We start from the raw sequence: 142,493 nt of genomic DNA, 5'->3' as shown, positions 1-142,493 counted from the left end.
TGTACATCCTAAATATCTGCCAGGAGTTCCTTTGGATATGGTATCTGGTAGTCAGCTTATTTGGAATTCAGTCTCTCTTCCCATGAGAGCTCTTCTGAGTTTGGATAACAAGTGGAGGTGTGGGTTGGCTATAAGGAGGGGAAGGATGGAGTATCCAGTGTCTGATTCTCGCCGTTTTAAGTTCTTCGTCAAACATATATCGTGTATGTTTGTGTTTGTAATGTGTAATAGTGTGAAGGGAACAGTGTGATGACCAAGCCTGCTCAGGACTTGCCTTATGGCCACCATGTGGTTTAAATGAGTTTTTCTAATGCAATAAAGTTGAATATATATTTCCATTATGTGTCATTTTGACTTCTGCTCTTGAAATTGTGGTAGGAAAGGGTCTTATTTCCTAGCTCTGAGGTTTAACTTCCAAAACTTGGGAGCAGGGAAGTGCTTAAAGCTTTGTTTAAACATAAACCTCTGAAACTGGGGACAGAGGCACTTAGCTCTACCCTGTGTCAACCAGTTATTTGAGCCTAGGCCACAACTATTACAGTCAACTCTCATAACCACAGATGTTGTAGCCTTGGAGTCAGCCAACTACAGATTGAAGTGGGTTTTTTTGTTTGTTTAGTGGTTCTGGGGTTTGAACTCAGGACCTCATGCTTGCTGGGCAGGCTCTCTACCACTTGAGCCACTCTACCATCCCTTTTTTGTGTTGGGTATTTTCAAGATAAGGTCTCATTATTTGCCCAGGCTGGCTTTAAACTGTGATTCTCCTGATCTCGGCCTCTTGAGTAGCTATGATTACAGTTGTGAGCCACCAGTGCCCAGCTAATGCTGGGGATTGAACTGAGGGCCTTCTACATGGTAGGCAAGTCCTCCACCACTGACACTGAGCTACATCCCCATGCTCTCAGGAGAGCATTTTTAAATACTCAGCACTGTGCTGAACTGTACAGACCTTTTGCCTTGTCATTACTCCCTAAACAATATCTGTAACAACTATTTACACAACATTTTCACTGTATTAGGTATTATAAGTAACCTAGAGATGATTTAAAGTATATGGGAGGATAGCCTTAAGTTATATGCAAAGACTGTGTCATTTTACATAAGGGACTTGAGCATCCAAGGTGGGGCCTGGAGTCAATCCCTTGAAGGTACCAATGGACGATTGTTCAGTTCTCTGATGACTTTCCCATCTCTAAAGAAGAAAATTTACCCTTCTGCCAGTCACTTTGAGTCTTTAAGTGGAAGAGAACTACCAATCCAGGAGGCACTGGCTTTTTTCTTCTGTACTCTTCGATGTTTTACTCACCAAAGTGGCTGCTTAATTCTGATTGTTCTCAAAGTCAGCTGGTATAATGTCTCATGTCACAGATAATGTCTTTGCTTATTTGAGACAGCTTTGATAAGTGGCCCAGGTTGGTCTTGAACTTTTGATCCTCCATCCTTAGCCTTTCTAGGTAACTCTCACCCCAATCCAAGAAGCTTGACCTTTTCTCAAGAATGGAAGAGTTTTAGGTCAGTGTGGTGATGCACACCTATAATCCCAGTACTCAGAAGGCAGAGGTAGGAGGGTTGAGAGTTTGAGGCAGCCTAAGCTACACAAAGACCCTGTTTCAAAAAAACTTTTTTTTTCTCATACCCACCACTCCTCTATTCCCTGTCCCATGTGCAAGTATATTCACTGTGTCTCAGATAATTACATATTCACACCTCCATCTGGGTATATGTCACTTTATGAATTTGGTTTCCTTTTGCCAAAAGAGAATGAGAGCGCAGTGTCCTCTGTTAAGCAACATTTGCTTCCTGAGTGTTCTTAGTCTTAAATCCTGTTCCCTGAGAAGCCAGTGACTCAGACATCACTTGTTTTGTTCTTTGTGTAGTGGTGGGGACAGGGACTGGAGTTTGAACTCAGGGCTTCACACTTGCAAGGCAGGTGTTCTGCCACTTAAGCCACACCTGTAGTCCATTTTCCTCTGGTTATTTTGGAGATGGAGTCATGTGAACTATTTTCCTGGGCTGCCTTGGATCCATAATCCTCCAAGTAGTTGGGATTATAGGCATGAGCTTCAGGCTTCACTCTTACCTATTGCATATAGTAGTGAGTAGTGCTGCATCTCAAGTGTTTCTGCTTCCCGCCTTCTGAGCACATGGTAAACTAGTTCCTTTGAGATTGACAGAATTTATGTGACTTGACTTTGCTAGTATAGTACTCTCCAAAATGTAGTGACTTTTATCTCTGTCATGTGCCAGTACCTGCCCTTTTCTAGGTATATTTCTTGTTTGTTTAAGACAGGGTTTCACTATGTAGCTCAGGCTGGCCTTAAAACTGGTGATCTTCCTGCCTCAGCCTCCCCAGTGCCTAGTTTACAAGTGTGTACCACCACACTGGGCTTAGAAATATTTCTTAAGCACATATGAATAAAATGAATTTTAAAAATTTTTAAAAAGTTAAAAACAAAAACAAAAAAATACTTCTTAAACTTGGTATATTTTCTCCTCATGATTCTCTAATTTGGGTATTTCACACTTTCAGTTGGAGAGCTGCTTTTCCCCCAGCCAAAGCTGGAGTGGTCTACTGTGTGCCACTGCCTTAATGGGGGGGGGTCTTTGATCTAAGACAATGTAGTCCACTCAAAGGTTTCAACAACAGATGTGATGACTATATAACTTTCATCTTTCCTACAAGCAGGGTGACCAACTGTCCCTGTTTGACCAGAAGAGCAATTTCTTGGGATGCAGACTTTCAGTGCCAAACCAGTACTGATTTGGGAAACCAGGATGTCTGGTCACCTTACCACTAAGTTTACTTTGATTTGGCTTTAGTCATTCCAACAGTTCTCAGTAAGGGTGAGAAGTATTTGCTTTGTCAACTCTGCGAGCTCACCAATTACAAGTCTCTCTAGATAGCTATGCCTGCTGACGAGCCCAACTCCTCTGCCTATGGTCTGTTGTCAATAGCAACCGGCTAACTGACCGAGGCGGCTCATTTTGTTCCCTGACTCTCCTAGATCCTCAAGCTTATTAAATAACGTCTCTTTTACGTCACTGTAGGCAACAGTTCTACCCAATATTTTGCTATTGCCTACTTCCAACCTCAAGATCTCTTTGCTGCCTTCCATGTAAGTTAATGTCATACACATCAGGGTTTGTTGACTTTTTTGCTTTTTAATATGCAATACTCTCCTCTAATTTCAATTTCTGTGTCAGTCAAGGTTACATTAGGTTAGGTTATACTGTAGCAACAGCATTAAAATCCCAGTGGCTTAAAACAATTGTCCAGGAGGCAGAATTGGGGCCTACACCAACTGGATTTCCCACCCCTCCCCAAGGTCAGGAGCATGAAGCACATCTGCTCAGTGCCTCCCTTGTTTCCTCAGCCCTCACTGCATTGAGCCTGTCCTATTCCATTACTGTATGTTAGATAGGGGAGGGGGGTGGGATGGCTTTTCTTTTCAGTTTATAGATCTCCACCTCAAGCCACATCTGAAACTGGCAGTGAAACTATTGTACATCACCTAGATTGTTAAATTTGATGTCGTAGCTAAATGGAATTCTTGAGTTGTTGCCTTTGGGGAAGGCACGGTGAGTGTAGTCTACCTGCAGGAGAGATGTGAGCTGAAGATTTATCCCACAGAAAGGCCATTAGTGGTAGTCATTGGTGTTCTCCAAGTATTTCTGCCCATGCCTTCTAGGCCCTGTGGTTAGACGGGGCCATGTAACTAATTCTGGAAGAGAGCAGAAGTGACTTGGGTCAGTTTTAGGTTGAAGCATTTAAGACTGGTTCCTAAACCTGCAAGGCCCTCTTTTCTCTCCTCTGCTGCAATGACTAGAATTGCTCCCTATAGAGCTGTCCCATTAGTGTAGATTCTAGAGTAAGGGTGCCAAAGAACAGAGCCCTCAATGGACCCCTGACGAATGGGAAATCAAAGCTGTGGAGGTTTGGGGGCTTTGATACTGCAGTGTAATAGCCCATCTGGAGTGACACATTGCACACAGCACCTATTGGATGCAAGGCATCAACTAAGCCCCATCACCACCTGCCTCATAACATACACAGGTTAGTAGAGAGGAAAGCAGGCAAAAAAAAAAAAATGCATCATGGTTCTGTGACAGAAATATTTGTGTAGGGTACGAAAGGTTATTTGCAGGGAAATATTAAGGAAGAACTTCTTAGAGCATCTGAATTTTTACAAATAAATAGATTTTTGGACCTGCTGACCAAGTTAGGAAAGGGTCAGTGTGAGCAAAAACATGCAGATGGGCAACGCACAGCACATTTTAAAAACTGCAAGTATACATTTTAAATCTCTATTAACTCAAGACCTGAACTCTAACGCCATCTAGTGGAGGAACAAGGGACCACTTTCAACAATCCCTGCTGTTTTTGTTTTTTGTTTTGTTTAGTTTTTCGGTACTGGGGTTTGAACTCAGGGCTTTCATCTTGAGCCACTCCACCAGCCCTCTTTTGTGATGAGTGTTTTTGAGATAAGATCTCACAAACTATTTGCCCGGGATGGCTTCAAATTGCAGTCCTACTGATCTCTGCCTCCTGTAGCTAGGATTACAGGCGTGAGCCACGAAAGGCTGTGGCTCTGTAGCTTAAGATAGTTACCAGAATACTGAGCTGGTCGCCTGTGCCTTATGCCTGTAATCCTAGATACTTGGGCGGATGAGATCAGGAGGATCATGGCTTGAGGCCAGGCCAGGCAAATAGTTCATGAGGCTACATCTCCAAAATAACCAGAGCAAAATGGTTTGGCAGTATGGCTGAAGTGCTAGAACACCTGCTTTGCAAGTGTGAAGCCCAGAGTTCAAACCCCAGTCCCACTGGAAAAAAAAAAACTCAAACAAACAAAAATAAACTGAATACTAAGAACTGGAAGATATGTCGTAGTCCAGCACTGTTCAATAAAAATATAATGCAATAAAAGGAGAAACATATAATGCAAAAAATAAAAATATAATGCAAAGTACATGTATAATTTAAAAATTTCTAACAATCGCATTAGAAAATAAAAAGGAACAGGAAAAGGTATTTTAACATTTAATCAAATATATTAATATTTCAATATACAGTCAATATAAGAGTTTTTGGATATGAATAATAAAAGAAAAAGAGTTTTTGGGTTTTTTTTCCTTTTTCATTTTTTTATTATGAGTTATCAATGAGGTACATTCAATTCTTTTTTGTTGGGATGATTGTGTATTTGCATTGGTGGGCCTTTTCTTCCTACTACACATCTCCACTTTGGACTAGCTGCATTTCAAGTGTTCAGCAGTCACATGTGGCTGGTGGCTTCTGTAATAGACACAGTGCAGGTCTAAGATAATCTTCCCATTGTACTGCTGAAGAAATGCAAGAGACCAGGGAAGTAGACAATATCACTGAGCCAATTGGTGGTTGATCACTATACATAGCTCTGTTCTCTACATCATGCTTTTCTTCTCCTCCTCCTCCTCCTCCTCCTTCCCCTCTCCCTCCTCTTCCTCCTCCTTCTTCTTTTCAAATTTCATACCATTAAAAATTATCCCCTTTGCCAGTACTGGTGGTTCACACCTATAATACTAGCTACTCAGGAGGCAGAGATCAGGAGGATCAAGATTTGAAACCAGGCAAGGCAAATAGTTCATGAGACCCTATCTCGAAAAAACCCTTCACAAAAAAGGATTGGTGGAGTGGCTCAAGTGGTAGAACACCGCCTAGCAAACATAGGGCCCTGAGTTCAACCCCCAGTACTGGAAAAAAATATATATATCTCCTTCAAACTAATCAGATAAGATTTGGGAAACTATAAACAACAATCTCCAATATTTAAGACAGTGTGGTGCTAGCCTGGCAATAGGTCAATGGGATGCAAAATAAAATCTGGGATTGGGTCATTATAGCAAGGAATATCAATTATGATGATGGGCATTGTTCTTATGGGTCTCAATGAGGCTTTAACTGACCATTCTATTTAATGCCATAAACTGCCTACCCCACTCCCCACCAACATTTTTGGTCCCCCTTACCATGCTATTCTTTTTTTTTTTCTACAACACTTCCCACTTTCTAACACAACATATGATTGATTGTGTGTTGTGTTTATTTTTGTTGTCTGAATCCCACTGCAAAAATATAAATTTTTTGCCCATCGTGGTGGTACACACCTGTAATCCTAACTATGCAGGAGGCTGAGGTGGGAAGATTGCAAGTTTGAGGACAGCCTGAGCAAGTTAATGAGACTCTGGTTCAAAATTAAACAAATAAAAATAAAAAGGGGTGGGAGTGTAGCTCAGTGCTAGAACACTTGCCTAGCAAGCATGAGGTCCTCTGTTCAATCCTCAGTACCACAAGGACTAATTATTTAAAAAATAATCTTTCTGTTTTGCTTTGCTCATTGCTGTATCCTAAGCAACTAGGATAGTGTCTAGCATACAGTAGGTGTTTAGAAAAATATTAAAGGCTATTTTTTTTAACCATCAAATTTTTTTACTAGAGTTAAATAGGCAAAAAAAAAAAAAGAGAGAGATTTTCTTACGTGAGTTCAAACATTTCCAGCGTTCACACACACACTCAGGCTGCATCAGCAGGAGCTGGTGGCTTCATCCACATAGTGTGGTGACCACTGCTGAGCCCTGGTCCTGGAGAGCCCCTGGGGTAGCTCGGCCTTCTTGTGCCATCTAAGCTGAGCCACACAGCTGGTAACCCTCTGGGCACAGCTACCTGAAAGGACTCAAGCAATGACCCTGGCATGGAGCAGTAACAGGGTCCCAGCCTGGGGAGGGAACTGCAGGCCTCCCAGAGACCTCTCACCAGCCACAGTGCCACCAGTTTGACAACCCAACAGCAAATCATGAGACAAGCCAGGGCCACCTACACAGAGACGTTGGGTAAGTTTTGGCAACCAGCAGAAAAGCTGTCACTGGGCACAGCACTGCAGCAAGAGAGCTCCCTTTTCCTCCGGGGCAGGGGGGTAGCTGATGGAGAAGTCTAATGGGGACCAGTCAGCCAGGCTGGGGCACAAGGCAGCAGCCAGTGTCTCCAGAAGCTCTGGAAAGCCACTCAGCCTTGCAAGAACCCCGAGCCTCTCTGGTTCTGATGACTAAGGCATGTGCTAGTGGGACTCTTGCAGAGACTGGAAATAATCAGCAGTCTTTGCTACAGAACACAGGAATTGTCTGTTTAGGTAGAAGATCATCAAATAGAAGACGGTGCCATTCATTGAAAGGCTAGTGAGTCTTTCCCCTCCTGCACCCACATGGTAAGTGTGAGGTCAGGAAGGCCCTCCACAGCTGACTGAATCCTCAGGACTAAACACTGGCTCCAGGGAGGGTGTGCGTGTGTCGGGAACCCGAACAAGCACACACACCAACATGGCTCACAGTGGGACACACATAAAACATGAAAAGCTGGAGAGTCACTCATCTGACACACATGATGATTTTTTTGGCTAAACCTGTCTCCAGCCGGGCACCAGTGGCTCACACCTATAATCCTAGCTACATAGGAGGCAGAGATCTGGAGGTTTGCAGTTTGAGGCCAGCCTGGGCAAATAGTTCACAAGAACCTATCTCAAAAATACCTAACACAAAAAAGGACTAGTGAAATGGCATAAGTGGCAGAGCACCTGCTTAGCAAGCGTGAAGCCCTGAGTTCAAACCCCAGTAACGTAAAAGAAAAAAAAAAAAAACCTGATGCCTTCTGCAGTCACTGATGACCACTGACAGTCCACAAACATAGCCTTCCTGTTCATTCACAGAAACACACATCTACCCAGAGTTGGGTAGGGACACCTGCTGTGGCCACCAGACTGATGTGTTAGGATGACTAGCCATACTGGCCCCACCATGTGAGGCAGGTCCTGCCACTGCGGGAGGACCCACCCAGAGCTGCTCTCCTGGGTCCCATTCAGCTCCTGCCCCTCAAGGACTCCCACAGACACATACCAAGAAAGTAACACTGCCAACTCTCAGGTCACACTAAAAAGCTGGGTTTAGACATGAAGCCCAGTGGAACAGAATAGAGGACCCAGATATGAAGCCACACAACTATAACCAACTTGTCTTTGACAAAGGAGCTAAAAATATACGATGGAGAAATAGCAGCCTCTTCAACAAAAACTGCTAGGAAAACTGGTTAGCAGTCTGCAAAAAACTGAAACTAGATCCATGTATATCACCCTATACCAAGATTAACTCAAAATGGATCAAGGATCTTCATATCAGACCCCAAACTCTTAAGTTGATACAAGAAAGAGTAGGAAATACTCTGGAGTTAGTAGGTATAGGTAAGAACTTTCTCAATGAAACCCCAGCAGCACAGCAACTAAGAGATAGCATAGATAAAGGGGACCTCATAAAACTAAAAAGCTTCTGTTCATCAAAAGAAATGGTCTCTAAACTGAAGAGAACACCCACAGAGTGGGAGAAAATATTTGCCAATTATACACCAGACAAAGGACTGATAACCAGAATATACAGGGAACTTAAAAAACTAAATTCTCCCAAAACTAATGAACCAATAAAGAAATGGGCACGTGAACTAAACAGAACTTTCTCAAAAGAAGAAATTCAAATGGCCAGAAAACACATGAAAAAATGCTCACCATCTCTAGCAATAAAGGAAATGCAAATTAAAACCATGCTAAGATCGCACCTCACCCCTGTTAGAATAGCCATCATCAGCAACACCACCAACAACAGGTGTTGGCGAGGATGCGGGGAAAAAGGAACCCTCTTACACTGTTGGTGGGAATGTAGACTAGTACAACCACTCTGGAAAAAAATTTGGAGGCTATTTAAAAAGCTGGACATCGATCTACCATTTGATCCAGCAATACCACTCTTGGGGATATACCCAAAAGACTGTTACTCCAGAGGCACCTGCACATCCATGTTTATTGCGGCACTATTCACAATAGCCAAGTTATGGAAACAGCCAAGATGCCCCAGCACTGACGAATGGATTAAGAAAATGTGGTATCTAAACACAATGGAATTTTATGCAGCCATGAAGAAGAACGAAATGTTATCATTCGCTGGTAAATGGATGGAATTGGAGAACATCATTCTGAGTGAGGTTAGCCTGGCCCAAAAGACCAAAAATCGTATGTTCTCCCTCATATGTGGACATTAGATCAAGGGCAAACACAACAAGGGGATTGGACTATGAGCACATGATAAAAACAAGAGCACACAAGGGAGGGGTGAGGATAGGTAAGACACCTAAAAAATTAGCTAGCATTTGTTGCCCTTAACGCAGAGAAACTAAAGCAGATACCTTAAAAGCAACTGAGGCCAATAGGAAAAGGGGACCAGGAACTAGAGAAAAGGTTAGATCAAAAAGAATTAACCTAGAAGGTAACACACACGCACAGGAAATCAATGTGAGTCAATGCCCTGTATAGCTATCCTTATCTCAACCATCAAAAACCCTTGTCCCTTCCTATTATTGCTTATACTCTCTCTACAACAAAATTAGAAATAAGGGCAAAATAGTTTCTGCTGGGTATTGGGGGGGGGGAGAGGGAGGGGGCGGAGTGGGTGGTAAGGGAGGGGGTGGGGGCAGGGGGGAGAAATGAACCAAGCCTAGTATGCACATATGAATAATATAAGAAAAATAAATAAATAAATAAATAAGTTGGGTTTTAAGAATGAATATAACATTTTTAAACCTGTCAAAATCACCATAAAAGAAGGGGACTAAGGTAGAAAGGAGAAAAATAGAGGTGATGAACCAATTTGGGCTATAAAACATATACACATGGAAATGTTACAAGGAAACTCCTGTATACCTATCTTAAACAAAGAAAAATGTCTTTTTTCTCAAAAACAGAACAGGAAGATAAAAGAGGTCCTGTCTGGGGGGTTGGTACCAGGAGGAGGAGAGGATATAAGGAAAGGGTGTAGGAGGGTGATTATGGTGGAAATATTAAGTACTCGTGTATGAAAATGGAAAAATGAGACGTGTTGAAATTATTCCAGGAATAGGGGAGGGGGTTGAAGGAGAATGATGGAGAGGGTGAATTCAACTATGACGTATTGTAAGAACTTTTGGAAATCTCACAATGTATCCCCTATACAACAATAATATGATAATTTAAAAAGTTTTTTTTTTCTTTTTCCACCATGCAACTCACTCCAGTGCCAGCAGCCACAGGCAGAGGTGAGGCAATGGTTCAGAGCTACAGTTTGCTGTGGCATGGGACACTATGAGAGACCCAGAGGGGTAAAAAGCTTTTTAAATACAGCTGATGGCTCACACTTGTGATCCTAGCTACTTGGGAGGCTGAGATTGGAAGGATCACAGTTTGAGACTAGCTGAGCAAATAGTTCCTGAGACCCCATCTCCAGAATAACCAGAACAAAACAGCTGGAGGTGTGGCTCAAGCAGTAGAGTGCCTGCTTTGCAAGTGTAAAGCCTTGAGTTTAAACTTCAGCCCCCCACAAATAAAAAAAATTAAATAAAAAAGTTAAGGTCACTGCAAGCTGGGGACATGATGTTTTTCCACTACTAGCACAAGGTGACAAAAAAAATGTGCCATGAGAGAAAAATCACTGTCCAGTAAAATGCATGTCCTGTACCTTCCCAATTTACATACGCACATTTAAATCAAGTTTAGTGTCTTTCTTTCCTGTAAGTAGTTATTTGCCATGGGTTTGTCTAATCCAGAACATTTTGAACAGTTATTCCCACTACTTGAATAATTCCACAAAAGTCAGCACCATCTAGCAAACTTCTGTAGGGAACCCCCTTCCCTGTGAGAGGACTCTGTTTCTTTTCTTCTCGCATGCTTTAATAAATTCCATACTTTCATGCTCAATAAATAAATTAATTAAATAAAAAAAACAAAAACAGAACCATTAGATTAGTGTTATATAATTAAATAAAAAAAACAAAAACAGAACCATTAGATTAGTGTTATAATGACAACACAGTGTCACTTTACAACAGAGTCACCTGGAAAAGCTCAACAAAACATACATTTTTTTTCCGGTGTTGGTTCTGGGTTTTGAACTCAGGGCCTTGTACTTACTAGGCAGGTACTTTACCACTTGAGCCATACTCCCAACTTGTGATGTCATTTTTTTTTTTAAAAAACCCTTCAGCCTGGCAAAAGTTCAAAAGTTTGATAACACACAGAAATGTTAGATCTATGAGAAGCATAAAGTTTCAAACATTGTTGATGGAAATGTAAATTGGTTTAGCAGTTCTAAAAAGATAAACAAGTCATATTTGTCTGTTTATAATTATAAATATTTGCATATTTGTAATTCCAGCACTCAAAGGCTGAGGTAGGAGGATCATAAGTTCAAGGCCAGCCTGGGCTACATAGCAAGACTGTCTCAAGAAACAAAAACACCAGTAGCTTTGTTTGGGGAAGTGTAGTGGTGTAACAGGGAACACACACACAAAACACTTTTTGTATAGCCAGCTTGCCTGCTGGCCAGTTTACTGTTAAGTAAACTTATTTTCTTTCCCTCTTCATCTAATTGCTAGAGAATTCAGTAAGGAAGATTAACTCATTTTGCTCTCCAATCAGACCAGGCAGCTACTTCTTATCTCTTACTGACCACCTAAGCAGTAAACCTGGCAGCCAAGACATACAGCTTCAGATAAGTGGCATTGGATACCTGGAAAGTCAAGGCCAGTGGGCATGGTGACATGCATCTGGTCACAGTCAAGCTAAGCCCCTAGGCGGACATTGTCCCTCAGAAGTGGACGACAGTGCTTTGAGAGGGTGACTATCCCTGTCCTCCCCTTCATCTGACAAGTATTAAACCTTATTTCCTTTTCCTCAAAACCCTGCTCTCATTATTTGTAAATTGTGAACTGGCCTCAAGGCTAAGGGACCAGTTTTCTGGTACCAGTGGGAACTGAACCAAAGGCAGGGGTAGGAAGGAGACTCTTCACTGTCTCTCTTTTGATACTTTCTGATGTTTGGACCTTGTGAATGTGTTGCCTCTTAAAATTTTTATTTTAAAAATAACTACAGCCTATCTTTTCCAATTTCCATTTTAAAAAGCCATCTGGAATTTTGATTGGGATTTTGTTAAATGTGTCAATCAATTTAGGAGAGAATTGACATCTTACTTCTGGATCTTCCATGAACATAATATATCTGTTTGTTATTGATGAGGAATTTTGTGTTTACTCATGAATCATGCTGATCTGTGAACACCATTACACCCAGCTATAATTGTGGGTGTCATTTTCCCCCCACTTGGGATAAGATTGAATGTTTGAAAAGTGAAATAGGATATTATAACAGCTGGTTTGGAGCCAGTAGAAAGAGGTACACAAGAGTCCCACACATCCTCTATCCTTTCTGTCTTCTTCTTTTTTCCCTTTCCTGTTGTTACTCTTCATATTCCTTGATGTCATCCTGCCATTGTGAGCTGACAGGCCCTCCCAGTCCTGGTGGACAGCTGTAAGTAAGGAGGGAAAGTGGAGCTGTGGAGGTGGGGGAAGCAGTGGTCCCACCAACACCTTGGACTTGGGCTGGATCCGTGTGAGGCCCCAGAAATGTTTCCCAGCCCATTCTTCCCAAGAACCAATGAGTAAAATTAGGGGCCTCCCTCCTGTGGTCAGGGAATCAGGCCCTGGAGTGGAACTTGGGGTGGAAGATGGCCTTCTTTGTCAACTGATTCGTTCTCCGGAATTCAACTTGTTCTCCAACTCAGTGGTGTTTGAAAGCAACTTTATCCAGGTATCTCTGTACGTCTTAGGGCCAGCTGTCCTGCCCTTTCCAGAATCTGGTCCCAGGGGTTAGAAGACTAACAAAGCTTTGGGAGGAGAAAGAAGTCACCAAAGCAAGAGCAAACCACAGGTCTGGGTCCCAAGTTCACTTCAGTTTGTGTCATCAGCATGAGGGTGCGCTCTTCTAGAGCACAAACCTTAAGGCACTAGATTCAAACTTCATAAAGCAGAGATCAGAGCTCAGTCTCCAGCAGGTTCACAGGCACTGTCTTTGGGCTGCTCTCCCCAGAGAGTGGCGCTATGACCAATGGAAGTCAACATCTGTAGCCTAGAGAAGTGTGGAGCCGCTAGAGTGGGGAGTGCTTGTCTGAATATGGACCAGATCTCATCCAGGTGCTGCCTGCCTCCCACAAGTGGTCTGCCTTGACCCCATGTGGTGGAACCAGTTAGTCAGCAAGCAAGCATATCAAAAATGCTTAGGTGTTCAAGACAGGAGAGGCAAAGACTCTTAGTATCCTGGGCCAAGAAGCTTCTGACTTGGGTTTATCAGGTATAAAGTAATTGTCCCAAGCAAGCTCTATGTCAGAGAGAAGGGACCAGCTTATCCCCAGGCTTATTCCTCAAGGAACAAGCTGACCCTTCCTCATCCTGAGGGAAACCCCAAGCTCCCTCAGCTTGAGGACCTGGGTCTTCTCCACTCAACACCTATTCCCACACTCTCCTCCCCTTTAGGGAGTATCTTTGTGTGGTCTCCTTTCCAAGCCATTAGAAGTCAGTGCCAGCTTCTCCTACCCAAGGAAGAAAGAGCAAAAAATTTCAGTGCTGCTCAGTTTTTGCTTACTAGTACATTAAAAAAAAAAAACATAATGTAAAGGTTACAGAGAAGTGTCACACAGGGTTTTTAAAAAATTTTTTTATACGGTACTAGGGTTTGAATTTAAGAACTCATCCTTACTAGATAAGCTCTCTATCACTTGAGCCACACCCCCAGTCCTTTTGCTTTTTTGTTTGTATTTCAGATAAGGTCTTGAGATATTCCCAGGCCAGCCTTGGACCACAGTCCTCCCACCTTCCACCTCTGGAGTATCTGGGATTGTACCACACATCATGCCTAGCCATACAGGGTTCTTATTGCTGTGAATTTAATTTATTTGAGGAAACCAACAAAAGTGACTAATAGTTGGTCATGGCCCTGATCAGGGTGCCACACCTGTCACCAAGTTGAAGTGCCCCTTTCCAGCATCTGTATCTATCCTTCCTTCCTGTGTCTTCTGCTCCTTTCTTTTTTCTTTTCCTTTCTTTCTTTCTTTTTTTTTTTTTTTGCAGCACTGGGGTTTGAACTCAGGGCCTCACGTTTGCTAGGCAGGTGCTGTACTACTTGAGCCATTTCACCAACCTTTTCTGCTCCTTTCTGACCCATGCACCTGGGGTTGATTTCCAGGTCACTAAACCTGGGGACTGGATGGATGTCTATGAAGGATCTACCAACGTGATTCTTGGAGTGACCTCTTCAGTGCCCTCCTTGCCACTCCCCAATGTCCTCCTGATGGCCAATGTCACTTGGCCCCAGAGTCCCACCTGGAGCACACCTGGTGTTGCCCCTGTCATCACCCTCAGCAGGTAAAGAAAGGCTGGAGGGAGGGGCCAGGGGGCAGGACAATTGAGTGGTATATGTGTTATTCTACTGCTGGATTTTAGATCAGAAGAAAGGACAATGTTCTTTAAAACATCATTCAACCCATTTGTTTAACAAATATCTATTTAGTGTCTGTACATACTAAGCACCATATTTCATGCTGGGGAGGGAACCATTCATAGTTCCTGTCTCAAGCCCAGTTTTTTAGGAAGTTGGCTTCCTTTCATTTTGTGAATATAAATGTAAGGAGTTTGCAAAGAAAAGACAGAAATATGAAAACCAAATAGAACTACGAGACGCTGAGATTGAAAAAAAAAGTACTGGATGTATAGGAAACAGATCTGTCTCCCCCCACCCCATACTAGTTTGAACTAGGGCCTCACACTAGGCAAGCGCTTACTACTTGAGCTACTCTGCCAGCTCTTGCTTGTGTTGGATCTTTCCAAGATAGGGTCTTGTGAACTATTTGGCTTTGAACCTCGATCCTCCTGATCTCTGCCTCCTGAGTAGCTAGGATCAATTTAGAAGAAAATTGACTGACATCTTACTCCTGAATCTTCTAGTCCGTGAACATAATATATCTATGTGCTATTGATGAGGAATTTTGTGTATATTCATGAATAATTCTGGTCTGTGAGTGCTACTACACCCATCTTAGGATGTCATTTTCCCTCCACTTGGGAAAAGATTGAATGTTTGAGAAGTGGAATAGGCTATTATAACTGCTAGTTTGGAGCCAGTAGAAAGAGGTACACATATCCTCTATCCTTCCTGTCCTCTTCTTTTTTTCCTTTCCTGTTGTTACCCTTCACATTCTTTGATGTCATCCTGCCATTGTGAGCTGTCAGGCCCTCCCAGCCCTGGAGACAGCTGTAAGGAGGGAAAGTGAAGGCACTGGTGCCAGGCTTATCCTTCTCTTTTCAACACAACTAATGAAGATACAGGGAGAAGACCTAGAAATGGAGACAGGAAAACTTCATTGCAATTCCCACTAAACTTAAACTTGGCCAAACCACTGAGCTCTTCTGAGCCTCCATTTCAAAATCTATAAAATAGATCTAGTAATACTTACTTACCTTTCCTCCACCAAAGGGTGGTTGTGAGAATTAAATGAGCTCTTAGACATCAATAGTGTGGTTGTTATTGATGTGGGCAGTCTAACAATGAAAGTCCTAGAAACCAGAGAGGAGTCAGTCTCAGCCATTCCCACTGTCAAAACAGGTGCTTTCTAACTTCTGCATCCTGCCAGCGGGAGGCACCAACGTAGAAACTTCTTGGTTATGTCTAGGATTCTCCCCCTGAAATATGTGGAGCTACAAATCTATGACCGGATCCAGCGCATCCTGCGGGTTCGCACAGTGACTGAAAAGATCTACTACCTGAGGCTCCACGAAAAACATCCAGAGGCCGTGTTTCAATTCTGGATCCGCCTGGTGAAAATTCTGCAGAAAGGTCTATCCATCACCACCAAAGACCCAAGAATTCAGTTTACTCACTGCCTGGTGCCCAAGATGCCCAGCTCCTCCACGGAAACAACAGTAAGTGGGGGCCTCCCTTTAGGGTCTGCAGAGAAACATAGACATTGTGTGTATATGTACATACAGATTCACACATATATAAAATACACATATATACAAATATACAGTTGGCCCTCCATATATGCGGGGTTCTCATCCATTGATTCCACCAACCCTGGATCAAAAATATTCAGAAAAAAGCCGGACACTGGTGGCTCACGCTTGTAATCCTAGCTACTCAGAAGGCAGAGATCAGGAGGATAGAGGTTCAAAGCCAGCCAAGGTAAACAGTTCACAAGACCTTATCTCAAAAAAAAAAAAAAAACCCATTACAAAAAAGGGCTGGTGCAGTGGCTCAGGTATAAGCCCTGAGTTCAAACCCCAGTACTGAAAAAAAATTCAGAGAAAAATTTGCATCTTTACTGAACCTGTTGGATTATTTTCTTGTTATCTATTCCCTACACGATACAGTATGCCAACTATTTACATAGCATTTACATTGTAATTTAGGGATGATTTTAAGCAGAAGCATATGTGCAGTTTCTATGCAAAGACTATGCTATTTTATGTAAGGAACTTGAACATCCATGGGTTTTGGTGTTGGAGGGGGTCTTGGAACCAATCCCCACGGATACTGAGGGCCAACTGTGTATATTACCAAACACTGGGGCTTTTTGTTTTACACTTTGAATTATATCACAGGCATTTTTCCTTATATAGTGTTCCTTTATCACAATTGAATAGTGTAATTTTTAAAATAATTTTCTAATATCATAGTTAAAAAGTGGCATCTGATTTTCAGAGTTTAAAAATTGTTACATACAAAAGTAAAGACAAAAAACATGTAAACAGCTGGAAACTAAATAACTCATTACTTAATGAAGAGTGGATCATCGATGCAATAAAAGAGGAAATTAAAAAGTTCCTGGAAGTCAATGAAAATGAAAACACAACCTACCGGAACCTATGGGAAACAGCTAAGGCAGTCTTGAGAGGAAAGTTTATAGCCATGAGTGCATATATTAAAAAGATTGAAAGATCCCAAATAAATGACCTAATGATACATCTCAAACTCCTAGAAAAACAAGAACAAGCAAATCCCAAAACAAATAGAAGGAGAGAAATAATAAAAATAAGAGCTGAAATCAACGAAATGGAAACCAAAAAAACCATACAAAGAATTAATGAAACAAAAAGTTGGTTCTTTGAAAAAATAAACAAGATCGATAGACCCCTGGCAAACCTGACTAAAATGAGGAGAGAAAAAACCCAAATTAGTAGAATTAGGAATGCAAAAGGGGAAATAACAACAAACACCATGGAAGTCCAGGAAATCATCAGAGACTACTTTGAGAACCTATATTCAAATAAATTCAAAAATCTTAAAGAAATGGACAGATTTCTAGATACATATGATCATCCAAAACTGAACCAAGAGGAAATTAATAAACTGAATAGATCTATAACACAAAATGAAATTGAAGCAGCAATCAAGAGTCTCCCCAAAAAGAAAAGTTCAGGACCTGATGGATTCTCTGCTGAATTCTATCAGACCTTTAAAGAAGAACTGACACCAACCCTCCTTAAACTGTTCCATGAAATAGAAAGGGAAGGAAAACTGCCAAACACATTTTATGAAGCCAGTATTACACTTATCCCAAAACCAGGCAAAGACACCTCCAAAAAGGAGAACTATAGGCCAATCTCCTTAATGAACATTGATGCAAAAATCCTCAACAAAATAATGGCAAATCGAATTCAGCAACACATCAAAAAGATTATTCACCACGACCAGGTAGGCTTCATCCCAGGGATGCAGGGGTGGTTCAACATACGAAAATCAATAAAATATACGAAAATCAATAAACGTAATAAACCACATTAACAGAAGCAAAGACAAAAACCACTTGATCATCCCAATAGATGCAGAAAAAGCCTTTGATAAGATCCAACATCATTTCATGATAAAAGCTCTAAGAAAACTAGGAATAGAAGGAAAGTTCCTCAACATTATAAAAGCTATATATGACAAACCTACAGCCAGCATTATACTTAATGGAGAAAAATTAAAACCATTCCCTCTAAAATCAGGAACCAGACAAGGATGCCCACTATCTCCACTCCTATTCAACATAGTACTGGAATTCCTAGCCAGAGCAATTAGGCAAGAAGAAGGAATAAAAGGAATACAAATAGGTAAAGAAACTGTCAAAATATCCCTATTTGCAGATGACATGATCCTATACCTTAAAGACCCAAAAAACTCTATCAGAAGCTTCTAGACATCATCAATAGCTATAGCAAGGTAGCAGGATATATAATCAACATAGAAAAATCATTAGCATTTCTATACACTAACAATGAGCAAATGGAAAAAGAATGTATGAAAACAATTCCATTTACAATAGCCTCAAAAAAAAATCAAATACCTAGGTGTAAACCTAACAAAAGATGTGAAAGACCTCTACAAGGAAAACTATACACTTCTGAAGAAAGAGATTGAGGAAGACTATAGAAAGTGGAGAGATCTCCCATGCTCATGGATTGGTAGAATCAACATAGTAAAAATGTCGATACTCCCCAAAGTAATCTACATGTTTAATGCAATTCCCATCAAAATTCCAATGACATTCATTAAAGAGATTGAAAAATCTACTGTGAAATTTATATGGAAACACAAGAGGCCACGAATAGCCAAGGCAATACTCAGTCAAAAGAACAATGCAGGAGGTATCACAATACCTGACTTCAAACTATATTACAAAGCAATAGCAATAAAAACAGCATGGTACTGGCACAAAAACAGACATGAAGACCAGTGGAACAGAATAGAGGACCCAGATATGAAGCCACACAACTATGAGCAACTTATCTTTGACAAAGGAGCTAAAAATATACGATGGAGAAATAGCAGCCTCTTCAACAAAAACTGCTGGGAAAACTGGTTAGCAGTCTGCAAAAAACTGAAACTAGATCCATGTATATCACCCTATACCAAGATTAACTCAAAATGGATCAAGGATCTTCATATCAGACCCCAAACTCTTAAGTTGATACAAGAAAGAGTAGGAAATACTCTGGAGTTAGTAGGTATAGGTAAGAACTTTCTCAATGAAACCCCAGCAGCACAGCAACTAAGAGATAGCATAGATAAAGGGGACCTCATAAAACTAAAAAGCTTCTGTTCATCAAAAGAAATGGTCTCTAAACTGAAGAGAACACCCACAGAGTGGGAGAAAATATTTGCCAATTATACATCAGACAAAGGACTGATAACCAGAATATACAGGGAACTTAAAAAACTAAATTCTCCCAAAACTAATGAACCAATAAAGAAATGGGCACGTGAACTAAACAGAACTTTCTCAAAAGAAGAAATTCAAATTGCCAGAAAACACATGAAAAAATGCTCACCATCTCTAGCAATAAAGGAAATGCAAATTAAAACCACGCTAAGATTCCACCTCACCCCTGTTAGAATAGCCATCATCAGCAACACCACCAACAACAGGTGTTGGCGAGGATGCGGGGAAAAAGGAAACCTCCTACACTGTTGGTGGGAATGTAGACTAGTACAACCACTCTGGAAAAAAATTTGGAGGCTATTTAAAAAGCTGGACATCGATCTACCATTTGATCCAGCAATACCACTCTTGGGGATATACCCAAAAGACTGTTACTCCAGAGGCACCTGCACATCCATGTTTATTGCGGCACTATTCACAATAGCCAAGTTATGGAAACAGCCAAGATGCCCCAGCACTGACGAATGGATTAAGAAAATGTGGTATCTATACACAATGGAATTTTATGCAGCCATGAAGAAGAACGAAATGTTATCATTCGCTGGTAAATGGATGGAATTGGAGAACATCATTCTGAGTGAGGTTAGCCTGGCTCAAAAAACCAAAAATCGTATGTTCTCCCTCATATGTGGACATTAGATCAAGGGCAAACACAACAAGGGGATTGGACTTTGAGCACATGATAAAAGCGAGAGCACACGATAAAAGTGAGAGCACACGATAAAAGCCGAGAGCACACAAGGGAGGGGTGAGGATAGGTAAGACACCTAAAAAACTAGCTAGCATTTGTTGCCCTTAACGCAGAGAAACTAAAGCAGATACCTTAAAGCAACTGAGGCCAATAGGAAAAGGGGACCAGGAACTAGAGAAAAGGTTAGATCAAAAAGAATTAACCTAGAAGGTAACACCCACGCACAGGAAATCAATGTGAGTCAATGCCCTGTATAGCTATCCTTATCTCAACCAGCAAAAACCCTTGTTCCTTCCTATTATTGCTTGTACTCTCTCTACAACAAAATTAGAGATAAGGGCAAAATAGTTTCTGCTGGGTATTGGGGGGGGGGAGAGGGAGGGGGCGGAGTGGGTGGTAAGGGAGGGGGTGGGGGCAGGGGGGAGAAATGAACCAAGCCTAGTATGCACATATGAATAATAAAAGAAAAAGAAAAAAAATTGTTACATATGTATTTATATACTTTATTTTTTTACATTACCCTTTGATTTATTTTGCTTTTTTTTTTTTTAAGACAGAATCTTGCTATGTAGCCCAGGCTAAATTGATCCTTGCTATGTAACACAGGCCTCCAACTCATAATCCTTCTGTCTCGGCCTTGTGAATGCTGGGGTTATCGGCATGTACACACATGCCCAGCTTCAGCTTTTTTCTTTTCTACAGTGCTGAGGGTGGAACCCAGGGTCTCACACATGCTAAGCAAGTGCTCTCCCACTGAGCTCATTCTCAAACTCTTAAGGTGATTTTTTGACACTCAGAAGGCCTTTCCCAGTCCTGCTTGATAGAAGCACAGGAAGGAAAGCATCAGATTGGATTGCCCCAAACCTAAATACTTTCCTGCTCTCATTCAGTTGTATGATTTAGGGGTAAAAGCACTAGCTTTGAAACCAGCTGCTTCACAGCCCAGATCTTCTGCTCCGGACAGAGTATCCTCCACAGCCCATCAGAGAGAGGGTGTGGGGTTGGACATATGGCTCAAGTGGGTAAGAGTCTCTGCCTAGCAAGTGCAAAGCCCTAAGTTCAAACCTCAGCACTGAAGAAGAAGAAGAAGAAGAAGAAGAAGAGAAGGAAGGAAGGAAGGAAGGAAGGAAGGAAGGAAGGAAGGAAGGAAGGAAGAGAAAGAAAGAAAGGAAGAAAAAGAAAGAAAGAAAGAGAAAGAAAGAAAGAAAGAAAGAAAGAAAAGAAAGAAAGAAAGAAAGAAAGAAAGAAAGAAAGAAAGAAAGAAAGAAAGAAAGAAAGAAAGAAAGAAAGAAAGAAAGAAAGAAAGAAAGAAAGAAAGAAAGGAAAGAAAGAGAGAGAAGGTTCTTACCAGGGACTCCCAGTATTGGTCTAATGATTTTGTGCCTTACTGTTCAAGGAGCAGACTCCCAGGCTGGCCTGCAGAGCTCAAGCGTAATCGCACAAGTTCTTTCAGGGCTATACCCTAGAAGGCCATGGATGCTCCATAAGCAGCCTGGCTCTGACTCACATTTCTCCACACAGCCTGAAAGCAGCCTCCCGTCATCCTCCCAGACCAGTGAGACACTCTTGCTGCTGGTAGCTGAGCAGACCAGTGATGGTTTCTTGGAACTCTCAGGAAGGTCCCCGCTCACAGCAGACAGGTGGGTCCTGTCCCCAGCAAGGAGTCACAGGGTCAATGCTATCCTCTACCAACCTAGCTCCATTTCTTCTTTTTATTCTAGACAGTCATGTACGTGACTTTGTCCCTCAACTTTGTTGTAAGTCTGTCCTTAAAAACAGAGTTCACAATATTTGGGTCTCTTAATCTGAACATTCATCCCCTAGACAAACCCCAGTGTTTTCATATGGCAGGTCTTCAATGAGAGGATTTGAGTTAATTCTAAGAAATGCAAGCTAGTAAATCCGACTCATGGGATTAGCATTGACTACCTCCAACTCCAGCTCAAAAGGGTCCCTTGGGTAAGACCCTACTTTCTTCCCTCAACTACCTGTTCTGTAAAATGGACAGAACAGACAGAAACCCAGAGGGGAGACTACTCCTAGATTCAAAGTTTATTAATTTTCTAAGTGAATTAAGTTCTCTCTGTAACAATCAACAGAAACCCCAAGCAAGAGAGTGCAACCGAGGTGCTTAGTACAACTTGTAAAGGTACCATCAAAATGCAATTTTTTTTCTTCCTTTTGTTTTTTTCAGTGGGAGTAGTTTTCCTCTTGCCCCAGGATAAAAGCTACTTCTCTAGGAAGTCCCCATAGCACAAGGCTCCGTTTTAGAATATGTCTTCAAGTCCCTTTAAATTGCCAAATCAGCATTAATTCTAGGTAGGCACTCTATCACATGAGCCATTCTGAGCCACAACGCAAACCCTAGCAGGATCAGTTCTAAAGTTAAAATGTCTAGTACCTGAATATCATCAGAATTCTGAACTTATCATACCTGCTTGCTACCCTCACCCTGGCCCCATCAAGACATCCTTTCCTAGTGGGGAACTGAGTTGCCACTACTCTTTCAATTTTCTAATACTTTAAGCTGACCTTTTCTCTTAGAAGCTTTCTTGGGTTCTTTGAGATCCTCCTCCCTGGCCTTTCAATCCCAACTCAGGTGACACTGTGACATGTCCGTTTCATATAGTCACCAGTCCATTCAGGGCCTGGATCTAGAGTGGTCCATGAAACCTGGCATTCCTTTAAGGGGCCACCTTGTGTAAGACTTCAAGTGCCTTTAGATTGGCTCTGGAAAAAGGAAAAACATAATGAGAAAACGGGTTTTAAAGTCTATTTTTAACAGTGTTTTCTTTTTTCTTCTATTGCTTCCAATGACTTTGAAATTCCCTGGCTCCCACAGAAACGACAACAGTGCCACTGAAATAATTGAGTCCACCCATTGCAAGACATCTTCGATGGTGGCATCTCCAGTCAGTTTGAATGTACCCATGAGAGCCACCTTGAGCCACAGCCTCTGGGAACAAGAGAACCCAGATGAGTACTTCCCACAGGTTCCTGTAGCCAGTTCCCTAGGAGAGAACTTCTTGGGACCCTGACACCTAGTCAAAACTGACTTCTGTGTATTTGCTATACCTCCTATAGTGCTGTTTCGCACGGTGGGCCATGTGACCATGGGAGAGGTAAGATGGTGCTTATAATGAGGTGCTTCCATACTTCCACCAATAAACCTCCAAGCAAACCCCTAGCTGTGATAGGTTGTAGTATGAGCAGTCTCTGGGCTGGGAAGAACTCACCAGGAACAGGAGATTACACCTTGGGAAAATAAGTGAGAAAGAAGTTACTGTATGCATAATTGAAGCCCCAAAGCATCTGAGTAAAGCTAAGAAAACTAGTGTATGGGATCAGGCTTCTGGAGGGAAATTCAAGGTCCTTTTTCAAAAAGGTAGGAGGAAGACAGGCACTGGTGGCTCATGCCTGTAATCCTAGCTATTTGGGAGGCTGAGGTTGGGAGGATCATGATTTGAGGCCAACCTACGCAAAAGCAAGACCTTATCTCCAAAATAACCAGGGCAAAAAGGGCTAGAAGTGGGGCTCAAACTGTAGAGTGCCTGTTTTGCAAATGCAAAGCCCTGAGTTCAAACCTCAGTCTAACCAAGGGAAAAAAGGGGGGGGAGGAATAAATGCAAGACTTCGGTATAAGCACAAAATAAAAGAAATCCTGAGGATGATGGTAAGCAAATGGAAGATGGTCCTACTCATCTTGAGCAAGAAATTGAGTCTCCCCCACTCCCTTGGTTAGTGTAAAAAACCACTCACGATGGGTCATGCAGAGTTTTTGAGTATGTTTATCGTTTGGGGGTGACAAAAGATAAGACTTCTGGTAAGGAAGATGGTGACCACCCACCACAGGAAGATCTGATTCGATTCTTCTATGAAAGATCTAATGACAGCAAACTGGGAGACTTTGTGTCTTTGCATATTGGCGTGGGGCAGGAGCTCTGGTCACCTTTCAGACAACTGGAGAATATTTGCTCAGAAAATTATACCACAATATTTATCAAGTTCCTGCTTTGTGGCAGATACTGCATTTGCTGCTGAGTTTATCAGAGAGAACAAGACAGATGGACAAGTATCGCATCTTTAGGGAGGGCACAGGAGATATACCAAGTTCTAGTTTGGAGACAAAGGGAGGTCATTACAGTTGACACTATGTCTGAGTCACTTAGTCTGCACGTAAAGCCTGGAGCACCTGGATTCCTGTTGCTCGCGTCCTTTGTGATGCATAGAGAAAGAACATGGCTGCTTCTCTGTGGCATGCTCAGTTGGGCCGAGTGGTAAATCCTGGCTGGACTGGGATCAGAAAAGACATCAGAGCTGAGAAGATGTCTAATGTTTGTGTGTTTCTTCCTACCTCCATGAAAAATGCAAGCCAGAGGGCCAGGCACTGGTGGCTCATGCCTATAATCCTAGCTACTCAGGAGGCAGAGATCAGGAGGATTGAGGCTCAAAGCCATCCTGGGCAAATAGTTCTTGAGACCCTATCTTGAAAAAAAATACCCATCACAAAAAAAGGGCTGGTGTAGTGGCTCAAGGTGTAGGCCCTGAGTTCAAGTCCCAGTATTGTAAAAAGTAAATAAAAATAAAATTAAAAAAATGCAAGCCCTGCTGGAAGAGTGGCACAAGAGATAGTAGCACCTGCCTAGCAAGCTTGAGACCCTGAGTTTGTCTGGCCCTAGTACTGCCAGAAAAAGAAAACTACAAGTCATGAGTGGTGGCACACGCCTGTAAAACCAGCATTTGGGAGGCTGAGGCAAGAGGATCTCACAAGTTTGAGGTCAATCTGGGCTACTAGTGAGACCTTGTTTTAAAACAAACAAAACAAATTTCTTTTTCACAGTACAATCAATAAACTGAGCATTGTCAGTGTTGGTGAGGAAGTTCTACAAGTTGAACTTAGAAGAGACTAGTGGGAAGGGTGACCATACTTTCCAACTTATACCTGTTAGTCTATTACAATTATTAATATATAAGCACATGCCTGTAATCCCAGCACTTAGGAGACTGAGGCAGGAGGATCTCGAGTTTGAGAAGAGCCTGTGCTACATAGAGAGACCCTATCTTTAAAAAAAATGACTTGGCTCAAGTAGGAGAGCACCTACCTAGCAAGCTCAAGACCTTGAATTCAAACCCCAGTACCACCAAAAAAAAAGTGAAGTCAACTCAGAAAGAAAAATATAGGCTCCAGAAAGGATGGATCCACCATAGGAAAGAAGCAAAGAGAGCATCCCAGACACTAGTGAAGGAAGAGCCCAGAATGACAGTGGAACAGAAGGGGGGAAGTCCCTGCTAAATCAAACCATGGGCTGCGTGATGGTGAGTGCACCAAAAGATTTATATGGATGGCCAAGTTTAAGGGTGTGCTGGGAATAGGAAAATAAAACCAAGCAAACAAAAAAATAACATAATTAACTCCAAGAACAAAAAGTTGTCTAAAAAATGTAATTCAAATATATACTTGATCTATGACTGTAATACTGTAAAAACTGAATAAAGATTTAATCAGACCAAGCATGGTGGATCATGTCTATAATCCCAGCTATTCTCAAGGTGGAGATGGGGAGGACTGAGGTTTGAGGCCAGGCCTGGGCAAAAAGTTAGTGAGAACCACAGCTCAACAAAGTTGGGTATGGTAATGAATATCTGTAATCCCAGCTACTCAGGATCACAGTCCAAGGCTGGCCCTAGGCAAAAAGTACCAGAGATTCTATCTGAAAAATAATTTAGTACTACAAAATACAGATTTAATCAAGGGTACCAAGAACTCTGTTTGGAGGATGCATGAAAGGTGAGCGTATGTGAGAGGGGAGGAAGGTGAAGATTAACTCCTACCTCCCATAACTAGAAGTTCTGTGTTCAGAACTCCTAGTCCCAGAGTCTGTCTGCACAGACTACATCAAAGGGCTCATTGCCTCTGGTTTCCATGTGGGTTTGGCCAGCAGCAAGTCCAGGTAGGAGACCAGAGGGAGGAGGAGAGTAGTTCTGTCCCTCATGGTCACCTAAGGCTGGCGGTGACCCTTAACAGAGTCATGAGACCTCCTCCAGGACACTCTCCTTTCCTGTACAGCAACCACTGTCTCCCTCAACCATCAAGCCCATGGTGTGGACCTAGCCAACTGCAGGCTCCTTCCTGACTTTTACATACTGAGTAGGGACATCGCTCTCCTCTATAAAGGTGTGGCAGTCGGACAACATCCTGACCAGGGAGTGCCGACCAAGAGGCATTCTCTGGACTTCTCTCAAGCTAGCACTTGCCTGGGCTCTATACCTGGTTCCCTTAACCTTCAGGGCAATGTCAAGAGACCCCACAGACTTCCAGCAATTCCCCTTGGCTTAGGTTGACCTGTCCCTTACTACGCATTCAACCAAGAAATCCAGTTGATGCACTGCTGTTCCCAGGAAAACCGTGTTCTGTAGCATCCTTATGCCAGCCATACATACCTTATTCATCTGAGTGTCCTCCAGTGCCTGGTTCCTACTAGGCATCCAATTAGAGACTGGCAATCTATTTCTGCCATCACCAGCTCTGTCTGCCCCAGCTTGTTCCCCCAACTCCAGCCCCTGCCGAAGGGGTTTCTCTTGGAAATAGCTTTCTCAGAGACTACCTCTTAGATGAAAATAACAGCACACAAGGGACTGGTAAAGCTTTTAAAAGCAGATAAACACACTATGGGAAAAGAGAGAAGAAACCCAACAATGTCATCTAGAGTCACTTCAAGCCCAACAGGACGTGACATTTGTAAAAACAATCCCCAAAGCAGTGTAAAAATATAACTTAAGTTTTCTGAGATGGAACACAAAGAGAAGAGCCCTCCAGGAATAATATTGAATGTGTACCAAATAATACCAGACAATACAATAATAATAATTGCATGGTGTAATAACAATACGATACAATAACGATGGTATCATTGTAATAATACAGCACAAATGATACAATAATAATGGTGGAAATGAGGCGAAAGCTTCACAAATTGCCTTTGGCAGTCTCAAGAAAACCAACAGAGGGTTGTTTTGTAACGCTCCTGGTGCCACCGATGCAACCACAGGGAGAGTTGCTGAGAAGCTGGGGACCGTGAACATGTACAAATGAGCAGTTCTGGCCCACACCCTCTGGTACCACAGATTCACCAGTGACCCCTTAGAACCACAGGCCATTGACTTAGGAAAAAAACAAAACATGAGAGACCAAATCTCAAGAAATCCAAGAGCTTAGTTTGAAAGGAGGGAAGGTACTGTGGAGAGTGGTAAAGTTTTGTCATTTGAAGTAAGCCTGTAGAATTGTTAAGGCCAAGGCCACTTACAAGAGCTATTACTTGAATGAAAGCAACCAGAAATACAGAAATCTAGAGATATTCTAGAGATGTTCTGTTTTTTCCTCTGCCTTTGATTCCTACCTGACCTAGAGTAAATTAGTGCATTTATCTCACTATGGATATGGATAATATTTTTATTACACTATCACTAAGGCTGAGCATGGTGGTGCATCCTGTAATCCCAGTGATGGAGAGGCTAAGGCAGGAGGATCATGAATTTAAAGCTGGCCTAAGCTATTTATCAAGATGCTGCCTCAAAAAAACAAAACAAAACAAAACAAATCATTAAAATTTGGAATTATGAGCTGGGTAGAATGACTCATGCCAATAATCCCAGCCGTTCATGAGGTAGGGATCTGGAAGATCATGGTTTGAGGCCAGTCAAGGCAAAAAGTTCACAAGACATCATAACCAATTAAAAAAAAAAAGCTAAAAGTTGGATGTGGTGGCATGCACCTTTACCCAAGTTGTGCGGGAGATATAAACACGAGGATCACGGTCCAGGCTGGCCTGGCACAGATGTGAGACTCTATTAAAAAAATAGCTAAGGCAAAAAAGGGCTGGGAACATGGTTCAGGTGGTAGAGCGCCTGCCTAGCAAGTACAAGGCCCTTAGTTCAAACCTCAGTACTACCGAAAATAAAATCAGAGTTATTCCCAAACAACACATTGTTTTGGGATATCAATAATTGCCAGAGTAACTGGAAATGTACCATGTATCCACAACATAGAGAAATATTCATAGTTTGTTTATCCTAAATTGGATTTTACAGTCCCTAAAGTCTCCAATTAAGTGCATTGCCCTGGACAAAGAAGGAAAGGAATGTCTGTCACATTCATCCTTCCCCTCACTACCATTCAAGGACCAGATCTAGATGCAAGAAGAATGTGGCGCCTAGTGGCATGGATTGTCACACACATACTCAGGACATCCCATTTGGAAATGCTTGGCATTTTTGAAAGTGTCTCCATCTCTACAATCTAACATTCTCACAATTGTGTGAGATCACTGTTATCACTCACTATACTTCACAGATGAAAAAGTAAAGCACAGAATGGCCCAATAAAGCCACCAGTTTTGGCATGAGCTTTGGGTAGCTTGTGATTTTTAAATTCCAGCAGGCAGTGGGGTGATGCCCATGGACTGATGTACCCAATGGAAGGGTGTGCCATGGGTGCCATGAAATTGGGATGACTTCCCTACCCCTCGCCCAGTTGACTCAGTTTCTCTGACCTCAGCACATGCATCTGAGGCCCTGCTGCCACTCTCCCTGGAAAGTTGGATGTGTTTCCCACCACTATAAAAGCATAACACATCTACTGTTCAATCTTCTCCAATTGTCTAATTTGTTTTTTTATAACAACTAAATCTTATCACTTGAACTTTTTTGTGTGTGTGGTGATGATGGGGATAGAACCCAGGACCTTGCACATACTAGACAATTGCTCTATCATAGATAAAAATAAACAGGCTGAGTAAGGATGAGATAACAGTATGTAGGTTTAGCGCTTGTGACATATAACCAATGAAAATGTAAACTTTTTATTTTTTTTGTAAATAAATTTAATGAGACAGAATTCTCTAAGAGGGTCCTATCACAAGGGTTTTCCTCTGGAGCAGAGCTCAGTCCATCAAAGTATGGTCAAAAGTGTGGTCAGCTTGCTGGTTGTCTCCAGATTGGTCGGTCAGGGTCTGATCACAGTAAGAGTCATTGATGCCTAGGAAGGTAGATTCAACTCTTGCCATAGATGTTGTGAAGATGGGACCCATAGCCCCATTCTTCACAAATCCCAAGCTGACTGCAGCAGAAGACAATGGCTCAGAACAAAGCAGACATGCAAAGTGGAGGCGTAGCATTGGCAGACCCAAGGGCAACGTCACAGCTTTCAGTAAAAGCACTTTCTAGCTCTTGTTATGAAAGGATTGGTTGAGAACCATCAAACTTGCACTCTGACATTGTAACTAAATGTAATGAGTTTGTATCTTGGTGAGCAAAGCCAAAACCAAGCACAACCTAGAGATAAAAGGGTGGAGAAAGTTCATTACCTGCACCAGATAAAGCAATGCCCTCCCTGGACAAAGGAAGTGTGGGATTTTATTTGGGGAGCCTATACATAATTACATTGGAAAGCATTTTAGAGGCAGGCACATTCCTGAGCATGCTCAGTTAAGGAGCACATTCCTGGGCTGGGGTGTGGTTCAAGTGGTAAAGGGTACCCACTTTGTGGGGTGGGTACCTAGCATGCAAGAGGCCTTGAGTTTAAACCCTTACTGCCAAAAGAAAAAGGAGTACATTCCCTAGTACACTCAATATAAGGTCATCATCAAGAAGGAAAGATGGTGGACACATTTTTGGGCATGCTTAACTCAAGATCATGGAGCATGTGTTTAAAAGGCTAAAATGGCAGAACACTTTCGGGTATGCTCAGCCTGTATCATAAAGATGGCAGACAGGAACTCCTCTGGGCATGCTCAGTTTTCTCCAAAAAGTTTCGCTGAAACAAAAGGAAAGGACACTTTGAAGGGGCCTTAACTATAAGAATTTTCCCCTACAGGTGTCTGGCTGTATTAATGGCTAACAAAATGAAGACTAAATATATTCTGCAATGCAGATAATTTAGGCATAAATAGTTACCCATCTATGGAGTAACTATTTCTGAAGTTCTGAAGGCTGAACTTCAGCCTTCTTCACTAAAGACTGAGATGCTTTGCTTGGTTCTCATCTGGACTTCTTTCTCCTTGATTCATTGGTCTTGTGGTCCATGTTGTCTCCCAGGAGTTTGGCTAATTGCTTTAGGCTCTATGCCAGTCAACAATGACTTCAGTAACTAGGGCTTTACTCTCCTGAGCCTTCTGAATAAGAAGGTCATGAGCTCACAATTTCTAACTTCTAAAGAAAAAGCTATTACCATCCGTGCAGGTCAAGCCAAATCCTTTGGTATCGTCTGTCTGCCCCCCACCCCAGGCCAGACCAGACCACACTCCAACATCCTCTATCCTACTTTCTGCCATAGATACTGACCTTTTTGGACTGGATCAATGAAGGCCCATGCTCCCTCTGGCTTTGGTTAAGTTTAGCCAATGGAGAAACAAGGAGGATCTGGTAGGAAGAGCCTTGGGCTGCAGCGCAGGTTCTAGAAGGTTTCAGCCAATTGGTGAGGAGCCCTCAAGCCAGTTGCTCATTGGAGGAGCCTATGTCTCCCAAGAATGAGCATCCTGAGTTTCCCACTCCTGTTGTGCTGTCACTGGTGGGTGCAGTAGGCGCTAACAGTGTCTCTTTGGCCCAAATGTAGTGGTGGATCCAGAGGGGCAGTAGATGGGGGCTCCCCACAGCTGGAAGATAAGCAGAGCATTTTCACAGTCAGCACAAGGGGTATATAATACAGCTCTGCCCAAGCCCACTTAAGCTGAGAGCTTTTTTCCCATCACTAAACTATTAATACCCCTTCAAACTAGTATTCTGAGGAATGCAGTTAGGAAAAATGATGTAAATCTTTCTTGTTTTCTTTTTATATTACTTTTTTATTGATTTTCCTTTTTTCAGTAGAAAAAAATTCATACACAACTTTGCATTGTATGAAATATCTCATAAGATTACTTTTCAGACTTTTCTTTTTCATTTATTTTCTTTTTGAGATACTCTCACTACACAGCCCAAACTGACCTCGAACTCATAATCCTCCTGTATCAGCCTAAGTATTGGGATTACAACTGTGTACTACCATGCCCAGCTACTTTCCAGATTTTAAGAGGTATCCCCGAGGAAATATGGATGCCTCCGTGGAATCTTAATATACCCTGTTCGAATCTGTTCCAGAGTTCCCTATGTCCCGTTGGTCACTTTAGATATTTTTATATCAACTTTTTCTAGTGCCTCTCTCAACTCAGCTTTTTGTCTGTAGTCTGAAATGTTTGACCAGGTTGTTAACTTTGTCCAAGCGTAAGTCAATGAGACTTAGTGAGAACTTTGCCATTGGAGGGACTTGGGATTTTTTAATTGGTGGAGAGTGTTTTGGGGCGTGGCCAGGGTTGGAGGGGTGAGCCCCGGATGCTAGAAGCCCTGCAGAAAATCAAGATTTGGCTGCAGCCTGCATGATTTCCTTATGCCACCCAATGTGCTGATAAATCTATTTACAGCTACTTGAGTCAGTAAGCAAAGATCCCCCAACCCCACCATTCCATCTTAATATGCACAGAATTTTCCGGGAATGTAGCCTCCATGTGAATTAAGGGAAGAGGGTATTTCGTTTCGTTTCCCGTTTGACCAAAAGTTGGGGAGTGCATGACAAAGCTGGTGGTAGCACAGTACAATCTACTTAGTAAATGGATTCGGATCCCCTAACCTGGATCTTAGTCCTGATGCACTGGAGGGAAAGGCACACAACCAGTGTTGGAAGTGGAGGACGCTCCTTTGGGCACAACATTCTCCGCTGTCCATCTTCCCAGTTCAGACCAAGGAAATGAGCGCCAAGTAACCAGAGGATTGGAAACACTGCCTCCTGGAAATCCTAGCCCTACCAAGACCTCGTATTTTTCCCACGGCCATCTGAGCAGAACAAAAAATGCCACCAGGTGGCGCCACACTGCAGTTTGGCCCCCAGTGAATCGGATCTGCCTCTCTCCGCCCTCAGCCGAGCAGGCGTTTTATTAACTTAACAATAACGCCCCCCACCCTGATTGAATAGTTTGAACTGCTCTAACCAATCTGAAGTGGAGTTTGACTGTTTTTGAGTAGCAAATTCAATACACTTTTACAATTAACTCTGTTTTTGTAACTTCTGCATTCTGGGGACAACTTTCTGATTATATTTCAGAATTCTAATGTCCTGCTCAAGCCTTTGCGTATTGGTATGTGTGTGTGTGTATATATATATACAAATATATAAATATGTACTTATTATTATAGTTTTATTTTTATATTACAGTTGGAGCAGCTTTTTTTTTTTTTGGTGGTGGTTCTGGGATTTGAACTCAGGGGCTAGCACATGCCAGGCAGACACACTACCTCTTCAGCCACTGCACCAGCCCAAAATATCTATTTTTAACTCTATATGTATAGGTAGGTTACAAACACTATGAATTTTATTTCAGACTGGTGAAAGGGTATGACTAAATATTTGTCATTAAATTAAGACTTGGGTCAGAGAAGGTTAAGAACCACTATACTGAGTATTGACCTCACTGCTTCCCTGTTGGCTTCGGTGAGACTTGACCAGCTCTGTCACCATTCCCAGAATAAGGGATAAGAGTAATCGTAGATAAGGTGATTTTGATCAAGTACATTTCATGCATGTGTGGAAATATCACCATGAGAGTATTTTTTTTAGTGATACTGGGGTCTGAACTCAGGGCCTTGCACTTGCTAGACATGCACTCTCCCATTTAAGCCATGCCCCCAACCCTGAAATATGACAATGGAACCCCTTTGTACAATTAATATATGCTAATCAAAATAATTATGTGTGTATGCGTGGTGCTGGGATTGAAACAGGGCCTTACACCCTCCCCACACACTCTATCACACTCCCCGCCCATGATCTACCTTCCTTAAGTACAGTTTGTAATTGCATCAGCTGCCATTTTTAGGACTAAAAGGGGTGACAGTGTTCTTTCCTGAACTCAGTAGGAGTCTATTGTTCACAACTATGATGCTGAGATTTGGTAGATGTATTTATTAGGGTGTTAAGGAAGAACCCTTCTATTTCTGCTTTATTAAGCTTTTAAAATCAGGAATGGGTGTTGAATTCTAACCCCCCCTCTTTATTTTTTGCCTTAATAGGGAATGTCCAGATGGGATTTTTTTGTTTGACCAATTAATTCATGAATTGCAGTTATCTGAGTTTTATAATAGTCAAACATTCTTGCATTCATTATTTAATATCCTCACTTAGCCAAGGTATATTATTCTTTAAGGACAGGTTCTATTTGTTTCCATTTTATTTAGATGTTAAAATCAATATTAAAACATGAAACTGAGACTGGATGCAGTGGTTCACATTTGTGATCCTAGCTACTCAGGAGGCAGAAATTAGGAAGATCTCAGTTTGAGGCCAGCCTAGGTAAAAAGTTTGTCGGACCCCCCCATCTCAACAAATACTTTAGTGTGGTAGCACACGTCTGTCATCCCAGGTATGCAGGAAGCATAAATAGGAGGGTTACAGTCAAGGCAAAAACACGAGACCCTATCCCCATAAAACAACTAAGGAAGAAAGAGCTAGGGGCATACCTCAAGTGGTAGAGCACCAGCCTAGCAAACTCAAGTCCCTGAGTTCAATCCTCAGAACCACCAAAACAAAACCCCTCAAAAACAAAAAAGCAAAAAACTCATGAAATTGAAACAAACCTGTAATTGGAATCCCAGGAGGCAAAGGGGAAAAATGAGACAGGAGAAATATTTGAAAAAATAATATCAATAATGTTGGAATTCACTATAAACATCAAATCACAAATCCAAGAAGTCAGAGAATACAAAGCAGTATATATGAACATGAGCACACACATACACACACCCCACCTAGGCATTTTAAATTCATACACTTGAAGACAAAATGAAAATCTTGATGGACCCAGAGGAAAAAGAAGTATTATATCCAGACAAACAAAAAATAAGATCACAGCAAATTTCTCATCAGAAACCCCACAAGCCAAAAGGTAGACTGACATCTCTGTCTCCTTATACGGGTTAAACACGTGACCTACCACTGAGATGCACCCCCAGCCAGGCTTGATATTAAAGTATAGAAAAATGGAGATAAAACAAACTAAAACAAAAACTCTGGCAACTCAAAATTCTACACTCAGTGAAAATACCCTTAAAATATGAAAGAGAAAGACTTTCCCAGACAAAATCTGAAGGAAGGCATTACTAGAAGACCAACTGTCCAAGAAATGTTAAAGAAAGTCCTTCACACAGAAGGGGTGTGGGCTGGGCACCAGTGGCTCATTTCTGTAATCCTAGCTACTCAGGAGGCAGTGATTAGGAGGATCATGGTTCGAAGCCAGCCTGGACAAATAGTTCAAAGCCTCTATTTTGAAAATACTCAACACACACACAAAAGAAAGGGCTGGCAGAGTGATTCCAGTGGAAGAGCGCCTGCCTAGCAAGCATGAGACCCTGAGTTCAAGTCCTAGTAATGCCAAAAAGAAGAAAAGAAAAAAAGAACAAGAAGTTCAGTATAAGACTGAACATGGATCTACACAAAGAAATGAGTAGCACTGAAAATGAAATAAAGGGAAGTAAGATGGAATTCTTTGTTGGGAGTACTGGGTTTGAAGTTAGGGCTTTGCACTTGCTAGGCAGGTGCTTTACTGCTCAAGTCAACATGCCAGTCCTTTTTGCTCTGGCAGTTTTGGAGATACGGTCTTGCTTTTGGCCAGGTTAGCCTGAACACAAGCCTCCTATTTTACCCTTCCCATTATAGCTGGGATGACAGGTACACTCCACCACACCCAGCTTTTTCCCATTGATATGGGGTCTTGAAAACTTTTTTGCCTGGGATGGGCTGGAACTGTGATCTTCCTGATCTCAGCCTCCCAAGTTGCTAAGATTCCAGGAGTGAGCCACCAGTGCCCAACTGGAATTCATCTTTTTAAAATTTAGTTTCTTTGACTAAAGCAAAAATAGTAATATATGATGAGTTTATAGCATGTATAAAAATAAAAGGTGTGCTTTCAATAGCAGAAAGTCAGGAGGGAGAAGTTGGAGGAACCTCTTGTAAGGTCCTCACACTACACAAGAAGCAGAAATAATATTATTTGTAGGTAGACTTTGATTAACTGCAACTGCATATTATAAACATTAGGGCAACTGCTAAAATTTCTTGAAAATAATTTTTATATATATTTTTATATATTATAAAATATGTTACATATAAGTATGTAACATATTTATAATAGTGGTGATAAAGTAGAATAATAAAAATGATCCATAAACCTAAGAGAAGGCAGAAAAACAGAAATAAAGAACAGATGGAACAAATAGAAAACAGGGCTGAATATGGTAGATGTTAATTCAACTATAGCAGCAATCTCATTACATGTGAATGGCTGCATTTAATGTGTACCCATTAAAAGCAGAGGCTGTCAGACTGGATGGACAAACAGAACCCAACTGTTTACTCCCTACAAGAAACCTACCTTGTTTTCTTTTTTTCTTTTTTTGCAGTAGTGGGGTTTGAGCTCAGAGTCTACACCTTGAGCCACTCTGCCAGCCCTTTTTTGTGATAGGTTTTTTCAAGATAGGGTCTCAAGGAACTGTTTGCCTGGGCTGACTCTGAACCTTGGTCCTCCTGATCTCTGCTTCCTGAGTAGCTAAGATCACAGGTGTGAGCCACCAGCACCCACAAAAAATCTATTTTAAAATATAAAAACATAGAGAAGTTAAAAGTAAGAGAACAAAGAAAACTATATAACACATAGACACTAACCAAAAGAAAGCAGGAGTAGCTTTCTAGGGATCAGATGAAGTAGATTTCAGAACAAGGATTATTATCAAAGACAGAGGTATATTCTTAGTGACAAAGGGATCAATTCTCCAAAAAGACATGACAGTCTTAAATGTGTACTGCTATAACAACAAAGCTTCAAAATATATAAGGCAAAAACTGATAGACTGAAAAAAAGAACAGAAAAATCTTCTGTTATAGGTGGACACTTCAGCACTCTTATCTCAGTAAATTGACAAAAATAGAAAGTAAGGAGATAGAAAATCTGAACAACTCTATCAACCAACTAGATCAAGTTTACATTTACCAGACACTATCCAATAACAGCATAATGTATTTTTTTCATATACACTTGCAACATTCATTAAGATATGAAAGAAACCTCAGTAATTCTAAAAGCATAGAGGTCATACAAAGCATGCAATCAGACCACAACAAAATAACCTAAGAAATCAGTAACAGAAAGAAACCGGTGATCCCATGGGTCAGGGAGGAGAGTGGGGTTTTATAGCCTTTTTTGCATTGCCTGAGGGTGGAGATGCCTTTCAGATGCAGCCTCTCCTTGACCTCCCGCAGTCTGTCCTTCAATGCAATATGTATCTTTCTGCATTGGTGTGTTTGACTGAGGTCCATGCATGTTGACACCAACACAGGAGTTCCTTCTTTTTTAAGGCTGTATTCTCTCCTGAAAGTGTTTTAAACGCCCTCTTCTTCATTTAGGGGAACATTTTATTCTCATGGGGGTAATCTCAGACCCCCTTCTGCAGCTTGGATGGGAGTGGGGGAGGTAATTTGTGAGAACACGCATAATTACATTATTTCTTCTTTATTATCAGGCCACACCCAGATTTAAGTTCTCGCTGCCCTTTGGTCACCTGACTTAACTTCTTTCTTTGTTAGGTTGTTACTAGTTCATCATTGACACTACGTAATCTTTTGTCAGGCACTGGTGGCTCATGCTTGTAATCCTAGCTATTTGCGAGGCTGAGATGAAGAGGATCATGGTTCAAGGCCTGCCAGGGCAAATAATTTGGGACACCCCCCCACCAGTCCAAAATAGCCAAGGCAAAATGGATTGGAAGTGTGGCTCAAGCAGTAGAGCAAAGCCCTGAGTTCAAAAACCCCAGTTCCACCCACCCCCCAAAAATTTATGTACTTAATGTCAGGAGGCATAGTTTTGTGAAATACCCTCTTCAAAGAGGTTTAAATTTGTCCACAGATATCCTACATCCTTAAATAATGAACAATATAAACCCCCAGTTCCAGGTGGGCTCACGGCCACGTAGCTAAAAGGTACATTTCCCAGCTGCCCTAGTAAGTGGGTGTGTCCATGTGTCTGAATTCTGACCAATGGGATGTAAGCAAAAGTGATTATGCCATTTCTAGGTCATGCCCTTAAAAGGAATAAGTGTGTGCTCCCCTTTCCTTTCCCTCTTCTCACTGGCCAGGATGCAGACATGATGGCAGGAGGTGAAGTAGCCACTTTGGAACTCAGAGATGAAAGCTACATTGTTGGCAGAGCTACTGTACCAGCTCTGAACTGCCTACCTTTGTAAGAGAAAAACTAAAATTCTGCTTTGTTTAGCCACTACATATTGAGGTCTTCAGCTATATCCTAAATAATATAATTTTATGCCACTACTTTCACCCAGAAAACTCCTTTATTTGTACTTGTTTTTTTATTTCAAATTTTATATCCACCTTTTAAAACTAAACTGTGAGCTAATAAGTGGTTCAACTAAGTTTTTCCCCACAGGACCAGCTTGTGCAGTTACTTCCTGTAGTGTGCTTAATGTTTTAAGATTATGTTTGTTACTTTTGTGCTTGAATGAACTTTAAGCCATTTAGAGAATGGCCACATCCTTTTTCCCTCAACATTCTTTCTGCGTTGTTCCATTGTCTTATGCCACCTAAAACTGCTAGAAATTCTGTGGCCAGTCTTATTTTAGTCCTCTTGGTAGATGTCTGCTTCTTCTATCTGGATGTTTGTAGCAGAACTTTTTTTTTTTTAATACTGAATGTATAGGAATTTCATAAGAACTATTCTCATCTCAATGGTGTCTTTACTCAGTTTGCTTGGAATACAGTAAATCTGTACTGCCAAAAAAGATGGATTTTTTTTTCCTGTTTTTGACTTCTTTTGTTCAATCCCATTATTTTCCTCTTCATCAGGGATTCTATCTATATGATATTTCAACATAAATGAAAGGTACATTCTCTGTCATTTCTCTCCAGTCACTTTGTCTCTTTCCCTTTCTCTGCTGTGTTCTGCAGATATTCTCAAGTTTATCAGACATTGTAACCAACTCTGCTTCTTTGGCTTCTGATGTGACTTCCAGAATTTAGGGAACATTCCTTCCGTCACTTTCCTTCCCTCTTCCAGTCTTATTTTGGTAGACTATTGTCAATTTTTTCCTTCTGTTTCCTGGAATCATTTCTCTTCTTTGTCTTCTTCTTTTTTTTTTTTCTCCCCAGTACTGGTGCTTGAACTCAGGGCCTACACTTTGAGCCATTCCACCAGCCTGTTTTTGTGATGGATTTTTTCCAGATAGGTTCTCATGAACTATTTGCTTGGGCTGCCTTTGAACTGTGATCCTCCTGATCTCTGCCTCCTGCGTAGCTAGGATTACAGGCGTGAGCTTGTAGTCAACTGGAGCCCAGTTGTTTCTCTTTTGATATGTAGTCATTGTATGTCTTTTCCTCCTGAAATTCTTTGGGAGGAGAGAGAAATTCTTATATAAATTTAATGGTAGATTTTTTTACCAAGAAATAGTGACTATTTTAATTTTTTAATGATAGTTACCTTGAATGTAAAAGCTCTTTAGATATAACTTCTATTTCATAGGAAGGTAGTGGCTAGAGAATCAAGCTAAACACCACAAGGAAGCAATGAGACAAATCTAGAAGGTGAGACATTCTATAGGACAACTCAATTTCTTTCCCTAACAGAGCCCTAAGAAAGGAAATGGGTGAGATAAAGATAAACTAAGTGGGGATGTGTAGTCCTGGATTGGATACTAAATTAGATAAGACAGCTGTAACAATTTTAGTTAACTAGAGAAATTGTAATATGCGTTTACATATACTGAAACACAGATAGAATGCTGACTAAATGAAACAGATGATAAAAAGGTTATAAAATAATAGGGTATGATCTTATTTTGGTTTATACACACCCACACATATACAGTTGTCTTCGTGTGCTCCAAAAAGTAGGAATATGCTTAGTTAAAAAAAAAAAAACTTTTAAGGGTTGGGGACATTAGTCAGTGATACAGAGTGCTTGCCTAGCGTGTGTAAGGCCCTGAGTTTGATCGGCAGCACCACATTAAAACAAAAACTTGTCTGTATTTCCTTATGTTCTACAGAGTATATGTACTGCTTGTGCAACAAAGGTGTTTTAAATAGTGATATAGATTTAGATGGACAGATCAACCACAAGATGATAAAGCTTACACTTCAGGACCCCTTATTCAAATGAAACTTCCAGGGCTCTTGGAAAACCTCTAGCAATTTTGTTTTGAGACAGGGTCTCACTATGTAGCCCAGCTGGTCTCAAACTTGAGATCTCCTGCCTCCATCTCTCAAATGTTGATGGTACAGATGTGTACCACCAGGCCCAGCCAGACTTTTTTTTTTTGCTTGTTTGTACATGGTACTGAGATTTGAACTCTGAGCCTTGTGCTTACTAGGTAGGCACTCTACCAGTTGAGCCACAACTTGAGCCCTCAGTCTTTATTTTTAAGGGTCTCCAAAACTGTATATGTTTTAAGTTCCACAAATCCTGGATCCAGCCCCAACCAACAGTCAGATATCCCACTTACTCCTGAACAAGCTTTGAAACAACTTGCACTGACAAAGTAGATTTGGCCTCAAACCAAAAGACAATGTAGTTGAGGAGATTCTCCCCCAAGTTCTCATCACCAAATGGGCAAATACTGGTGATTATCACCAAGTGCCAGTGTTCATGTCTATGATCCTAGCTACCTGGGAGGTTGCAATTGGGAGGATCATGGTTCAAAGTCAGCCTGGGCAAATAGTTCTTGAGATTCCATCTCCAAAATAATCACAGCAAAATGGATTGAAGGTGTGGCTCAAACAGTATAGTACCTTCTTTTTGAGTGCTTGCTTTGTAAGCTCAAAGTCATGAGTTCAAACCTCAGTCCCATCACAAATAATGATAATAATAATAATAGCGATTATGGTAATACCTATATCAGCAAATATACAAGGAAGACAAAAGCAATATTTTCTCATGTTTTGAAATATAGAATCTAGAAGTTTGTGCTCTAAGGTCCTAGTTTTTGATAAATTAACCCTATTTTCTTTATTGCCCAGAATTTTGGTAAATAGCACCATCATTTGCTTTAAAATTACTCTTGAAGAATAAATAGGAATTTTATATGCTTGTATCAACCAATTTTAAGTCTGACATAATATGACAGAAAATCCTAATTTATTTCTCTCATACAAAAAGTCTAGAAATACCCAATTCAGCAGTGGTATGGTAGTTTTGCAACCATCAAAAAGCCAGAGTCTTTTCATCTTGCTATTCTACCATCCTTAGCATGCTATTCATGCCCTGCTCAAGTTCTAGTCAACAAGTCTTATCCCAGTCAGAGGGGAAAAAATGAGCTAAAAAAATAAGATGCCCTCTTTCTACAATGATTGCTCACAGAAATTGCCCCTAATACTTGAACTAGTCATATGGCCTTACCTAGCTGCAAGGGAAGCCAAGCAATGTACACTGTTCCAGAAGATCTTATGCCCAGCTGAAAGTCAGTTATTGTATTCTAAAGAAAGGGAGAGAATGGATATTGGGATAGACAAGCAATTGTCATATGGGTTTTTGTTTTGTTTTGGTAGGACTGGGATTTGAACACAGAGCTTCACATTTGCTAGACAGGCACTCTACCACTTGAGCCACACTTCTAGCCTTGTCATATGGTTTTTAAAATGACTCACTGTGCTAGTATTGAAGGGCTAGTGGGGGCTAGGAGAAAGGGGTAGATGTCTTAGAGCACCATGTATGCAATTACTTAGCTTCTTGTTTTAAAGTTGAAAGCTCACTTCCTCACAATTAGCTGTCTAAACTGGGTGCTCAAGCCTTCGCTAAGGATGGAGAACACCACAGATATGGGCTTAGCAGACCTGTATGGAAAAGAACAAAGATCATCTTTCCAGGTGACTTTGGGACATCACAATGGTCAAATTTATCCAGCCCATGTATCTAAGCCACTAAGCTGAGTTGTTGTAGTGAAGCTTTAACAGCACAGCCTCATATCAGTTTAATGACCATTTCATAGCATGTGTTTCATTTCCAGGGAAATGTGAGCCATATGGCATGGTTTCTGACTGTCCTTAGAGCATGTTACCCTGAAGGGAAATTCCCCACATGACAAACAAAACAAAAGGAAGGGTGTGCATTTATCACTAACCCACGTGCTTGGGCAGTGTCACGTAGATGACCAGGGGAGAGGGCGGGCAGAATCAGATGTGGGAGGTTTCATGACCCTCAGTACTCTCCCTGACTTTATGATGAAATACAGAAATAAATCCTCAGGCTTGTCCTTTGCATATATTGGTTGTAGAACTTCTTTTCTAAATTTATCACATTTCTCCTCAACAGTGATACATTATTTAATAATTTCCATAATTTTTTTCCAAATTAGAATTAAATTTCTCCTTGTAATGGCTTTGAATGGTGATCAGTTTGCTTTGTTCTTTGACCTTGATCTAGTCCCAGGATTTGTGCTCTTTCTTCCATAGCTGTGGGAGAGAGATGACACATAACGACACACACTCTCTGAGAGGGGGTCGCCTTGCTAATCCAGCTAAGCTGCTCATTGCTAGTGGGGTGCTATCCCTCCAAAGCCAACCTCTGGGTAAGAAACTAATTACTTCTTCTGATTCTCCGGCTTGACCTCTAAGGAAAACAAATTCTGCAGGGGTAACCATCCAGCCATAGCAAAGCAGGGAGCAAGCGCCAGTAGCTCTGCGATTCCTTCTAGAAGCAGAAAAGGCTGCTGCCCATAAACCAGGGGGTGGAAGGCCCATGTCAAGGTCATGCAAAGCTCAGAAAGGCTGGGTTTTGAACAGACAGCAGCCCTTCACATTGTTTGGGGTAGGTTACATTAAGAGTAAGGGAAGGTTGGGCTGGGGGTGTACCTCAGTGTTAGAGTACTTTAATAGTGAGTACAAGGTCCTACGTTCAATTTTCAACACTGAAAAAGAAAAAAAAAAAAGCAGTAAGGGAGAATTGAAAGGCCGGAAGAGAATTGTCCTCTTGGCAGCAGAAAGAGGTTCCTAAGAGCCCTTACTTCCTGCCTGGCTCCTTCCTTTCTCAGCAAGCTCTGGGAGAGTTCCATCCTGGGCTCCACAAAAAGGCTGGGGAATGTCAGAGCATAAATAAGTCACAACAGCACTCTGGAGGAAAAGGGAGGCTCCCCTGCACTTCCCTTTCCTGCTGGCCTGCCTGGTTTTTCATGATGTCATCCATTCATCATTGTGAGCTGATTGGCCGCCCCAGGCCTCAGCCAGCTCCCCAGAGCCAGAGGGGAAGAAAGAGATCCCAGGCCCCTCAGCATGTGCAGAAATGTTGACATCAGTTCCACCCAGAAAGACTTGGTGGAAACAGAAGAAGACAGTAAAAGTCACAAGATCTTATCCAACCTTCACTTCCCTGAATGCTTTGGGAGAAATCAGGGGCCTCTTGCCTGTGAATGGGGAACCGAATCCTGGAGTGGGCCTAGGTGTAGAGGAGGGATTACTCTGCCAGATGGTTCATTCTCCAGAATTCAACCTGTTTCCTCACTCAGTGGTGTTTGAAAGCAACTTTGTCCAGGTACTTACTCTTGGGTGGCTCAGGCAGCACTCTTTCAATCTTCTAGACCTGTTCCCAAGATGTGAGTGGAAAAGTCACCCCTGGAACAGGGGTGGCATGAGAACTGAGGCAAGAGAAGCTAAGGGTCCTGAAATGCAAAGCCACCCCATAGACCAGGGCTTTTCCTGCAGGTGTGCTCACCTGGGAAGACAGAAGTCAGGCCTTCTCTGCTCTGAGTAGAGGATTTGATATTTGAACTCCCAACTTACTTCATTTCCCAAGCTGTCCCCTGGAGCCAGAGGGATTGTTGAAAGACTAGGAATTGGGGACCCAGGGAGACCTTGGCTTAGGTTCTAATCCTCTGATTTCTCATGCCAAGGTGTCACTGTGCACATAAACTGCACACCCAGAATCTGTTTTCTCTATTTTGTCTTTTGTTTTTTGAGACAGGGTCTTACTCTGTAGCCCAGGCTGGCCTCAAACTCTTTTTTTTTTCCCCATTTTTATTAGCATACATTTAATTGTACAGGGGAGATTCATTGTGACCTTTTTGTATAGTCTTACATGGCATCAAACTCTTGATCCTCCTGAGTACTGGGCTTACAGGCATGTACCACCATGTCCAATTATGCATTTTTTCTGTTTTAGACAGGTTGGATTGATCTGGGGGTTAAATGCAAATACAGCAAGCAGAGTGTCTGGTCTAACAGGCATTCAGTGTGTTTTTGTCTCCTTGCCTGGGGTCCCCTCAGGCGCACAGCACCTACAATAAATGGAGCTACTTACTGAGTTGTTGGAAAAGAACGTCCCACTCAGTGGAAAGGAGATGCAAGAGATAATAGGGTCTGTCAGAGAAGGGCTAGGAGAATGAAGATGTTTTTTGTTATTGCTTTGGTTTTTTTCTTTTTTTTTTTTTTTTAAAGAAAAGCCAAGAAACACTCCTGGGAGATTCATAGACATGTGATAGATGGTAAGGAAGCTCTGGCTTACAGTTCCTATGAACAATTTTTAATAGAAAGTCATTTAAACCCTATTAGACTTTTTAAGCCAATATAGGTTAAAACAGTTGTCAACAGCAATGATTTCCTCCCTACCCCTCAGTGCTAGGGGACAATGTCTGGAGATACTTTTGGTTGTCACAATCTGGGTGTGTTGGGGGGGTTGCTATTAGTGTCTAGGGGTGGAGGCCAAGGATGCTGTAAACATTCTACAGTTTGCAGTGCATCCTTCTCTCCAACAAAGAATCACCTTAACTGTGCTGACTTGAGAAACCCTGGGATAAAACATACTGCTGCTTCTGCCAAATACTCAGGCTGTGCCTGGGGGGCTCCTTTGCAGGTCAAAAGGGACAGAAACTGGAAGGAAATCCACAAAGCCTCCAACACCATGGCCCTTGGGGTGACCTCTTCTGTGCCTTGTCTGCCCCTTCCCAACCTCCTCCTCATGGCTAGAGTCAGATGGCATCAGGGGCAGAGCCAGACGTGGAACAGACCATCTATATCCCCAGACATCATCCTGAAGAGGTAAGCAATGCCAATGAGAGTGAGGAGCACAGGGGTGGCACTGGACCCAAATGGAGGTTGCGTGGTGACCCAACACAATGAAAGGAGAAAGAGAAGTCCCCGGCAGTGACTTTATCTTAGACAGCAGTACCCCAAGACAGATGATGCACTTGGAAAGACAGAGGCCATGTGGGGCTAAGGAAAGCATTACGTAGACAGGAATGAGGGGTCAGTTTAGAAGTCCATTTGTCTTCTCACTTCACTCACCCCATGAATTGAGAGGAAACCATTCAGCTTTTGGATGGGTGGCAGGGGGAGCAAGGAGACAATGATGTCTGGCAGATGAAGTGCTGTCAGGAAAGGCAGGTGTTCCCCAGCATTTGAAATGCAACTAAATAGATTGAAATAGTTTGAGTCACAAGTCACCTGCTGCATCTATTTTTCTATCCATAATATGAATGGAACTAAGTCTCACTTAGTACTATAACATATAGTGACATCATTTCTGTCTGGGATAAAAGGTTTTGTGTGTGTATATGTGTGTGTGTGTGTGTGTGTGGTCCTGGGGATTGAACCCAGGGCCTCACACATGCTAGGCACTCTACCTAGCACACTCTACCACTTAAGCCATGCCCTAAAAAAAGACTTCTTAATGTTTAAACCTCTTTAAATAATCTGCAGGCAATCTTAGGAATCTATAAGTCCAGGAAAGCCATTTGTCCCTCGACGCTACCTCATGACAGACCTCACCCTTGCGTTCTTTATAGATCCATATCAAGTACAGCCCAGTCCCCGCTGACTAGCATTAGATCCAAAACCAAATACTTGAACTCTCCTTTGGGCAGAGTTATACAGGCATTAAAGTCAATGAATGGGCTGTCAAGAAGGAAACTGAAAATCCCATGACCCCAGCCACCTTACTCCTAGGCTGTGTCAAACAGGGCCCAGGGAATGTCAGCAGGAGAATCCTGGCAGGGCAAGAGTGGCAGATTCCAAGACCACACTCCACAGCAACTGAATCTGAAATCTGAATCTTTGGGGATGTCTTTTTGGTTTTTTGGTGGCACTGGGGTTTGAACTCGGGCCTCACACTTGTTAGGCAGGCACTCTTACCACTTGAGCCACTCCACCAGCTGGGGATATCTTCATGTGCCTACGTTTTAAGTAAAGCTTTCCAGGTATACCTGATCTCCCCAAGTTTGAGCACCACTGGCTAACCACTGTCTTTCCTGCCTCTAAAAGCCTCCATCCTTGAGGAAACCCACCTTGTTTTAAGTTAGATGGGGTCACATCAGAAGTAAGGTGTTCAGTGGGTCTTCCCTCATGCCTGCAGAATTCTCCCATTGAAGTTTGTGGAGCTTCAGATCTGTGACCGCCTTCAACGCATCCTGCGGTTGAGGACAGTCACTGAGAAGATCTACTACCTAAAGCTCCACCCAGAGCATCCTGGGGCTGTCTTCCACTTCTGGATCCGACTGGTTCAAATTCTGCAGAAGGGCCTGTCCATCACCACCAAAGACCCTAGCATTCTTGTCACTCACTGCCTGGTACCCAAGAACTGCTGCAGCCCATCTGGAGACTCTAAGGTAAAGCAGGGCCATCTCCAGTCAAGGCCAGAACTGGGACGTGTGGTTTAGACTAGCTGCTGGTGAGCACTCTGGGAAGGCTTTGTTGAGGTATAAATGATATTTATAACCATTAAGGTTACTCTGTGTAAGTGTACACTTCAACATTTTCAGTAAATGTGTATAGTTGTGCAAACATCAATCATCATGACAGTCCAGCTTTAGAACACTTCTATCTAAAAAATTCCCTTTTGTCCATTTTTCGTCATTCTCTGTTCCTACTCCTAGGTCTAGGCAACCACTGATCTGTCTTCATCTTTATGAAGCCATTTTTCTTGCACATTTCATATAAGTGGAATCTTACAATACAGTCTTTTGTGTCTGGCTTTTATTAAGTTCAATATTTTTCAAGTTCATCATATAGTGTGGGACAAACTCTGGGGCAAAGTCACATACTATCAGTAATACATTGCTTTTAATCACTGGTACTATTCCATTGTATTAATATACCACATTTTGTTTACCCATTCACCAGATGATGGACTTTTAGATTTGCCAGTCTGGGGCTATAATGAAAAATGCTGTTATGAACATTTGGGTGTAGACACATTTCCATTAATCTTAGGTAGATTCTAAGGAATGACGTTGCCGGAGGGTTTTATGGAAAGTTTATGTCTAACTTTTTAGAAAACTAGCAAACTGTTTTCCAAAGTGGCCTTTTTTTTTTAATGGGACTGAGATTTGAACACAGGGCCTTACACTTACAAAGCAGGCAATCTACTGCTTGAACAACATCTCCAGTACATTTTGCTCTGGTTGTTTTGGAGATAGAGTCTCTCCAACTATTTGCCAGAGCTGGCCTTGAACTGTGATCCTCCCAATCTCAGCCTTCCAAGGAACTAGGATTAATTACAGGGGTGAGTCACTGGTGCCCAGCCTAAAGTGGCCATATTTAGATTCTCACCAACAATGCATGAGGGTTTCAGTTTCTCTATATCCTCACCATCACTGATATCATTTATTGTTTTTATTAGACCCATTCTTGCAGAATGCATGGTGGTTAAAATTTGGATTTCTCTAATGACTAATGATGTTGAGCAACTTTTCATGGGTTTTAAAATTATGCATACACTGTCTTTGTCTTTGGTGAAATGTCTATTCAAATCTTTTGCCCATTTTTTAACTGGGTTTTATCTTCTTATTGAGTTGTAAGAGTTCTTTGAATATTCTGTATGCAAGTCCTTTATCAGATATATGATATGCAAATGTTTCCTTCCAATCCGTGAATTTTATTCCTTTTCTTAATGATGACTTTTGAGGTGCAAAATTTTTTAATTCTGATGAAGTACAATTTGTCAATTTTTTTCTTTTATGTATTCTTTCTGTTTGGTTTTGGTGGTACTGGGGTTTGAACTTAGGGCTTTGTGCTTACAAAGTGGGTGCTCTACAATTTCAGCTATACCTCCAACCTTTTCTTTTATGAACCAGCCTTTTGGTGTCACATGTGAGAACGTTTTGTTCACCCCCAAATCACTAAGATTTTATCCTGTTTTCTTCTGGAAGTTTTATAGATTTATCTCTTGCATTTATGTTCGTGATCCACTCGAGTTACTATTTGTGTATGGTATGAGTTAAGAGATTAAGTTTATTCATTCTTTCTTCTTTGACATGTGGATATGGGATTATTTCATTATCATTTGCTAGACAAAACAACTGTCCTTTCCCTTTCAAATTCACTTGGCATCTTTGCTGGAAATCAATTGACCATGAATATAAGGATTTATTTCTGGATTCTCATTTCCGTTCCATTGATCTATTTGCCTATGTTTGTACCAATACCACAAATTACTGATTAATGTGGTCTTATAGTAAGGGTTGTTATTTTGTTTTGTTTTGTTTTTGCGATACTGAGGCCGAACCCAGGATCTCATGTATGCCAGGTAAGCACTTTACCACTTGAGCCAGGCGTCTCCAGTTATTTTAAGTTTGGGAATTGGGTGATATAAGTTTTCCAATTTCATTCTTTTTCAAATTGTTTTGATTATTCTAGTTCTTTTGCATGTCCATGTAAGTTTTTGGATCAGTTTTTCAGTTCCTGGAAAACAAAAAGCCTGCTAGCATGTTGATAAGGATATATTGAATTAATGTATCAGTTTAAAGCTAGACAATATATAAACATTCATTTTGATTTCTTTAATTTGATCTTATTTTAAAAATTTATTTATTTATTACTGATACTGGAGTTTGAACTCAGGGCCTCAGTGGCAGGTGCTCTACCACTTGAGCTATGCCCCAGCCCACCTTCTTTAATTTTTCTTAGCACTGTTTAATAGTTTTCAGTTCTGCATTTCTTTTGTTAAATTGAATTCATAAGTATTTTATTGTTGTTGATGTTATTGTGAGCAGAACTGTTTTCTTAACTTGACTTTTGCACTGATCATTGGTAGTATATAGAAATATAGTTTATCGGTTATGGTAATCTTGTGATCTCCTTGGGGTTTTCTACATATATACATACACTCATATAATCTTCAAATAAAGATGATTTTACTTTTCCATTTCCAATTTGAATGTACTTGTTTATTCACTGCCTTATTGTGTTAGCTAGAATCTCTAGTACAATGTTAATAGAAGATATAAAAGCAGACATCCTGCCTTCTCCCTGATCTTAGAGGAAAGGCATTCAGTCTTTGGCATTAAATGTGGTGCTAACTGTGGGATTTTTGTAAATGTGCTTTGTCAAGTGGAGGAATTTTTTTTTTTTTTTGCACTGATGGGTGTTGGAATTTGTTAAGTGCTTTTCTGCAGCTATGAAGAGATCATGTGGCTGTCCTTTATTCTGCTGATTTAGTCAATTAATTTTTTGATGTTAAACTAACCTTATGCTTCTTTAACAAATTCCACTTGTTTGTGACATGTATAATCCCTTTTATATGTTACTGGATTTGGTTTGCTAGCATTTTGTTATGGATTTTTGCATTTATGTTCATAAAAGACACTAGTCTGTGGTTTTCTTGTGATCTCTTTTTGATAACCTGGTTTTGGTATCCAGTCAATACTAGCCTCATTGAGTGAGTCAAGAGATATTCCCTCATCTATTTTCTAAAAGACTTGGTGAAGAACTTTTATTACTTCTTTAAATATTTGACAGATTTCACCAGCGAAGTCACCTAGGACTTTTTTGCCCTCAAGCCTGACTTGAGCTGCAATATAAATTCCATTAAGGCAGAGATTTTTATCTGTCTTCTTCACTATATCCCTACTGCCTGGCATACAGTTAGCATTCAATAAACAGTGAATGAATGAATATAGACAGCATATACAACTGAAGCATCTTTGAGATATCACAGGCAACAGGAAAGAAATTAACTGTTACTCAGGTGTAACAAGCAGTTCCAAATTCTAGCTACTTGGGAGGCTGAGATCAGGAGGATTGGAGTTGGAAGCCAGCCTGGGCAAACAGTTCACAAGACTGCATCTCCAAAATAACCAGAGCAAAACGGACTGGAAGTTAAAGTGGTAGAGCACCTGCTCTGCAAGCACAAAACTCTGAGTTCAAACTCCAATGTCACTCCCCACACCCCCCAAAAAAGCAGCTCCATATAGGATTTTTCTTAGAGAAATTAACTTTAAAACATTCATTAAATTCTTAAATATATGATTTCCTTACTTTAAATATAAGTAATACAAACTATTAAAGCTTACATTAACAAGCTTAATGTAACCACATTACTTAATAAGCCATGTTAAGATATATTAGTGGGAATAGATTATCTAATTAATTATGTCAGCAAGTATTCAGTGAAGATATGACCTTTACAGCACCAAGTGATATTTATGCCAGTATAGGGCTATAAACAAAAAGGAACAGTCTCAGAATTGCCTCCATGGGCAACTAATGTGACTGCCCAATGTGAGGGTTTGAGTCCCAACGTTTCTGGGCCATGATACTAGAAAAATGCAGAGACCTCAAAGCCTTAACCACTTCCTTGTTTGTTTTCCACATAGACAGTGCAGAAGAAACCCCAAGCCTCCCATCCCAGCGAGAGCCTCATGCTGCTGATGGCCCAGGGAGAGAGTGAGGCCCTGTCTCAGATCTTTGCCGACTTGCACCAGCAGAACCAGTTCAGGTACGTGACTTAATCAGGCGAGTGACTGAAGCAGGAGGATCACTAATTTGAGACCAGACTGGGCTACACAGTGAGACTCTGTCTCAAAAGAACAAAAACAAAACAAAAAAGGGGGAGGACACTGGTGGCTCAAGCCTATAATCCTAGTTACTCAGGGAGACAGAGATCAGGAGGATCGCAGTTCAAAGCTAATCCAGGCAAATAATTCAAAAGACCCTATCTTGAAAATACTAAACACAAAACAGGGTGGCTCAATTGGTGCAGCTCCTGCCTAGCAAGTAAGTGCAAAGCCCTGAGTTCAAACTCCAGTACCACCACAAAATACATATATATACTGGAAATTGTCCCTTTATATATCCTACAGAGATCTGTAATTAAGAAATTTATTGATAAGATGTTACATTGTTAACCTGGAGTGCACTTGATTCTAGTAGAGCAAGATATTTTGAAGCAACTTTTTGACTGGCTCAAATTATTGAATCCTTGATTCCACACCCACTCCCTGCAGTTCTGGGCTTGAATTCAGGGCCCAGAATTCAAGCATGCTCTGTACCACTGTTTTTTAAATTTCCACTTAAAGGATACCTTCTGCTTATATCTCATTGCCACAACTCATTTCCACGGCCACATGCAGCTACAAAGGAGGGCGGGAAATGTAGTTTCCTTTAGCCATATAGCCAAACAAAATCAAGTGCTTTGCCTCTGAGAGAGAAGGGAAGAAAGGCTGTTGGGAGTCTACTGGCAATCTCTGGCAGCACAGGCAGCTTTTAATATTTCTGGAAGATCAAAGGAAGCTAAGTCCTGAAGGAAAAACAGGCAATGGCAAGATAAAGGGTGGAGAAGAGTCAGGCAGGTTGAGAGCATGAATGGGTGCAAGGCTGAAGCTTCGCTCAGGGGAAGAAGCTTGATAAGCATAGGAAAGGACAGGAAGGCCAGTGGGGAAGAACAAGCAGTTGGTTGTAGAAGGGAATAAGTGGGGCAAGGCCTGGAAAACCACACGGAGGAATTTTTAAATGTTCAATGTAGTGGGTGACTTAGCATTTTAAACAGGGAAGTAATGTGATTAGATTTACATTTTGAAAAGGTCACGCTAGCTGTTGCTGCAATGGTAGATTTGAAGAGAGGGAGGAGCAACTGAGAGCGCCCAGCTAGGAAGCTATGGCAACCTAGTCTGGATGGGCATGTGCAAAACTGGTCAGAGGGATTCAAGAAAAGGGGACAGGGGTGTCATCTTTGTGTCACTGTTATCCCAGTAACTGCTTTGTGCAGACGTTTAATTCTTTCTATTCAATTCCCAAAAGGAAATGAAGCCCAGAGTGATGGTTTTTTCCTCAGTTGGGCTGGTTCCAGTCTGGCTGCAATTTTTATCAGTTTTTCCTATTGGCAATGACATCCAACTTAACAGTAAATAAAGTACATGGCTGAGATACAGGATTCAACAGTTGGAGTCATATCCATCCCTTCCTCCTCAGGAAAATCAGCTGCATGGGCTCTGCTCTACAGCTATCCCATTCCTTTTTCCTTCTGGAAATTTAATATGCATCACATCTAACCAACAGAGCCACAGCTGGTCCTTGTCATATTTATATCTGTCTCTAAAGCTTTGCATCAGGAAAAAAATCTAACTAGGTTAACATTCTTATATTCCTTTACTTTCAATTTTCATTTCCTTGATCCTGAAATGGCTGGAGTTCCAGGAGCAGCAAAAATAGGGAGACCAACAAGGCCAGCTCAGGTAAGGGAAGGCACAGGACACCATGCCTCAGAGAGCTGTCTGCTGTGCAGGGTAAGAGTCAGATCCCTGAAGCTCTCCTCTTGACCTTCCACATGCCATCAGGAGGGCCAGCTCTCCACGCAAAGAGCGGGGATCCCTCTGCGAACTTCAGCCACTATAGTCATTTTGGCACCAAGTCCTATCCATTTCTTCTTCTTCTTTTTTTTTTTAATATTTCTATTTTCTTCATTTCTAATCCCACAGACTTGACCCTAGCCCAGCCCTTCTCACCTAAAGCCTGCAGTATCAGTTCAGTTATTCATTCATAGATTCATTCAAAGCACATAAGTGCCAATCACTCTGGTAGAAGGACACTGTGCTCCTTTCAAATAGTTTATTTTTATTTATTTTTTGATGATTCTGGGTTTGAACTCAGGGCCTTCATGCTTGCTAAGCAGGCACTCCACCACTTGAGCCACTCAGCCAGCCCTGTTTTGTGTTGGGTATTTTTGAGATAGGTATTTGCCAGGGGCTGGCTTTGAACCATGATCCTCCTGATCTCTGGCCTTCTGAGTAGTTAGGATTACAGGTATGACCCACTGGTGCCCGGTTCCTTCAAGGAATTTATAATGTGGTAGAGTCATGCAGGTAAATACCAAAATGATAAAACCTCTCCTTCCAGGAAGCATTCAAAAGCTTATGTCTCAAAGGCACACGACAAACAGGGTTCCTCACTCTTTCCAGGATGCTGGCTCAGGAGGCTTGGTATCTGAGCAGAATCACAGAGGATGATGAATGCATTGAGCATGCTGAGCAGATAAGGCCAACTGTGCAAGGGAGCACGATACGTTCTAGTAGCAGCTTCAGGCTCTCTACCTCCAGGATTTAGTCTACCTTGAACCCATTGCCATTGTCATGCATGACCCATGCCCATCTTACCATGTTACCCACTTCACTCGATTACTCCTTCTCTCCAGCCCTTATCTGCTCCAGTCAACCCTTAACTATGTTTCCCAACACCACATTGCTCCCCTCTCCACTTCCGTCCCCCAAGGCTCAACTCCAAATCCTGCCTGTCCTCCTAAATCCTATGCCTCACGCCTTTACCCAGACTATCATTCCTTATCATAATCTCTCTTAGATTATTCTCTAATTCTTTTACAGGCTTAAGAATTATCTCTTTAATTTATACTAAATTGTTATGCCCCTGAATTATCCACAGCAGCAAGCTGGGACGCAATGAGAATTCAATAAATATCCACATATAAGACCCAAAATAAATTAGTTCTTCATATTGGCTCATGAGATAGCCAGAACATCATGTTATATTTAGAAATTTAGAGATGGTTGTAGATTGTAGGGGGGCCTGCCAATTTTCACCCATCTCACACACATCAGCAGGTGATATAAATGGGTACAGTTATAAAATGGTTTTTCTCCTAAGCTTTATGATAATTAAAATAATTGCTGGCAGTTAACCATTGGTTTCAGCACTGAGACAATAGGGAGTGGTGGGGACAGTGGCAACAAGAAAGTGAGGGTTTCAATTAAGTCTGATTAATTGCTGCTGTGTTAGAACACACAGGCCTGGTATACCAGATACCAGGATTTTTTGAAAGAAGCCAAGAATCTGAATTTTTTAATGGGACATTCCTTCATCCCATAAAAAAATTAATCCACTACCGGCTAACACTTAGTAAGTAAGATATATTGCAGACTAAATTTAGCCTGGAGACTGTGGGCTCAAAACCTCTGTCCTGCCAGGTGAGTAGAGTCACATTTCCTCCAGTGTATGACTGCTTCCTTATGGTCTGTGACCTATGACACAGTGGTGATTCATGCATCCAAGCACATTCACATAACGTACACACTCAAAGCATATCCCATGAGGTTAGGGCTGAAGAACAGGGAAATAGAGAATATTTCTGATTTCGGGGACTGGAGAAAACAGAACTTCAAGGTCACAGCATATCTGGCGTTGTGGGCACTGCCATGTCCAGGATGTTCTGAGGCTGATTTCAATGAACCTTCCCGGGATGTCTGCTGGACCCTCTTTTCTTATTGGGCCAGGTAGCCCAGTATTAAAAAAAAAAGGAAGAGAGTGGTGCAGTTCGTAAAACCAGAGGTACAAAGCTTACCTGCATGGTCAAACTCAACTCCCCATCAGCAGGCAGCATAGCCTGTTATTGGCAGTGATTTCCAAAATTTAATGCACAAACAGACCCTGTGGGTCTTGCTAAATGCAAATTCTAATTATTAGGCCTAGGGGAGGGGGCTGAGACAGTGCAATATTTTGGGGGTGAGGGTGGGAGCTGTGCTGTGGTTTGAACTCAGGACCTTGAGGTTTCTAGGCAAGCACTCTACCATTTGAGCCATGCCCTCAGCCCTTTTTGCTTTTATTATTTTTCAGACAGTATCCTGCTTTGGGCCGATGTCAGCCTCAGATCCCCGTCCTCCTATATCTGCCCCAGAATAGCTGGGATTACAAGCATGAGCCACTGTGCCCAGCCTGGAAACATTTCTAATGTGCTCTCAGGTGATGCCAAGGTTTTGGCTACACTTTGATCAGCCAAAGCCAAGAGGACAAGAACAGGCTTTGGCTTTGATCTGGGTTCAAAGCCATTGTCAGTTCAGCCATTGACTGTTCTAGGGAAATTTACTCTGCTAACCCGTCCCAACAATGTTGGTTCTCTCCTTTTGCTGGGACTGTTTTGCTCACATGCTGAAGTAGTAAGAACATGGGCTCTGGAGCCAGGCTGCTTGATTTTTGAATATTGAATAATGTCACCATTGGTAAGTTAATCAACCTTTCTGAGCCTCAGAAATGGGGGACTATGGCAGCATTGCCCTTGCTCAGTTGTCATGAGACAACTGAAATAAAAGGAGCAAGAGTGTGTGTCATTTTCTGGAACCATGCCTGGTACATAATAAGCACCGCCCCACCTGTCTGCTGGTGGTAAGCTTTGAAAGTGCTCTGTGAACCAGAGTGTAAATTCATTCCTTTTCTTGACTAGAGAAAGCAACTTCCTCTGAAGACAGCATCCCTTGCACCCGCGACCTCAGCTGGAGGGATTCATTCACTTATGGAGAGTGGGAAAGAGAGAACCCCTCTGGGCCGCAGCCCCTCTCACTCCTCAGCACCCTGGCTGCCTCCACCAGGCCACAGATGGCCCCACTCATAGGTACAATCAGTGATGGGATTGATCCAGTTGACATCTTGGGACAGCCTGGAGTTTAACCTCAGGGCTAGGGCTGGGTCCTGGTGTCCTTAGGGTGATTCCAGAATGCTGTGGGCTGGGGATGGGGGATGATGGCCTCAGTGACCTCAACCCTCTTTTCTCCTGCCCTGTTTTTCTTTGCCTCCAATGGAGTTCAGTGAAACCCTGCAGTGTGGCACCTCCAGAGTCCCCAGAGTTCCCACGTGTCTCTGAAGGGACAGACACACTAGAATGATGCTCTTGTAATTAGAGCTCTATCTACCTTGCTGTGCAGAGAAGCCTGAGAGCCTCCTTTAGGGAATTCCTGCAGGCCCTCCCCTCCCTTCTCCTTCCCTAAAGCTCTTGAGCCCCGAGAGCCTTCTTACTAAGGTGGGTTGGGGTGCAGAGAAGGAAAAAGGAGCTAGACTGCAGGATTGGGTGGGGACAAACTTCCCTGGGGCCTCAGCCCTTCTCTCTCCATGTCCCAAGCCTCCTTATCTATCCTTTATTCATTTAATAAGCATGTGTGAAGTACCTCCCACATGCCATATCTAACAGAGATAGAGTCCTAAAGAAGGTTGGGTGATTTAGGTTTTCTAAAGTAAAATATTATGAATGATCTCCTCCTCAAGAGATCATTATTTACATTTAGCAATTTTTAAAAAATTAATGTTAATTACAGTGGTTTCACTTTCTAAGGTTTCAGTTACCCACACTAAACGGCAATCAATAATTTTAAGTGGAGAATTTAATATTTTGAGAGAGAAAAGCCATAATCATATAACTTTCATTATAATACATAATGAACAATCTGTTTATTAGTTATTGTTGTTAATCTCTTACTATGCCTGATTTATGATTTAAACTTTACCATAGAAATGCATATATGGGAAAAACATATCACTTATAATACAGGCGTGGTGCTCTCTACGGTTTCAGACACTCCCTGATCTGGGAACAAAACTCCCACAGAGAAGGGGAAACTACTGTATCTTTGAACCTACAGAAGAGCTTCTCAGGTACTGTATATACCACTGAACACTCTTCTCTCCTGTGCTCACAGGAAACTCTATATGATCCACTTTTCACACTGGGGAGAGTCTATGTAGCCTTTGCCAACAGGGCTCTGTAGCATTCAGCTTCAGGAGAGACTCTATCTGGACTGTGAGGAGGAGAAAGCTGCAACTAAGGGAAACCTACAATCATGACTGCACGGTAACAGCACAGCCTTTCCTCATTCCAACTGTACCTACCTCCATGTTCTTACCACTTCACATGAGCACAGCCCACCTCTATCCCACCACCCCTCAGTGGGCAAAGGAAGACATGATCTCAGAATGGCTGGAGCCAAGAGACAGAGAAAAGGAACTCAAGGGAAGCAAGCCTTCCCAGAAGAGAGATGGACGAGAGCAAAATGGACATGATGAAGAAGGTGACAGGAGGGAGTCAGAGGAGAGACCCAAAGAGAAATGGTAACAGAAGGAAACAGAAGAGACTTGGGAGAAGAGATGAAGAGGACCATACAAGAAATAGATCAGAGATGCCTCGCCAAGCTTCTATTTATCTAATTTAAAACTTGAAAGTAAAACCATAAACCAAAAAAAGAAGTATGATTTCTTCTCTGCTTAGACTACTCTGGAACAACTATGAGGGAATTCTTCAGTTTCCTCTTTTGCCAGTTATTCTTGCTACTCCCTCTCTTCTGATTTAAGCTTTATGCCTTCTTCTTTAGCCTGTTCCCTAACTTGGCCTTGTTGTCCAGCCCTGGTGTTCCAATTTAGGTTTGAAGCTGATGAAGCGTTCCTACAAAAGATTTTAAGACAAGGTAAGATAAGGTAGAGTGAAGTTCTCTCTCTTTTTTTTTTTTTGGCAATACTGGGTATTGAACTCAGGTCCTCATGCTTGCTAAGTAGGTGCTCTACCACTTGAGCCACTCCACCAGCTCTTTTTTGTGATGGGCTTTTTTCAAGACAGGATCTTGAGAACTATTTGCCCAGGCTGGCTTCAAACCACGGTCCTCCTGATCTCTACCTCCTGAGTAGCTAGGGTTTTAGGCGTGAGCCACCAGTGCCTGGCTTGAATTTCTCTGTTGTGATCAAATGTCTTAGATTTACTATTGTCTCAGTCCTACAAACACTGGTGCAATTTCTTTTACAATTGGCACTGCCTTAAATGTTGCTATACCTTGCTAGTGCTTATTAACTAAGTGACTCCAGAGAGAGAAAATATAGGCTCAAAATATAGGCAACACAGAGATTCACAAGTTTTCAATCAAGAGGGTCACTAAGAAGTGTCTGTCAGATGGCTCATGGGTTGACTTCTTTGCTTAAATTGAGCAATATTTCACATTCAATAAAGTCTAGACAATAAGTATTTCAGAACAGCTGACCAGCTTTCATGGAAAGAATTTTTTGGATGTTTTGCTCTGGTTTAAGATAGCCGACAAGGATCTTTGACTACAATGAAGTGGTTTTTAAACTGAAATGGTTGGGGTGGAGGGCTAAAAAATAAGCTCGTGAATCACCATCACTCCAAGGATGAGTTACATCTGAACAACTTGTATTTTCAATGTCCATGTAGATGACACTTATCCTAACTCCTGGGGTCTTCAATGTCCACATAGATGATCCTTCCCATCCTGTTTGTCGTGCCTTGAACTCCTGTCTTTTACGCTCCTCAGCTACTGACTACTCTGGTTTTAACTAGACTTTGTTAAATTAATGACATCCTACCCCGTTATTCCCTCTCTCCAGCTATATTACCTCCTTTCTTTTCCCCAGGGATCCAATAATCCTTCAACCCCACCAATCTGTTGCTCCTACCACATTTTCACTTCCCTTCACTCTCTTCTTGTCCTTATTTCCCCCTCCTCTTGCCCAGATGTAGTGACCAGTCTTATTATCCTCACTTCTTACATGCATCCTCAACATCTTTGTGTTTCTATCCCTTTCTTCTGTTCAGTTGGCTAAATCATCTCTACACCAACTCCACGTCTGCACCGTGCCACTGAGTTTGCCTGGAGAAAATGGCATGACATACTAACCAGGCTCACCCCCAATTAATTCCAAGCTTCAAGAGTCAATAGTGCCTGGAAATCACCCTACATCGCCCTAGTTTTTCCACTCTGCTAAATGGCTATTTCACACCTCCCCTCTCCTCAAACCACCAGTGTCTTCTGATGACTCAGCTCCCATTTCACTGAGAAACAGTAGCAGTCAAAGAGAACTCCAAGTTCTCACCATCATGTCCATCATTTACTTAGAAGCAGGACCATAGATTCTGGCTTCTCTCCTTGTTACCATGGGAGAACTATCTCCACTGTCTGTAAAGCCTGCAAATTAGATCCCATCTTATCTACCCAAAAGTACTGTCCCAGCAACTCTTCATCTTAATTTGATCCTTATACTAGATCCTTCCTACCAACACCAAATGCACTGGCATTTCTTCTAAACATGCTGTTTAAAAAACAGAACAAGGTGAATGTGGTGGCATATGCCTGTAATCTCAGAGATTTGGAAGGTAGAGATCAGCAGGACTGAAGTTTGAGGCCACCCTGGGCAAAAATGTTGGCAAGATCCCATGTCACCCAATTAGCAGGGCATATGACATGCACCTGTAATCTCAGCTATGCCTGAGGCACAGGTAGGAGGCTCAAAGTCCAAGGCCAACCGTAGGGGTGGGGCAAGGAAGCACCTATCTGAAAAACAAAGTAAACAGGATTTGGTTGTGGCCCAAATGTTAGAGCACCTGCCTAGCAAGTGCAGGGCCCTGAGTTCAAGCCCCAGTACTCCCAAAAATAAATAACACAAAATCTTTCCCCTTGATCCATATGGCCCTTCTGCTGCATTTTTCTCCAATTCTTTATAGTAAACTCCTTGAAAGGGTTTCCAGTCTCTTGTCTCCTATTCTCACTTGAGCCCACTCATTAGGTTTGCATATATCACTGCACTGAGCTGTCAAAGTCCCCACCCTGCTAAAGCCCACAGCCAACCAGTCCTCACCTTGCTGTCAGCAGCATGGCCCTTGTATGAGTACACCTTTCTCCTAGAAACACTTTCTTCACTTGGCTTCTAGGACACTTTCCTGAATTTTCCTGGATTTCTTCCTCCTTCACTGGCTTTTCCTCTCAGTCCCTTTGCTGATTTATTCTTATCAGCACCCTCAGCCATTACAGAACATGAGAACTTTTCAGAATTCAGTCCTTGGATCTCTTCTAATCAAAACTCATGGTTTTCAGATGATTATATGTATACATATATGTGTGTATATATATATAAAACATATCAATTATTCCCAACATTATATGTCTAGTCCAGATCACCATGAACTTCAGGCTGGCAGAATGACTCAAGTGCTAGAATGCCTACCTAGAAAGCAAGAGGCCCTGAATTCAAACCCCAGTACCACCAAAATAAAAAGAAAAAAACCCAGAAATACATACCCAGCTACCCACTTGGCATCTCATTTCAATGTCTCATAGACATGTCAACATGTCCAAACTAACCTCTCAATATTATCTCACAAAATTGGCTCTCCCCTCAAATTTTCCCCATTCTAGTAAATGGCAGCTCTGTTTCTCTAGTTGCTCAGAACTTTGAAGTAGTTCTTGACTCTTATCTTTCTCTTCACTCCATTTCCAGCCCATCAGGAAATCCTTTTGAACTGTATTCAAAATCTGACACTTCTTACACTGTTACTACCTGGGCCAAATCATCACCACTACTCACCCGGACTGTTGGAAAAGCCTTTTTAAAGCCCTATTTCTAACTTTACCCTTTCCAGTCTAATGTTACTCTTTCAAAATTTTACATGTCTCTTCTCTGCTCAAAACCTTCCTACGTCTTCCCACTGTCTTAGGGTAATACTAAAAAACAAACTTCAGTACATCTGCAGCATAAAACAACTAACAGAAGTTTTACTTCTTATCAGAAGTCCAAAGTGGGTGCCTGGTGAGTGGTTCTTCTAAAAGGAACTTGGGCCCCTTGTATCCTGTGGCTTTGCCATACATGGCTTACAGGATTGTCACAGAAAGAGGAAGAACCTGGAGAATTGTACATGGCAGGTTTGTATGGTCAGTACTGAAGTAGTATACATAATTTCTGCCCTCCTTTCTTGGTCATTGCTCTGTCATATGGCCACACTACAAGGGAGGGTGGAAAATGTGGTCTTTTTTATTCACAGGATGAAGAGAAAACAGTTTGGTAAATAACCAGTCTCTTCTACTCTATCTCACAATAAACGCTAAAGTCCTTGCCACAGCCTAAAGCCCCTACGTGATGCTGCCCTCCCATCCCTCCTGCCTCTCTGACTACATGTCCTCTCCTCTCCTCTCCTCCCCACACCGCAACCACACTGGCTCTGGGATACGCCCCAAACATACTCCCAGCTCCAGGCCTTTGCCCTTGCTGTTCCCTTTTCTCAGAACTTCTTTACCACCTTCAGACATTCACGCACATGTCACCTCCTCAGGAGCCTTCCCTGGCCACCCTTTCTAAGAGGACCACCATTCCTGATACCCTCGCACTTATCACCAGCTCCAGTGTCTTTTCACCTGCTCCTACCAACCAGAATATAAACACCATGGCAGAGTTTAAGCCCTTTTGTTTATTGCTGCACACAGGAAACAATACATTCATTTGTGGAGCAAGTGTTCAGTAACACACTGTGGGCAGAGCTAAGATGCTGGGAGCAAGGTCTTGGAGGTGTAGCTCAAGTGGTAGAGCACCTGCCAAGCAAGCATGAAGCCCTGAGTTCAAATCTTAGTACTGCCCCCCCTAAAAAAAAAAGCTTAGAGGAGAACATCAGTCTTTTATGGTTTAGCCTTCCACAAGCAGTCCTTCGGTGTTGCTCTCAAAGACAAAATCCAGAGCTAGATGGCCTTGGATGCAGCTGGTGGTGACATTTCCTAAGTGTGCTACCCCTAAGTCCTTTTCATCTACTTCCTACTTTCTAACTTCGGGGCTCCCATGAGGCTGAATCTGCTTGCTGGCTGTAGAACACTCATCTGTTCTTAAACCTCCCTCAGCTGCCTCCTAGCCAAAGACCTCTCCAGTTTCTCCTGCCTATAGGCTCTTTTCAGATGTTCCACCATCACCTCAACACACCATGTCTTCAACTCCATGCATTTCCCTTATCTCCCATGAATCTGGCTTATTCTTCCAACCTCCCATGATTAAAAATTTTAAATTCTTTTTGAGACAAGTTCTCAAAAATAAACATGAGATCCTCCTGCCTCAGCCTTCTGAGAGCTGGATTTATAGGTATTTACCACCATACCCAGATAAAACTTTCTAATTTTTGTGTGCCTCTCCATTTGTTTCATCTCAGTGCATCTAAGTGGTCACCAAGTCCAGGACTTATTTTCCTCCCCTTTAAAAAATACACACACACACACACCCAACACACATTTGTTTTTAACTGATACAAATAGTTTTTCTAATTTAACAATCTCTCTTGCATATAAAGGCTTATTTCCATTTGCCTTTCCTTGACAGGCCAGGCCCTTACCCATAAAGAATCTCAGGTTTGGAGGGGCCCTGTCTTTGGCAAACTCACTATCTGTCCAGCTTTCACTAAGGCACTTTCAGGATGCAGGTCCTCCTGGGCAGGAATGATGTCCTATTCTTCATAGGTTCACCAGTGCCTATCAAAATGCCTGACTCCAAGGAGGACTTTTTGTAGTTAACACCTATGAGACGAAGTAGTGTGCCTTCCTGAAAGAACCACCAGGCACAAGTTTAGAAACCTTTCAGTGGAGACCCACAATTCTCACTGCTTTTAGCTTAGGCTCCTCAGATAGTCAAGACCTTCCGTTTCCTATCCAAACTCGCAAGCTATGTGTTCCCTGAATGAGTGCCTTTTTTCGATCTCATTCATCTTGAGAATTTATTACCTCTCTACCACCCACTTGCTCTTGTTCTTGCTACTTCTTTTCCTGAATAGTCCATCTGGAAATGCCTTAGTCAAGCCTGGATCACACCTTCTTATGAGGCTCTCTCGAATTCTCCTTTATTTGAATGTCCTAAGCAGCAGCTGTCAGTCTTGCATCTTGGCACTTAAAAATAATTTGCTTTGTATTTAACTCTTTCATTAGCTTCCAACTTGTCTCAACTGGATTTAAACTATAGAGGCTTTATGTCCTAAGAACTCAAGTTGATAGCACGTTTGTGTTGAAGATACAGTAACCCTCACTGAGTACTTGTTTTAATCTCGTGACACTAAAATGAATAGGGTGGATCATTTTCCGGCATTCCTTTTAAATCAGGGGCAGGCAACGGATTCTATCCATGCCGTCCACTCAACGTTACTGAGCATCTCTTTTGACCTGGGCAGCAAGCTGAGCGCTGCAGATACGAAGGACAGACAGATGCGTATTCTGACTCTTCGAGGACAGAGGGGTAAGCAGTCGTGTAGCAAACTTTGGCAGTGACCTGAAGACACAGAGTGCTATGATGGCAAGTAAGGGAACTAGCATTACGCTGGTCGGAGTCAGGCAAGGCTTCTGGAACTCACACCTACACTGAGACTTCTAACGGCTTCACTGGAACATCAGGGGAAGCCGCTTGGTGAACAAAGGCCATACAGACGAAAAAGGACGTGATGGTGGCCCGAGTGCAAGACACGTAGACGTTCTGGCGAGAAACGAAGCCGAAAGATGCTTTGTAGCCAGAGGGCAGAGCGTCCTGTAGACCCCGCCTCAGGGCCGCAGGGACGAAAGGTCAGAGAGTGGGATTGTTCCCTACAGCAGTCGGATTATTTCTGCCTTGGGGGCTCTTGGCAGGAAGATTATCCGGGTAATCCAAGAAGCCCAGTGGAAGCAGTCACGCACCCGGAATGAAGACGTGGCGGCCAGAGAGCCGCACCCACATGCAGCAAGAGCAGGGGGCTGGGACCGGCCACCTCCACAAACTCCGGGACCAGAATTGGGCGGGAATCCGGTCCACGCAACTCCGAGCGCTCGCGGGGACGTGGCGCTTTCCAGCCAATCCCGACTCCGCGATTGAGGGACCAATAGCTGCCCGGAGAAGCCAGGCGTCAGCGACGGGCTCCTTGATGATTGGTCAGGAGACCGCCGACGAGGAGGATGGGGGCGGGGCGCGGAGTCACTTCCGGTTGGGCGGTGCTTGCGCGTGTGAGGCGAGCCGGTGGGTGAGCCGCCGCAACGGCATCCTGCGTTGTGGAGTTGCGGGGAAAGGTAAGTGCCTGCTCAGCCTCTCCGCCGCAGCCGTGTCCTTAATTTGCTTTCTTCCTATCACTTGGCCTTGCTTCCGGAGCGGCTTGGGCCTTCTGCATTCGGGGTTGGTGTCTCTGCTGCGTCGGGGTCCCGGGCCTTCGGCTGTTGGGGGTCCCAGGGCCTTCGGCGCGCAGCCTGGAAGGCCCCGCTGACCTTCCCGCACGCTCTGGGGAGGGGTCTGCGTTCCGTGGAATTCTGGCTCCCGCCCTCGCGTCTTGTTGGGAGAGCACTTCTGTGCATGGCTTGCCGTGCCCTTGTCGTCCGCCCTTGGGCCCCCTACTTAGAGTCGCTCGGACTAGTGGTCACCTTTCGCTCCTGAGGTCGGAGGGCAGCGGGGTAGCGTGGCTGTAACGGCTCCCGCCCCTCCCGCTCGCTGGCCTGCCCGGATCGGCCGGCCCCGCCCGGGGCCGCATCCCCGGAGTGGTGTGCCTCTGCCAACCGAGTCGTGCTCGCTGGCTTCACGGGTGTAGGAACGAGGCGGGGAAGAGAACGAAGACACCGTGTCACCTGCTTTAAAGTCTTCTCATTTGAAAGAAAACCCGACATTTTTGAGCTTCCATGTTTGGCCGCATTCTTAAAGTCAGCGAAGGAAAGCAGGTTTTTAAAGGTTTATGAGGGAATTGCTTCCTTTATTCTGATTTGTTACTTTTAACCCCGGATCCTAGTCCTGACTTTTGGCATACTGTGTTCAGAAGTAATCTTAATTTCCTACAGCTGCCACGATTAAGCGTATAGTTGAGTGAGTTGCAATTTGGGAAGTTTCTCTTACCTTAAGGCAAAAACTCCTTGGCTCTATGAAAACCTTTTGAGAATGGAATTGCACGCACCTCCTAGCATGTGCCATAAAGTCAGTTTTAATGAATTGGGAATGAGTTTGCTCCTAGTTTGTTTCTGTACTAGTTTTTTTCTTGAGCTTGTAGAGGACCTTGGAATCTCTATAGAATGGAACTTGACCCAAGACCAATATGTTTGACTTCATTCAGTAGATTTAGTTAACCACGAACCAAATGATAGTCATCGCTGAAGAATTTGTGAATCAGTTCATATGAGGTACCAGCAATAAACTATAAATTGTATTTGTCCAAAGAGGATGAATCTGCCTTGTCCTAATATGAATTTTACAGTGACTCAGGGGTCTCTAACAGGATTTTTTTGAGAATCACAACTAGGAGAACCTTGAGCTTATATATATGTGTGTGTGTGTTTGTATCAATTATATATTATATATTATATATAATTCTCAAAAGGTTTTCAAAAATTAGAGTCTCTCAATCTATTTGCCCAGGCTGGTTTCAAACCACAGTCCTCCTGATCTCTGCCTCCTGAACAGCTAGGATTTCAGGCATGAGCCACCAGTGCCTGGCAAAAATATATTAAGTATGCCCAAGTGGATTCTGCTCAATATAGCTTTGAGACCAACATCCTATCCTCCATCTCAATCATTATTTACTTCCATTCCTCCCGTGATGTATCAAAAGATACTACTGGTAGTACTTCATATACATTGCACCAGTATAGAAGATCAGTACCTTGATATTAGCACAGATTTTCTATAACATGGATGTGCCATGATGTTGGAGGTATAGCTGGACATAGCCATTGGAAATCTTGTTAGGCCATAGGTCCTAGATCCTCTCTCTATGAATCCTTAAAATATGGATGTTGCTGATCTGTGATTTATGTATTAGTTAAGACAGGTGAAGTAACACTTTTGCTTGTAGCTGGCTTTTAGCCAGATCTTGTACGGAGAATTGTGGATTGGAGCACATAGACAGGCAGGAACCACATTGCTGCCAAGTACCACCCAGCTAATACAGTAAAATTATTGGTATTTAAGAAGTGCAAGACAGTGTATTAGAAGCTATAGAGGGATAATAATTTATGTTAGTTGAAATATATTCTTCCAAATGTAGAATCTTCAGGGGAGCTAAGGAGACAAAGTAGCTGTGATCATTATTATGGAGTGGTTCAAACAAGTTCTGTAAAAGTTTAGAGGAGTTGTTAACTCTTCATTTCCAACTGGAGCCAGCATAGGATCTTAAAATTACTTGTAGGCACTTGGCATTGAATGAAGACTGAGCTAAAATGACTATCAAGTTCTCAAAAACTTCATGCATGTTACACATACATGGCAAAGGTCTTGTCTCTACATTTTGTATAGAATTCCTGTGACTTCTAGACATACATAATTATGTATTAGAGATTCAGTAGTCAAAAGGAAACTTCCAGAATTTCTAGAACTTTTTTCTTACAGGAAAGTTTTTTATTCTGTAGCCAGAAAACTTTAAAGTTTGTGCTGGGTTGCTTTGATTATAGAACTAACAAAGCCTGAGTTTATTCTCAGAGCTTTTACATTTTCATATTCTCAACTGCCTTGTAAATGTATTACATCTGTCATATAATATAATAATGAAGTAGTGTAAATTTATTCTGTCACTAGAGAAATGTTAAATAAATGGTTGGTCAGTATCATGTCTTATCAAACCATGAAGGATGATATTATTCTATTGGTGGTATTGTACTAAAGTCTGTAAGTGAGAATGTCGGGCAGATAGTGAAATAATTTCAGTTTCTAATTTCATAACTTGGGTCCTAGTAATTTAGTTACATTGCTATCAGGCTGTTGCTCCTAGTCCCCTGTTGAAATAGACACTTAAGCATTGAGATCCTTCCTTTGCTTCATTATGGAGAAATGCCTTTTCTGCAGAATATCCAGCTCAGAGAACTGGAATTTTACTACCACATCTGCTTCTCCCATTTTGTTAAATTAAGCAGGGGGTCTTTGGTCAGCCAGAATAATTGTGGGATCATTCAGTGTTAACATTCATGAGAAGCTGAATTTAATCCAGACATCTAACTTTTCCTGAAGCATTGTACTTTAAGTGTTCTGTGATCAGTGAATTTTTAGCAAAGTGACAAGGAAGGAAGGGATTGGGGGAGTGGTGAGAATTTAGAGCTTTCATGGATTTTTTTTTCTTTTCTGGAGGTACTGGGATTTGAACTTGGTGCCTAAGCAAATGGGAGTCTCTACCACTTAAGCCACACTCACAACCCTTTTTACTAGTTATTTTTCAGGTAAGATCTTGAGTTTTTCTGGGAGTGGGCCTTGGACCTTGATCCTTTTACCTACACCTCTCACATAGCTAGGATCACAGGTGTCTGCCACCATTCCCAGCTTATTTGTTGAGATGGTGTGTGTGTGTGGTGGGGGGGTCTTAGTAACTTTTTGCTTGTACTGACCTCAAACCATCATCCTTCTGATTTCAGCCTCCTAAGTAACTGGGATTATAGGTGTGAGCCGCCATGCCTAGCTTTCATGGAAATTTTTGAATGGATAAGCTAACTCCTTTTTTTTTTTTTTTTTTTTTGGGCAGTACTGATGTTTGAACTCAGTTTCATGCTTGCTAGACAAGCGTGCTTACCACTTCAGCCATTCCCCCAGCCCTTTTTGCTTTAGTTATTTTTTAGATAGGATCTCATGCTTTTCCCCATTCCACCCTTGGACTTTGATCTCCCTGCCTCTCTTTCCTGATTTGCTGGGGTTACAGCCATGTACTACCATTCCTGCCAACTTTTTTTTGCCCAGGCTGGCCTCAAACTGCAATCTTCTATCCCTGCCTCCCAAGTAGCTGGGACTATAGTCAAGTCCATCATGCATCCTAAACTGATTATTAAGAATCATGCTGGGTGCCAGTGGCTCACGTCTGTAATCCTAGCTACTCAGGAGGCAGAGATCAGGAGGATTTCGGTCTAAGCCAGCCCTGGCAAATAGTTCTGAGAGACCTTATCTCGAAAAACTCTCTACAAAAGTATGGCTGGTGGAGTGGCTCAGGGTGAAGGCCCTGAGTTCAAGCCTCAGTACCACAAAAAAAAGAGTCATCGTTACTGAAATCAAACTTTGCTGTTAATATTTTCTCCTTATATAAGCAGTTCATGAAAATAACTTAGCACAAGACCGTTACTGGACATACTGAAAAAGGATGATAGCTACTTGGTATCTTTTCTGCTGTAGTCCTTTAGTTTGTGTCTGTCTAACATGGCAGTCCAATAAAAATATAATACAAGACACTTATGTAATTTTAAATTTTCAGGCAAAAATCTAAAACAGGCAAAATTAATTGGGATAATATATTTGATTTAGTACATACAAGATACAGTTTGTTTGATGTAAAATATAACACTTATACCATATCCTGATTCTCATTAGCCACATTTCAAGTGATTAGTAGTCGCATGTGACTGGTCATGCTAGGCAGTGAGGTCTGGACTTTTCTTTTCTTTTTTTTTTTGAGAGAAAATACTAGATGTTACCCTTGGTAGAAGAGGGATAGAATTTTAGAGATTAAAAACTTTAACAAGTCATTTGAGAAATGGGGGATGTGGTAGTGCAATTTTCACAGCCCTTGGTTTACCCTCTAGAGATGACATGGTAAAAACTCATAGAGCAAAGCATATCATTTTTTTCCTAATGGTACCCATTGTTGAAAGGGATGAGCAAAATGAGAAGGATCATTTGGCTTTCGTCATTTGGTTTCACTGTGACTGAAAAGAGAAACATGCTTCAGAAATGAATTCCACTGATGTAATTTTGAAATACCCTATAAGAAAACTTACTTTGCACTGTTTCTTTTTATATCTTCCCACATAAAATATCTCTGTCTTACAGGGATATCCTTTGTTGCTATTTGACATTTTTTATATGTATATGAATTTAAATATAGTACCATTAGGATTAGGAAGGGATATTTTCAGTTTTGTATGTGTGTGCCTATATTCATAAAACAGGTGGCCTTTTGTTAAAATAATAATAGCAAGGAGTTGGTATATGTGGACACAGAGCATTTTCTAAAAAGTTGAAGTTATTTAAAGTGCATTTTTTTAAGTGCATATTTTTTATTGACTACTACAGAGAGATGAAGAGTAGGTAGGGCCATTGGTTTTGACCCTCAGCTGGATTGTTGGTGACCCTTTTAGATAGTTTTGTCAGTGGTAAGATAGAAAGCCAAGCAGAGGCAGGTATCAGTGTAGACACCTGTGTGGGTGAAGGAGCAGGAGAACAAGCTTGAAGAAATAGCAGAGTCTGGAAAAGATTGATATGGGATCATAGAGAGACCTGAGACCTGTTGATTTGTGGAAGGGAGGGGCCTAGAAAGAGGTGGGGATTCCAAGTTTAATTGAGGAGAGGGAAAGAGAAATGGATACCTGATAAAGCCAGATCACTTGGCTGTCTTTGGAATTCTTTTGTATTCTTGTATTAAGATGTTAAGCCTCAAATATAAATGTAGTTTCCCCTCTAAATCATAGAGTGAATCTGTTAAATTTCTAGATGCAACATGTCTCAAAACTTTGTGTAGTATCTATACTTCCAGACCTTGAGAATGTTCAAGCATTTATCCATATTTAATATTTGGGTTTGTAAGAGTTGTTAGGGTACTATTCTGAGGATATTATTAATCATAAGTATTTCCTAAATGTGAAGTCAAGGAATATCCTTTGCAGTAACTTCTGATTTTATTTGATCTGTAAGCCCCTAACATTATAGGTACCATTGGTATATATCACCAAACACTAACCACATATCCTGTTCTTTATTTGTAGAATTTTAGTATCTAAAGAATTCTTTGTTTATAATTTGAGGTAGAAGATTACTGTCCAACTAATTTGTCTGGTGAGTTGAATTATTGAAGGATCAGATGGAAGGTTATTTGCCTAGAGAAGTTATGTTTTTAAAAATAACATTTTATGTCTCAAGAATAGATAGGTGTATTTGAAAGTGTTTCCTTTGCCACCTAATATTGAAGGGTTTTCATAGTATTGTATAAATTAAAATGACATAAAGGTAATGCACAAGAAAACTTGCTCATTTACAAAAATTAGACACAGCAGAGTATAGTATTAAAGTTTACTTCCTGCTGGGCACTGGTGGCTCATGCCTGTAATCCTAGCTACTGAGGAGGCAGAGATCAGGAAGATCACGGTTTGAAGCCAGCCTGGGCAAAATAGTTCCCGGGAACCTTATCTTAAAAAACCCTTCACAAAAATAGGGCTGGTGGAGTGGCTCAAGATGTAGGCCCTGAGTTCAAACCTCAATACCGCAAAAAAAAAAAAAAAAAAACGTTCACTTCAGCTCCAGCCTCACCAATCCACCTAACCTGTCTCTTTTCTCCCTTGCGCTTTGAGGTTACTACTGTTTATACATGGGTGTTTATCCTGCCACCCCATTTTTGTGCATATGGTATATTTTATATAGATATAAACAGCCTGGGAAGACTTTAGTTTTGCTTTTTACATAAATGAGCCCCTAACGTTGTTTTGCAACTTGTTTTTTTGTTCATTTAACATGTTCGGTGAGTATTCCCTTCCATTGCAGATAAATCCACCTTACTCTTTTTAACCTCTGTGCTTTTCCATAATACTGATTTAATGTTTTACCAGTTCTCTGACTTAGTTTCCAGTTTTTAATCATTATATGCTACTGTTATGGAACATCTTTTATACAAGTATCTTTTGTATACATATATGGGTATTTTGATGGAACCAAATGAAAGAGTGTTGAAGAACTTTCAGAAGCTTAAAGTCAAGTCTAACATCTGTGGGAGCAGTGTTAAGAAAAGTGTTCCTCTACCCCTTTCTCTATGGACCTCATAGTCCTACTTTTCATGTTGCCTTCTGCCATGGGTTTTCATCAGTCTTCATCACATCATTGGTAACAGTACATTTTTATAAGAATGGGCACTTAATGAATGACTCCAAGAGAGGTGGGGGGGTGATACACACACACATACACCCCTCCTAGTTTGTCTTATTTACTCTGCAGCACTTTCTGCTCTGCTGTGTACTCTGCCAGTTTAAGACCTCCTACGCTCCCCCATAAAGTTGCTTTTCCAGTGATTGCATGCAGCACCCTTGTGTGCCCTTTCACAACATGAAAGTTTATAGAGGCCTCAGGTTGTATGTGCTTTTATATAATCAGCTCTCTGTACAGTACTTTGGGATTAAACATATCTCTATTTGCTTTCCTTTTACTTTTGTGCTTTTTTTTTTTTTTTTTTTTTTTTTTTTGTGGAACAAGGGTTTGAATTCAGGGTTTTGTGCTTGCAAAGCAGGCATTCTGCCTTATGAACCGTACCTCTGGTTTTACTTTTAAGGACAGTATAACATACTCATCATTAGTTATGCTAAGCATTTTTTAGTTTTAGTTTTAGTTTTTTTAATCCAAAGGGCTCTATAAATGAGCTAATGCAATTTAACTTCATTTAGCTACTATTTTGGGGCTATAAGACAAATGGACACATTGAAAAGTGTGCAATATATTGGCATATTTATTTCCCTTATCCCCTGGCACAATTCACTCCCTTCATTTTAGTTCCCAAAACTTTGAGGCAGGACCAGATACAGGTGCTTCTAGGGTACAGTCTGGATTAAGAACCTCTGAGTTAGAAGCTGTAGTAACAATTGTTTTTACATATAAAATGTGAATGCTTAGACTAGCTAGTTTCACTAGTGATATCTTGAGAAAAGGGAAATCTGTGACTAAAACTAATCTGCCGATTAGAAGAGGGTAATGCATTTAATTTTCATATGATGCAGTATCCCTCTATACTTTAGTTTTGTGTCTGTTTCCTAGAGCTGAGGTAACAGTTGGTACAAAATAGAAATTTGTTCTTTCACTGTTCTGGAGGCTAAACGTTCAAAATCATAGAACTGTGCTCTCTATAGGCTGTAGAGGAAGATCTTACCTTACCTATTCCTAGCTTGTGGTGGTTGTCAGCAGTCTTTGGCATTCCCTGACATGTATATACATTACTTTAGTCTCTACCTCTTTCATAACATGGCATTCTCATTCTGGATGTCTCTGTACAAATTTCCCTTGTTTTATAAGGACACCAGTCTTTGGATTAGTGTCTACCCTCAATGACCTGATTTTTAACTTGATTACACTTTCAAAGACCCTATTTCCAAATAGTTATATTCATAGGTACCAGGGATTAGTAATCCCTGGGAGATGAGTAAGAGATCATGTAAAATTGCAAAAACCTATTCTCACAAATGTGAGCGGGTGGGTATTCAGAGTCCACATTCCACTAGTGAAAAATTAATTAAAATTGGAAGGCCTAAGAAAATCCTCTCCTTAGATTTTTAATTTTAAGGTTTTTTGTTGTTGGTGTTTGTCTTTGTAGTATGAGGGTGCTGAACTCAGGGTTTCATGCTTGCTAGGCAGGCGATCTACCGCTTAAGCCATGCCTCCGAGCCCCCTTTTTTTTTTTAAACCACCTTTGGTTATCTTTGAGACAAGGTCTCACTTTTTGTCCAGGCCAGCCCGAACCACAATCTTCCTATTTTATATTTCCCACTGTAACTGGGATGATAGATGCACACAGTTGTGCCCAGCTTTTTCCATTGAAATGGGATTTTATAAATGTTTTTTGCCTGGACTGACCTTGAACTGTGATCCTCCTACTGTTAACCTCCAAAATAGCTATGATTGCACACTTGACCACCATTCTTGGCTTTAAGGTCTCCCCTACCCCTCCTTGAGAACTTAATCTTTCTGGATGGTAGTATGAGTTGTCTACACAATGTACCAGACAGGTTTCTAACCCATAGCTTCTCTGCACTTTTTGTTCACATTTTCCATAAAGTATTCCAGTCCTCTGTTTGTTCATTTGATTCACCTGTGTCCTGCAGCGTCTGACAGTCTACAGTAAGGCTTGAAAATCAATTCAAGTTTAGCCTATGTTTTGGGAAACCTGATGTTAAAGACAAAGGAAGGTGCTGAGTATTTCATTGGTTCCTAATCTGATGGTCATCAGAATCACTTGGAAGCACTTAAAGCTATTTATGTCTGAATTCAATTTTAGAGAATCTAAATCAATAGGGAACATTTAACTTCATGCAAACTCTTCCTAAGTAATTCTAATAACCAGATTTGAAGATCGGACTATTGAAGTAGTACAAAAAGTAAAGGATTGCTGGGAGTGGTGGCTCTAACCTATAATCATAGCTACACAGGAGGCATAGGTAGGAGGATTGAGGTTTGAGATTGGCTTGGGAAAAAAAAGTACAAGACCTATCTGAAAAATAACCTAAAAGCAAAAAGGGCTGAAGGCGTGTCTCAAATGGTAGAGTGCTTGCCTAGCAATTACAAGACCCTGAGTTTAAATCCCAGTACTGACCCCCAAAAAGTAAGGGATTTAGAGTCAGGATTTAAATCTTTCTCCTTCCATTTGGCCAAAGGATTAAAGTTCTTTGGTGTCTTTTGAAGAGAGACTACTTACAAAGTAGCCATTTTAATTATAAATTTCTAATTAGTCTACAGTCGGATGAAGGAAAGTGGTGAAAATTTCTTACCATAATAATTGAAAAGTCTGATATCCTACCATGCTTATTTATGGATTAAGCAATAATATCTGGGTAGTATAAATGATGTGTATAGATTTGTATGTCAGGTTAATAATTTAACTGAGATGTGACCTTTTGATTTCTTGCTTAGTTATTAAGCACATTTCCTCATGTATTAACTAACTGCCTTTCATTTTCTTTGAGATCAGATTATCATGGATCTGCGGCAGTTTCTCATGTGCCTGTCCCTGTGTACAGCCTTTGCCTTGAGCAAGCCCACAGAAAAGAAGGACCGTGTACATCATGAGCCTCAGCTCAGCGACAAAGATCACAATGATGCTCAGAGTTTTGATTATGACCATGATGCCTTCTTGGGTGCTGAAGAAGCAAAGAGCTTTGATCAGTTGACTCCAGAAGAGAGCAAGGAAAGGCTTGGGTAAGGTGTCAGCTCTTGTGAGGCTAGATAGGGTAAAACCATTCTTCATAAATGACCTAATACTTTTTTTTCTTTTCTGGTTCAGTCACCAGTAAAGCTATGCTGAACAACATCTTCTGAGAGCTAACCACAGAATTGCTACCACTAAAATCAAGTTTTTGCTTTCATACATTTCTGCACCGAATAACAGTTTGTACCTTTCTCTATAAAGCAAAATCATTTTTGGCTAAAAATACCCACAGAACACAGTTTGAACTGCATCATCTTGATCCCAAAACATTACATGGGGGCTTCTCGTCTTTGCTACTTTTGATTTTGAAAAACTTTCTGTGACCTATTTATTCATTGCTGCCCAAGTCAAGTGTTTGAGTGGCTAATAAATTGGACCCATAGACTTTATTTTCTTTGAAGTTTAGTATTTTCCAGGGTATCCTTCAACAGAAACCAAACCAACCTTGCCTTTTAGAAGATTACAGCAAGTAGCTGGGTGTAGTGCTACATGTCTGCAATCCTAGGACTCAGGAGGTGACGGAAGGATTGTAAATTCCAGGCCAGCCTGGGCTACATGCCAGCCTGAGCTACACAGTGAGACCCTATCTCAAAAAAATAAAGCCTAGGGTTGTAGTTCAGTGGTAGAGCACTTGCCTAGCATGTACAAGGCTCAATCCCCAGCACTGGGAGAGGCGAGAGGGGACAACAATATCAAAAAAGCATTATAGCAAGTAATGGTCTTTGTGGTGCTGTGGATTGAACCTAAGGACTCATGCATGCCAAGCAGGCACTCTGTGCTGAGCTGCATCCTCCGCTCCACAAGTAATGGTCTTAATGTTGAAGTATGAGTTTTTCTTTTATAAATGGCTGGGTCATAATCAGGTTCTGTGGCTCTCAGCAGGCAGATTTTTACCTAAAAAGTCAGTAGGATTCTATTAATCAATAGAATCCTAGCTGGTTATTCTAACTGGAGGTCTGAGAATCTTTGATTGACTCTGCCAAAGCCTTGCTTCTTAAAAGTAATGAAGGTCAATTTTGTAAAAATTTTCTCCTCAGTAAACACTTGGTGCAACTTCCTGAACTATATTCAAGAAATTTGTGTGGCAAGTTGTACCCCATAGCAATTTCCAAAAATATTTTGCCATCACAGTTATGCTATGACTATAAGACATTATTATTGTTCAGTTTACTTTATAAATGTATTCTTTCATTGTATTATCTGCTGATTAATGTGTATGATATTTTATTCTTGAACAATGAGAAGTAATCGAAAGATTTTGCTATAGAGAATGAAAAACTACCCCTAGGTTTGAAAGTAGATACAGAAAACATATATTAAAAAAATCAGTCCTTAGACCTGGACATGGTAGCACTTGCCTGCAATCCTAGCATTTGGCATTTAGAGGTAAAAGGATTGTAAGTTCGAGACCCATGTGGGATACATAGTGAATTATAGACCAACCTGTCTATGTAGCAAGACCTTGCCTTAAAAAATAAATAAATAAAAGGAAAAGAAGAGAAAAATCAGTCTTTAGCTTGCTTTTCTAACTTTGAGAGACACCATCCTCACTTTCAGTTTTAATCTTATACATGTGCTAGCATTCCAAGCTGAAAATAGAGATGGTGAACATGTCCTCAGTCTTTGTCATGCCTATTAATATACACATTAAATCCACACTTAGGTCAGCACAAATCTCTTTACAGAATTACTCGTAAATAATGAAATGTCCTTAGGTTTGGGGACATTTAGGGTAGATGGTACTTTACTGAGGATATTCTGACTCTGCAGGTAGTGGAATAGCTCTGTTAACAGTTTTCAGTAGAGAAGAACTTTTCATCATCGGTAAATATCAGAAGTTTAACACATGAGCAGACTGTGTTTAATTAGAATAAGATGAAAAAAACCATGTCTTTATAGAATGTATAAATTAACTAAGTACTGTTTGCTTCTCCCAAATTTGGATAGTGACAAATATTCCTGATTTATGCAGTGACTACTTTTGGAAGTGAAGCCAGGCATGGTGGCACATGTCTGTAATTCCAGCACTTGGGAAGCTAGGTAGGAGAATCATGGTTTCAGCCTGAGCTAAGTGAAACTCTTGACCCCCCAAAAAAATCTCAGGTGAACTTTAAAAAAACAAACAAACAAACATATCTACTGTGGCAAATGTTGTTTTGGTAAGTAACTGTAGAGTAGAGGTTAGAAGGTTCCCCCTAACCCTTTTCATCTGTCTGTAGGGCAAGTGATTATTAAGAGAAAAGTCATCATATAATCTATAGTTGGAAAATTTTTGAAATCTTCAATAATACCTAAAAGAACATGGGAATCACTTTAAAACCATTTTAATGTACAATTTTCAGGGGGGTTTTTTTGTTTGATTTTTTTGGTTTTTTTGGTGGGACTGGGGTTTGAACTCAGGGCTTTAAACTTGCAAAGTAGTCACTTAAATGCTTGAGGCATGCCTCCAGTCTATTGTGCTCTGGTTATTTTGGAAATGGAATCTCACAAACTGTTTGCCAGGTTGGACTTCCAAGTAGTAGGATTATAGGCCTGAGCCACTGGCATCCAGCCCTTTTTCTTATTAGGAGTGTTGACAAATAGGACATTTTCCTCTGTATATTACCATTCTCCCTCTCCCTCACTAGGCTCCCAAAATTCTAGATATACTTAATTTCCATGTATGTGTCCTTCAAATGAAGGTGTTTGTTGTTTTGAGGTGGTGGTCCTTAAGATTAAAAAATTCTTGTCCTTGATATGTTTGCTATAGAAATGAACTAGGGTAGTTGATCACAGGCTCACTTGGGAGTCTAACAAAAGCCCAGGGCTGTTCCTCAGAAAAGTACATATGTGAGTATATATCAAATTTTGCATCCTGGAAGATTTCAGAAGTAGTATGTATCTTTCTGGAATAAATCCTTTTAAAAACATAAAAAGCTAAAGAATTTTTTCTTTATGCTACTTGAAATGGGAGGTATATGTTACCTCTAAGAAATAATATGAGTCCACTAAATGCATTGTGTCTATCCTGGAATAAATACTTATTCAGTGGCATCATTACTATATCCTAATCATCAGTACCTTCGTAAATATACACAGGCTTCTAAAGATCAGTTTAGAACTTCAGGCCTTCAGTAGTTCATGTCCACTTCCATTGTACTTTCATAACAGTTGTAGGCTGGGTGTGTTTTTAGAGTGTTGTTTGTGTATATGAGTGTATGTATATGCTTATGCTCCCAACAGACCATATATGGCCCACAAAGTAAAAAATATTTACTGTCTGTCTCTTTCCAGGAGTTTACCAACCTCTAGATCAAACCATCTAGGATATTTCCATTGAATAGAATACTGTTTAGCCACCTTCATTAAGAAAAGTCCTTCTTGAACAGTCATATGCTTTTTTTTTTTAATCTGAGTGATCCTTTAAGCTATTTATAATAGCTTAAAAATATCTTCTTGGGAGAGGAGGGGTTCTGATATTTTGCCCATTTTTTCCTAACAGTACAGTGGCACTATTGGTAGCACATATCATTTGGGTACAAATTAGACCCCATTATGCAGAAGTTTTCAATCTGTTGATATTAAAATTTTGTAAATAAAAGTAGCAAAAACATTGTGTCCTATGTCCATGGAGATAGAGGTGAGGGTATTTAGGAGATGACATGTTACTGTTTTACCTTTCCTATTAGCATTGTAGAGGTAAAGCTGAAAGATTATACATTCTCTGAAGGAAAATGCTTGTTACTGACAGGGTTTAAGTAATAGTCACAGCTAATGCCGTATCAGTATGAGGAGGCTGTGTTCATAGTTTTGCTGGTATTCTGTGATTGTGATCACTTTGCCATGCTCTATTCGTGAAATGAACACAAACTGGGAGGAAACATTTTCTATCAAAGAGAACGCAGTCTTCTTCAGCATAGAAGTGTACCAGGATTAAACTTCACTCTTTCTCTCTCTCGGTTTTTTGTTTTGTTTTGTTTTGCTTTTGTTTTTGTTTTTTTGAAAAAGGGTCTAGCTATGTAGCCCAGACTGTCCTTCAACTCAGCCTCCCATGTGCTGGGATTATAGGCATGTACCAACAACCCCAGCTGAGATTTCACTTTTGTTGGAAATTTTGATTTAAAGTTTCCATTCTGAGCTGGGCCACTTATATGTGTGATTTTACATAGTCTATGTAAGTAGGTAATTAAATCTTTAGGAATTTCATATCATGAGCATAATTTAATTGTTCAAAATTTTTTTATGGTGCTGGGAGATTGAACCCATGTCCTCATGAATGCTTGACAAGTACTTTACCACTTGAGCTACACCTCCAGTCCATGAACCCATTTTTAAATCCTTACATTAAAATGACAGATCTGGAAGAAAGAAGTCTGAAGGGAGAAGTGGATTGATTCTTTAGCGTTGCTTTGCTTTATAATCTGCACACTAACCCTGTGAGTTTATTAACAGTATTATAATCGGAGCAATGCCTCCTTACGTCATTTTCCACAGAGGTCTCTCTTTTCATGGTTAAATGTAAAAATTCAACTCAACATAACATGGTATTTAAAAGCTGCTGGCGTTTTTGTAGACAAACATCCTCCTGTCTGCGTATCTTTTTAAAACAATCTTGCCTTGACATATATGTGATCCCAGAACTATACCTTTGTATTTTCAACAAAAGTATTTTTTTTTTAAGTAGCTAAATTTGGGATGGGATGAAGCTCAGTGATAGAGCACTTGCCTAGCATGTGTGAAGCCCCGAGTTTGATCCCTAGCACCAAAATAGAGAAGACAAAAAGAAAACAAAAACTATAAAAGCAGCCACATTTTAAAGTATGATTTAAATATTTTGAATTTTCAGAAAACCATTGTTAGTAATTGTGATTATTTACCAAGAAATGGAGATTCTTTTGTAAACACCATGAAGAAAAATACAAATATTTACATGTTTAATGAAAAGAGTGAGAACCAAGATGGACTTGGATATTCACTCCTGAATTCTGCCCATAAGCTCAGCCCTAACTGAGAGACTGGCTGGGTTTACTTTTGGACCCAGTGATCATCCATAGATTTGTTTACATTATCCAATTGGCTCATAACAGATCAAGAGTGGGCCAGTTAGAGAAAAAAATAAGTCAGCTGCCTGTCTGGCAGTTTTGTTTTGGAGCCAAGTTTTGATTTCTGTGTGTTAGCAACACCTGTGGTCACAGCACACACCTGGCTAATGTCCAGAGCCTTGTGTCCTTTTAACCTCTTGCTGGATTTCTCTGCATTTTCTACAGAAAGATTGTAAGTAAAATAGATGGCGACAAGGACGGGTTTGTCACTGTGGATGAGCTCAAAGACTGGATTAAATTTGCACAAAAGCGCTGGATTTACGAGGATGTAGAGCGACAGTGGAAGGGGCATGACCTCAATGAGGACGGCCTCGTTTCCTGGGAGGAGTATAAAAATGCCACCTACGGCTACGTTTTAGGTAGGTCCCTATTATCTAGGGGAAAAGGCCTTGTGGAGCCGGCACCTTGAAACGTAACTGTTTTGTCTTGTAGAATGATTGTAGATAAAATAGACGCGGATAAAGATGGGTTTGTGACGGAGGGGGAGCTGAAATCCTGGATTAAGCACGCCCAGAAGAAATACATATATGACAATGTTGAAAACCAATGGCAGGAGTTTGATATGAATCAAGACGGCTTAATCTCCTGGGATGAGTACAGAAACGTGACTTATGGCACTTACCTGGGTAAGGGGCAAGATGTCAGCCTGGCCAAGACTGTGGTCTTGAGTCAGAGAAACAAATGGGTCCCATGTAAAAGAAAGGAAGAAATTGTGCCTATCTTAAATACTTTGATGCTGAGCTGATTATCCTTTGGTTTCTTAATTTTAAATTTCTACATTATGTATTTCAAATTTTGTTTAATTTTGGTTTTCCTAAGTGTGGCATCTTCTACATCTTTAGCATTGAAATGTATTTTACCATTTATTCTTTGTCCTTCAAAGACAATTTTTGGTCTCATTTAAAAAGCTACATTGTTCCAATAATGCAAAGCAAGAGGCATTGAGCCACCTCTTGCCATAGTACCATTAAAATATTGGGCCTGAAATTCAAACCAAATTAGATTCCTTTATGACTGGTGAAAATAGGAGAAAAATGACTCTTTCCTTAATAAAATAAAATAGCTGTCAGTGTGTTTGTCTACTGAAGTTTAGAATTTAAAATTTCCCATTTGTTTTCTCTGGCACATGAGTTTATTGGCCTGCTTTGCAAATGCTTCAAGGCAAATAAATGTTTTTGATTGCTTTTTGTTGTTGATTTGGTAGCCTTTCTATTTATTTGGGCCACCTGTTAGCTATTTTCTTTGACTTTGACACTTTTATAGGGTGATTTTATTTATAGAGATTCCTCTATAATACATGGAAAGAGTTAAGTGGTACTTTTTGTGTCTTTATCTGGAAATCAGGCAAACTTCTGAGTTAAAGAAAGCATTTCCTACCACTGACTAGCAGTCAGATAGCCAGCTGTCCATGTTGATCATAGGACTGCTTGTGTTTCTAGACTTATTTCTGTGTTGGGCTTGTTCTCATTGCTGCGACTAAAGTGGCATCCTCTCTCTCACTAGCCAAGAACCAAACATATCCACCCAATTAAGAACACATGTATTAAAAAGCCAGCACAGATGGAGAGGCATTTCATTTTTCTTGCTCTCTGGCTGAGACCCAACATCCTCCTGACTTAACCAAAATTAATTATAAATATAAAGCAAAGGGTAGGCTAAGCTATTGGTGATCTAAACAAAATGGTGTGCTGATAAATCTCAGCTCAGACCTAGGCCTTCACTTGCTGCCCAGAATAATGCCTCAACTGTGTGTGATTGCATGCATAAAAATCTGTTGAGATCTCTATTGCCTCATGAGGCAGATGATTCAATGTAATGGGTATTTCTACTCTCCGAGACTATACACAAATCCAAGCACTGGCTGGAAATTAATGTCTTTATAAGGCATCTTTCCCAGGAGGTCTATGAGTGAACAATCCTCGGGGGTAGCAAGTTGGCTTAGATAAGTGTTAAGTTTTTGTGAGAATGTGTTCTTGATCCAGTTTCAGTTCAGGTATAAATCATCTTAGCTCTTAAAATCTGTTCAGCGAATCCACTATTCTAAAAGGGAATTTTAACCCTGTCTCTGCCACAAGTAAAATGCAAAATACTAAGATCAGCCCTACCTATACCAAAACTAGAGTAAGAGCCCACCCAAAGCTGTACATAAGGGCAGTGAGGACCGTAAACTGGTGCTTAGGATAAATACTGCATTCCAAGCAGGGCTATAGGCATAGACATTTCATCACTAAAAATAAGGCATTGCATCTTCCATTTTCCATTCTTTTATATGTACATATTGCAGTTAGACTACTTGATTCCAGTCACCATGTTTTAGTATAAGGAGTGAGGAGGAGGACTCTTAGCTAGGAATCTAGTCTGAAAGTGTAAGCTAACTTTATTACCTTTCTTCTACATTACATAGTTGACACTGAAACTTGATATATGAGAAAGATCAGTATTTTCCTTAAATTTGCCATCCCCCATTTATTACGGCTTTTCAGTATACGTATGTGGAATTCAGAAGCCTTATGATTCAATAAGCGGTCTTACTAAATTTTTGACATGCAACAAAGTAGCTTCAAGCAGCTAACTCTCCAAAAAAAGGGTTTTTTTGTTTGTTTGTTTGTTTTAAATGGTGCCTGGAGTATAGAAAGATTGACTTATATGCAGGGTGCCAGTGGCTCGTGCCTATAATCCTAGCTACTCAGGAGGCAGAGATCAGGAAGATTGTGCCAGCCCAAGCAAATAGTTCACAAGGACCCTATCTCAAAAATACCAAACACAAAAAAGGGCTAGAGGAGTGGCTCAAGTGGTATAGCACCTACCTGCCTAGCAAGTACGAGGCTCTGAGTTCAAACCCCAGTACAGCCAAAAAAAAAAGATTGACTTAGAATATCAAAGGTCAACAATATGGTGCATTTGTTAAAGGGATCTTTGAGTCTGTTAGAAAAATAGTGCCATATCTTTTTTATTTAAACATGTTATGGGAACAATAATTTCTCATCTTTAATGTGGTATCTTCCACTTTTCAAAATATCTTCACATCTGTTAACTCATTGCTTCACATAGCAACTCAGTTTCTTACTCCTTTTCTGCAGTTAACTCCTTCACATTTTTTCAGCTTATGGAAATTATATTTTATTCTGCTAGATGCTCATACAGAGAATAACTGCTGCTTGTGCAGTTCAACATCATAACAGGTAGAAAAGTCTGTATTCAATTTGGTTGTAAACTAATGTTTATTTTTTTAATAATGGCTTTATCAATGTATAATTGACATACAATAAACTACATATTTAAGTGCACAGTTACTAAGTTTTGATGTGTGTACACCGCTGAAATCATCACCACAGTTCAAATAATGAACATATCTATCAGTGCCCTCCTCCCAAATTTCCTCATGTCTCTCACATTTCCCATGCCCCTGTGGCCTGCTTTCTGTAGCTCTAGATTAATTTTCATTTTCTAGAATTTTACCTAAGTGAAGGATAATTAGTGCTTGTAACTGGTAGATTTCTAAGTTGGCTGTAAAAAACTAAACAAACAAACAAAAATCAACAAAACAGTGTAACCTTTCAAAGTGGTGATTTACTGTTGCTTGAATCCAAGGGACCTTAAAATGGAACAAAGACCTTTGATACCTAGTTTTTTAATGGGAACTTAATGTTTAAGTTCATTGACATTTATTGGATGCCAACTATATGCCAAGCATTGTTCTAAGCTTTTTTTTTTTTCCTTATTTAAACCTCATATAACAACCCTATGAGGCACCTCATTTTACAGATGGGAGACCAAGTAACAGTTAAGTTACTTGTCTGTGGTCACTCAATGAGGAATGGTAGAATTAAAACCCAGACATCATGACTTTAGAACTACTCTTGCCTCCAAACTAGGAATTGAAGCCTTCTAGTAGCCTTAATACCAATAACAGGGAAGCATTACATATACTGAGTTAGGTAACCCAGGAGCTAGAGTTCCATGTTAATGGCAAACATTTACATTCAACTTGGCCTTGATTCTGAGTATTATTATTGGAGCTTTTGCCCCAACCTAAATGTCTTTATACCGCTGCTTATGTAATCAAGAATCATTTCTTCTTTGCTTGTTTTAATTTTGCCTGTGTAATCAAGAGTTATTCAGTTGTTGGTTTGTCTTTCTTGGAAGTTGATTTCCCAGCCCACACATACTCATGTTTTCTGGAAGCCTTTTAAGTTTTGACCTAAATTTTTGTTTTCTAGATGATCCAGACCCTGATGATGGATTTAATTATAAGCAGATGATGGTTAGAGATGAGCGGAGATTTAAGATGGCAGACAAGGATGGAGACCTCATTGCCACAAAGGAGGAATTCACGGCTTTCCTGCACCCTGAAGAGTACGAGTATATGAAAGACATAGTAGTGCAGGTGGGCAAAATCAAAGATTCTGAACAAGAACTCAGTTTCTCTTTCTGTTACTTATTGTTGTCTCTCCTCCCCTTTAGCCTTTCCTATGTGTTTGCAAAAGTGACTTGGTATATAAGTACTGGCCAGATTTTCAGTCAAAGTCGCATTTCTGTTTTTCTCAAGTGCCTTAGGCTTTGTTTAGCATACTTTCCGTCAGATAATATATTTTGCCATTTAATTGGAAGCTTCATAAAGTAAGAATGGGAAGACTTTTCTTGTAGGCCAGTGCCCTTGTTGTGCTTGGCAGTGAGCCATTTCTTCTTCACTGTCTTACTATGGTAGCCAACATGTAAGAAATAAGGACTAAAACCAGTGCATTCTTCATGAACAGGGACGGTTACCTTGCTGGGTGGGAGAAAGTGTCTGATTAGGTTCTTCCCAATTCTAGATCTGACATTAACTAAATACAATCTTGGACAAATCTCTTAACTTCCTTGGGCCCTAGGTTTTTCATCTAAAAAGCGCTGGTCTTTGAAGTTGTTCCCTGTTTAAGTCTTTATCAAAATGTAACAAGTTTAGTTTTGTAAGTGTTTTTACTAATCAGTAATAAACTAGCTTAGAGCAACTGCATTCTTCAGGGAAGAATTCTTGGCTTTGGAGGAAGAAGCATACTTACTATGCAGTATTGGGAATAGAGAGGACTGTATTTCTCTACCATTTTATCTGATATCTAATGATGGTAGTCCTAGTCATGATGAAGTCAGGCTAATAGCAGATACGACCATTTAGAAAAGGGGATCATTTGTTTAAGACTGGCCTTTAAACTGTACACTAAATGAAGTATGGTTCTTTTTGAACCCTCAAAAGAAAATCTGAAGCTGGGCACTGGTGGCTCACACCTTTAATCCTAGCTACTCAGAAGGCAGAGATAGGAGGATAGAGGTTTGAGGCAAACCCAAACAAAAAGTTAGACTCCATCTCAAAAATACCCAAACTCAGGGCTGGAGGAGGGGCTCACGTGATAAAACACCTACCCAGCAAGGGTGAGGCCCTGAGTTCAACCCCCCAGTACTGCCAAGAAAAAGCCTAAAAAATGGTTTATGCTTTTGGCAAGATATCATAGTAGCTTTTGTTCTGATCCATAAATACCTTATTACAATTCTTGTTGTATGTGTATGTCTTAAACCTGAGTACTTCATGAAATCTTGTTCTTTTATAGTTGTTTTTCAAGAGTTCCTTGGTCACAGTTTCCCAAACTTTTCTAAAGCATGTATCCAAATTTAACTAAATGAAATCATTGATTGTTTTTAAAAAAAAATGGGAGGAGATCCAATATTTTAAAATATGCTATGATCAGTGGTCAAAAACTAAGTAATAACAGTGATACTGAAGACAATTACCAATAGCATAGACTATAGCTATAGACATAAACACACCACATCTGCTATTAGCATAACTTCAGCATGACTAGGGCTACTACCATTAAGCAGTGTCATTGTTCCACCACAAAGACTCCTAATTATTTTAGGTGGAAACATAAGAGGTTGCTATTACTTTACCATCTCCAGCTAGAAAAAAACCAGTTCCAGTGGCTTTAATCATACAGACATGCCATATTCTTTTTCTGGCAAACTCATTCACAGATTAACTTTACTGTTTGCTTTTTTTTTTTTTTTTTTCCAGTACTGGGATTTGAACTCAAGGCCTTCACCTTGAGCCACTAGACCTTTTTGTGTGTGTGATGGGTTTTTTTCAAGATAGGGTCTTACAAACTATTTGCCAGGGCTGGCTTTGAACCTCAGTCCTCCTGATCTCTGCCTCCTGAGCAGGTAGGATTACACAGCACCAGCTCAGAGATTAACTTTAATAATCTCTTCTTGTTCTTTTTCTGTTTAGGAAACAATGGAAGATATAGATAAGAATGCTGATGGTTTCATTGATCTAGAAGAATACATTGGTAAGTCTGTGTTTCTAGTGTTTCTTTTGTGGGTGAAGATGGTATGGGGTTTGAACTTAGGGCCTCACATATACTAGGCCACCTGAGCCACATCCCATCTTTTTTCATATTTTTCTTAGAAGAAGCTGAAATACTTTGGAAGATGTAATCACCCATAGAAGCAATTTACCTCATGGGTCAACTCTTACAAAATCATTAAGCCAGACAGACCAGTATGCTAAATAGTGAGTTGTGATAAAGGTATCCATAGCACCACTATTCAATCAAAATAGAAATATTAGCCATGTGTGTAATTTTCATTTTACAAGTAGCCGCATTATAAAACAAGTACTATGCAGCACAGATACAGTGTATCCCAGATGCTCTATGGAATTGATGGTAAAAAGTTGTAGGAAGCCTAGAGAAGCATTCAGAAACCCAAGAAAAAGAGATAAGAAGTAGACTGGTGAGTGAATAAGCAACAAATTCTTACTGATACCTCTTATAATCTTGCCTTTTCATTGTGTTCTGTTCATGTTTTCATGAACAGAAAGTTTGCTACGTTCCTTTTTGTTTAGGATGTATGTTTGTTTTGGTTATTTTCCATTTTAGTTGTCTTTATGGGTAAGTACACTACACTTTTGAGGCTAATATATCCCAAGTAAAGCTCTGCTTTCATAATCCTCAGAGTAATTTTAAAATTTTCCCATGGCTTTTTTTTTTTTTTTTTTTTTTTTTTTTGTGGTGGCACTGGGGTTTGAACTCGGGGCCTTGTACTTGCTAGGCAGGCGCTCTACCACTTGAGCCACTCCACCAGCCCCTTCCCGTGACTTTAAAAAAAAAAAAAGCTGTTTCTCTTACCAAGTAATTGAGCAAATCTTTTTGCAATTACTGATTTTTGTTATAAATTTCATTTTACTTTGAGACATAATAGGTATTTTAATTGACCCGTATTGTCTGTACATATAATAGGGTACAGTGTGATAATTCAATACATGCATGTGGTGTATTTTGAACAAATCAAGATAATTAGCATTTCTGTCTCCATAAACATTTATATTCCTGCCGTGCATCAGTGGTTCATGCCTGTAATCCTAGCTACTCATGTGGCAGAGATCAGGAGGATCACAGTTCAAAGCCATCCCAGGCAAATAGTTCTCAAGACCCTATCTCGAAAAAACCCATCACAAAAAAGGGCTGGTGGAGTGGCTCAAGGTGAAGGCCCTGAATTCAGATCCCAGTCCAAGAAAAGAAATGATAATAATAATTAAAAAGGAAAGCCGGGTATGGGTGGTGCCCACCTGTAATCGCAGCACTCAGGAGGCTGAGGCAGGAGGACCTCCAGTTTGAGGTTGCCAGCCTAAGCTACATAGTGAGACCCTGTCTCCAAAATAAGTAAAAAGGAACTAGGTCTTTGAATAAGCTAGGCAAGTGAGCTACCACTGAGCTACATCCCCAGCTTTGGGGGGGTTTTGAAATGGGCTCTTGTTAAATAGCCCAGGCTGATAACCTGGCTACTAACGTTGGTGCCTCAGGCCCTAGTACTAGGCTTACCACCATCATACCCAACTTCTTTATTGTGGGTTCCCCTCTTCCCCCAGATTATTTTGTATTTGTCCTTAGAGGGAAAAAGAATTAAGTACAAACTCCTGGTTTTCTTTTTTTTTTTTTTTCTTGAGAAAGTACCTTAGACCTTGTAAATAAGTTGATAGGAATGGTTGATATTCCTATCCTATATAACTCTTTGAGTTATATGCCAAAAATCACATAATCTATCATCAAAAAATATTTTTAATGATCTCATAGCTAAAACTCAACTAGACTCAGCATTTTTTAAAGTAAAGAATTAGAACCCTCTTACACAAAAGCATTTGTTATCCATTTTTTCAAACATCTGCTCTCTCAAGGCCTACACTAATGATTCTAATTGTCTGGGGTTTTTTTTTGTCATCATGGAATTTTTATGCTTTAGCAAGTTTCATGATGGCTAAGACTTTCTCCTATACAGTGGGGAAAGGGTGATTGTGAAAAGGGAGACAGGAAAAAAGGCTTGGTGTTCAGAGCTCCACTCTTACGCAAATTTTTAGTAAAAACTGGGATCTGGGATTTTATTCTTTCATGACAGTCCCTTCCCAGTGGACTCCTTAACTCCTGTTTGCCCAGGGGCATACTTGTCCCTTCCCAGTGGACTCCTTAACTCCTTAACTCCTGTTTGCCCAGGGGCATACTTGTCCTGACTGAAGACCACTGGTATGATGCACTTTATGTAGGAATTGATTGGAAGACAGTTTTGGCTTAGAAGATACACTTCAAGTTTTCTTGAGAATTCAGAACTTTACCTTCTGGGCTGCGAGCATGGCTGAAGTGTTAGAGCACCTGCCTATCAAGCATTAAAACCCTAGTCCCATCAAAAAATGAAAATAAATAAAAGTTAAACTATACCTTCTAAAACCAGTGATCCAGTTTAATAAGAGGAGTTGACAGCACCAAGAAAGATTAAGACTAGCTGTTCTCTGTATTTCACCCCAAGGTAGCTAATTAATTAATGTTCCTGTTTCTTACTCACTTTCAGTTTACTTCCCCCATGGAACCATATCCTTTGCTTTCATGTTACTCAAAATCAACAGCTGGAGATACTCTCGTTGCAAGATCAGTAATTAAGCCCCAGGAAAATACCTTTTTCCCTAAGGTCTCACTAGCCCAGATGTCCATGTAACTGCTATTAGGTTCTAAACATATAGATGAGGAAGAAAGTTTGAGCCAGATTAGCATGAGGCAGTTTTTGCAAAAAGACCAATTCTTCTTTTGTCATTCTATGCATACAGGTGACATGTACAGTCATGATGGAAATGCTGATGAACCAGAATGGGTGAAGACAGAGCGAGAACAGTTTGTAGAGTTTCGAGATAAGAACCGTGATGGGAAGATGGACAAGGAAGAGACGAAAGACTGGATCCTCCCCTCAGACTATGACCATGCAGAGGCAGAAGCCAGGCACCTAGTCTATGAATCAGACCAAAACAAGGTAAGTCTGGCCAGGCCAAAGCAGTCTAGCAGTAATCCAAGTCTATTTCCAGTAGATTGCCTAAAAGAAAAATTTATCAAGGTACATAGAGCATTTAAGGACTTAATTAACCTAAGTCTGCTAGGGATCTAAAGTTGGTGATTGAAAACCTTCAGAGCAGCACTAGCTATCTGATCTCATTTTAGAAATCCCTTTCCCTAGCGGTCCTGGCTTTGGAAGAATCTAGATTCAGAAAAGAGCCTCTGTATGTAGCCTGGATCCAGCATGCATCATCTGTTATTTTTGGATCCCCAGGAAATTTCCTTGCGTTTTAAAATTTTGGCTTTGTTACTTGCTTTGTTTTTTTACCTGTTACAGAATTATTCTGCCTCCTCAAAGCTGGTTATTGCCTTCTTAAATAAAATATACTGTTAAAAATTAGGTCTTTGCAGTAGGTCATAAACCAACTTTTTTCTGGGGCCTATTAAAATTTTCCTTGATCAATTATCTGAGGCCTTCAGTTCACTCAGAGTGTTACCACTAAACCCCTGTCACCTTTTCAGAGATTGGGTGCTCTGCTTAGAGTAAACAAAATCAGTCTAATTGTTGTTTAGGATTTTTTTTTTAATCTAGACTGATCTGCAGTCTCAAGTACAGTTTATCTTAGAACCATTTTAAGGGTTGATCTGTTTTGAGTTATTGTTCAGAGTCACTTGAGTCCCCAGGTGCCATGTCCTGAGCTGTGTGAGAAGAGGAAGTAGAGCAGTCATCCTTTGGGAATCTCAATGCTGTTTGAATATCTGAGCCTTCTTTAAGTGTATATCATCTGTTTGGTGATCAGGACAGAGTAGAGGTACCGAACAGGATTGATACTGGCAGATTTCATTGTTCCTTTTAGAGAGTGACTTGACTTAACTTTGAAGTATTTGCCCACTACTTGACCATCTCTCGCCCATGTCATCAGATGCCTCATGTTTTACTTTAAAGGGAGAGTTCGCTCCTTGGGAAACAAACCTGTCAGAGATTTGTTGAGCTACATTATGCCTATCCTTTCACTTTCAATTTTCTTGACAAGAGAAATGTATTCATTGTTATTTTCTCCCCTCTGTGTGAAGGAGAGATAGGGGGGCAGTGGTTGAGTTCACATTTAGTGGGAATTAGAATATTCATTCCAGATTAACCTCTATTATTCTACAGCAGAAACTGCACTTAAAGTTGGAATGGGAAATATGTATGCTGCTTCATTTCACACTGCTCTCTAATTTCAGGATGGCAAGCTTACCAAGGAGGAGATTGTTGACAAGTATGATTTATTTGTGGGCAGTCAGGCCACAGATTTTGGGGAAGCCTTAGTACGACATGATGAGTTCTGAGCTGGAGACAAGAACCTACATTTCTTCAAAAGTAATTTATTTTTACAGCTTCTGGAATCACATGAAATTGTTTGCGCTACTGAGACTGTTATTACAAACTTTTTATGACATGAAAAGGCATAATGAAATAATGAAAACCATCCCGTCCTATTCCTCCTCCTCTCCGAGGAACTGGAGGGAAACCATGCTTCTGAGGAACAACTCTAATTAGTACACTTGTGTTTGTAGATTTACACTTTGTATAATGTATAACATGGTGTGTTTATTTTTGTATTGTCCTGTAGTTGGGAGTATGATATGAAGGATCAAGATCCTCAACCCACACTCGTAGGCAAACATTAGCCCTTTACTCTTTCTCAACCCCTTATATAATTTTTATAATTCTCTCTTAACTAATTTTTTAAGCCTGAGATCAGTAAGAATGTTCAGGAGGAAAAAAAGGAAAAAATGTGTACTCCATGATTTATATTTACAGATATAATGCTTAATTTTGCCTATTACAAAGTCTCACATTTCACAAGTGATAGGGCCAATCCATGTATTCCATTCAGTTGCTATAGGTCCAGCAACAGCCTGACATCATGTGGGCAATTACAGATCCCTGTGCTGAAAGACAGCCTGACTCAACTTGACTTCATTCTTTTTTCCTCCTTATAGGACTAGCTATTTGCTAATTTTGTCAAGCACAGCTGTGGTGGGAAAAGTTAGGGCCAGTGTCTTGAAAATCAATCAAGTACTGAGTGTGATCTCTTTACAGAGCTATTTCTAGTTCTTTATAGAGCTGTTTCCAGCTGGAAAAGTACAAGTGTGTGCAGAGCATACATTTTTCTGGGTGTATGCCTGTTGAAGTTACTGAAATCACTGTAAGTTCACCATCTGGCACCTCCTTCTCCAAGAATTAATCTTGGTTTCTCGCTGCAGTTAAAATTCACCCCAGTCATGTCATTGAAAGTGCCTTTAATGAGAGAAACAATCACTGAATAGAAATTTGCTTAAGAAACCCTAAGATAAGTAAAGAGATTATTTGAACCACCTTATATAAAACCTTAGAACCTCCTGATGTAATGGGGTTGTTTTTTCCTTCCTTTTCTGTTTTGGACAGTAGTTAAAAAGCAGTATTAGTTACAAGCTTGATTGCAGTGTTCTTATCTTGTGGGCTGGTTTCCAAAAACATGCTGCTGACTTTACCAGGGATCCTCATACCTCAGAATGCAAACCACTCACTATTAGGCCTCCCTGTCCACCAGAGAGCTTGCACTCAGCCTCGAGAGTGGAAAGAACTGCAGAGAGTGCTCTTTGGTTTGAGGACCACTGCTCACCCGTCCTGCCTTTGACCCATCATACCCCACTCCCTCATCCTCTTCTCTTTGTCGCCAAAAAAGGTGTCTTCATGGATCAGCAGGTTGCCAATCCTTATCAAAACCACCCTCTGTTCCCAACTCTCCTGTTTTATGTACCATGAACTATGTCAGTTTGGTCCCTTTCTTACCAGTGGACTTCTTGAGAAGAATTATTGTATTCTAAGTCTTTAGCCCTCAGGTTACTAAGATAAATACATGTACATATAACCTTTATTATTTCCTATATCTCTCTAGATAATACATTCAGGTGGTGCTGGGTGATGATTATATCTGAACCTAGATATAACCTTTGGTCTTCCGTAATCCTATTAGTGTGGGCTGCTTGGTATGATAAACAGCCAGGTATTAAATAACTTCACCCCAGCCTTTGCATCGAGCTCTTGATAGCAAACACACTCTCAAGTTTAGCCCTAAGATAAGGTAATGGGCATTCTCTGCCCTCCAGATTCCCCCTTTTTATGTTCAGACCAGCGATGATAATGCCACCAATCTTGGCTTAGAGAGCATGTATCGTGAACTGTGTGGCAAGAGAGCCCTACAGCTCACTAGGTGCACAGAGCCCAGGCCTGATGTGAAAATCACCCACTTAGACAGCAAACCATTATCTGCTAGGGTGGCAGCTTCTGGATGCGGAATACTCAGCAGCAAGCACTGTACTCTCATCTTCGTGAGCCCCTTGGAGTGCCATGGGGTGTTTTGGCTTTTTGGGGGGAGGGAGTGGGGAGGGTAAATCAAGCCTGAAGCAGGTGAGCAGTGGCTGCATCCCCACAGTATGTGTTCTATGAGTGTTAGCTCTCTTGAATTTGGATATTGGTTATTTTTTATAGAGTGTAAACCAAGTTTTATATTCTATAATGCAAACAGGTACCTATCTGTTTCTAAATAAAACTGTTTACATTCATTGGGAGTATGTGTGTCTTTCATTCTCTTAGAAATGGAACTCACTTAGGATTATAGGCTCTATAAAATGCCACAGGGCTGGCAGAGAACCTCAAGTGGAAGAGTGCCTGCCTTAGCAAGTGCGAGGCCGAGTTCAAACCCCATTACTGCAAAAATAAAATATAATAAAATGCCACAGAAAAGGAATTCTTGTAGAAGGTTCACCATACCTCCTCCCAGCCCCAGAGAAAGTACTGCCTTCTCCCAAATTAGTTATTCCTTTCCTCCTATTTCTAGAGTCTTATAGCATCCTTTTACTCAGCTGTAGCCCTTCTCTACTTTCCAGAGGCCATATCATTGAAGAGCAGCCCAGGGCATTGCATAATTACCTGACACCACATACATTCCTTGTGTGGTAGATGTACACACAGTTATCTTGGTGTTTATTTCAAGAAGGCTCTTTTGAGGGTGGAAAAAAAAAATGTAAAACTTTCTTAACACTTGGTATAGGTTGTAAATGGTATTAATACATGCAAGTTCATTTTTAAAACATCAGGGCCATTAAACTAATGTGCAGCTTACATCAGATGTATTATTTTAGCCAAAGTAAACAGAGGCGCACCTAGAATATTTCAGTGTGGCACAGGGGCTTACGGACATGGCTGCCCCAGCCAAAGCTATAACAACTATTGGCAGAGATAGCATAAGAAAGTTCTCTCACACTCATATTTGAGACCTACCAGTAAGTGTTTGGGGTTTGTTTCATTTTTCTTTCCCATCTCCCATCTCTAAGGTGTTTTCTTAAGTTTGTTCTAACCCGGAATATATCATCTTGGACCCCTGATGTGGGGCATAGAAGTTTACTGAAAATAAAAAGTAATAACCATACACTAAAGTATCAGCCATATTCTCAGAGTTCTCTGAGTAGTCTGAAGGATGTTACTTAGGAGTGGAAATGTGATCTTTGAAAAGGCCTTTGAACAGTCTGAAGTAGATTGAGCTGCAAATAGTAGCTTTGTAGGCAGGAAGAAAATAAAAGGAAAATGAAAAATTGACTCCTCAAAATGCCATCACTCCCCTTTCCATCTTTTTTCTGTGTTGTACTAGTTAGTTTTTTTGATAAAGTAGAAACTTACTTAAATGTGAAGGTCTGTTTGCTGCCAATAGGCCAAAGTGGAGTCCTTAGTTCGGGCTAACTTTGCCAGAAGAAATAGTAGAAACTTCTGTTCCTTGGGAACCAGACATGTCAGATTCATCTGTCATGGGTTTCTTACACACCATCTCCATGATGCACGATTGGAACTAGAAGGAAAGACAGAAATAGAGATGGTCTCCATTGGCAGACATATGCAAGGTGGATCTCAAGCTTTGTATCCCCAAAGCCACACACACAGTGTCTCTCATACCCATCTACTCATGGTTTTTGTTGTTTTGTGTTTTTTGGGGGGGAGGTTGGTTTTGGTTTTTGTTTGGAGGCTTTTTGTTCTGTTTGTGGTACAGGAGTTGAACTTAGCGTCTCACATGCAAGGCAGGCGCTCTACCTCTTCTGCCGCTCTGCCATCCCTCCTCAGATGGTTTCGAGCAAGTCTTCCTCATCCTGAAAACTTTATAAATTCTAGTCTAGAGCCACCTGCCTCCTGCAGGAGGAATTTGGAAGGGAATGGAACTTACAACTATCAACAAACAGAAAATCTAGGGGTGGGAATGTAGCTCAGTGGTAGAGCACTTGCCTAGCATGGGTGAGGCAAATGAGGTGCTGAGTTTGATCCTCAGAATGGCAAAACAAAAGAAAAAAGATCCAAAATAGAAAAAACATCACTTCTTAGCCTACTTGGAGTTTCTGTGGCTTCTCTTGTCTGCCTTTAGAGGCCCTCTGACGAGAGTCCAGGGTGCTCTGAGTACAGCATCATTGACGGAAAGAACCAGGGACTTATGGGCCAGGACCTCATGGGAATGTGAGTAGACAGCTTTACCTGCTTATTCATGAAGCAGTAGATGATGGGACTGTAGACACAAGAGCTCTTGGAGAAGAAGGCAGGGATGGTGACAAGCCGCAAATCAAGCCCGTGGTTATGGTTGTTGACCATGTACATGGCCAGGGCAGCGTAGGGCACATAGCAGAGACAGAAGGATCCCACCATCACCACCACCATGCGGCTCACCTCCCGCTCAGCCTTCTGGGTCGTAGCTGACTCCTGCTGCTGAGCTGCCACCTGGACAGAGCACAGAGAGCATCACATCTCTTCCCTCCCCCCGCCCCCCCAACTCCCGGGTCTCTGGACCCTTTTCTGTTGGGGAATGTCCACTCTGCCTCTCTTTTCTGGCTGAGTGTCTTTGGCTCTCCTTGCTTGAGGAAGGCAGGATGGCGGTGGCTCTTTGGTCTGCAAGGTTGGAAGGGATCACATACACTGCCTCCCCTGGAAGTGCTGGGAATCAACTTAGAACCTCCACATCTGCTGATGAGCCATGCCCCCCAGCTACGTGCATCTCTTGACACTTGAGCAGAGATAACTCTGCCTTTATTCTTCATTCTGTTTCATCATTCCCCCTCCCCACTTCCTTTGCTACTTTTAGAAACCCCCTCCATCTGGCCATGGACATTGACATATATCTTATGTTCTAGAGCACTCACTCTTACCTCTCCTGGAGACCCCTGCCCCACTCCTCCCTGACCCTCTCGAAAGCCACTCACAGCCCTGAGAGTCCCCAGCAGCTGAGAGTAGGAGAAGCAGATGAGGGAGAGAGGCATAATGAAGCAGAAGATGAAGAGGAACCAGCTGTAGTACTCGCTGCTGTATTTGGTGCCCACGGTGTACCAGTCAGGGCCACAGGAACACTGCAGGCTCTCAGGGATAAACCTGCAAAGGACCAAGATGTCACCCATGGAATAAGCGCTTGCTCACTCTGGGTTCGCCACAAGAATTAATGGAGTGGGGATTCCTCCACTAGTGGGAGATTCCTGGGTTGTGTTCTCCACTTAGATCCCAGGAAATACCAGAAGGCTTTGGGCACAGGAATTTTCTTGTCCTCACCAGCAGAAACATCAGTAATTCTAGGGTAAATGTCACTCATCTCCCACAGCCCTTCCGCCTCGTCTACTCCAACTGTTTTAAGTATAGGTCAAAAACGGAAAGATAATGCCCAAGCTCTTTCCACTCACGTCAAGCTAGGCTGCTAGCCAAGTCAGAACCACTGCCCTGCACTTACCGGCTCCAGCCACAGAAGGGTGGAATGGAGACCCCAATGCCGATGGTCCAGGTAGTCAGAATCACCATCAATGCATGCTTGGAGTTGAAGCGGAAGTTGCCGAAGGGTTTACAGATGACAATGTATCGCTCAAAGGCCAGAAAGGCCAGTGACCAGCCTGTCACCAGACCTGTGGCAAAATGTGAGGAGAATGGGGTAGACAGAGTCCCACCCAGTGGAATGGAATACAGATTGGGTGGAGCAAATCCAGAGAGACAGGGTTGGACTAACATTTGGAGTTTAAAACTCAAATATCTTGCTTTGGTCAAAATTCTACTCTGGGCTTAGGGCCCCCGTCAACCAAGGTTCCAACCCTGGAGTAGTAGTGCCCTTTGCCTCTCCCCAGCCCTCTTCCCCTGTAGTACCTGCTACAGAGCCCAGGAAGGCCTCCAAAGCACAAATGTGGCGGTCAAAGAGAAAGTATCCATGACAGCTGGCGATGAAGACAGTGAAGACAGAAAAGATGCAGAAGAGGAAGCCCCCCAGGGACACATTGACCAGAATGTAGTTGAGTGGCTGCCTCAACTTTTTGTAGAGTAGTGTAGCCACCAGAACTGTGGCATGAGCAGTGTCCCTGCAAAGAAGACAAAGCCCATGAAGGCTGCCTGGAGGTGGAAGGCCCAGACAGGGGCAATGTGGTACTGAGGCCCATCCCAGGGCCCCACTGAGGAGGTGTTCTTGAATAGATAAAAGTCCTCCTCCTCTGACATCTTGTGCGTGGGCTGTCCCCACGTCCTCCGATCTCTTATACATTATCCTTCCACTGTTTTCCCTCCCCTGTAGGACCTGCCTCTAAAGATGCTTTTGGGTTCCATGAATTATCCTAAGCCTCCCAAGGACAAACTCTGGGATTAAAGATCTCTCACCCCCACCTAAACCTCCTTTTGTGGTATCAAAGCTGATTGTGTGTTCTTCAGAGAATAAAAGATTAGGGTCAAAGAATCCAGATATGCAATATTCACTGTGAATAAGAACAAACCAAATGGAAATTCCAGAACTGAAAAGTGCAGTATGTGCAATGGAGAATTGACTCTTTGACCACAGTGAAAACAGCAGAGTGGACAGCAAAAGAAAGGATCAGTGAACTGAAGCTAGCACAGTAACAGAAAGGTACCTGGAAAATTCCCAAACTCCTAGAAAGAAGCAATACACATCTAAATGTTCCCTGGGTTAAAAGAGAAAGTATAAGGGAAATTTGAAAGAATTTTAATTGCGGGTTGAGAGTGTGGTTCAAGTGATAAGAGTATCTGCCTAGCAAACCCAAAACCCTGAATTCAAACATCAGTACCACCACCACACACACAAAAGAATTTGAATTGAATGACAATAAAAACAATGTATCAAAAAGTGACAGATATAACTATAACAGTGTTTAGAGGCCAATTTATATCTTTAAATATTTATATTAACAGAGAAAAAAATGTTTAAAATATAAATTTTTACGTTAAGCTGAAAAAGAAGAGCCAAATAAACCCAAAATAAGGACTGGGAGTATAACCCAGTGGTAGAGTGAACACTTAACATGTGTATGGCCCTAGGTTAGATCTGAAAATAAATAAATAAGTAAACAAACCCAAAATAAATAGAAAGGAGATACTAAAGGTAAGCGGAAAAAACAATGAAGCTGAAAAATAAAGAATAGAGAAAATCAGCTAGGCACTGGTGATTCATGCCTATAATCCTAGCTACTTTGGAGGCTGAGATCAGGACAGCTATTCAATGCCAGCCCAGGCACCCCCCGCCCACCAAAAAAATGTGAGACCTTATCTCAACAGAAAAAAGCTGGGTAAGGTGGTACACACCTGTCATTGCAGCAAAGGTAAGGAAGTTTAAAATAGGAGGATCACAGTCCAGGCTTGTATGGGCTAAAAATGAGACCCTATCTAAAAATAAGCAGAGCTAGAGGTTTGGTTCAAGTGGCAGAGTGCCTTGAGTGGCAAGCTCAAGGCCCTGAGTTTCAAACTCCAATAGCGCCAAAAAAAGGAAAAAAAAAAAAGAATGGAGAAAATTAAAACCTGAGGCAAAACTAAACATAGCGCTCTCTCGCTCTCTCTCTCTCTCTCTCTCTCTCTCTCTCTCCTGTATGAACAGGAACTAAGGAAACCTAAACAGGGAGGGAATAGTTAGGGTTTTCAGCCCCTCGTGATGGGAACTTGCCCATCATCACCATTTAAATTTGTTTACATTTTTTTTGTGTGTGTGCTGCTGGGGATCAAATCCAGGGCCTTACACATGGCAGGCAAATGCTCTACACTCTACCCCAGCCCCTTTAAAAACTTAATTTACAGAGATGGGGCGTGGCTCAAGTGGTAGAGCAGCTGCCTAGCAAGCACAAGGCCCTGAGTTCAAACCCCAGTACTGCAAAGAACCTTAATTTACATATCATAATTGTATATATTCATGAGGTACAATGTGTTAGTTGAATACATGTATACAATGTACAATGATCAAATCAGGCAATTAACAACTCGATAATATCATTTCTTTATATTGGAAACTCAATATCTTCTCTTCTAGTTTTGAGTCTCCCGACTATGCTGTAGTCCCTCCTATCTAACTGTATTTTTGTACCTGTTAACCATCCCTTCATTCTGTTCTGCCTTCTTCCTACCCTTTCTGGCCTCTGACCACTGCTATTCTACTCTCTGCTTATATGGAATTGACTTTTTTAGCTTTCAGTTATCTTTCTGTGCCTGTTTTTTGTTTGTGATACTAGGGATTGAACCTAGGGCCTCGACCGCTTGAGCCATACCTGCAGTCCCTGTGCCAGGTTTATTTCACTTAACATAATGTCCTCCAGGCTCATCCATGTAAACAAAAGTGACAGGATTTCAGCTTTTTTGTGTGTGGGTGTGGTATTGGGGATTTTGACATCAGGGCTTCGTGCCAGGCAAGCACTCTACCACTTGAGCCACACCCCCAGTCATTTTCACGTTAGGTATCTTTCAAATAAGTTCTGGAGCTTATGCCCAAGATGGCCTGGACTTGATCCTCCTACTTATGTTAACCTAGTAGCTTGGATGATAGGCGAATTACCACATTCAGCTTTTTTATTGGTTGAGATGTGGGCTTGCAAACTTTTTTTGCCTGAACTGGTCTCAAACTACAGTCCCCGCTATCTCTGCTTCCTCAGTAGCTGGGATTACAGGTATGAGCTACTGAGCCAGGCTTATTTTTTTATGACTATATATTTTTTAGTTATTATCTGTTAATAGATAGCTACTTTGGTAGCTATCTCGGCTGTTTGAATGGTGCTGCAGTCCACATGGAGTGCAGATATCTCTTCAGCATACTACTTTGCTTTCCTTTGAATATATACCCAGTAGCACGATTTCTGAATCAACCATCACCATCTTGAAGATTCCTAAGTACTATGAAAGAGGCAAGTATGCTCTAAAGCTAGACAGAATTTTTGCCTTTGGAAGGAGTCTCAGAAATTTGCCATTGAGAAAACAGAAGCTCATGAAGACACTTGGTAAATTTTTTTGGAACCCCTAAAACCCCTAATATTCCTAACCCACCTCCCCTTAAAGGTCAATGTCCATGCAGAGTTTCTGTCACATAAATCAGATGCACCCTGGGTCTTCTAGTCCCTCCTCCTTCAAGCTTCCCACAGACCAATGTAGCTTAGAATGGCAATGTCCCTAACATTTGGGGTCTGGCACAGGCCCAAAAGAGACTCCACTGTAGAAAGAGCATTGAGTTCTCTTTCTGAGTAGGATGCTGGGTTGTCTATAAACTCCACGAGCTCCTGGCATGGGGCATATAGCAGGTACTTCATGTTTGTCTTGCTTGAAATATGTGAGTGAATGTCTGACCATTCACTCTCCAGCCTTCAGGACCAAGTAGGCAGAGTACCACCGAGAGTAATAATGGGTGCTCCCAAGTCAGACTGCCCAGGTTGGAGGCTGCACTCTATCACTTACTGGCCATGTGACGCTGAGACCTGCTCTCCCTGGGCCTATTCCCACCTGTGCAAAATGGGCTAACTATAGCTATACATTGAGAATTCGTAGAAAGAGTGTATGAGAAATCCCCCATGAAGCTGTCAACCTAGGGCCTCACACAAAGTACTCACAAAATGTGCTCTTCTGAGGCCACCAGGTTCATCTCTGAATAGCTCCAAAGGATAGAAACTTCTTTCTGGTAATAAGGCCATATGCCTTTCCCAGAACCTTCTCTCACTGACTCCCATTCTCCCCTGAGCCTCTCTGTTTCCCTCGTCCCTCTCCTCCATCACCAACCACTCCCCAGAGTCCTCTCTTTGTGGACTTCCTGTCTTTAGGATGAGCATGAACAGGGTCCAGGCCCAAAGGCCCTTTGCTTCCCAGATCCTTCAGGGCCCACTAGGAACTCTCCTGCAGAGGGGCCTAGGCAGGGCTACGGCCAACATGCTTCCCCTTTCTATGGCCACTATCACCGAGTCTGAGCCTGTGTCGGTTTTTGGCACTGGGCACATCGTGCACTCTCAGTGAACTTGCAGGCCTTATGTTCTCTCTGAATCTCTTGTTGGCTGTGTCCTGTCACTGCAGCTTGGCCAGACCCCTATGGAGTCTCACCAGTGTGTTGGCTTCACCTCTCAACTGTAGCCACTTAAATATGTAGTACACGAGTCCTCCAAGGCAGGACAGAAAAGATCACTAGAAGGAAGGTTCTGAGCATGTGTTTGGGGGTGCTGGGGGGCTCTGTCTCCCCTGCAGGTCCCTGACGCATAGCCATCCTGGATGCGGCCTTCGGTTTGGCTGTCCTCCCAACCTGCTCTCTGACATGGTCTCACGGTGGAGTCAGAGGACAGGCTCTGCTGCTCCCTTTTTCTCTCTAGTACAGCCTTGCTTTGCTCTGCCTCAGCACAAGTGCCTATCAAGGGTGCCTTTCTAGAAAGCAAGGAAACTGGGTCACTGATTTAGATCCACCTCCACCTCTTTTCTCCTTCTTTTGACCTTACTTCCTCCAGACAAGGAACAAGTAAAGTTCTAAGCCTGGCTGATCATCAGGGGTTATCAGTTTGAAGACAAATATTTTCCCCAAGAACATATTAATGCAGAAGAAAACCATTTGCACAGAGAGACTCCTCTTCCCTTTCTATGACAACTCCCTTTGTCAGAATAGAGGACATTATACAAAAGCCCAAGACAGCTCTATGGCACACCACTGAAGACCTCATTACTTGGATCACAACTTTGGGCACAATTCTTCAGCTGTTCCATCACCTCCCTATTTCCAGTTGATATTCTTTATTTGTTGAGCAAATATTTCAAATATTTCCCTAAAATCCAGGGTCCCATTTAATAAGCCATCTTATTGGCCCTATCAAAAAAGTTAAAGAAATGAATGAATTTTGATATGACATCTTCTCAGTGATCCCAGCCTGGCTCCTTCCCATTCTACCTTTTTCCTTTTCCTACACTTACAGAAGTGTAGAAGCATAAGTGTAGTGGTCAGCCCACTAGACCACCCACTCTCCTGTGTGAGCTGGCTCTTGCAGGCCTTGGCTACACTGGTCACCCAACCTGGATGGGGCCTGCAATGTTGGCCAACCCCCAGCCTTCCTTCAGACTTCAGAGCATCTTCTGATACACATGTGAGTTAATAAAAGCAAAGTCACGCTCTAGGCTGATCAGGATATTTGTTGAGTTCCTTTGAATCCCAAGCTAAAAGTGTTGGATGGAGAATAGTCAGCTATTTCTGGAAGAAATGCCACCCCACATGGATGCTCACCCACAGATAGGATCCTGAGGAGACTGAAGAAGAGATTTAACTAAGGGTCCAGAAATCACCAGGCCACCTCAGCTCCACCACACTGCCTGGGCAGGACCCAAAGCCACTTGAAGTTACTGATCCCTGAACAGATACCTGGTCCATGTGTTAACCTGACCCAAATGTAACAAGTCAGCCTCAGCAGTCTGCAGGACTCTGCTGAGATTGCCCACCTCTGCACATGGTTCAGACAGGAGTCTAACTGTTGTGGACACAGACAGCCCCGGCCCTCCCTCTTCCACTGTGCAGACTAGGTAGCCACATGTTTGGTCTCTCTTAGCACTGTCCCAAGACCTTCACCAACAGTGCTCTCCCATCCTAGCCCACCCCTCATCATAGGGAAGGACAATGGGCTTAAGCTGGGGGCAACCCAGCTCCAACTAAGATAGGGTAGATGCCTGCAGCAGCTCAGACCAAAAAGAGCATCACCCAAGCATACAGTCAAGCCAAAGAACCAAAACTTTCCAGAGTCATGGAAATCATGGAGTAAGGGGAGGGGAGAGTCTAAGAAGAGGGTGTGAGGTGAAAGAGTTGGGGAATGATATTAAAAACTGGAGTCATTAAGTGCATTTAATAGACACAGTGCCCTTCATTCACTCTGCTGGCTTTGGAACCAAATAATAAACACTAAGGCCTTACAGAAGACTGCGTGAAGGATGTAAGGCTGGTGTCTCAACCTGGCTACTACTGACATATTGCCTCAGGTAAGTTCTGGCTGTAAGGGCTGGCCTGTGCAGCATTGGATGCTTAACAGCATCCCTGGCCTCTGTCCCCTAGCTGTCCAAACCACCATTTCCACCTCAGTCATGATAACCAAAAACGTCCATGGACAGACAGATTCCACCCCTCCCCCCTTCCCTCTCTTATTTTGGGTCAAGAGGCAATTATTTAGATCTAGACTTACAGATTTCCAGAACCAAATGGAAAATAGTCAAGAGGAAATTTGTTTCTCTAGTTGTTCTACTTGTCCAGAAAAAGGAAAGGCCTAGAAAAAGTGGCTATTTTCTGAATAGTTTCAGGGCTTTTTCTTCTATCCTCATTAGGAGTTCATTTATTTATACCCCATTCTTGTGCAGAAATAGATTAAAAGAGGCTTGTAGGAATATATGGGGCACAAAAGGAAGACATGAATCAAATGTAGGGACAGAAGAAAGAGAAACACCACCAAGGAGTTAATGTCAAGAATGAAATTAAGATACAATTGCCACACACTCAGCTCCATACTATCTAGAAGCCATTTATTTACATAATTCAAAGTGGCCAGAGAATCAATGCAAAACAACTCTTCTTGAGATTATGACAGACAAGAAAGCCTCCCTGGGGACTTCACAAAGGAGACATTGGAGGGATATAATAAACAATGTCCTCAACAGCATCCCTAAGCACACACACAGGCAGTATTACAGGCCTGGGTCTATCACTGACCCCCAATATGGACTCAACAAAGCACAAAGCACAGTTTGGAACTATGAAATCTTGGACTCTGCAGAGCTCCTCTGATCCAGAGAAATTTGGACTATTTGGAGGCTTGAAATGCCTTTCTCTCTGAGTAAGCATCTAACCAGATCAATCTCACTACATCCTCAGCACATCTGTGATGAGAATCTTCACAGCAAATGTCCTGGAATGAATAGAAGAGTGAAAGAACGAAAGTCTTAAGAACATGTTCAAAAAAGTCACTAGTGGCAACAGATGTTCAGGTTGAACCCTTTAGCACTGGACTTGGTGTAGAACCCTAAACTTGGAGGACCCCTCCCTCCATCTTGTGATGCAGAAACCTAATGAAACAGTACCTTTCTCCGGTAGGCAGGAAGAATGGCCCTCACTTCTGAGAATGGGTTGGCCCTGGATTGGCACACATTTCTTTGTTCCCAGGACATAAAGTTTTATTATTGCTATCCAGGAGTGTCTGGACCAGACATCTGGCTCTGCTAACTAATCGTGACCAGAGAGACGTAACTGCTCATCTATTCTTAAGCCAAAAAGACTTTTTTGGGAAGCTGTTTCTGAGATTTAAACTGGCTTATAAATAAAAGCATACTCAACATGTCATTCCATGACCTCAGCACACATTCCCTGAATTGTTCCTCCTGGTGGGTGTGCCAGGGAGTGATGTTGCTCAAAGCTGGCACTCCTAGGAGGACTTTGCTGAAAATGCTTCCGAGCTGAGACCTGGCTTGGGTCCCAGCCAAGTGCTTCTCTGGGCAGAGGGGCTGTGAGTATGTTCTACCCAAGGCAACTTCCCTGAGCTGGATGAGCAGGGCTGGCTGGGGTAGGGAAGGCAAGGAGGGAATGTGCAGGATTTATTTCTAACTCTGGTTTTCTAGAAAATACGGGTATCTGTTTGTACTGCATTTAAACCAGGTTCAGGTAAAAGTGAAGACGCTGAATTTAGGCAAGCATCTTTATCTTACAGCAGGGGTGATGACAATTTCACCAGGTTGTCATAAGGTTAAAGAGGGCCCATGAAGCACAGAGAACACTGACCGCCCTCAACTGGCATCAAATGGCCACTTTACTCTTGTACTCTCCCCTGCCTTGTGTTGCTGTCCTAACCCATTTCCTTTGTATAGCACTTTACAGTTTGCAGAGTTTCACATATGTTCTCTCCCCTGATCCTTACCATCACCTGTAAGGTGGACAAGGCAGGTGCTGCCTTTCTCAGAGGGTGAATGAAGAAACTAATATAGCAAATGTCACCTAGTCAAGAGTAAGCTGGAACAGCCTTCTGGGGCTTCCCCTAGGAGTCTGAAGAATCTTTTTCTGGTAGTCTGATCATAAGCTAAGAAAGATGGGTGATTTTTAATTTGGTGCAAGAGCTCCCAGACAGGTCTACACAACCCTGGGGTTGAGGGAAAGAAGAGGTTACCAGACCTACTTCCTTCGCTGCCCTTCTTCCATTCATCCACTGGGAAGAATGGGCTCTGCCTGGAACCCCTTCCAGAAAAGTATCAGTATGGCTCTGCTGTGGACAAGGGAGGAGTGGAGAGAACCCAGGAGTGAGGTCTGAGGGAGCGTGCCAGCCTGGGCTGGCAGCCAGCCTGGAGGGAGGAGCAGAGAGGCTGCTCCTAGGAACCACAAATTGCTGTTGCTGCTGCAAATGGTGATGATGTGGCAGGGAGGACACATCTGGCCAGTTATAACTACCAGTGGCTCGTTGGTCTAGGGGTATGATTCTCGCTTAGGGTGCGAGAGGTCCCGGGTTCAAATCCCGGACGAGCCCTATTTATTCTTTTCTGTTCCCCTGCTTTGGCCAGCTGCCACATATACTGCCTGCACTTTCTAAGGCCTAGTGATGTGTGGTTAAAGGCTCCTGAGGGCAACTGCTGGTCAGTATCCCCAGTAACCGTGGCCTGTGTGTGCCCCTATTATTTTCACAGCGCCAAACTGGGCAGGAGAAGGCTGGCACAGCCTCTGGAGGAGCCTACAGAGGTTAGAGCCAAAGGGTTATACTGTGGTAAGCAGAAAGATAGATTCTCACAGGGCCTCAGGTGAAGAGCAAGTGATCAGGACTATCTGGGGGCTGGAACTGAACTCAAGGTCAAGAACGAGCAAGCTCTTGATATAAAACCCAAACTGTGAAACACACTGGACTCCGGGTCCAAAAGCTAGGATTGAAACTTATGTTCTGAGACTCAGTTTTGTTCCCGGTAAAATGGGAACAATGATACTTGTTTCTCAGAGTTGTTGGAAGGATTAATTCAGAAACTGTAATGCACACCTTAAGGGCACAGTGATTGTTAGGAATAATTCTAAGATAAAGAAAATCTAGAGAGAAGCTTCTGGCACATGATAGACTGGGCTAGTGTAACTACCCCCTCATCCAGTGCTCCTCCCAATCACACACAGAGATGTTGGATAAAATAGAAGTTAAAATTAGAATACAGACAAGTGCAACTTTTTTTAAAAAATCAGAATTTTAAAAAGGAATGCAAACTCAAAGCAAAAAAGAAGAGGATGCCAGAGTGGCCTGTGGTGAGTATCAGACACAGATAAATGCTCTGGACTTGGAGCTGGGTTTTAATGCCCCCTGGATGTGTGCTCAGTCCTCCAGAGGCAAGGAGCTGGAACTGAATAAAGCTCAGAACATCAAAGACATAACATGCCCATGAAAAGAGAACTAAAAATGACATCCACCAGTCGAAGGACACAAAGAAAAGGAGTAGAAATACAAGCAAACCCTAAGAAACTGAAGTCCCAAGCCTGACCAAATGCTAGTGTTACATCTGGACTCACTGTATGAATTAGACACAGTAAGAGAATAATAATACAATAGGATAATTATAACAACTTTCTATAATAAAAATTTTGTGAATATGACCTCTCTCAAAATATCTTATTGTACTGTACTTACCTTTCTTGTGATCAATGAGAGATAATACAATGACAATGTGATGAGTCAAAGTGAGGGGACTGATGTAGGCATTGAGATATAGCTTGGTTACTTGAACACAAGCACTGTCATAATGCAACAGTCTAGCCCATAGACAATACTAAATTACTAAATGGGTGGGTAGCATATACAGTGTAGATACTCTGGACTAAATGATGAATCACATTCTGGGCTGGTAGAAGCTGGATGGCTCAAGAGTTCATCTTGCTGCTCAGGATGGCATGCATTTTAAAACTTATAAATTGCCTGTTTCTGGAAGTTTCCATAAGTACTGTCCAGCCACAGTTAGATGTGAATGACTGAAACTATAAAAAGAAAAAAAATGTGGTTAAAGGGGAGACTACTGCAAAATAAATGTTATATTTGTGTATAGGAAAAACATAGTATATATAGGCTTCAGTACTGTCCATGGTTTCAGGCGTCCACTGGGAGTCCTGGGTAGGGGTGGAGGGGTATACTGTATGTTATTTACATGGTGCTGAATCCAAGCAGAGAAATTAGATATAAACCTGGTTTAGGACTCTTGAAAGCCTTAGGAATACCACACAGCTACACAGCATCAAAAAGAAGTCTATAAGAAGGTCTTCATAAGCCAAGCCATATGGGACTCACACATACACTACCACTATCAACCACAAAAATGAAAAACCTACTAAAGAAGAGCTCACAATAAAATGATATAAGACTGTAGTTTCTCCTACTTTTTCTTCTATCTTGACCAAGAAATACAGAATGCATTGATCACCCTGTGACACAGTCAGTTGTGTGTTTCTCCTTCAGGCTTGAACATATGCAGGCACTGATAAAAGTGTTTAGGTTGTTGTTCAAAACACCGAAAGATCAATCATGCCGCTAAACTCAGAGCAGTTACCTCTATCCCAAGCCAAACTCCTTCAGTCCTCATATAAACACCACACCCTGACCCCATCATTGTGGACACACCTAGGTAGAATATCCTTTGATTCACTGTCTGCTTTGAGGGTACTCAACAGCCTACTTTGTATGTATGCTCCCAGAACAAAAAATGCTCTGGACTGCTCATCCAGCCATTAGAACAACCAACCCCAATTTGGGATGGTTTGGGGCATGCCCTTTAAGGAATTCCTCTCTTGCCATTTTGGGGACCATCCCAGTCACAGATGAAGCAAAACTAGACTAAGAAGCAATTCATCACAAGCAACAAAGGAACACAACAAATAAGAGAGAACTCCAAGAATATAACATGAAAAATACTACATAATAAGTATACTTAAATATACCAAAGATTAAAGACAAGAAAATAAACTGCAATGAAAATAGGGCACAATGGAAAACAGTAGATTGTTGAAAGGAAAAAAAACATTAAGAAGTGAAATACAGAGGGGAGCAGGGTAGGGGAGGTGGCCCAAACAATGTGCGCACATGTGAGTAAATGTAAAAATGATAAAATTTAAAAAGTGAAAGACATAATCTTTAAAATAAAAGAATCAATGATGTATTAAAAAGTAGATTAGATTCTGGTGAAGAGAGAATTAATGAAGTAGAAAATAGAGCTGATTAAATCATTAAAAATATGAAACAGTAGAACAGTGATGAAAATAAATATGAAATAATAATCCAGGAATGGTGGAGGAGGATAAAGGAGAATGATGCAGAGGGTAAATTCAATTATGATATACTGTAAGCACTTTTGTAAATGTCACAATGTACCCTCAGCACAACAATAATATGAAAATAAAAAATATAAAAGAAAATTTTAAAAAGAATGCCAAAAAATAAAGAGGAAATAATAATTAAAAGGACTAAGAAAAAGAATGAGACATATTGATGTATGTATATACATATATATGCATATGCATGTATAGACACACAATATGAGTTCCTGAAAGACGCTCAGAGAATAGAAGCAATGTAATATTCCAGCAAATAATGCTGATAATTTCCAAAATGGAAGAAAGGTGCAGGTCCTCAGGTTAAGCCTTGAGCTCATCAACATACTGTGGTGAAACTGTAGAACTGTTCTTATAAGCAACAAAAGATTATAGAAAAAAATAACAGAAAATATTTATAGAAAAAGGTTTATAGAAAAATATTGTTACTCATTAGTAGAAAAGATTCTAGGAAAAATGCCTTCAAAAGGCCAGACATAATGAAATCCCCTTATATTATTATATGCTAATTCAAAATAAAATTTTTGAAAACGCCAAGAGAAACTACCTGTCATCTAGAATTCTATACCCATGAAATTTACATTTAAAGGGTATGAAAAAAAGACATTTTATGACAAAGACTGAGAATGCTTACCATTCAAGGACTTTCACTGAAATGCCACAAATGGATATATTTCTTAAGAATGAAACTGAAATGAGAAGGAAAGAGTGGATTGCAAGAGGAAATAGTGAACAGATATATTTATAATTATGTTAGTTAATCTAAACAAGCACTGAGATGGTGGTGGTGGTGGTGGTGGTGGTGGTGAGCCTTACTGAGACTGGAAACGATAATTCTAGATTGAAATATGTGGGATTGTGGGGGGAAGAAGATCAGAGTTAATATGTTTTAAACCCCTTCTGTCATTCAGGAAAAGTATGGTGAGATTGATTCACTGTACACTTAAGTAAGACTTTTTAGAAAATATAAACAGGTAATTACTAAACACACACAGTAGAAATAGAATTTAACTTCCAAATCGGGGGGGGGGGCCCTGGGGAATAAATAAGATAAATAAAAAAATAAAGTCACTGCTCTGTTTATGGTGTTTAAGTTGGTCCAAGTACTTTATAGAGCAATTTGGCATGAAATTACATTCTCCATGACCCAGAAATTCCATTTCCAGGTATTTGCCCTAGGGAAACACACACACATGCCAAAGAGATGCACAGAACTGCCCACTGCGGCATTGCTTGTAGTATGGAAAACCAGAAATGCTTACCAGCAGATGAGCTGATAAATAAATTGTGGTTTATTCAGAGATGAACCGGAACTGTATGAAAGAACATAGGTAAGTGTTTAAAATTTGGAGAAAACCACAGAAAAAGGGTATAACACCATTTAGACAGAGGCCTAAAACACACAAATCAAAATTCTGTATTTGGTTTGAGGATACGTCCATATAAAGTAAAACCGTAAAACCACAGAATGAAATGTGGCAAGAGTTGAATAGATGTTGGATCTCAGTCCTGTGTACATGAGTATTGGTTAGGTTATTCTTTGTACTGTTCTTTTCTGCATATTTCAAATATTCATTTTTAACAAAAGCACTTAGGCATTTAGAAATAAGGGTAAAGAGAGCTAAATGGCTGTGTTGGTCCTCAGATAGGATGATCTTCTGGGATGGGATTAGGAGGGAAGTTGAGTCCTAAATCCAGGGATTATGGGGATTAATTCAGATCATCCCCTAAACTGATTACCTGGCTGACCTGCCCACCACTCCTGGACCTTCAGAGAAGCATTGCTGGATGGCAGGTCCCCCTAAGCTCTCCCCCCCCCCATACCTCCTAAACTCTTTCCTCCTGCCCCTTATTCACCCTCACCCTCAACTTCATACTGGTCTAAACAGTAGGACTCCTGATAATAGACTGGCTCAGGTCTCCCTTGAATGTTCCCAAAATCAAGGTTCCCAAAACCTGCAGGGAGAGATACTTCCTAACACTCAAGATCAGAGCTCCCTAAGGAGAGTTTGGGCCCCTGGATGTTACAATAGACAACTTCTTCCCTGTCCCTCCTTCCATCTGCCCAGTTGGCAACCAAGGCCAACTGCTAATCTGACCCTGCTTCTGAGGCAGAACTAGAAGGAGTTGTAGTGGACCAGAGCCACGGGCCTTTCAGAGTTAGTCTCTGTCACTTCCCCAAGTTCCCAACGCCAGCCCCTTCCCATCATTGCCCACAGCTACTGCCCTGCTCCCCAAGACTGGATAGACCCTCTGTGGGCTTGTTCAACAGCCTTTCCCATGGAACCCTAGCCTATTGGTAGCAAATGAAACATCTTTCATCTCTGTTCATCATTTTTCAGAGCATCAGTGGAGGGGGAGGGAGGGAAGAAGGGAGGGATGTAGAGAAGGGGGAAGGGGGAGAAGAGGGAGAGGAAGGAGGAGGAGGAAGGAGGAGGAGGAGAGGAGGAGAAGGAGGAGGAGGAGGAGGAGGAAAGGAAGGGGGCCGGGGGAAGGGGGGAGAAATGACCCAAACATTGTATGCACATATGAATAAAATAAAAATTAAAAAAAAGAAGAAGAAGAAGAAAGAAGAGGAAGATAACACGTTAAAAGGAAACACTGAATTTCACAATTATGTGTTAAATAAAACAGACCTAGCCAGGCGCTGGTGGCTTATGCCTGTAATCCTAGCTACTCAAGAGGCAAAGATCAAGAGGATGGTGGATCGAAGCCAGACCCCACAAATAGGTTCGAGACCTTATTTCAAAAAACCTCATCACAAAAATAGGGTTGGTGTAGTGGCCCACACAGTATAGGCCCTGAGTTCAAACCCCAGCAGCACAAAAACAAAACAAAACAGAAAACCCATTAAACTGTGTAGTTGGGAGATTGACGTTTACTTCTTTATTCTATGGATCAGGTACTTTATTAGATGCTAGAGGTACAAAGGTGACTAAGATACTTCCAATCCTGACAACAGAGTGACCTAGTGCTGCCCAGTGGGGCAGATGACAGGGTAGAGCTCAACAGGGACATTTCATGAGGAAAGGATAGGGTGTCAAAGAAAGCTGCCTAGAGATGACTCCCAACAGAGGGCTGAAGGATAAGCAGGGGATGTGCAGGCAAAGAAATGCTTCTTTTTCTGTGAACATGGAGGGCTTGTGCCTTGTAGGGGTGAACAGACCTGGGGAGGGAAAATGCAAGAGAAAGGATTGGAGTGCATCCCTGGCCAGGACACTCTCTGCAATTTTCTCCATGTGCTGGGAAGCCCCGGTTCCCGTGTATCCACGTCTATCCTGAGACCCGCCTGGTACAGGGGAGTCATTCCTTGAATGAATGAATGAATGAGTGAACAGTTGCGTAAGTGAGGTAAGCCCCACTCTTCCTGAGAACGACTGCAGCAGGCTGCTCAGGAGCGTGGCTCGAAGGGGTGGAGAGAGGAGGTCTTCCTGCACTTGAGGCCGCCAGGCGCCAGAGCGAGGGTCACGGGAGGGCCCTCCTTAGTTGGTCCCTGACTCTGGGCGAGTGATGCCACCGCGCTCAGGGTTGGGGTCCGCGTTGATGGTGGAAGTGGAGGAGGAGCGCGCGTGTCTGCGCGCTTGGAGGAAACAATTCATCCTGTCCTTTCTTCCCCAAACACTGGACAGGGACCGGGCCCTGTCACTTGGCGAAGAGGGGTTCCTCCCCGCAGCTGACCCGGGGTGGAACCTGCTGCCAGAACCAGAGGGTTCTACCGTTCTTTCTCTCTATAGCTCTGCCCTGAGTAGCTCACGTCGGCTGTCCAAGCCCGGCAGCTCCTCGCGCTCGCTGCACAAGCCTGGGGCGCATCGGGGACACGCACCCGGTCGCAGGGAGGGCTTCCGGGAGGCGGCGGGCGGGGGCCGGCGTCAGGTGGGCCGGACAGGCCCCGCCCCCTCGGCCGGCCCCACCTCCTCCCTGAGCACCGGCTCCGGGTCCGCGGCCCCGCGACTGCGGCTTCTGCTCGGGGAGGCGGCGGCGGCGGCGGCGGCGGCGGGAGCGGCCATGGAGGCGGGCGCCGGGGCCGGCGCGGGAGCCGCGGGCTGGAGCTGCCCCGGCCCAGGTCAGAGCCGCCCCTCCCTCAGCTCCCCACGCCCCCCTTCCTCTCCTCAGCTCCCCTCCCTCCAGACCCCAGGTGCTCCCCGCAGTAAGTCGGCTCCCTCCATCCCGGCCTCCACTCGAGCCCGGTCTCCATCTTTCGGCCTGGGGCTTCCCCTCCCCGGGCATTCCCCATGTCATCAATCCAGCTCAATCGTGCTTCCAGCCCGCGGGGGGTCCAGAGCCTGCGCCCCTCCAGCCCCGAAGCCTCCTGAGCGTCGAGCTGGGTGGGATGGGCGAGGTCTTGTGAGGGATGCGGGCGGAGGGGAGCGGCCCTGACTCGGAGCCCCTTCCCGCACGCCGCCCTTCCTGCGTGCCACCGCACCCTTTCAGCCCCTTCTTTCCTAGCTCCTGCCCTCTTTCTCCCATCCTAGCCCCTCTCTTCCCTGTCTCCCAGGCTCAATAGACACACACCCTTTTTCTGTCTGTACCAGGAAGAGGAGCTTGGAACAGGGGCGCTGGGAAGACGGGGCAACGCCAGGCTGGGGTCCCCTCCATAAGCAGAGTATGAGAGGTGGCTGAGGAAGGAGAACCGCAGAGCAGGGCAGAGTGAGTCAGGCACCTCCACTGGATCACAAGTCCCAGGAGCTAGAAGACATTCCTTCTTTTCCCCCAAATCCTCAGCCCCCCCCCCCCACCCAGTGCAGCCTACAATGCCTCCTGTTTCCCGGCTCACAGGACCCACAGTGACCACTTTAGGCTCCTATGAGATGTCTGAGGGCTGTGAGAGGAAGAAAGGCCAACGATGGGGGTCCTTGGAACGGCGTGGAATGCAAGCTATGGAGGGTGAGTTTTCTGAAAAGGCTTTCCTTCTTCCTCTTCCCCGCCTCCCCCATTTCCTTCCATCCTCCTCCCTCCCTCTGACCCCAGAACTCCCAGCCTGGACACAGCCCTTCCCTCCCCCTGCACCTCAGGCTACCCCTCTTCAGGTTTCAGGCACTGATGGAAGTTCAAGATGCATCCCTTTGGGGCCCCAATCACCCAGCTAACCAGGTTGTGTGTCCTAGGGGAGCTGCCAGACAGAAAAGAGGCCTGTTGGACAGAGCTTTGAAGCAGCCTTTCAGCAGGGGGTTTGTTCTCACTGCCTGCCGACCCAGATCCCAAGCTGTCTCTTATTTTAAAAAGCAAGAACATGGTGGTGAGAACTGTCTTCCTGGAGCCACCACTGGTAACTTTGGATGTTGTGGCTTTGGTTGTCTAGCATCTTTACTGCCTGAAAGAGCCCAGGAAGGGGAGACGTGACGCCAAATTCCCAACACATATGCATCCCCACACATCCATGTGACTTGGCAGTTGCTGCTAGTACATTTCCCAGGACTACTTGTGAAATGTCCCCAGGCCTCTCTACACATTCACTATGGGCAACCCAGCTCCCCCTAAGGGGGGTCATGACACAAGGGGTCCCGGATGTCTGGTGTTAGAGAAAGTAAGACCAAAGATCCAGAATTTCGAAACAAAGCAACTACCAACCAGACAAGTTTTTGTTACTTACAGGAACTGCATTGCAGTAAAGGAGGGGGTGCTCACCAACCAGAAGCTGGGGACCAGCACCAAACCCCAGTTTTTAATAACATATCAAGATGGCAGGCTTTCTTTTGCACAAAAGTTCAAGCTAAGACTTACCCTGAAATCTGCCTTGGGTCAGCAGGGAAGGGGTGGACCTCATGACACCCAGCAGGGAGAAACCAGGTGGACCTTGTAAAAATTTCAAAAAGTTATTTCATACCATACATTTGAAAGGGCCCCAGTATTTAAGTATTTCTCTGCCTACTGACAGCCAGTGCTTTCTTATTATGGAAAGGTGAATGTCTCACAAACTACCTGGACAATTTTTTTGAACTGTCTACAAACAGTGTGACCTAAAGACACACTCATTGTCTGAGTCCTTCCACCCTATACCCTCCCTGCCCACCCCTCCCTTAGAGGGGCTTGAAACACAGGGTCTGAAGCTTGCTAGGCATGCATTCTACCACCTGAGCCATGCCGCCAGCCCTTTTTTGCTTAGTTATTTTTCAGGTAGGGTCTTGTTTTTGCCTGGGCTGGCCTGAATCCTTTCTTTACTTTGTCCCATACCCAGAGACGAGACTAGAAGTACCAGGTTTTCTTGTGCAAGGTTCTCATGGCTGAGCCAGCACCAGGGTGCTTCATTTGCTGAAAGCCAGCTGAAGGGAGCCACCAAGTTGGATATTGGGCCACAAAACTTTGGAGGGGGAGGGGATACCTCTAAACTTGACCCTTAGACCAGAGGACTCCTGATGAGTATGGGTCCTGCCTAGGAGCTCCCTAGGAGTCACCAGGTGGCACTATTTTATCATCTAGGCCCTGGAAGGACTGTGGGCAGGTAGCAATGCTGACTATGGTGGGTGGGTGTCTCTCCTAGGGGAGGTATTACTCCCAGCTCTGTATGAGGAAGAAGAGGAAGAGGAGGAAGAAGAGGAAGAAGAAGTGGAAGAAGAAGAAGAACAAGTACAGAAAAGTGACAGTGTGGGCTCCCTGTCGGTCAGCAAGCACCGGGGCCTGAGTCTCACAGAGACTGAGCTGGAGGAGCTGAGGGCTCAGGTGCTCCAGCTGGTGGCAGAGCTGGAGGAGACCCGTGAGCTGGCTGGTCAGCATGAGGACGACTCCCTGGAGCTGCAAGGTGAGCACCTGTGACAGGATAAGGGATCTGAGCCCAAAGGCTCTGTGCTCCCTTGGATCCAAACCCGATGCCACTTTCTCACTTCAGGACTCCTGGAAGACGAAAGACTGGCCAGTGCCCAGCAGGCTGAGGTGTTCACCAAGCAGATCCAGCAGCTCCAAGGTAATCCTGCTCCATTTTAATGGAGGTGGGGTGGCTACACAAGTTGCCACTCAAGCCTTTTTTTTCCTCCTGAAATATCACAGACAAAAATAACCTAATTCAGTATTTTTGCCTCATTTTTCTAGGCCATTCTTACCCTTTTCTCTTTTCCTTGCCCCTTTATTCTCCTCTTTCCCCAATTTCCTTCCTTTGTATTTCTACCTGGCTCTTCTGTCTTCCCTTTCCCTTTCTTGCCCTGCCTTCCTCCTCACATGTTCTCTCTCAGGCTCATTCTTTCCTTTTTCTCTCATATTCCTACTTCATACCACATCCCTTGCCCTTGGGTGGTCAAGGTTGAATTCTAAGTTAGATTTCCAGTCCCTCAAAGGGCATGATGGGAAAGAACATGGAGCCAATTTGATGTGACTGGAGGGCTTTCTATGTGTCTTTTTTTTTTTGCAGTCCTGGGGTTTGAATTCGGGGCCACTCCACCAGCCCTTTTTTGAGATAAGGTCTCTTGAACTCTTTACCCAGGCTAGCTTCGAACCATGATCCCCTTGATCTCTGCCTCCTGAATAACTAGGATTACAGATGTGAGCCACGAACACCCAGCTTCTGTGTGTCTTTAAAGGAAGTAGATGACAGTGCTTCTCTGGCTCCCTTGGACCTGAACTTGTGGCCTTCAAATCTCTCTCTTCCAACGCCCACACCCCTTTGTCTCTGGAAAGTAGCAAGGCAGGCGTCCCACATTCTGCTGCACCACCAAATAAAGAAGGAGCTTTTGTTTCTTCTGTGGGCTTCTGGAAGGTTTTGGGGAGCTGCCCTAGAAAACAGCAGGGACTCTCTGGGGAGAACTGAGATCAAGCCAAATGGAAAGTATAAATGGAGAAAAAAAGGAAGGCTTGAGAGCCAGCCTGGAGAGGAACAAGCATAGGTGTAAGAGCAACAGGGAAAGAGAAGGGAACAGAAGATGTAAGTAAAGGGAAGTGCAGAAAATGTGCAATGAAGAAGGGTAAAAATGGCAGGAGATGTATAGCACAGGAAAAAGAATGTGGGCTTTAGTCTCAGATCACCTAGATTCTTAGGCACAGCTCTACTACTTGGAAATGTGCTGGACACCAATGGCTCACACCTGTAATCCTAGCTACTCAAGAAGCAGAGATCAGGAGGATCAAGTTTCGAAGCCAGCCTGGGCAAATAGTTTGCAAGACTCTATCTTGAAAAAAACCTTCACAAAAAAGGGCTGGTAGAGTGGCTCAGTAGGCCCTGAGTTCAAACCCCAGTACTGCAAAAAAAAAAAAGAAAATGTGTTCTTGGGCAAGTCATTTTTATCTCCCTGAGACCCAATTTTGTGAATAAAATGGGCAAATTCATTTGTCATCAGCTATTTACTGAAAGTCTTTATGTTTGAAAGAATAGCTATGAACAAGACAAGTCAGTTCTCCAAGGGAGAGGAGATTCTAATGGAGAAAGGCACAAAATAAATAAGCAACACAAGTTCAGGTGGCAATAAATGTATGAGTGCAATATAAAAACATATCCAGAGAAGGAATGAGACAGGCGTTTACTTTAGATAGGCTAGTTTGAAAAGTCCTTCTTCTCAAGATGGCAGTTGAGGTGAATAATGAGAAGGATCCAGCCATTCAAGACCTGAGGGAGAGCCGGGCCCTGGTGGCTCATGCCTGAAATTATAACTATTCAGGAAGCAGAGATCAGGAGGATCATGATTCGAGACCAGCTCTGCAAATTGTTCATGAGACCCTATATTGAAAATAACAAAAGCAAAATGAACTGGAAATGTGGCTCAAGAGGTAGAGTGCCTGCCTAATAATTGTGAGACCCTGAGCTCAAGCCCCAGTACTGCCAAGTTAATTAATTATTAATTAATTAATAAATAAAAGGCCTAAGGAAGGAGCATACCAGGCAGAAGGAACAGTAACTGCAAAGGCCCAGAGGTGAGAATGGGCTTTATAAATTGGACAGAACAAAGGTCATTGTGGCTGGAGCAAAGTGGGAAGACCCTGGTAACAGAATGTTCTTAAAGATAGGCAGAGGCCAGTTCTAAGTCTCATAGGCCAGCTGAGAGGTCTGGCTTTCATTTTGAGTGTAGTAGAAAGCCACAGGAGGGTCTTAGCCAGGTTGGCGTGGTATGATTTGCTTTCCATTTTTCATTGTTTTTTGGTTTCCTTTCAGTGCTGGGGATTGAAGCCAGGGCTTGCACATGCTAGGAAACCAATGTACCACTGAGCTACATCTCAGCCCTTCTCTTTACACTTTCCAAAGAGCACTTTGGCCATTGTGTGGAATCTGAATGAAGGGAAGGGAATCTAAACAGTGAGTCCTGTCAGGAAGTTATTGCAGTAGTCCAGTCAGGAGATGATGTTGCTTGGATTAGGGCAGTAGAAATAGAAATGGTTCCGAATATATTTAGAGGTGGAGCCTCAGGATTTGCTGATGAATTGGATGGGGGATAACAGACACGTGAAAGATGACATTACCTGGAGAAATTGAGTGAATGGTGGCATCATTTATTGGGATGGTAAAGAGTTAGCAAGGAACAATTTTTAGGATTAGGGGAGCCATTTAAGATGTTTTCTACCTGATGAGTTTGACATCTAAGTGACTGTGTGAAGGAGGCAGTAGGAATCCCAAACTAGTGGAGAAATCAGGGCCGAAGACAGAGATTTGGTGGATATTAGCATATAGGCAGCATCAGAGTCCATAGGAGATGACTATCCAGTCACATGGAGAGATACTGGATGAGGAGAGAGAAGGGTCCAGTCCCATTATTTAGAGGTTCAATATAGAAGGTGAAATGAACAAAAGGAACTATGGTAGAGGGAACTCCCAAAGCATGTCATGCCCTGGGAGCCAAGAGCAGAAAGTGATTTAAAGAGATAATGATCCATTGTGCCAAAAGTTGCTAGGGCAAGTGAGATGGCCATTGGAGTTGGCAAAATGGAGAACCCTGAGACATTTCAGTGCAAATAAAAAGCTGATTGGATTAGGATGAAAGAGAAAATGGGAGGTTAAATGGAGAACGTGACTACAGATCACTCTAACGGAGACTTTAAAGAGAATCAAAGAAATCAGGAGGAATGGGGTTAAGGGAGAGAGAGAGAGACAGGGAGTGAGAGAATGTGTGTGTGTGTGTTCGGTTTTGGTTTTTTGAATTAGGAAACGCTTGATCTTGTACAATGAAGGAAAAGATCCAGTCGAGCAGGAAAAAGCAATAGCCTTTGCTTGGAGAAGAAACTTTCTCCCTTTCCAATAGGCGGAAAGTCTGAGAATCTGAGCTGCCAGGGGAAATAGGGGTGTTGCCAGGAGTGTTAGGATCACGTCGGCCTCCTCCAAGCACGGCGCTGGGAGCGCCCGGCCCCGCCCCGCAGGAGACACATGGGGCGTCCCCACGCACGCGCGTTGCCCGTTTCCGCCAAGAGGGGGCGCGCGTGGCCTCAGAGGTATCTGGTGTCGAGAGGCCGTTCTGGCCGCCACAGCCCCTCTGGGGCCGGGACCGGCCTGGCGGCGGGAGGCCCCCCAGGGAGACCGCTTGTGGGGGGCCGGCGAGATGGAGGCCATAACCAGTGAGTGAGAGCCGACTTCTCTACTCTGCAGCGGGACTCCTGAGTCCTCGGCCTCGCCCCGTCGGCCCCAGCCCCTCAGTCAACCGGCGCCAGCCCTATGGAACTCGCCTCTGGCCTTCCAACTCCCGCCGTCCCGCTTCCGGATGGGCCGCCCCCACAGGCCTGCACACCCCACTGCGTCCTCTTCATTCCCCAGTGGATCTGAGAAGGCCCTTTGTGCACAGATCCTGGAGGAGTGCCTAGGGGAGATTTGAACCCTGACCTGAAGGGTGTATTAGTGAGGCGGAAGTTGCTCTGCCCCCACAGAAAACCTACCCCACGCTCTAGGGCCTTGGTCCTAATGACCAGTTTACTCACGCGACTCCTCTACTAGACTGAGCTCCAAGGCCTCAGCTTCACCTCAGTAGTGGGGTTACCTTTCAAATAGGAAGTCAGAAGGACTGGATGTGTGGCTCAAGTGGTAGAACTCTTGCCTAGCAGGCTCAAAGGCCTGAGTTCAAAACCCCAGTATCACCAAAACAAATAAAATAGGAAGTCAGACAACCTAGGTAGACAAACCTAGGGCTTGGCATCATTGATCATAAATACTCGTTGAGTAGAGGAAGGAAAGGAGGCAGAGGAACATTCTACAAAGGCAGGGTTGGCATAAAAATGTGGCCTGGACCTGTAAGCTCAGAAGTGTATGGCTGGAAGGACTGGGGGAGTATGGCTCAAGTGGTAGAGCACCCACCTAGAAATGTAGGGCTTGGAGACCTTCCCAGAGGTGCTCTGTCTGCTTAACATTTGTATCTGCAGTGTGTCCACATTTGTCTCTGTTTGTTTTTTGTTGTTGGGTGGGGTCTCACAATGCTGGTCTTGAACTCCTGGGCTCAAGTGATTCTCTCACCTCACCTCTGGGACTATAGATGTGTGCCACCATGCCCTAAATTTGTCTTCTATAATGTCTAGTTTCTAGCCAGGAACCAGTGGCTCATGCTTTTAATCCTGGCTACTTGGGAGGTGGAGATTGGGAGGATCTAGGTTTGAGGCCAGTCTGGGCAAGTAGTTTGAGAGACCCCCATCTCCAAAATAACCAAAGCACAATGGGCTGGAGGTGTGACTAAAGCTGTAGAATACCTGCTTTGCCAGTGTGAAGCCTTGATTTCAAACCCCAGTTCCCCACCCAAAAGTCTAGGTTCTCTTGTGATTCTAAAAACATACCCAGGCATGTAATTCTGCATACACAGAGGAAACTCAGTATAAGTTTGTTGAATGGATGAACCTCTTCTTCATTTATATAAGAATACAGCAGATATTCACTGAGTTGCATTCTGCAAAGTACAGTGCCAAATGCTTGAGCTGTAATGGTGGGCAAAACAGACATATTCTCTGGCTTCATAAAGCTTATAACCCAGTGAGGGGGAAAACAGGTATGCACACACACACACACACACACACACACAGAGAGAGAGAGAGAGAGAGAGAGGAGAGAAGGTAGTCACATGGCAAGAGAGGCAACAGGGCCTTTTTAAAATATCTTCATATAGCATTAGCACTTTCTTTTAAATAGCTGCATGAACTTACTTGAATTTCAGCTGTGAACTCTAAATACACATTGTCTTGGGTCTGGTACTCATCACAAGCAGTGCATGGGGGCTCTGAGGCTCTAAGCTCCCAGGATGAATAGGTAAGAAATTTTTTTAGCCAGGGAATTTTTAGAAAGACTCAGGACATCAATAAAATAATGTCAACTAGGTTTGTCTTTTTTTAACTGTCAAGTGATTCCTTAGAAGTACTTAATACTTTCTGTTCAGAGTAGCCCAAGTTACTACTTTCAGTTCAAGGCCTCAAAATCTGCCTTCCTACCACGCTTTACAGAGTCACTCTCAGCTCCCTTTAGGTATTTCTTTTATTCCGTACCAGGTGATGCTATACTCCTCTGGGAGGATAGAGAGTAGGTTGTCAGGAGTTTCCAGGCAGGAAATAAGTCTTCCTTTAATTTCATGCCCTAGAACATGGTTCATTTATCCTCTTCACCATCTCAACCTTTGGGCTTTGCAGGTGAGCTGCGGCATCTCCGGGAGGAGATTTCCCTGTTAGAGCGTGAGAAAGAAAGTGAACTTAAAGAAATAGAACAGGAATTGCACTTGGCCCATGCTGAGATCCAGAGTCTACGGCAAGCTGCAGCAGATTCCGCGACTGAGCATGAGAACGACATGGCATCTCTGCAGGGAGATCTCTGCAGGTTACAGAATGAACTTGATGACATGGAGCGAATTCGGGGGGATTATGAGATGGAGATCACCTCTCTCCGTGCGGAAATGGACTTGAAGAACTCAACTGAACCATCTGAAAGTTTAAGTGTCTCTGAATTCTCTGGGTTGCAAGGTATGAGAGCAAGCCCTCATCCTAGTCTGTCAGCCAAGTTGAGCAGAGGACAGGAAGGTGGTGGAAGAGTGGCGTTAAGATCATACATAAGAAACCTCCAGAAAAATCCTCAAGGTTGAATTCAAGACTGTAGGGGAAAAACTTAGGCAGCTGTTACATAACCGATCCATGGTATGTAAGACATAGGACCATGGAAACGTACCCTGAGGATTCTTCCCCAGAGAGCCACTGGGTACTTGTTGATTTAACTTTGAGAAAGCCCTTCCTAGGAAATTGTCCATTTTCTGGGAAGAATGTAAAAGGACCTGTCACCTTGAATACTCTTCCTGCTGCTCTGGCATCATGACATTTTTCCTGGACCACATTTGGGGACAGAATGCCAGTTCTTAGGCTCCTTTAGCCCTCCCTAAAATAGAAGGTTTAGGGGGTAAGAACTCAGCACAAGACAGCTGGAGAGGAATAGAGGTTATTTCTAGTAATACATGAGGTACTCAAAAGCTTGGAGCCTGTTTTCAGACAGAGTCTCCCAGTTAGTTGCTAGGATTTATGACAGCAGAGAGTTTGCCTTTATTCTAGAATAGATTTGTGATGTGGGTGTAATGGAGGCCCTATGTTTGGCCAGGTTATGCAGAGGCAATCAACAAGGTATCAAAGAACTACAAGTTTTCCCAGCTGTATCGAGCCTCTCAGAGAAGCCTTTAGACTGGTGGTGCTGGGAAGGGAGGCTAGCACAGGAGAAAGCCTTTGGTGAGAGTGAACCTGACCTGAATTCAGAAACGGCTCCTCCCAGCAGGATGAACTTAGTCAAGTTATTCTGTCTCTCTGAGCCTCATTTACATACCTGGGATATGGAACCCAAATGGTTAATAAAATTTACAGCTATATGGGATACTAGAAGAGAATAATGGCCTAGTGAACATGTAGAGAAATCTGGTGGTTTTTTTTTTTTTTTTTCAGTACTGGGGTTTGAACTCAGGGCCTCACACTTGCTAGGCAGGTACTCTACCACTTGAGCCATGCCTCCAGACCAAGAGAAATCTGAGTAAAGTGTATAGTTTAGTTAATAGTAATGTACCAATGTTGATTCTTTAGTCGTGACAAATGTGCTATGATAATATAAAATGTTTACAATTGAGGAAATGGTAAGAACTCTCTCAGGGAACTCTGCTATCTTTGCAACTTTTTTGTAAATCTAAAGCTATTCTAAATTGAAAGTTTATTTTTAAAAATCCTATGCAGAGCTATTTCAGGGACTAAATGAAATGCCCATCCAAGGAAGAAATCATCAAGTCTTATGCTTAGCACAATGTTAGTTTTCATTAGGATTAGTTTCCTTCCTTCTTTCTCTGCAAATCTGCAGTAGCCTAAGGACTTCTGATTGGAATAAAGAGGTGACACTGAAGTAACTTTCAGGATGTTGAATCTTGCAGCAGGTAAGATAGGTCATGTGTTGTAATTAGAGCAAGTTAGTATTCCTTAAATGTCAGTAGAATTAGTGTTCTATGAGATATGATTCTTAATCATGAAGAGACAAAACATGTGGGTGTTTGCATCACCACAGCATTAAAAGGTGTTGGTGACTGGTACTTAGGGACATGTGCTGGGCATTTCAACCAGACCTCTTCTAATGCTTGAGGATGAGATGTGGGTCTGGATGGGATGGGCTTTTCTGTCAGCAGATAAAAGAAAATTAGAAAGAATACTTGGGGCGGAGGGTATGGCTCACAGGTAGAGTGCTTGCCCAGCATATGAGAAGCCCTGGGTTCAATCCCCACAGCTGGGTGAAGCAGGGGCATACTTGATCACATCCAGGCTAGGGCCTTCAGTGTATTGATAAAGGAAATAAATAGAAAGTAAACTCAGAATGTGTGGGCTATCTCTGAAAGGTAGGGTCTGGCAGTGTAACTTCTGGCAGTTCACGTCTCTCCAGTTTGTACTAAAAGCATAATAGGAAGGTAATCATAAACAGTTAAATTGAAACTGGGGTTGTGGCTCAAGGGGTAGAGCACTTGCCTAACACAATATTGTTCCCAGCTCAACCCTGGGACCACAATAAATAAATAGGTGGAAACTTTCAATACAATAAACCAAAAACTTATTTAAACCTTCAAGAGCTTAAGACTCTGGTTGGGGCTTTGAAGGTGAGCATACAGTGTGACACAGAGTGCATCTTCTATAGAGATGAGAGGAACAGTAACTACCTGAAAGAGGACAAGGACTCATTGCACTGAGGAATTTTCTGGGCCCTGTCTTCTAAGCCTATGCATGTGGTATCTCTTTTCTGTCTCTACAAAAGGAGAATCCCTCTGCTTTCAGGTTTCTAGACAGAAAAACTAGGGGCTGGTCACCAGTGTTTTCCACTCCCCTCTCTGCTTGTCCCCTACAGAAGAATTGCAGCAACTGCGGGAACGCTACCACTTTCTGAACGAGGAATACCAGGCCCTGCAGGAGAGCAACAGCAGCCTAACGGGGCAGCTTGCTGAGCTGGAGAGTGAGAGGTACAGCAAAGCAGTGTGTGTGGGGGGGGTCATTGCAGGTTCTGCCTTGGGCTTTCCCCGAAAGGCAGAGGCCAAGGGCATAAGTGTTTCTCTAATCCTGAAGAGTCAGTCTTTTCCATGGTATCCCAAGGGTATGGAGACCACCTAGAAATGCCTAATTGTCTCAGGACTAGAGTTAAGTGAATTATAAAATGTAGTTTCTTTCCATTCTTGGCATTAGGATACAGTTTGCTCTGCCCTAGAATAGTTCAAAAGAGATTCCTTTGTTGGAATCTCTTCCTCCATATAGATGTAATTCATTGTTATGGCACAGAGCCTCGAAGTTGGAGCTGACTTGACCCCAAACCCAGTCTTTTGTTTTGTTTTGGCAGCATGGGGTTTGAACTCAGGGCCTTATGCTTGCTAGGCAGTGGCTTAAGCCACTCCAACAGCCCTTTTTCTGTGTTGGGTGTTTTCTAGGTAGAGTCTCATGAACTATTTGCCTGGGGCTGGCTTTGAACCATGATCCTCCTGATCTCTGCCTCCTGTGTAACTAGGATTACAGGTGTGAGCCACCAGCTCCTGGCTCAGACCTAGTCTTGAAACCAGTTGGATTAGCACTCTTTGCTGTCCCAGAGCAAAACAAGCCTGTGCTTGTCTCCACAAAAGGAGAAGCCCTCTAGAGGGCTATTAGAGGGTACTAGAGACTTTCTGTAATATTCTAAACATGTTTATTTGAGAGGTGAATCACAATGAAAAGCCCTATCTTTGACCTAAACTGAAAGCATCAGATCCAAGCACACTTGACTGGTGATACTAGGCAGCGTTCCTCCCAACATATCTCTGGGTTCTGGGTTACAGGACACGAAGAGCAACAGAGAGGTGGCTGGAGTGCCAAACACTAAGGAATATGATGTCAACAGAGTCTCAGACTTCAGAAATGGATTTCCTGGAGCCTGATCCTGAAATGCAGTTATTGCGCCAGCAGCTGCTGGGAGCTGAGTCGCAGGTGCATGACATGAAGAACAAGGTAGGCCACAGATAATGGAGAGGTAGCCCCCTTCCACCAGCTCCCTTTCACCTTCCCCTGTAATATTCTATCCCTGGCCTGTGATAGGCACAGGGTTAACAGAGGAGGTATACACTACAGCCCAGAGTCTTGCTAGCTTGCCTGGTAGAAATATAGTCACACACCACGTGATGACATTTCAGTTAGAAATAGACTGCACACATGATGGTGGTCCCAAAAAGTGGAATGGAGGTGAAAAGTTCCTACCACCTAGTAATGTTGTAGTACAGCATATTACGTAACATACTCATGGTGATACTGGTGCAGACAAAGCTACTGTGCTGCCAGTCCTATAAAAGTACTGTACAATTATGTACAGTGCATAAAACTTGACAGTTGTAATAAATGACTATAATGTTGTTTTATGTAGTTACTATATTATACATCATTATTATATTATACATCATTATTATATAAGCTACTTATAGAAACAAAGTAGCTTACTATAAAACAATATTCAAGTTATACTAACAATAGCTTTATCTCATATTCTTTGTGTCTCATGATGGCATCTATTGTGCTTGATTTAATCTCATATTCTTTTATTTATCACGGTCCTAAGAGTAATAGACTATAACACACACACACATACCGTAGATTATGCCATCTAAGTTTGTGTAAATACACTTTAATGTTCACACAATGATTCAGTGCCATAATGATGCATTTCTCAGCACAAGTCCATGTTAAGTGACACATGACTGTATTCCAATCAAAGGAATGCCATACTTTCCTCAAGCCTGTTCCTGTAGCACATATGGCACCTGTCATAAATCAGCCTTCCTATTCTGTTTCCACAGTGTAAGGAATTGTGTTGTGAGTTGCAAGAGCTACAGAATCATCGCCGGGTCAGCGAGGAGGAGCAGAGGCGGCTACAGAGGGAGCTCAAGTGCACCCAGAATGAGATGCTTCGTTTTCAGACCTCCCACAGCGTCGTCCAGGTAAACACTGATGGGGGAGGCACCTGGGAGGGCAGGAGGGCCTGCGTGGAGTTGCTGCTTCCAGGGAGGATGGACACCAGAAGTGAGACTGGGCTCTGCTGACTCTTGCCCTACAAACTGGGGCGCAGGCTACTGGAAACCAACTGTAGAAATCAGCATTCTAGAAATGTGGTCATGGTTGAGTGTCTGCCTCACTGAAGAAACCGAAACATAGAAGCGAGAGCTTCTCAAATTGTCTGCACCTGAAAAGGACCAAAGTGGCCTGGAGAGTGGTCTGTTGTTCCTTGAGAGTAACTTTTCTACTCACATCCTCCCTACCACAGAATGAGGAGCTGAAGACTCAGCTCTGTGCCCTGCAGCAAAAGTATGATGCTAGTCAGGATGAGCAGAATGAGCTCTTGAAGGTGCAGATGCAGCTTCAGACTGAGCTCCGGCAGCTCAAAACCGTCAAATCCACAACCATAGATTGCCAAAATGAGAAGGTAACAGCACCAGAGGCAAAGGGACAACTGAGGAGCACTGGTCTGAGGTTTGGGGAAAGGTGAATAAGAGTAGGTTTAAAATAGCTCCAATCACTACCTAGGCAGCACCACTGGTAAAGAAGCCCAGCCTCCCCTCAAGTGCTGGCGTAGGTAAGAGGACAAGAGACAAGAAAAGGGAGGGAGAAATAAATGTGCAGCCTGTTAGTAGTGAGAGTGAGCTGGAAGAAGAGCAGAGTCATGGAACTTAGTGGCACTACCCAACTCCCCTGCATGTAGGAGTGGCAGTGTCGGGTCCAGAAGCTGCAGCTCCAGCATCACAGCATCATGTGTGAGAAGGAAAACCTGATGGAAACACAGTGTCAACTGCAGGAGAAGTTGAAGTGCCATGAGGCAGAGTTGCAGGGCCTCCGGAACAAAGTGGCCTGCTTGCAAGAGAGCAATGAGAAGGTAAAAGGAGGGCCAGGTGAACAAGAATATAGCCAGGCAGGATCTTCTGTGAGGGTGAGCACAGAAGAGTGGGCTTGGTGGGAGTTTAGTAGAGAAGCTGCTGATAAGGGGGCCAAAGAGGTGCACAGAGAAAGCTCATCTTGGAGCACCTTCTTAGCAAATTCAAAGTCCTGAGTTCAATTCCCGATACTGCAAAAAAAAAAAATCTGATTTCAGGGAGTCATGGTGCTCAAAACCCCCATTGATTTTAAATCAGAAAATCAGCCTATAGAAAGGAATCCCCTTACCTTCCCCAGCTCCCAAAAAAAGAAACTCTACAAGGTCTGAGTTTCAAGCCTGTTAAGGAGTGGTCCATCTTGGGTCTCCCTGACTGGGATGAAATTGAGGCTGGATAGGATAGGGGAGGATGAATCCATCCCCTTCTCCGTTGAAGGACAGAGGGAGGCAGCGGGGCCACCTGGATTGTGACTGGATCTCCCCTACCCAGAATGCAGGGGTACAATGTCAGCTTCAAGAGATGAAGGGGCTGTACCAGGCCAGCAAGGATGAGCTGGAGCGGCAGAAACATATGTATGACCAGCTTGAGCAGGACTTCCTGCTTTGCCAGATGGAACTGAGTGAGCTCAAGAACAGCCAGCCCCCTGAGGACAAAGGAAAGTGTGCCAACAAGGTAATTGTAGTATAAAGTGGTAAACACTCCTGGCACCTGCTCCAGAAAGAGGAGGTACAGATGTAAGAGACACAGTTGTTCAACTGAGGGTAGGAGACAGAGACAGAGCCACGTCTGTTCGTCTTGAAACAGTTTACTCTGAGCCAGAGCCATGGCTTAGTTGATCAGTACCTCTAGATCCCAGTCTGAACACTCAGCTGTTTTACATAAATTCCATGTGGGTATACATTTATACGTTAGTCATTCATGGGAAGGGTCATACACATAGGCCCATATAAACAACTATTATTGTTGGGACTAGACAGAGCAGGGCCGGTTTTCTGAAGCAGATTGCAAGTGCTCTTTTTAGGAGGTGTGGTGTGTGCCCAGCTGATTATTAGAAAGACCTAGGCTCTTCCAGGAGTAAATTCTCAAGGCTTGAATTTTGCCCTCTTCAAAGTCAACAGAATGCGAATCTTACCTCACTTTCTTTTAGTAATAAGTATTGGTAGTAATACATAGGCTTTATTCACTTTTTATTTTTCTATGGTGCATAAAATGCAAGCCGTTACTATTTACACCATTGAACACTTTCGACCTCTGATTACTGATACACTGTGGAAAGGGTTTGAAACATGTTGGAGAAAAGGCACGAGTCCTGGGAGATAATTGAACTGGTTACAGTCTGCCAGAATACTGAGGAGGGGCACCTCCCTCTTCCAACATCAGGCTGTGTCCCTAAGGAAGGGCCTTCAGGAGATAGACGATGGGGAAGGTTACAGCCTACTTGCCTGTCTGCCCAGGTTCACATTTCTCCCTCCCTCCACTCCCACTCAGTTTAGGTGTTCAGGGAAGCAGTGACTTTATCATCTACCTCTTCCATTAGTGGAAGTGGTTTATAGGAGAGACATGATGGTTTACAAAGTCAGCCTTTTCTTTAGTCCTAGAACAGCACTGAAATTAATTTGATATTAGAAGATTTGGTTTTTGGAATAATGGGATGATTTAGTCTTAACCCATCTTAAGAGATAATTAAGAAAACAAAAATGGGAAAAATTAGACAGAAATTAAGTCCTTATTGATAAGCAACATAAAATTAGGTCCAAAAACAACTGATAATAATGAGAGTAGCTGGAGCTGGAGTTCACTGCAGGGTGGGAAGATGGTGCACCATAGGAAAGGGCCAGAGAACAAGAAGGCATGAAGAGAGGGTATTGATGGCACCCCTTTTCAAACCACACTCTAAAGGGGGCCACTGACAGTGCAAAACAGCCTGCTGAGGGAGTCATCTGCTAGGGATCCATCCCTCTTCGTGTGAAGGCCTGGTCTGCACAAAATGATCAGTCCAAGATGACTGGACAGGGAAGGAGACCCTGGTGAGTCGCAGGAGGCAGGAGAACACACAAGTGTTCTGCCAGTCCCCCAGAAGTGTACCTTACAGAGTGACCATGTTTTACACACCCCTCCCAACCCACAGTGTGATGCACTGCTGTCCAGACTGACAGAATTGCAGGAAAAGTTCAAGGCCAGCCAGAAGGAGATGGGGCAACTGCAGATGGAGCAGTGCGAGCTCCTGGAGGATCAGAGGAGGCTGCAGGAGGAGCAGGGTCAGCTTCAGGAAGAGTTGCACAGGCTCACGTTCCCGTTGCCCAAATGTGGCCTCTTCCGTAAGGTACCTACCACCAGCTCATGGCCACTAATCATGTGGAGGCTGCTTTAAGAAGCTTCCTAGGAGTAACTGTTCCTGGGAAAGATGAAAGGGTGGGGACTGACCGTTTTTCTTTCTTGATCAACCATTTCCTCCTTTCTCACCAAACAGCTCCATAGAACTGATTTGGGTTCTTCCTCATTAAGGCTTTAAAATTTAAAATATATTTTATAATCTGTGCAGCAATTTTATATTTGGACATTTAGTCTCCCTGGAGAAAATGCACCTGAAAGCACTTTGTAAAGTACAAAATATATCCACAGTGCTACTCAACTAGCAGGTCTCTATAAAAAGACCCTCTGTCCCCAAGAAGGCGTATGTGAAAGCAACACGGAGACAGAGCCTAGCACAGGAGGGGCCTAGGGCTTTCCTTTTAACCACCACTTTTCCTTCCTCCTTCCTCCACTCAGAGTCAGGAGCTGCTTAAAAAGTTACAAGACCTGTGTGAACTGCAGCTGCTCTACCAAGGCATGCAGGATGAACAAAGAAAACTGATACAGAACCAAGAGTGTGTATTAAAAGAACAGTTAGAGCTGCACAAAGAGTTGCGAGGTTTCAAAGAGTCTAATTTCCAAGTGTTGGAGAATCCTCAGGATGCCAAAGGGCCTAAGTCCTCAAATTTTGAGAACAAGGTAACCATAGCAAGAGGAAGGGAGATGGTTCTCCTGAGCACAGTAGCATTGCAGGGAAAGGGGACCCTATGGAAAGGTCAGAGTCAAGAAGGCCTGTTTGGCCAGGAGGCAGGGTGAGGCTGAAGCCCTGCTCTTCACTAGCTGGGACCACTCTGGACTTTATTAAGCTGTGGCCTTAGGTTCCCTAAGGAACTCACCCAGAGGTATGCCATCTAACATGCTGTGAACACAAAGAACAGAGTTGGGGTAGCCCAGAAGTCTATATCTGACCAGGACTTAATCCCATCAGCATATCATTTTCAAGATGTACAATGTCAGTTTGGATTGCCCCTAAATGTATCATCCTTTTCTTAGGAGCTGAAAAATGCACTTCTGCATTTTCAAAGTCTATAACCTTGCTGCGGGCATGAAAGAACTTTATGGTTGATGCATGCCTGAAATCCCAGGACTTGGGAGGCAGAGGCAGGAGGATCATGAGTTCAAGGCCAGCCTGGCTGCATAGTGAGTTCTAGAGCAGTCTACATTATATAGTATCAAGACCCTATCGCAAACAAAATTCCCCAAATGAACAAAAAGCTTTTGAGGCTCTATATGGAACCAATCTTGGTCCATTAATATCCAAGGAAGCAGTCCTAGTAGACAGGATCTTAGCACTGCTCACACTATTTTCACTGAAGCTTTAGTGGCAATAACAGAGCCAGGTCAAGGGAGTTAAACTAAAAAATTGATATGCATCAAGCCCCACCAGAAGGTCATGCAAATGTGGTAACTTAGGCAGAAATTTCTACACAAGTCTGTAGAGTTGGGGAATAAATTTGTTCTGAGGGTCTCAGCGTGAGCAAGGAAAGAATAGATAGACTGTTTCAATTTAGGCTGAATCTACCTGTTCAGATATCAGCCTGAATTAAGGAGAACCAGGGAATAATAGAAGTATAAACTGTGAGACTTGGTTATTCCAAGGGGTATCAGATACCCAGGCTAAAAGCCTGAGTAACAAAGACGTGAATCAGGTATAAATACTTTCTTAACTAATCAGATGTCATCCTGGGCATCAGCAGCCAGGAAGTCAAGCTTGGCTCAGCCAAGAAACAGGCTGAGAGGCCAGAGCCAGAATCGGGCAGTGGGCACAGGGACCAGTAAGTAGTAAGACCTTGATTTCAAGCCTGCTTTTTCTGAGGAAAGCTTCATCTGCACACATTCAAGGCCCCAGGCTGATTTCAATATTAGATGTGGGGGAGAGGAGTGAGCCTAAAGGTCAAGATAATGGGTACACCTGGCTGAGAAGAGGGTGGGCTAGGGAACCAGGGTGTTCTTGAGACCCACCCCACACTGCTTCAAGGAGGGAGGGACATGGTAGAGTACAGAAACCAGTAGAAACGGGAATCCTGATATCATGGTCTATCTGCTCTGGGGAAATTTTCCCAAATGAACAGGAAGCTGACACATACCAGTCACCTATAGGCTAAGTCAAAGAGATAAGCCTGGCAAGACTGAGGTGTAAGTATGCACCTTTCTCAGGTGGGCACTCAGACATTTGTCCTGAGAGAGGGGCAGGCAGGAGGACTGAAATGTCTCAGAGTAATGGTGATGTCTTCCACCCCTACCCCTAGTCCAAGTTGCTCATGGACCAACTGCAGGCTCTGCAGATGCTATATAACACCAGTCAGACAGAACAGGAGCTTCTGCAACAGGAGCATGGGCGGCTCCTGGAGGAGCGGAAGAGGTTGCAGACTGACTTGCAACTCTGCCTGGAAGAAATGCAGCTGATTCAAATGCAGTCCCCTACCATAAGAAAGAGCCTTGATTCCTACAAGAATTCTGCCTGCATTATCCCCAGCAGTGAGAACTTTAACAGGAGTTATGACAGCACTATCGGTGACAACGGGAGCTATCAAAAGAGTTATGGTAGTGCTCAGGTTAGCAATGAGAATTTCTTCAGGAGCTATGACAGCAACATCAGTTCCGGCGAGGCCTATAGGAGTTACCGCTCCAGCAGCAGCAGCATCGCCTACAAGAAGAGTTATGGCAGTGCCAGTAGCTCTGACACATGTCACAAGAGTTATGTCAGCAGCAGTGCTGATGAGGACCCAGCTGAGCCTGAAGACATAGAGGTAACCATCGCCAGGTGACAGGTCAGTCAGGGGAAGATGGGATCCTATCTTTTTAAGAGAAACATCACCAGGGGAGGGGCACAAGGAGTGAGATGGGAATAGGATCACAGCTGACCCCAGGGAACCTCCTGGAAGTAAATGAGGCTTCTGCCCACAGCAGCCTTGCCTCTCCCTGATCCCATCTCCTACAGAGGTGCCCCCATCTGCCTAGGATTGAGGACTTTGATCAACACAGCCAGGATGCTCTTTTGGGGAAGAAATACAGTCCTCCTGGGGCAGCTCCAGATACATGTAGCCACTGTTTTGTATCCAGGGAGAGGCCTAGCAATTGTGGGGTGGAGGTCAGATCCTTCTTGGGGTGCCATCATTGCTCCCCCACCCTCCGCAGCACTTTGAGGAATTGGTGGCCAAGGTGCTGACCAAGCTGCAGGCAGTGCAGGCCCAGTACCAGGTGAGCCAAGAAGATCACTGCCAGCTGCAAGAGCAGATGAGCAAGCTGCTGAACAAGCAGAGAGAGCTGAAGAAAGAGCTGGACTGCTGCGAAAAGGAATTCAAGGAGTGCATGGAAAGCCTCGGGAAGTCTATAGCCCCCCAAAACAACAAGAATGAGGTAACTTTTGTCAGGTGCAGGGTCTTCTAGGAGTTCCCAGAGCCAAAGGGGATGATGGTCCTTTAAGATATCCTACAGAGAAAGGGAGCAGGGAGACTGAATCCCAAGAAGACCAGAGAGTCTGCATGGGATGAATATGATTCAGGCCAAAGGATATTTTTCAAGTGCCCACTGGCCTGTGAAGTACTGGTCATCCAGACTCCTCTCTTGGAATTATTCTCTTCTTCCCTTCACCTCTTCTATTCTCTCTTTTGCTTTTTGTACTAGAACACTTCTTTAGGGCTGTATTTTTTCAGTTGCCAATTTTCTATCATAGTTTTGAGTACATTTTTCTTGTCTCCCCGACTAGATTGTAAGCACCTGAAGGACAGGCCCATATCTCTTTGTCTCAGAATGCCAAGAAGAGTGTTCTGTATCTACTAGGGAGGGGGTAGAAGGCATTGTCTCAGCCTAGAAGTAGTTTACAGTCCAGCAGACAGGTTGCTGTGTGTGCACCTGGGAGAAATCCAGACAGCAGTGACTACATGAGCCTAGAATGATTAGAACTACATGATGTGCTGCTGTCAGCCACAGAATACAAAAACCTATCATTAGGTTTTTGGGGGCCAGGGGTGCAGGAGCCAGTACCCTGTGAAGTTGCAAACAGAGTTCCATAAGTGATGAATCTATTAGAGAAATGGGTTGGGTGAAGCAGAAATTTCTGTAAAAAGAATTATAGAATAAATGCCTGAGGTTCAGAAGTGGCAGCAGGGCCATAGTTTATTCCCAACAGGTCATGGTAAAAAACATAATTTAAATAACCATTTTTTATCATGTTAGAGCCCCAAGTTAGGGAAAAGCTATTTATAAAATTGTTTAAGAGGCTCATTTCCCCACAATGTAATATTTTCTTTATTGTCCACTTCCTTGTGGGCTTTAGCAGGGAGATTTCTGAGATTTCTGAGGCAGTGACCCCAAAGGGTGGCCTAGACCCACTGGATGGGGCCAGCTCTGGGTAACTGGCCCCCCACTACCAACAGATCAAAGAACTGCAGATCAAGCTGCGGGAGCTGCAGCTGCAATACCAGGCTAGCATGGACGAGCAGGGGCGGCTTCTGGCAGTGCAGGAGCAGCTGGAGGGGCAGCTGCAGTGCTGCCAGGAAGAACTCCGCCAACTCAAAGAGAAGAGACCCTCCAGTAGCAAAGAAGCCAAGGGAAAGAATGGCAATAAAAACAGGAATGCCAATGGGGTTAAAAAGAAAAAGGTGGCCAAGCTGTGCTCGGACAGTTCTGTGGCTAGCTTTGAGAATAGAAAGGTAAGTCACAGCTTTAGAAGGCAGTTAGGCAGGAGGGTGGAGGAGGCCGTGTTAAGGAACATCATCTCCACTCCAATTTCTGCCAGGTGAGGTGCTGGTAGGAAGGCTTCTGGGAACCCTAAGTGTCTGCCGGAGTTCCGTCTTAGTAGAAAGTTGGGATTTCCTTTTCCCAGGAGCTACGGGGACAGTGCTGAACAACTGCTTCCATTAGCCCAGCCTCACTTATGGGGCGCTTGTGCTTCCTGGGTTACATGCCCAAGAGAAGTAGCAGCTAGATGGAGAGAACAGAATTTACTTAAAGAGGCTGCGTACAAGTCAGCGAAGGAGGATTGAATACAATAGGAATCACCATGAGGGATGGAATGAGAGCTGAGGTGCAGACCCCAAGAATCTTGAGCTATGAAGCTGGTTGAAATGGCCAGATAGATATGTTGGCCCCAAGAGGGGAATCCACATTACGCTTGTAGTCCCAGAATATAGTGTTGCGCTCTGGCACTGTGACAGAGTGGAAATAGAGTTTTCTGGAAATACTGTACCCTTCTCGCAAGAGTAAGATTTTTCAGTGGTAACAGCAGCCCCCATCCTGTCCTACCTCCACCCCACAGAGTCTGGAGATGGTATTGTACTATGAGGCCAGCCAGACGCAATTAAATCAGCCAGCAAAAGAGGAAACGAAACAGGAGATGGAAAAGGCACAAAAAGAAGAAACAGATGAGAAGAACAAGGATTCATGGTATGAGCTAGCTGCCAAGCCAGTAGATCCTGGGGAAGTTAAGTCAACAAAAGATCAGGAAGAATATGAAGAGTACAGAGAACAGAACGATAAGGAAGAAGATGATGAGGAGGAGGAGGATGACTCTTGTGAAACTCTCGAGGAAAACAGTCCCCTTAAACTTTCTGACAGCAAAAAGGTAACCATAGCCAAAGGCTGGATCAAGTGAGAATGAGCTTTGGGCTCAGATGCCTCAGTATTCATGGGTGGCCCTGCCAGTGGTGGACTTCTACAGGAGTAGAAGCCAGTGAATGTGAGGCATGGTGGCACTCGAGGAAATTGGGAAAGAAGGGTTGGAGAGAGCACTCTCTCTTAGAGAAATGGCAGGCTTAGACCAATTTGGTATGGAACCATCTCACAGTGACCGCCTTTTCTGGGAACCAAGATGGGGGCTTTGGAGTCCTGTGTCCTTTCATTGACATGGTAGTCCTTGTTAACTTTCTGTTTTTTGTGACTTCTTGAAACTTGAGTCTTTCTGTGTCAAGAATGTTCCCTCACCCCTCTCCTTGGCACTGCATGAAGGACTATGACAGTGTAAGGCCTTCAGGACATTTCTGCCAGCCTGGGCAAGTCACTCTGTCCTGTTTTCCATGGTACTCTGTTAGAGTTAACCTTTGTTATTGTTGTTAGGGGTGTGCAAAGAGGGATAATCTCTACTTTGTAGGCATGTGTCACCTAGTAGGTTCGACAAATCACAAGATGTGAGGGTGGGGGCTGAGGATGATCAGGAGTGATGGTGAAAATTTCAGTCTGTACAGCAGAGGCATTGACCAGTCCATGACCAACCACAGCCCTAACCCTTTCGTAGCTAGACCTTTGAGAAACTGAAGTGGAGGTATCTTGGGGTATATGCTAGGATGGCAAGGGTAATTTACCAACCATACAGAAGTATTTCAGTCTTTTAACAATTGTTACATCTCTATTGGTATGTACCAGCTGAATTCCTACCTTAGGATTAACTGGAGACTCTGGAGTTTTAGTACTACCTGAGTAAGTCCTCAGTTTATAAGCACAGGTCCTTTCTGTCCCTTTAAACACAGGGAAGGAAAATAAGCCTCTTGTGGTGGGATTATCCTGTCAACTCAAAGGATAACTGGAATTTTCCAGCAGTTCAGTCTGCAGTACAGGCTAAAGATTCAGCATGCATTTCTCCATTAACCTTGTAGCAGAGGACTGTTACTTAGGATGTAAACTATAGGAGCAACTGTAGCCCTTCCTCCGGGTTATATTTCTTTGAACTTATCATATCCTACCACAAGCTACCTCAAAAACTCATAGATTTCTTGACCTTGGGGACCACATTTTTAAAACCAGATCTAATTTTTGTACTTCCAAGTTGAGTCCATTGTTTATATCTACACAATGGAGGGGCCCTTTTGCCCCAGGTGGATCCTGCATCTTTTGCAAATAGTTCAACTGGCATAGGTGTTACTGCTTGCAAATTCAGTTTCTCTCTGGAAAATTGTTGTAATCAAAGAAATAGCCTTTCTCCATTGTTACCTCATTTTAGTGCATTTTGTCTCTAAAAATTAGACTCCTAGAGGATCATAAAAACCAGAGTTCAAAATACTAAGAAACTTCATGGAAAGCAAACCATACAGGTGGCCTGGCTGAAGACTGGTTCTTTGTAGAGTGGTATAGAAAAAGTGTCCACCCTACTCCTCTAAGGAAGCCCTCTATACTCATTGGAGCTTCACTTTTCCAGAAGGTCCAACCCTCAAGAAAGGTCTAGGTACAGATAACTCCTGCTTGATAGAGAAGATAAACGACGAGATAAAGAAGTACTTGACAAGACAGAAACTTGTCTCACTACCTGATTGGAACTTAGCTGCTGCTTAACTTGTTCGGTTTTGCAACTTCTACAGGCTGCCAGTGGGAAGAACTCTGCTCTCCTCAAGGCCCAGGGAGCAGAGAACAAACGCTGCTGCTTACATGGTTTTTAACCTCTTGATTCTTCTCTCTTTTCCCTTTGTTCTCATCTTCATTATCTGTTGGATTCATGCATTTATGTCTTTTCATATCACTTCACATCTCCTGGTCTCTCCTTGTGCCTCTCTCTCATTTGATGTGTTGCAGCCATCCCCTGCCCCCAATCCCCCCATCTTCTCCTTACCTCTTGTAGGCCTGGTGGTCATATCAGCTCTGCTCTGGTGCTGGTGGGCTGAGACATCATCCTAACACAGGTACTGATACTGCTTCCTCTCCTCTTCCCCTCAGCTACTTGCTTCTTGCCTTGATCATTGTGCAATAGGTGATGCTCAGTTCTAAGTTTTAGCCCTAGTTTTTCCTCAGGCTTCTGCAAAGCCTGTAACTTCTCAAGCATGACTGTGATGCACATAGTGCACTTGGAGAGTTGGAATGCTTATCAGAGGCGTGGTTTGAGTTTCTGTCCTTGGTTGGCAAAAACTTAAAGCAAGCCCATCTCTGTTGCTACTGTTAAAGCTGCCCGACTACTTCAAACATTTGTCTGCAAGGTGGGCCTGGGCTCTCTTTGTGTTTAACCCCAGAGCCAACTTCTACTACTGCTTCTATCTAGGATGGCAAAATAAGGAGTCATCCGCTGTCCTGGTGGGTGAGAGAGGTCTGAAGAGCTGTGATCCTTCTGATCCTCCCAGAAGCATTTGAATGAGGCAACCTACATTGGTCCTTCCACCTTGATGAAAGTGGAACTGAACCCCTACCATATTGTGCACTTTTCCCTAAAAAGTTCTCTGGTTTGGAACCTCTTGTTTCCAGAAAAATTAGAGCAAAATATCAAGAAATAATGTACAGTTCTCTGTTTGTCCCTTTTGGGGGCCAAATTCCATTGTAATTGGCTTCCCAAAGTAAGTTTTCTGGAAAGAGTGTGGTATTGGTGAAAAGTTTCTATTAGCTAGAGATGTAGGTGTTCTCAGGAAATCAGTACTGATATATTCTGGGCACCTCTATGTTGGCCCAGTTCATGTAATCTGGTCTTTTCTCAGGATGCCCAATTCAGGAGGCAGATTGTCTCATGGCCTAAGGTAGAACCTGAAGTTCTACTTTCCTTTTGGAACCATAAGCTATTTTTCTTGTCCCATTTTGGCTCCTCTCTCATGCTCTCCCTGCTACCTCCCCTCCATTTCCTTCCCCTCTACTCCCCTCCCTTCCTGTGTCCTCTCTTCTCCTCTCTTCTCTTTCTTTTCTGTCCCTGTAAGTAAAGTATTGTTGGCTTAATACAAAGGTTCAGAGTGGCAGGTGAGGCATTTGTTGATGGTATCTCTATTTTCTTTTCTGTTCTTTTTTGTCCCCTCCTCACTTCTCCCTTTTTGCCTTTCTTTTAGGCATTCCAATTACTACTTCCCATGACGGCTCCTTTAGTGACAGTGGTTCATCTCCTGTACACTCTCAAAATTCTTGAACATCTCTGGAACAAGACACAAAGAACTTAACCATAACCTTTACGCAACCCCAGTTTTGTCAGACCCCATCAGAGTACAAGGAAGAAACTGCTAAGGGTCCTCTTGGGGAACTTGTTATCTCCACTGCTCTGGCCAAGCCCCGGTGTTCAGCTCCTATCCAGGACTTGAGGCGGCATAGTATAGGAGAATTGGTTCAGTGTGTCTTCTCACAGACTTTGTTCCAGGAAGCAAAATGTGTCATCTGAACTTAGTTTCTTCAAATGTAAACTAAGGATAATTAAGCTCTGCTTTGGGTTTCTGCAAGGATCAGTTGAGTTAATGTATATAAAACACCTTATAGATGAAACACTACATAAGTAACAAAAAGAGTATGCACTTACATAATGCACACTGTGCCAGGCATTGCTCTAATCACTTTACATATGTTAACTGATTCAATTCTTGCAGCAACCCTATGAGGAAGCTCTTAATGTTGTTATTTTGTACATGATAAAACTAAAGCATAGAAAAGTGAATATAGTCAGGAAATTGTGAATCAGATTATAAGGACTTAATATCAGCAACAGATAAAATTTGAATCCTGGCTAGCTGTGGTGGTACACACCTATAATTCCAGCACTGGGAGAGAGTTCAAGGCCAGGCTGGACTATATAAAGACACCCTGTCTCAGAAAGAAAGAACGAAAAAAAAAATGAATCCTGTTTCCCTGTGTTATCTCTCCTCATTTTGAAGACCTTTCCTTGGTTGGCCCCAAGTAATTAAAAAGACACCATACTTCTGTTTATGCAACCTTGGATCTCACTAGCTCTTCTGGTAACCAAGGTCATAATTCACTTCATGTCTTGTTTATAAAACCCCTTTGCACTTGCATATGCTAAGCATCTTCTCCTTTTTCTGTCCTGGCATTGGATTATTTTGGGTCCAAAAGCAGATTTTTTCCATCCTTCCCTACCAGATATAGTCTACTGTTCTTTTCTAACTTAGGAAGTTGTGTGTGTGTGTGTGTGTGTGTGTGTTTTATTTAATCTTACCCAGGCAGGAAGCACTCTACCACTTGAGCCACGCTGCCAGTCATTTATTTTTTATCTGACACCTGTGCTTTCAAAATATTCACCTGCCCTGCCAACTTGATTGATATCATCCTCCAGGATGACAAGCCCACAACCCATGCCTTCACCCAAGTTACAAGCGAGAGCCCAGCCTCTAGGGTGTCACCTTGCCAAATCCTCTTTTATTCAGCTCAATGGGCACTTAACAAATGTTCATACAACAGACGGTACTGTCATTCTACTCTTATTTCCTCATATTACCTGCAAGGATTTCCAGGAAAATCTCATTAAACATCTTGGTTAAGAACCAAAACATGATTCCCCTGATCTGTCAACTTGGCAATGCAGTCCAGAAGCATGTGATTTCTAGAATCCTTTTGGGACACCCAAACCATCTCTTTTCGCACTGGACAGAAGGACACCCAAACCATCTCTTCGCACTGGACAGAATCTTGCCTCTTCCCAGTGGAAAGTGGTCCAGTTTGCGTTTATGGATTTCAGCTCTTCCCTTCATTAAGAATATCAGGCTGACCTTTTTAGCAATTCACATTAGGATATAAACACCTGAGCATGGAAACTTTTTTTCTAGATCCCTTCTCAATTATTTTCTGGTTTTGTTTTGTTGGAGTCTCACTATGTACAGCCCAGGCTGGTATTGAACTCACTATATAGCCCAAGCTTGACGTGAACTCAAGGTCTTTCTGCCTCTTCTTCCTGAGTGCTGGGACTACAGGTGCGAACTACCCTGCCCAGCTTAGTTTTCTTATGTGTATTATTCTGTATATTCACCTCCAACATTATTTTGTTTTTCATTTTGTATCTCTTGTTCTTGGTAACTTTTTACAAATTTAGGAGATTTTCTTTGCTCTTTATAGTTAGCTTAAAAATCCTCTTTTTAGAGCAATTATTCTCCAAGCAAATGTGTTTTTAGCTTTAATGAGTCTATACATTTTTACCTAAAACCATTCCTTTTATCTTATACCAGAACTCATGACTCAAAATCCAAATTTCAGCTTTCAAGTAATACAGCAAAAATAGGAACTTTTTAGCCCAAGTATGTATTTTCTTGCCTAAGATTTCTTATTTCCTAAAGGGCACTTTTTGGATCTTCTGATAATGTCATTTTAGTCTATGAATCAGCAGGATTAGCCAGTGGTCAGCAGTTCCTAGAAGCCTCAACGTACTCCAGTACACACACCAGGAAGTCAGTCCATGAACTTGGTGATGTGGGGGATGGTTAGAGTATGTTTAATGACTCTGACACTTGCCTCCAGGACCAGTAACAGGTTCCTTTGAATTTCCTTGAACCAACTTCATTCTGTGCAAAAGGCATGGCTGCCTGAAAACCTCCTATTTACCTGTATTCTGCAGTGCACTTTCTTCACCTCCCCTCCATCTTAGACCCCCTTTCCTTCCCTTTGACTTTGAGTTCATTTCTCTTCCATAAAGCTCATGAGGTGCTGCTGCTTTCCCTAAAGGCCCAGATTACCCCACTTGTTCTTATGCATCCAAGTGGAAAATCTATAAAGACTGGCCTATGAGCTTGCTTCTGTACATAGGTATATTCTCCCTCCATGGGGAGAAATCGAGACATGAATTCAGGCATCACCTAAGGTAATGTGTCCAGAAGCATGCTGCATATCTAGTGGTGCCAGTATGAAGAGACCACATGGTCTCCAGTGGTTACCTAGGAGATAAGAGAGGCAAACCCATGATGTCCCTCTCTCCAGCACCAAAGGGCAGGTGATGGCTGGCTTAGGGAAGGGTTCAGAAGGCTGGATTCTCACTGTTTTTCTTGGTCCCCACAGAACATGTTTGGGATGTGGAAGCCTATGGTATTCTTGGCTATTGCAGCTGTGGCTCTGTATGTGTTACCCAACATGCGACCGCAGGAGACAGAGTTTTGCCTCATGGAGTGATGGCAGACCTGGGCCAGCCCAGGTGGCAGATCCCCAGCGGCCAACACCCTCACTTTCGGGCGGGACATACTATGCCAGAGCCCCCACCCCATCCATGTGTCCCATGTGTCCCCATCTCCTTTTCCTTCATCACTTAGGCTGGAAAGGCTTATGGGAGCTGCTGGCTCCTGTTGGCTCCCACTTCCTGTCTTGTGTAAGAACTTGGGTTCCTTGTAATTAAATATCAAACCAAGTACATGAGACTTTGTGGCTTTTCATTTGCTAAATGCTTCACACATGACCAGAACAGAGCAGTTTCCCTTCAAGTATCTCACATAAGAGTCGACTCCTAACTAAATTTCTCACCCTCAGGTGTCAGAAATGAGGCTGGCTCCCTGTGCTGCCAGCCTTGGGGATCCCTGCAGGGATTGATCTGTACTTATTAGCCCTATCTCAAGGAACTCCTCTAAGCATGGGGAAATGGAAAGAACTGGGTACTTTGGCAGTAGGTGGACAAAAGACCTTCCCTTAGGTGCTGTGCACAACCCCATCTTGGTGAAAAGAATGCTCTAAAGAAGATCTGCAAGGGAGCCTGTGTGGCTTAGTCTGTGATTCAAGGGATTCACTGATGTGAGTTTTTAAGCAGGAAAGGTCTTGGCTGTAAACAGGATACTGGAAGCTTTAAAGAGAGTTTAATGAAGGAACTATTACAGAAAGCAGAGTTAGAAGAATCAACAAAAAACTGGGAAGTACCCTGGCCCTAGCAACAATGGAAATCTGTTACCACCCTAGGCTGGAGGGGGAAAGAGAGAGCTGGAGTCCTGAAAAGGGCGCAGACAGGAGTGTTGTGCCAGAACCATAATGAAGTGGTTGGGTTCTTTAGTCCCTTACCCTTTTCCTCCTCCTGTCTGCTTCCTAGTGGTACCTCTCACGGGCTGAGCCCAGCAGGGAACCAGAGAGCAAAGGTGCTCCAGTGTTGTAATCTTTCAAGGTCAGCCTCCTGGAGCTCAGAGCAGGAAAGAGGATTGAGACCAGACCTGAGCAGCATAGCTAGGAAAAATTTATATATGTCCCTTCATTTTTCTGAAGCCCTTTCCCAGGGAGGAGTAGCAATGAAGCATATTTTCACATTGTATACCGCCTAAAGGAGTGACACAGCTGAACTGAGAGTACTTCCTTGCAGGTCTGGGGTCAAGGGCTGACATTGTGACCAGCCCCTCATAAACATGACTGCAACTATGTAGCAAGCTGAGAATGATGTCACATGTCCTTTTCACCTCTGACTCTTCCTTGAAGATTGTCCTGATTTAGGGTCCTCCAGACCCTTGCTACTCCATTCCATGTGACCCAGGAATCAGCAGCATCAGCATCACCTGGTGCTTATTAGGAAGGAAGGCAGAGTCTCAGGCCCATTGCAGATCTCCTGACACAGAATCTGCTTTATGACAAGCCTCCAGAGATTAATATGCCCAGTGAGATTGGAGAAGCACTGCCCTCTCCCGGTATACATTTCCACTTGTAAACTAATTCAAGAAATTCCTCCACAGCCATTAGCCACTTGTATTTGAGGGCAGTGACACCCTGCTTTTTTATCCACTTTACCCCATCACCAGTTGCCTGGAAAACACAAGTTGAAAAGGACTGGAAGATTACTATAGCTAAGCACTATGATCTAGATGTTTCTTGTCCCCCCAAAATTCATGCTAAATTCTAATCCCTGAGATGATGCAATTAAGAGGTGAGTCAGAGTGCTCCTCCGTGGGGATCAGTGCCTTAGAAAAGAGACCCACAGAAATCCCTCACCTCTTCTGCAGTGTAAGGTTACAGTGAGAAGATGACTGTCTATGACGGAGACATCACCATACACAGAATCTTAGACTTTCCAGCTTCCAGGACTGTGAAGAATAAATTCTGTTATTTATAAGCCATTCGGTTGCTATTTTTTTCAATAGCAGTTCAGACAGCTACACCACCAAGGATCACTGATTTCATTTGAAATTAGAATCTAGAAGGAGGTCAGGTTCTAGTAGGCAGTATGTCCAATCAGGGGACCTGAACATAGAGCCTGGGTAATGACAGGAATGTGGACCTGCCTTCCCCCAGCCTTTTTGTTTAGAAAACAGAGCTCTTCCCTTTAGGACACTTGGCGCTTCTGATCATTTTAGAACCTCTCTCTCTTCATTTGGCTTGAACTTGTTGCCTTTTGGTCCTGTTGATCCTGTATTACCAGAGCATGTGAAAGAAAGGTTTTTTTTTTTTTTGTGAAATGTGAAATATTCACTTGAGCTAGCTTTAAAAGGCAGGGGGAAGGCACTGATTTTAAGTCTACAGGGGTGTGTTTTAGCAGCCAGAGGCAGTCATGTACCCGAGTCTGGATACAGCTAGAACCAATGGTTCCAAACTGTTCAGGAGCCTCCATCTCTCCTAGCTTTCTACTGCCTGCTTTCTACTCTATCCCTGCAGACCAGGCCCCTCTGCTGTCCCTGTCCAGCCTGCCACCTGCCCATCCTACCAAAGACCAGGTACTATTGGAGGCTGGGTAGATGGCTCTAAAAGTCAGAACTGATGTTTCTGATTCTAGCAGGCTGAGTGGGCTGAGTGTTAGGATGCAGGAAGGAGCAAAGGGAGTAGCATAGAGATCCAGGCTGTGGAAGGGCCTAACTCTCCAGAACCCACTGGGTTGCCCAGATGACAGCAGAAGCAAACTAAATTTTTTAATCCCAGCCAGACACTGGTGGCTCATGCCTGTAATCCTAGCTACTCAGGAGGCAGAGATCAGTAGGACTGAGATTCAAAGCCAGCCCAGGCAAATAATCTGCAAGAACCTATTTTGAAAAAACCCATCACAAAAAAGGACTGGTGGAGTGGCTCAAGGTGTAGGTCCTGAGTTCAAACCCCAGTACCACAAAAAAAAAAAGTTTTTAATCCCGTTAGATGCTAGACACTGTGCTAGTCATCTTTCATATTATTTCCTCTTATCTTCACCCCTGTTTAAAAAATTCCTTTGAGGATATTATTAACTTTTATTTTACAGATGAGAAAACAGAGGCCCAAAAGAATTGCCTAACCTACCCAAGGTTACAAAGCTAGAAGTGGAGAGGCTGGAATTCAGCCCATGGATCTTTCTTCTCCACTGCCTCCCTGGCACCCAGGTCAGAACCACAGTCAGTATCACTGATTGTCAAAGTGCCTGTTGTGAGCCTGGCTAGCGTGGAAACATCACAGATGGCTGTGGGAATGTCTGTGGTTCCAAAAAACAAGATTTTCAAACATGGCCCAATGAATCTGCTCAGGCAGATTCAGCTCAGCCCAAGTTAAATATGGCCAGTGTTGGTGGTTGACAAGCAGTGCCCCCTGATGGGAAAGGCAGGCCCAGGTAAAGAGCCAGGCAACCTGGTCTCCTGAGATAGGTCAACAGGTGATGAGTCAGGGGGCTATAAATGGCCTGGAGCCCCAGCCAGCCCTGCCACACATACTCAGCTGATGAAACCCCCCGTAAGCCCCCTCTGTGCCTCTGCCTGGCTCGGGGAAGAACACATTAGCTCTCCTCAGGGAGGGGGCCCCATTTGGCAGGCTCCAGGACAGCATTGTGCACGGTCTGTTCCCCCTGCATGGCCAGGCTTGGGACCTGGGCTCATGCGCTATATTGAGGGCTGAGTCACCAGCCTGCGCCTGGGTAGGCTGACAGTGACTGGTTACTGGGGCCTGAGTCAGGCCCCTGGATTTATCCTGGAGAGCAACAGGCTCAGGTTTCTGGGAACGAGGGTGATGGGAACCATCCTTTGGCACTCCGCACCCTGCTCTGTCCACCATTCACTCACTCCCCTGGGATCTGCACATTGATCTCTCCTGGAGTGAGATGAGTTGAAGAGGAACAGCAAGGGAGGCTATCCTTGAGAGGTCTTTCTCCAGTTGTTGGCTTCCCTCTGGATCCTCCTGCCTTAACAGAGGCCCCTGGCTGACTGGAGGCCTCTGATAATTCCCACCAGACTGGACTATAAGCCATTAGAGCTTATAAAGGGGTTGTCAGCTCCAAGCTACCACCTGACTCCCTTCTTCCCTTTCTAGCAGCTCAGAGAGGAATCCATCCTTTCCCATATCTGTACCTCAGTTTCTTTATCAGGGTTTCACAGACAACACAGTGGAGCCCTAAGCTGCTGGCTCCTCAGGCTTGTCAAAAATCTGCCTTCACACACACAGTTTCCCTGTAAGACCCAGCATGTGTACCAAGCTGGGCATCTCTCCCCAGGAGAGCTCAGCCTCTCGCTGGTGCCTGCTGGGTGGTTTTGGCTGGTGCCTGCTGGGTGGTTTTGGCCACGGGATGAAGGTGGCTTGGGGAAATGACAGTTCTGGAGACAGGGAGAGAGAGTTGCCAATAGGAGAGTGGAATTCCTGAGCACCTCGTCACCGGCAGCCGACAGAACATGAGCTGCAGGGCCCAAGCTATTTATACCTCGCCTGTCACTATCAAGGTCCCCAGACACTGCTCCTCCCCCACCCCCCAACAGCCATGCACAGCAGGTCCTTTTTCTGTTTCTGGTCCCTTCTCTACTCCTCCCC

The 142,493-nt window shown here is 42.8% G+C and overlaps 6 protein-coding genes and 1 non-coding gene across 24 annotated transcripts in view; 6 read left to right on the top strand and 1 right to left on the bottom strand.

Annotated features, from left to right (window-relative positions):
- The window catches only part of Hilpda (hypoxia inducible lipid droplet associated), a 3,001-nt gene extending 2,663 nt beyond the window's left edge, over window positions 1–338 (top strand). Inside the window, exon 2 of the mRNA XM_020159990.2 lies at window positions 1–338. This exon is cut by the window's left edge and continues 551 nt beyond it. The gene's annotated coding sequence lies outside the window, so the exon portion shown is untranslated.
- A 12,198-nt stretch (window positions 339–12,536) lies between these two features.
- Garin1a (golgi associated RAB2 interactor 1A) lies at window positions 12,537–22,866 on the top strand. Of its 2 annotated transcripts, none has more exons than XM_020160005.2 (5): window positions 12,537–12,689; window positions 14,121–14,299; window positions 15,604–15,853; window positions 21,350–21,468; window positions 22,671–22,866. In XM_020160005.2, the coding sequence occupies exons 1-5, from the start codon at window positions 12,537–12,539 to the stop codon at window positions 22,864–22,866; spliced, it is 897 nt and encodes a 298-aa protein (XP_020015594.1). The 2 variants fall into 2 exon arrangements, with proteins under 2 accessions (XP_020015594.1, XP_073911467.1); XM_074055366.1 differs by having other exon boundaries at window positions 12,537–12,691; window positions 14,096–14,299.
- Window positions 22,867–42,183: 19,317 nt separating this feature from the next.
- On the top strand, window positions 42,184–54,560 carry Garin1b (golgi associated RAB2 interactor 1B). The gene is made up of 6 exons (XM_074057673.1): window positions 42,184–42,432; window positions 43,750–43,934; window positions 45,247–45,499; window positions 49,487–49,608; window positions 51,306–51,343; window positions 54,337–54,560. The coding sequence occupies exons 1-6, from the start codon at window positions 42,184–42,186 to the stop codon at window positions 54,558–54,560; spliced, it is 1,071 nt and encodes a 356-aa protein (XP_073913774.1).
- An 8,002-nt stretch (window positions 54,561–62,562) lies between these two features.
- Window positions 62,563–90,562, top strand: Calu (calumenin). Of its 5 annotated transcripts, XM_074063765.1 has the most exons (8): window positions 62,673–62,713; window positions 65,739–65,827; window positions 72,304–72,530; window positions 77,787–77,980; window positions 81,842–82,008; window positions 83,884–83,944; window positions 86,749–86,948; window positions 88,196–90,562. In XM_074063765.1, exons 3-8 carry the CDS (start codon window positions 72,310–72,312, stop codon window positions 88,298–88,300), a joined length of 948 nt encoding a protein of 315 aa, XP_073919866.1. In that variant the 5' UTR covers window positions 62,673–62,713; window positions 65,739–65,827; window positions 72,304–72,309; the 3' UTR covers window positions 88,301–90,562. The 5 variants fall into 5 exon arrangements, with proteins under 5 accessions (XP_020015882.1, XP_020015892.1, XP_073919866.1 ...); XM_020160293.2 differs by lacking the exons at window positions 65,739–65,827; window positions 77,787–77,980 and adding an exon at window positions 78,054–78,247 and having other exon boundaries at window positions 62,563–62,713; XM_020160303.2 differs by lacking the exon at window positions 65,739–65,827 and having other exon boundaries at window positions 62,563–62,713.
- A 219-nt stretch (window positions 90,563–90,781) lies between these two features.
- Window positions 90,782–94,496, bottom strand: Opn1sw (opsin 1, short wave sensitive). The gene is given in 6 exon segments (XM_020160322.2): window positions 90,782–91,842; window positions 92,514–92,753; window positions 93,233–93,398; window positions 93,748–93,916; window positions 94,152–94,349; window positions 94,352–94,496. Coding segments are annotated over 6 exon segments (1,038 nt in total). The 3' UTR covers window positions 90,782–91,722.
- Window positions 94,497–102,694: 8,198 nt separating this feature from the next.
- On the top strand, window positions 102,695–102,766 carry Trnap-agg (transfer RNA proline (anticodon AGG)). Its single transcript has one exon. It is a non-coding gene; the product is annotated as a tRNA-Pro (tRNA).
- Window positions 102,767–109,568: 6,802 nt separating this feature from the next.
- On the top strand, window positions 109,569–138,189 carry Ccdc136 (coiled-coil domain containing 136). 13 transcript variants are annotated; one of them, XM_020160334.2, is made up of 18 exons: window positions 109,569–109,648; window positions 110,362–110,469; window positions 112,064–112,321; window positions 112,409–112,483; window positions 118,087–118,413; window positions 120,800–120,911; window positions 121,752–121,920; window positions 122,760–122,900; window positions 123,224–123,382; window positions 123,659–123,829; window positions 124,317–124,499; window positions 125,956–126,150; window positions 126,597–126,818; window positions 128,429–128,929; window positions 129,318–129,539; window positions 130,559–130,834; window positions 131,440–131,745; window positions 137,844–138,189. In XM_020160334.2, the coding sequence occupies exons 1-18, from the start codon at window positions 109,591–109,593 to the stop codon at window positions 137,952–137,954; spliced, it is 3,594 nt and encodes a 1,197-aa protein (XP_020015923.2). In that variant the 5' UTR covers window positions 109,569–109,590; the 3' UTR covers window positions 137,955–138,189. The 13 variants fall into 13 exon arrangements, with proteins under 13 accessions (XP_020015923.2, XP_073919823.1, XP_073919749.1 ...); XM_074063722.1 differs by lacking the exons at window positions 130,559–130,834; window positions 131,440–131,745; XM_074063648.1 differs by lacking the exons at window positions 123,224–123,382; window positions 125,956–126,150; window positions 126,597–126,818; window positions 130,559–130,834.
- Window positions 138,190–142,493: the final 4,304 nt, after the last annotated feature.

Source organism: Castor canadensis, chromosome 2 (assembly GCF_047511655.1).
Source record: "Castor canadensis chromosome 2, mCasCan1.hap1v2, whole genome shotgun sequence".
NCBI classification, from domain to species: Eukaryota; Metazoa; Chordata; class Mammalia; order Rodentia; family Castoridae; genus Castor; species Castor canadensis.
Note: the sequence above shows the minus strand (reverse complement) of the source record. Positions and strands in the feature narration are given on the sequence as shown.

Excerpts from the sequence above, each read along its gene's own strand:
- Ccdc136 (XM_020160334.2), top strand. The coding sequence starts at position 109,591 with ATGGAGGCGGGCGCCGGGGCCGGCGCGGGAGCCGCGGGCTGGAGCTGC. Across the intron at positions 124,500-125,955 it reads AAGGAAAGTGTGCCAACAAG|TGTGATGCACTGCTGTCCAG; the intron begins GTAATTGTAGTA and ends CCCAACCCACAG. Across the intron at positions 126,819-128,428 it reads CCTCAAATTTTGAGAACAAG|TCCAAGTTGCTCATGGACCA; the intron begins GTAACCATAGCA and ends CCCTACCCCTAG.
- Garin1a (XM_074055366.1), top strand. The coding sequence starts at position 12,537 with ATGAGTAAAATTAGGGGCCTCCCTCCTGTGGTCAGGGAATCAGGCCCT. Across the intron at positions 15,854-21,349 it reads GCTCCTCCACGGAAACAACA|CCTGAAAGCAGCCTCCCGTC; the intron begins GTAAGTGGGGGC and ends TTCTCCACACAG. Across the intron at positions 21,469-22,670 it reads TCCCCGCTCACAGCAGACAG|AAACGACAACAGTGCCACTG; the intron begins GTGGGTCCTGTC and ends TGGCTCCCACAG.
- Calu (XM_020160293.2), top strand. The coding sequence starts at position 72,310 with ATGGATCTGCGGCAGTTTCTCATGTGCCTGTCCCTGTGTACAGCCTTT. Across the intron at positions 83,945-86,748 it reads TGATCTAGAAGAATACATTG|GTGACATGTACAGTCATGAT; the intron begins GTAAGTCTGTGT and ends CTATGCATACAG. Across the intron at positions 86,949-88,195 it reads ATGAATCAGACCAAAACAAG|GATGGCAAGCTTACCAAGGA; the intron begins GTAAGTCTGGCC and ends CTCTAATTTCAG.
- Garin1b (XM_074057673.1), top strand. The coding sequence starts at position 42,184 with ATGTTGACATCAGTTCCACCCAGAAAGACTTGGTGGAAACAGAAGAAG. Across the intron at positions 49,609-51,305 it reads CACCAGCAGAACCAGTTCAG|GAGCAGCAAAAATAGGGAGA; the intron begins GTACGTGACTTA and ends CTGGAGTTCCAG. Across the intron at positions 51,344-54,336 it reads GACCAACAAGGCCAGCTCAG|AGAAAGCAACTTCCTCTGAA; the intron begins GTAAGGGAAGGC and ends TTTCTTGACTAG.